Source organism: Sorex fumeus, unplaced genomic scaffold (assembly GCF_029834395.1).
Source record: "Sorex fumeus unplaced genomic scaffold, SorFum_2.1 ptg000063l, whole genome shotgun sequence".
Taxonomy (NCBI): domain Eukaryota; kingdom Metazoa; phylum Chordata; class Mammalia; order Eulipotyphla; family Soricidae; genus Sorex; species Sorex fumeus.
In genome coordinates this window covers 18211399-18355577 of record NW_026606120.1, presented here as the reverse complement: position 1 = coordinate 18355577, position 144179 = coordinate 18211399, and the positions used below count along the sequence as shown (strand labels likewise).

The 144179-nt window shown below is 43.7% G+C and overlaps 1 non-coding gene and 1 pseudogene across 1 annotated transcript; both read left to right on the top strand.

The window, feature by feature from the left end:
• The first annotated feature begins 25474 nt into the window (after positions 1-25474).
• LOC130034937 (eukaryotic translation initiation factor 5B-like) lies at positions 25475-122724 on the top strand (annotated as a pseudogene).
• Positions 122725-135207: 12483 nt separating this feature from the next.
• On the top strand, positions 135208-135314 carry LOC130036273 (U6 spliceosomal RNA). The gene has a single exon (XR_008794326.1). It is a non-coding gene; the product is annotated as a U6 spliceosomal RNA (small nuclear RNA).
• The last annotated feature ends 8865 nt before the right edge of the window (positions 135315-144179 follow it).

Below are 144179 nucleotides of genomic sequence, written 5' to 3'. Positions count from 1 at the left end.
CCTACCCGCTGCGCTATCACTCCAGCCCCCCCCACATTTTGTTTTTTAAAAAAGCGAAAACAGGACTGGCGTGATAGCGCACAGGGTAGGGCGTTTGCCTTGCACGTGGCCAACCCGGGTTCGATTCCCAGCATCCCATACGGTACCCCGAGCACCACCAGGGGTAATTCCTGACTGCAGAGCCAGGAGTAACCCCTGTGCATCGCCGGGTGTGACCCAAAAAGCAAAAAAAAAAAAATGTGGATACTACAAACCACCCACCGTTACCACACTACATTTGATAGGGTTCAAAGTAGGAGGCAACCAATCTTAGAGGGAAATACACATTTTTTTTACATACACATATATAAAAAGCACACAAGGTTCAACCTTTAACTACATGTTAGTGAATTCTGATAGAAGGGCTTAATGGCCCCTGGGTGAAATACAACAACTCTTTCCCCCCAGGATACTTTTTTGTAGCATTTTCAGTGGTTTTTCATAACAAACAATACAAAATACATTATTTCAGTTCTGTTTTGAGGCAGGGGTTGGGATTCTGGGCGGAAACATCCAAAATATGGTGGTGGGAAGGTGTAATGGTGGTCGGATTGGTGTTTGAATATTAAATGTAATGAAATATTGTTAACTACTTTATAAAAAGTTTTAAAAAAATAAATAAATCAACTCCAATGGATAATACCAGTGGATAAATGACAGAATAGATAACCAAAAGTTGGGCTTTAAGAGCAAACCCTACTCACTTTTTTTTTTCTTTAGTTCTTTTGGGTCACACACAGGGGTTACTTCTGGCTCTGAACTCGAATTATTCCTGGCAGTGCTTGGGGAACCATAGGACATGCTGGGGATTGAACCTAGGTCTGCCAAAAAAAAAAAAAGATAGTTCAAGGGGCTTTGTAAGCAGGAGGCCTGTATTTAATTTCCAGCACCACCAAGTTTGCCAAATACTACCAGGAGAGATGCCCAAGCAATGAAGCAGAAATAGACTCAAGAGCCTGAGTAAGGCAGGGTGTGGCCCAAAGGCTATAACTCATATTTATCCATCTTTAGATTTTTTGAGATATAATTCATATGCCTCATCCATGTCCAATGCCAAACACACTGCAGGGAAGGAAGCAAAATTTTCCCTCCACTCTTCTAAATTCCTGGCTGAGATATCTCTGTGCCATCCTAGAAAAAGTACCAGAACAACTAAATAGAAAAGAGGAATTTTACTGACAATGAAACACCTTCAGTTGGGAAGGATGTCTACCAGCACTGGCTGGAGAGCAGTTTCAAGGAGAGGGAGTAAGTGGTCTGGTTTTATGCCCAGCAGAGATAAAGTAATAGAACAGTTTATACATATTCTAGTAAATTTTTTCATTAAATCCATGCATATTCATGATGGAACATACTGAACATGCAAAATTGAGGGAGACACAAAGAACATACATCACATGTATGTAAAATGGTGAGACGTTATGGGGGTGTGCCTTTGGTATTGTAACAAAAACCAAGAAGATTCAAAGGGGAAATGGGTTCTATTGTGCAGTCCCCACTGGACAGGACTGGCCGGCCAGGAGCCTGGGGTTCTTATCAGCATCAAGTGTTTCTAAGGTTCCACTTTGGCATGATCAGAGGCCAGTTGGAGCCAATGGGATGTAATGGAGCAACTTGCTTATTTCCACTCTGGAGACGTCTCTGTTCTTTCTTTTTTTTTTTTTTTTTGCTTTTTGGGTCACACCTGGCGATGCTCAGGGGTTACTCCTGGCTCATGCACTCAGGAATTGCTCCTGGCGGTGCTCAGGATGCTGGGAATGGAACCTGTGTCGGCCATGTTGGCTGCGTGCAAGGCAAACGCCCTACCCACTGTGCTATCGCTCCAGCCCCTCTGTTCTTTCTTAAACACACACTTCTCACATCTTTCTAAATAAGTTCCAATAAAACTTTCCAAAAAAGAAAACCGAATGTGAGTAGATGAGAAGGAAAGACATATGTGTTCACCACCTTGAAAGATCAAGCAAGCAAGGGGCATAGAGAGGTGCTCAAGGGAGAGCTCAGACTCAAAAGCAAGTCTTTCTTTATTGTATCTAAATATTAGTCCAAGGAAATTTATTTTTTCCTTTTGTGGGTTGGAGGGAGTTTGGGGCTACATCTAGTGGTATTCAGGAGCTCTTCTTGATGTTGTGCTCAGGAGTCACTCGTGGTGATGTGTGGGACCATGCATTGCTGTGAGTGGAATCAGATGTGGCCGCATGCAAGGGAAGCACCTTAAGCCTGTCTATCTCTCCAGCCCCGCAGATATTTTCTCTAGAAACCAAAGAGAAGCTTCAGAGTAGGTCAGTGTGAGTGGAACTAGTGAGTTCTGAGTGTGTTTCTGGTTTGGGACTATCCCAGTATTCTTTTGTTCCTGAGGTATTTCACATTGCTTAGGAATTGCTTCCCCTGGCCAAACTTGCTTGAAGGGTACAACAGCTAAAAACTCACTTCTTTTATTTGAATGTTAGAAATAATCAGCATTGAACAAAAGAGATTAAATCTGGAAAAAAATAAATAAATCTGGAAAGTCACAGTGCATGCCAACACTGGCTTTGGGTGATTATTTTCACAATTCTCTCTTGACTGGGTCATTTGCCAACTTAATTTCATTTTTTTTTTGCCTTCTTTTCTCTTTTACCATGGTGGTGTGGTAACACTCTTTTGGTCACAACCCAAAGCAATGTTTCCTGGGTTGCACTGGATGTGGGGAACAGGGCAGGGATTGCTCTCATGCCTCGTGTTTGCCAAACAGGTCCTCTTCCACTCATTTTTCTGAGGTGGGTGTATGAGTGGGGTGAGGGTGGGGGGACCCCATGTGCTAAGTTCCAGTTGAGTATGCATTAAGTGCTTCAGGAAAAAGCATGGTAGGGGTCTCCCTGGCCCCTTCCAGCACTGAAGATGCTGCTGAACCAAGCTGAGGTGGTGTCTTAGCTGGTGGTAGATATCAGGACATACTCTCTAATGGGATCACTGTAAGGTTTGCACTACCTTACTTACCTGTTAGCACTTGGGTGACAAATTGTCATTTTTTGACATGCCAATGGAAGCTGCCATCTATATATCACCAAACAGCACTTAGAACAATCCTGGCTATATTACTTAACATTTTTACTCTATCATCTAAGATTAACTCCTAAAGGGGGTTGGCCCCAGAGCTACTGGAGACAGACTAAAACAAATGACAATTTAAAAGACCATGCAGGGTCAGAGCTGTGGGGTAGGGTGCTTGCCTTGCACATGACCAACCTGGTTCAATCCCTGGCATCCCATATGGTCCCCCAAGCCCTCCAGGAGTGATCACTGAGTGCAAAGCCAGGAGAAAGTCCTGGACACCCCCAGGTATGCTCTCCATCACCCTCTCCTGCAAAAAAAAAATACCTCCTTTATTATCTTTTCATCCCTCCTTTATTATCTCTTCAGCCCTGTAATGCACTTTAAGTTATGGCACAATTTTGGTAAGGCATCACATAGTGATTCTACTCCACTTTTTAAAAAAATTGAATCATCATGAATCACAAAGTTATAAGGTTATTCATGATTGAGTTCCAGGTACACAATTTCACAACACCAATCCCTTCACCAGTGTCCACCTTCCCTTCACCAATGTCCCCTATTTCCCTCTCTCCCCACAACTCCATTTTTTTTTGCAAAAAAAAAGCACAAAATCTGCAACAACGATCATGAAACTTCTTTCTTTGTGCTCTGTTAACTTGTAAATATTGTTTTTCTCTTCTCCTTAAGTCCTTTGCATAGTTAATTCAGAGCAATATCCTTTTTGTATGGACACAAGAAGACAGTAAATGCTATGCTTTTGTAATGTGGGAGCTAATGGACTCTAAATGATATTTTCCTCCTGGGCATCTGTTCTCTTAGCTGTCCTTACTTCCTAGCACTCCAAAAGCAGGGTCCCAAAGAGGGACTGGATGGACCCAGGGCAAGCGGTGAGCTATGTGCTACCCTGGCATCGAGATGGGCCTGGCCAAAGTGCCATAATGCTTAACTATATATTAAGAGCTTGGTCATGGACAAATGCTGTCATGATCCAAAAAGTAATAACTATATTCTAACTAGGGTTAGAAGTGATTAATCTGGCCTGAGCGCTGTAGTCTGAATCTGTGGCAAGATGTTCCCAGGAGAGCTGCCCCACAATCCTCAATGTATCTCTTATTGTGTCCATACAAAAATAACTAATATTAAGAAGTAGAACTAAGACATTAATTAAGATGTTAATTGAGGTATCGGACTGAGGAAAGGAGAAAAACACCTTAAGAGGTATTTTGCCCATTGGCAGTCAGGAAGGGCTTTGGAATACCCCTATGTGGTGTTTCTGCCCTTGAGCCTGATGGGCAATCAGAAGGGCTTTCTTATGTTGATTTTGCTACCAGACTGGATGTAGTGTGGGCCCAGAGGGCAAGGGGGAGAAACAAGTAGTGGTTGGAGAGAGGAGAGGATTGGAGGAGAGATGAAAGAAAGAGCAGGGCACCAAGGTGGAGTGCAGAGAGACTAGCAAGGGGGACTGAGGGAGAAGAATGTAGAAGAAAAATGCAGGAGCAGGAGCCTGGAGAGAGAGAGCCCAGGCTGCGAGATGGAGCACAGAGAGATGAGTGGGAAAGACAGAAGGAGACGGGAATGAGGGGCAGTGTGAGACTAGAGTCGGGGGGACTAGAGAGACTGGAACAGGTGCCTGGGGAGAATGGAATAAACGGCAACTGATCAATCAACTGACTTGGCCCCTCATTTCCTCCTCCATCTGGCCCATGTCCTGGGCCACCCCAGCTGGGCGAGCGGCCCAGGCACCCTGAACCTGAGCGACTAGGGGGAGAGCCATCGGGGCCTCTCTCCGGGCTACCCGAAGATTATACACAGCTCATTCCTTATTTTTGATTTTGGGTCATAACCAGCATTGCTTGGTGGTTATGCCCAGCTCTGCTCTTAGGGTCTTACCTGGCAGTGCTTGTGGACCAATGGCCAGGGACCAACTTAGCCCTTCTGTGCACAAAACATGAACTCAGGCCTTTGAGCTATTTCTCAGGCCTCAAACCAACTTCTGTCTCTTGAATATCACCCTTCACACTATGAGTATTCAAACTAACATTATCAGCACTACGTACTAAGATAGGTGGCAACTTTTACACAGCTAAGTCTTTGTTCTTGCCTTTGACATGTCTGCTTATACTGACAACGTGTTTTTCTCTTGTCCTCAGCCTCATGCATCAGTGGGGTCATTATAACGCCAGCCCCTATACTATCTCCACTCATAGAGGCTGTTATTATATCAGTACAGATAATATCCACTGTTCTCATTTCTGTTCTGACTGTATCCCTTGTTTTCCTGGGCTGGGAGTTTCAGTACTTTACCTCAGTACTTTAAAGAATTTTATTATCACAAGCCCTGAAATAATTTTTTTCATCCTCCTATTTAAAGTTGTTAAATTTTACTTTTGTTCTTTGTTAGAACTATCAGTTGCAATTTTTATCAAATTTAAAATAATTGGCTCTTGTTTCTTAAACAAATATTTTGTCTCTCCCAATCCTCATCCTCCCGTGTTTTCTGGGATTCGAATGTAAAAAAAAATTTTTTTTTTATTGAATCACTGTGAAATAGAACCTTACTAAGCTGTTCATGATTAGGTTTCAATCATATAGTCTTCCAACAACCATCCCTCCACCAGTGTACATTTCCCAGCACCAGTGTCTCCAGTTTCCCTCCCATCAACCATCAAAGCCCCACCCACCACACACACACACTGAAGCCTGTCTCTATGGCAGGCACTTATCCTATGACATATATGTGTGTGTGTATATATATGTGTGTATGTGTGTGTGTGTGTGTATCATAAATGAATGCTTTCTATATCTGTCTCTCTTCTTCTGTCACTCAGCATGATACTCTCCATGTCCATCCTTTTATAGGTAAATTTCATGACTTCACTTTCCCTAATAGCTGCGTAGTATTCCATTGTGTAGATGTACCATGTTTCTTTATCCATCTTTTGTTCTCGGGCACTCAGGTTGTTTCCAGATTCTGGCTATGGTGAATAGTGCTGCAATGAACATAGGAGTGCCAATGGTGTTCCTGCTGTGTGTTTTTGGGCCCCCGGGGTATATTCCCAGAATGTATTGCTGGGTCAAATGGGAGCTCAATTTCTTATTCTGTGAGGAATGTCCAGATTGTTTTCTAAAAAGGCTCGACCAGTCAGCATTCCCACCAATAATAAAGGAGAGTCCCTTTCTCCCCATGTCTATGCCAGCACTGGTTGCTCTTGTTCTTTTGGATATGTGCCAGTCTCTATGGTGTGAGATGATATCTCATTGTTGCTTTGATTTACATGTCTCTGATGATTAGTGTGGGCTGGAGTGATAGCACAGTGGGTAGGGCATTTGCCTTGAACTCAGCTGACCAGGCCAACCCAGGTTTGATTCCTCCATCCCTCTCGGAGAGCCTGGCAAGCTACTGAGTGTATCTCGCTGCACAGCAAAGCCTAGCAAGCTACCCATGACATATTTGATATGCCAAACACAGTAACAACAACTCTCACAACGGAGAAGTTACTGGGCCTGCTCGAGCAAATCAGTGAACAACGGGAGAACAGTGACAGTGACAGTGATGATTAGTTATAAAGAGCATTTTTCCATGTGCCTTTTGGCTATTAGAATTTTGGAATTTGAATTTCTTTTTCTTTTTTTTTTTAATGTAGGCATACTGCTTTTTATTCAGCCATTGATTATGCTGATTGAATTGGGCGTGAACTTGACATTAAAGGTAAAAGGTAAAGGCCCTCCTGTTGATCGTCGATTTGCTCGAGCGGGCCCAGTAACGTCTCCATTGGAGACTTTGTTGTTACTGTGTCTGGCATATCGAATACATCACGGGGAGCTTGCCAGGCTCTGCCGTGCGGGCGAGATACTCTCGGTAGCTTGCCGGGCTCTCCGAGAGGGGCAGAGGAATCAAACTCGGGTCGGCCATGTTGGCCGCTTGTAAGGCGAACGCCCTACTGCTGTGCTATCGCTCTTCTTAAAAATTTTTTTTTAATTTTTAATTGAATACCTGTGTGATAGACCCTTATAAAACTGTTCATAATTGAGTTTTAGTCATACAATAATCCAGCACCTATCCTTCCACTAGTGTACATTTCCTACCACCAATGTCCCCTGTTTCCCTACCAGCATCCCCCTCCCCCACCCAGCCTCCCTCTGTGGGAGGCACTTTCTGTCTCTCTCTCTTTCTCTCTCTCTCTCTCTCCCTCTCTCTCTCTCTCTCTCTCTCTCTCTCTCTCTCTCTCTCCTTTTCCTTTCGTGCATTATTTATGGTTTACAATACAGGTGCCAAGAGGTCATGGTGTTTGTTCAGGGTATTCAGTATTTTTATCAGGGCAGTAAGGTTGGAGTAGCTTTTCAGTTGGGTGGCCACTTTGAGGTGTGGACGTGACTGCCAAGACTTTCAGGAGTATTGAAAAGTGGGGGAGATAGCCTATCCCAACCACGATAAGTTCCTTTTTTTAACTCTTAGAATAAAACATGAGATCATCTCCTCCTTGCCGTGTGAAGTCTCCCCTACCTCTCTCCTTAACACCCAAGGTCTCTTGACACAAGATATAGATATATTCCTTACACTCCCTATTTTACTTTAGAATTTTCGGTCATGTAAGTTCTCCATATACAGTGATCACCTTCTAAGACTATATGGACTATTCATCTATCCCAAGAAGACCCCAGAATGATGGGGGATTTTCCCTTCTACCCCACACTAACCAGCGTACTCTTTTTGGTTGTTCATTTTTTGCCACACCTGATAGTGCTCAGAACTTACTCTGCACGCAGGAGTCAGTCCTGGTGGGCTCAGAGGATCATACGGGATGACAGAGATCAAACCTGGGTCAACCATGTGCAAGGCAAGCATCCTACCTGCTGTAAGATCACTTTTGTCCCCTATAGTCTTAATTTCTTAGCTTATTCCAACTTGTGTCTGATCAAGTTCTTGCCTATATTAAGAGCCCCATATCCTCCCTCAACACACACACACACACACACACACACACACACACACACACACACACACACGGTGGCTTTTCCAGGGGTTCAGCCCATATTACAGCCCTAGACCAAGTCAACCTGCATATCCTTCCACCTGAGAACACCAGCATGCAGTCATGGGCCTACAATCAATCATCACTCTTCACCCCAGAACAGGGTTGAAGAGGGACCAATCTCTAACAAATCAAACCCTGTCTCCAACTGTCTCATCTAGGTTGTATAAATTCTTATGAAGTTCTGTACTCCCATTCATGGATTTCCTCTTCTTGCATAAGAAACAAATAAACTCATGACTATTGTTGTCTCTTTTCTTTGATATATACCTTCCGGAACATGGCAGTACGTTTATAAGAGCTATTTTAATATCCTTGTTTACCAGAACTATATTTGCTGTGATTACTGGATCTTTCTCTATTGACTGACTTTCTACTAAAATTTAGATTTTCCTGATTCTTCATATGCATAATTCTCTCTTTTACATCGCATACAAGGTAAATAGGGTTTTCAGTGTAGGATAGATGCTTTTTTTTATTCCTCCTCCCCCCCCCCCCCCCTTGATATTCCTTTAAATAGTCTGTTCTGGAACTCACTGTTCTGGAACAATAATCTCTTTCTTCTGAGAACTTTTTAGGTACTACTAAGATAATACCTTTTTTTTCACCCTCCTTAGTATCTTTCTCAGTGCTCTGTTTCTGATGAATCTCTCCACCCTGACTTCTGTAACATTTATCTTTCTTCATCTGGGCTGTGGCCCTGGGAATGACACCTCTGGGTCCCTTTGGGTGATGCTTCTCTGGACTAACACTTCTAAAAACTCACTTCAAATCTCTGCAGATGGATGTTTGGACTTCTCTGGAGTTTTCCCCATAGTGCTCTCTTCACTCTGATGTCTAGTCACCTTTGCCTCCCCCACCTCCACTCCCTAACTTAAGGATCTCCCTGGTACCTCTGCTCCAAGACAGCTGACACTCCTGGTTGCAATAATCTGGGTAGAACAACCCTGTCTGCTTATTGTTCAGTGACTGAAAGGGATGCTTTGACTGCTTCTCAGGAACACCTTGGGCTATGACAGCAGTTGGTTGGGAGAGATCCCCAACCTCTGTCCCTAGTTTTCACTGTCAGTAGTAGGACATTCATTCCCTTTGTGATGTTCAAAAGATAGGACTTAAGACCTTGCTACTTAACGAATGTGGGGCTCATAAACCAGCAATGGACACCCCTGGGAGCACCCCCACAGACACTCACTGAGTAATCTTCCTTTCAGTTTCCTTTCTAGGCCTTCATGCCCAGATTGTACTCATTAAATTGTACACCAAAAATCATTGGAATCAACAAGTGGCATGAAAATGCTCTGTTGTCTAGCTTGTCCTTGGTCCAAAACACTTACTGTAGGGAAGGACCCTTGATCCTATATTCTTTAAAATTTAAATTTGGGGGGGTACACCTGACAGTGTTCAGGGATTACTCCTGGATCTGGGCTGAGGATCACCCTTAGAAGACCCCAGGAGACCATTGAGGTAACAGGAATCGAACCAGGGTTAGGACTGTGTAGAAGGCCAACAGCCTATACCCACTATACTATCTCTCTGGCCCTCTTAATACAACGTTTTGTATGGACATGCATTTTTATTTTCTTTGGGCAAATATCTAAGAATAAAATTATCAGGTCATGTAGTATTATTGTTTTATTATTCTGAGGAACTGCCAAAGTTTTTCAAAGGAACAGTTCCAGTTTTTGCTCTTACCAGAAATATATGGACATTGCAATTTCTCCACAACATTTTCAATAATTTAAAGTTGTTTAAAATCTATTTTTAAAAATTTGAGGATGACTTGGGCTAAACTTGGCAATGCTCAAGTACAGCCCAAACTATGTATGCAGGAGTGACAGTTGGCAGTGCCTGGGTGACCATATGTGGTACTTGAGAGTTGAACCAGAGTTTGCAGGATGTAAGGCAAGTGCTTTAATCCTTGTGCTATTTCTCCAGGACTGTCAATGCCTTATCATATTCCTTCTTAAAAGAAAAAAAGGGGGGGGGGGCTGGAGCGACAGCAGAGCAGGTAGGGCTTTTGCTTTGCATGCGGCTCACCCGGTTTCGATTCCCAGCATCCCATATGGTTCCCTCAGCACCGCCAGGAGTAATTCCTGAGTGCAGACTCAGGAGTAACCCCTGTGCAGTGGTGGGTGTGACCCAAAAAGCAAAAAAAAAAAAAAAAAAAAAAAAAAGGCCTACCACCCATGTCAGCCACCATGTCAACTCACTCATCATCCCTGCTCCACCAAATCTCAACTAAATCTCCCAGAAGACCCGTGTCAAGCAGCTAACCTACCTCGTGGAATTGCCAACCCGCAGCTGAAAACTCCGAAGTGTCCATGGGAGCCTGGGGGCGAATACCCGCCCACCAACGCTCCCGCAGTAGCATCTATCCCCACTACTACAGCTACGCCAAGGGTTCAACTCCACCACCACACGAGTATTCTCTGCAGAGACAGCACTCTCTAGTAATTTCAGTTACCTGGGCCTGGACTGAGAAATTGGTGTTTTTTTTTTTTTGAGGTCTTCGGGTGAACAGCCTCCCGCCCACCCTCTATACTTCCGAAAGTCCCCGCAGCCCTGCCCACCACCCATACCTGCTACCTCACTGACTCTGGCCCAGACCACAGATCTGAAAGTATCTGCAACCAAAAGCTTAATGAATTTTTAGACAAGGACTTACCAGCCCTGCAATCAGATATAACAATGTTCATATCAACTTATTTTCTAGATCTATTGATTTTATTTTATTTTTATTTATTTAAATAAATAAAAGAGAGCCCAGCAAGCTACCGAGAGTATCCCGCCTGCACAGCAAAGCCTGGCAAGTTACCTGTGGCGTATTCAATATGCCAAAAACAGTAACAAGTCTCACAATGGAGACATTACTGATGCCTGCACAAGCAAATCGATGAACAATGGGAGGACGGTGCTACTGTTCTTATTTATTTATTTATTTATTTACTTATTTATTTTTGTGTTTTGTGCCCCCATGCCTGGGTGTCCTCACCGGGGCCCCTTAGAGAGGGCCAGGTTGAGTTTCTCTCCCCACCTCCAGCAGAGCCCTGGCAGCTGAAGACCTCTGGAGCCAACCAAAGTCATGCTTAAGACCACTCTCCACATGCTTGGATGAGCCTCACGCATGAAGGAACCAGCAGAGGAACCCAGGTATGCAGGACCCGAAGCTGAGATCTCAAAGCCTGTTTGGATCAGGACTGGGTCTCCTCTACCCAGATCCCCAATCTTCCAGTAGTTAGGCATTCACCAACCAACTGCCCTAGGCGCAGTGTAATCCCATCAACGGCCAAGACCCAGAGACTATAATTCTGAGCTCCCAGAAGCACATGGCCACATTTGCAGCCACATGACCTCTTACTGTCTAGTTCTCACTCTTGGAGAACCCGGCAGGCTACCTAGAGTATCCTGCCCGCACAGCAGAGTTCGGCAAGCTCCCCATGGCATATTCAATACGCCAAAACCCAGTAACATTGTTGGGTCCATTCCCCTGACCCTGAAAGAGTCTCCAATTGCTAAAATCTTAGGGCTAGGACGAATGGAGATGTTACTAGTGCCACTTGAGGAAATTGATGAACAATGTGATAACAATGACAGTGATAGTGAATTTTGTGTTTTGGGTCACACCCAGTGATTCTCAGGGGTTGCTTCTGGCTCTGCACTGAGGAATTAATCCTGGCAGTGCTGGGGGGCGCCATAAGAGATCCTGGGCATAGAACCCAGGTGGGCTGTGTGCAAGGCAAATGCCAAACCCATTGTACTACCATTCCAGCCCTCATCAATGGATTTTAACATAGCAACTTTGTTACTTTATTATCTAATTTTAATCTTAAAATTGTATCAATACAATTCCTGATTTTTTCTATGTTAAAAAAAAATAGAGCCATGCTAGTGGGTATGAAGTGGAATTCTTTCTTTCTTTCTTTCTTCCTTCCTTCCTTTCTTTCTTTCTTTCTTTCTTTCTTTCTTTCTTTCTTTCTTTCTTTCTTTCTTTCTTTCTTGGACACTCCCAGTGATTCTCAATGGTTACTCCTAGCTCTCCCCTCAGGAATTACTCCTGGTGGGTCTAGGGGGTCCATATGGGATGCTGAGGATCAAACCTTGGTCTGCCACATGCAAGGCAAATGCCCTGCCCACTGTGCTATCACCCTGCCCCTGAAGTGGAATTCTTTAGTTTGACACGTTTATTTTGTGGTCAATTATAGCAAACATCTTTTCAGAGACTTCCTGGACGTTTGTATATTTTCTTTTTAAAACACACACACATATTTACTTATTTGTTTATTTATTATGTTTACCAAGCAGTGATTGGGACTTACTCCTGGCTCTGTGCTCAAGGATCACTACTAGCAGGGCTGAGTGAGCCATATGAGATGCTGGGGACTGAACCCGGTTGGCTGTGTACAAGGCAGGCACCCTACCATCTGTGCTGTCTCTGAGGCTCTGCATATCTTTCTGGAGACATGTCTTTTCAAATTGTCTGTTAAAAATTATGTTGGGGCTGGAGTGATAGCATAGTGGGCAGGGCGTTTGCCTTGCATGCAACTGACCTGGGTTCAGTTCCCAGCATCCCATATGATCCCCCAAGCACCATCAGGAGTAATTCCTGAGTGCATGAGCCAAGAGTAGCCCCTATGCATTGCCAGGTGTGACCCAAAAAGCAAAAAATTAATCAAACCCTTTTATTTTCATTTAAATTTGGGCTACTTCAGGAATATTAATAGATGATAATACAGAATATGAATTTCCCAGAGAGTTTATAGGATTTTCTCATGCACAGTACCATGTGATGGTGAGGATCTATCATAAATTGAACTGTGAACTTCTCAAAGAAGGAATTTTTCTCCCCAATTAAATTATACAGTGTAGGAAGAGCTAATTTTGACCAATGTAAACTTGGACTAGAATAAAACAAGCCTATTGACTTATGTTTTTCAGCAGCACAGACTTATTAGTGATTTGCTTTGTAAATTCCATTTCCTTTTTCACTCCTGCTAATCTGTGAGCCAACAGAGTCAGCTGCTCTGACATTCAACATAAGCATTTATTCTTTTAATAGAATACTATCTAGTATTTGAATAATGTAGAACTGATGTAACATTTTCAGTGATATAGGTTATAATACACCACTAATGATCAGAATTTGTTTTAATTATTGGCACACTCGTTTTCTATTGTGTGCTTTATCAAACTTTCACACATATAATATTTTCAGTTCTTTAGACTTATATCAAAAGTCCTCCCAAATAAAAGAATTTGAAAACAAAGGGATTAGGGATTGACCTTGAATTTTCATGCCCATCTGTTAGGTCTTGGGATCAGAGTTATATGTCTTTTTGAACGTTTTTGGACAAACTGGCAGGCTACGGAATGTAGCCTGCCCACACGGCAGTCTGGCAAACTCCCTGTGGCGAACCCAATATGCCAAATACCAGTAACAATGATGGGTCTCATTCTCCTAAAGAGCCTTGAATATAATCTCAGGGCTAGGATGAAGGAGACGTTACTGGGGCCTGCTCGAGGCAATCGATGAATAACAGGATGATTTGTGATTTTGTGAACATTTTTTAAAAAAGGTAAAGGTAAAGGCCCTCCCGTTGATCGTCGATTTGCTCGAGCAGGCCCAGTAACGTCTCCATTGGAGACTTTGTTGTTACTGTGTTTGGCATATTGAAAAAAATTATTTATTGATTCACTGTGAGAAAAGTTACAAAGCTTTCAGGTTTAAGTCTCGATGATCAAACAATGATCAAACACCCCTGCCCTCACCAGTAATTATTTTTCACCACGAAGAACCCCAATATACCCTCCTCCCGCCCCTCCCAATGCCTGTGATTTCTACTTAACTCTCTACTTTGAATACATTCATTATTTTGACATTATTGGCTGGAGCGATAGCACAGCGGGTAGGGCGTTCGCCTTACAAGCGGCCGACATGGTCGACCCGAGTTCGATTCCTCCGCCCCTCTCGGAGAGCCCGGCAAGCTACCGAGAGTATTCGACATGCCAGACACAGTAACAACAAAGTCTCCAATGGAGACGTTACTGGGCCCGCTCGAGCAAATCGATGATCAACGGGAGGGCCTTTACCTTTACCTCGAGCAAAATTGTTTGGAATTTCCCCCCCAACAATCAGAACTGCTGAAAAGGCATTGTGAAATAATTTGTTTTCTATTGCTGGTTATGAAAACCATATGATGTTGCGCAGCCGCAATAGCGACCACGTGATTTTGGATTTCTGATATTTTATTAAGTCTGGAGGGATGTCTGCCAAGAGCCGGATAATTACGAGATTGGTTTCTGTGTGTCTGATGCCATGGCTGTGCCAGAGAGTCGCTTGTGGGGGGAACTCATGGCCTAGGTTGGGTGGGAAGGACGAGCTGGTACCGCCCCCCTTCCCATGAGGCTGCAGTTGCCCTGTCACTGCTGGCTCATACCTAGCTTTCCAATAAGCTCTGAGGCGGCAGCCACTGTGCTGCCAGGGGAGAGGGGAAAAAAGCGGAAGAGACAGATACCCTTTCCCTCCCCAGGGCGGGGGGTGGGGGGGAGGAACATGGTGCCGGAGTTGAACGCATAGTTCATTCATGTTTCTGCTGCAAGTTGCTGGGCTCTGGATTAGGTCCATGGTCCTCTGGTGCTGTGACCGTGCCTGAACATATTATTTTATTTCCAGAAAATTTTATGTTTAAACGCACATATAAGAAATAATCCAGAGGGGTTAAATTTATCTCAAATGTAACATCCTATAAAATAAGGATATTGACATTGATAAATCAAGATCCAAAACATTGACACAAAACATGGAGGAAACCCATGAAGCAAATCAGAGGAAGATGCCCTGAAAATACAATCGTTAACCAATGGTAGTCTTGCTCTTGAAACCTGTATTTGCCCTTGACCATGTGTCACTCTTGCTTATCTCCATGGCTCTTTGCTTGCCTCTCCACTGTGGAGAAGATTATGTTCTCTTTTAAAACATGGACTTCTCCCTTTATCTCTCCTCAAATCTTTCTAAATAAGGTAAAATAAAATTTTTCTTGCTTCACCAAAAACAAAACAAAACAAAAAACAAAAACACTCCAAAAAACCAGAAACCAATTGTATATCTTACCATTATTCAACTAATATTGGTTTAATACCAGAGGATCCTGTTTTGTTTTGGGTCACACCCTTCAGTGCTCAGTGGCTGCTCTGAGTTCTGTGTTCTGGAGCTGCATCCAGTGTTCAGAATACTCTGGTGTGCTGGGGAACCCGTGCATCTGCCCCGACCCACGGGACTAGTCAACGTGGATAACCAGGAAAGGGTGCACGAGTGGAAAAAAAGAGAGACAGACGAATGGGAGCAAGACAAGACTCTGATCAAACTCCAAATTATCTCACTCAAGCTAGCTTTTTATAATTGATTACATGAGGAAGTGGGCAAAATGGGGAATTAAGAAAGCATGCAGATTTTCAGTGAATCAGGGTGTGAGCCCTAATGGCGGGCTCATGGCACTTAACTCCGGTGTAGCTCAGAAACTTACACAATGTACTTTAACATTTTTCCAAGAAGAGATTAGTTCCTAAATTGCAGGTCAGGCTGTACTGACCTTTTGGCTCCCGGCATGCATCTACATGCAAAACATGTGCACAGTCCACCATATCATCTCTCTAGCCCTCCTCCTGGGTCTGCACTCAGGAATCATTCCCTGTGGGGCTAGGAAGACCAGGTGGAATGTCAGGGGTCAAACCTGAGTTGGCCACATGCAAGGCAAGTCTCCTACTCAAATACAACATCCTGTAAGATAAAGTTGGGTACCCCCAAATCTAGTGGTGCTGACTGAAAGGGCTGACATTGATCAGCACTCCAGTTATTGTCTAGACAAATCAAAGAACTGCATCACCATAAATTACAGACCAAGCAAGGAGGCGCTCAGTTCTCTAGGACCCCAGTGTGTTTTTTTCATTAAGGAAAAGACCTACATGATGGCTAAAAACTAAGTGTGCTGATGAGATTCAGAACCCCATCAAATTTAGCTGACAACGTGGATAGTGGAGCCCTACTACAATGCACCATCAACTTGAAGCTTCTGTAGCCACTAGAGACTCAGACTAGAAAACAAGGCCCACCACTCAAGAGAGCAGCTGAAATGCAAGCAGGGGGCATGCCTGGATTTGAAATCAATGCCAGTCTCTGTGGCACCAACAATCTCCTTCACAGAGAAGAGAAAGCTCCAGGCATTTGCCCAGGGTAGGGAGCTGGGACTAGACCGAGGTCGTTGTGAATTTATTTATTTGGTTGTTTGTTTTTTTATTTCTTTTTGCGGTCATACCTGGTGCAAGGGCGGCTTACTCCTGGCTCTGCTCTCAGGGATCACTTCTGACAGGGTTTAGGAGACCATATGGGGTGCTGGGGATCGAATGTGGGTCAGCTGCACGCAAGGCAGGCATCCAACCCACTGTTCTCTCTCCAGAGCAGGTCCCAATTTAGCAGAGGCCCCACTCAGTTGTAGCACCAGAGTCTCAGAAGGGAAACCATTGCTTCCAGAGCCTTAGGATGGAAACCAGGCAGAGAGAAAACCGAGCAAAGGGAATCACATTCGGGCTGCCCCTCACCACCCAAAGCTGCAATGGAAGGAAAACCACTGATAGATCTCACCTCATCCCTCACACCCAAAGTATGAAAAACAAAACAGAATTCAAGAGCCAAAATGCCTCTCATTGAAAAGACAAGGTAAAGGTAAAGGTAAAGGCCCTCCCGTTGATCGTCGATTTGCTCCAGCGGGCCCAGTAACGTCTCCATTGGAGACTTTGTTGTTACTGTGTCTGGCATATCGAATACTCCCGGTAGCTTGCCGGGCTCTCCGAGAGGGGCGGAGGAATCGAACTCGGGTCGGCCATGTTGGCCGCTTATAAGGCGAACGCCCTACCCTCTGTGCTATCGCTCCAGCCCCATAAAGACAAAGCAAATGCCAAAAGTGAGTAAGTCTGGAGAAGCAATTGATGAGAAAGAAAAAAATGTTTGGAAATCAATGTCAATGTCAAGGTGTCAAAGCCAAGAAAATGGGGACTCTTAACAGTAAATTTCAAATAACTTATGGTCATTGGGACTGTGACAGGTATTGCATTAAATCTGTGTGTAACTTTGAAAAAAAATATATATATATATGCACGCCTACAAAAAAAATTTTTTAAAAATAAAATAAAATAACTTATGGAGGTCTAAGAGATAGTACAGGGAGGCAAGGAGCTTACCTGGTACGCAGCCAACCTGGGTTATACCCCCATATCACATATGGCCCCCTGAGCTACCATGGGAGTGATCCTGAGCACTGAACCAAGAGTATGATCTGATCATTGCCAGATGTGGTACAAAAAAAACAAAACAAAGCATAAAAAAGTATCACATGCATCTTTCAGAATGGGGAGAAATGTTTGTTGTTTTAAACCATTAGATTATTAAGTGTCCTTTTGGGAGCACACCCCGCTGTGCTAGGGCTTACTCTAGGCTCTATACTCAGGATCACTCCTGGAAGGACTCAGGTACCATGTACGGTACCAGGAATCAAATCCAGTTCAGCCTGTTGCTTCAGACCCTTATGATCATTTTAATTGAGATTAGAAATTTTGATATCCCATGTTCAACACTAGTATATTAAAATGCAACTGTCTTTTGTATTAAATCTAGGTTTGGAATATCTAGGTTTTGTATTAATTCTAGGTTTAGAATTCTAGGTTTTGTATTTAATTCTAAAGTTTCTTTCTTCTTCCTTTCTTTCTTTCTTCCTTTCTTTCTTTCTTTCTTTCTTTCTTTCATGAAAGCATTGTGTGATTTTTGACAGAGGAATAACCCCACATCATCTGCAATCAGGGACTATTTGACCTTTTTGTTTTTGATGTGTATGTTTTTTATTTTTATTTCTTGCCTATCTACTGCATTGAACCTCCAACATCATACTAAACAAGAGATGAGAGCAGACATCCTTTCCTTGTTTCTGGTTCTGAGAATTTCGCCTCATATATGGAGCGCATGGATTACTGTAGATAACATTGTTTTATCCTTTCTCCCTTGCCCCAGATAGTTTCAGTTATTGGGTTACACCCATCACAGTTCTCCCGAGGCACTCCTATTCCTCTGTTGCTTTCCTTATCTGTCAGTCACCAATATTCCCAAATCAGACCCTATGACTTGTAAGGTCAGATCCTTCCAAGGACTCTAGATTTTGTATTTGTAAATAAAATATTGCTTTTCTCTTTCCCTTATGTCCTTTGCATAGTTTACTTTAGAGCAATGTCCTTTTATATAGACACAGGAAAACAGTTAATCTTATGCTTTTGTAACTTGGGAGTTAACTGACTCCAAATAATATTTACTCCTGGGTGTTTGCCATATTTACTTGACTTAAACCTCAATTGCCCTTAGTTCTTAGCACCCCAAAAGCAGGGTCCCAACAAAGGAACTGGATGGACCCAGGGCAAGCTATAAGCTACCCTGGTATTGAGACTGGACAAGCCAAGTGCCATGAAACCTAAGTTAAGGGCATGGTAGTGGATGAATTCTGTCATGACCCAAAGAGAAGTGACTGGAGAAAGACCCTGCTGGGGTTAGGAAGGACTAATCTGGTCTGGGATCTGAAGCGAGATATCCCCTGGAGAGCTACCCTATACGCTTAATATATCTCTTACTGTGTCTATACAAAATGACTAGAAAGATTATTAAGAAGTAAATCTAAGATGATTGTTTATGAACTAAGGATAGGAGAAGATATCCATGAATGTATCTCCTAGCAGGAGGATCTCCTAGCAAGAGGAGATCTTTGTCTTAGAAGAGCTTCCCCAGAAGGAAGGGAAGGGCTTTACATATGTTGATTGTGCTATCTGACCTATGGTAGTTGCTACCTCCAACCTTTGGTGTTTGGGACTCTAGACTAAACCCGCGAGACTAGCATGAGGGACAGGAGGAAATGGGACTGAGGGCCAGTGTGAGACTGGAATGGGTGAGACTAGAACGGGGAAATAAACAGCAACTGGTCACTAACCAGCCTGGCGCCCTGTTCCGTCATGTGTCTGTTGGCAGCGTCTGCAGGCTGGGAGGGGAAGCAACTCTTGGCCACAGAACTGGAACGTGGTGGGAGAGAGCCTGTATGTTCATTTATTGAATACACAGATTCCTTCTAACAAGTTGAGGAAGTTTGCTTCTATTTTCCTGAAAGCTTTTATTATTAATTGATGCTGAATTTTTGCAAAAGCTTTTCTGCATTGATTAATAGGATCTTATGATGTTTTCTTCTTAAGCTTTTAATAAGGTGAGTTACAATGATTGCTTTTCAAATATTGCAATCCTGAATTAAATTTGGCTGGATCATCATTTTAAGTGTTTTTACATTTTATGAGAGCTATTGGTATGTAATGTTTCCTTGTCTGTTTGCTTTGTACTTTCTTTTTTTTTCCCCTTCTTTGTTCACTTTCAGGGGCCACTTTCAGAGGTGCTCAGAGATTAGTCCTGACTGTCCTCAGGGATCATTCCTGGTGGGCTCCGTACCATGTGGGGTGCTGGGTATTAAATCTGGGTCAGCCTCATGCAAGGCAAGTACCCTACCTGCTCTACTATCTCTCCAGCCCCTGTTTTGTACTGTCTGGTACGATTTTGGTATATTATATTAGGGTGATGTGCATAATGTGTTATTATTTTTTTTCTTTTATTCTAATATTTTCTGGCAGGATTGTATACAATTGATGTTCAATCTTTCTTTCTTTCTTTCTTTCTTTCTTTCTTTCTTTCTTCTTATTTTTTTATTAGTGAAACACCATGAGGTACAGTTGTAGACTTACAGATTTTTGTGCTTGAGTTTCAGTTATACAATGATTGAATACCCATCCCTCCACCAGTGTCCATTCTCCACCTCCAATGTTCCCAGAATCCCTCCCACCCCCCACCCCCCCCCCCCATCGCACCCCACCCCTGTGGCAGGGCTTTCCCTTTTGTTTTCTCTCTCCTTTTGGGTGCTGTGGTTTACAAAAAAAGGCATTGGGTGGCAACCATGTTTGGTCTATAGTCTACTTTCAGCATGCATCTCTCATCCTGGGAGGATCCTCCCAACACACTTTATTTGGTACTCCCTTCTCTATCTGAGCTGCCTTCTCCCCCAGCATGTGCGGCTGGCCTCCACGCCATGTAGTGAACCTCCTGTAAATCTTTCAATATTTAGAAGAAATTTATAATAAAACCGCTTGATCCTATTTCATTTTACTTTCATTTAAAAATATTTTATTTGGGGGAGGTTTTAAATTATGAACTTAATTTCTTTAATAGTTAAGAGGTTTACAATAATTTCTTTTTTTGTGGTCCTCCTTATCAAATACCCAGTCTCATGCATGCAAACCACAACTCCAGTCCCCATGAAATCCATTCCTTGGGGACCAGAGTAGGGCACCTGCTTTGCACGTAGCTGGCCCCAGTTCGATCTCTAGTACCTCATATTGTCCTCCAAAACTGCCAGGAGTGAACCCTGAGCCCAGAACTAAGAGTAAGCCCTGAGCACAGCTGGGTGTGCCCCCTCCCCCAACAAAACCAAACTAAAGAAAATCCATCTTTTTTCTTAAGAAAAATATTTTTAATAGAGGTTGGATAATCCCATGTCTTTAGAAAAGGGGGTGGGGGCTGGAGTGATAGCACAGCAGGTAGGGCATTTGCGGGGAGCTGCCTGCTTATGCAGGGTCCTTACACGGACCTAGCTCTGGGAGCTGCCTCATTCAAGTGTACTTGGCATAGCTCTCTGTTCTGCCACCTCTAATACGTGGAGTAGTCATTATGTTGACAATTCAAGCCTACAGAGAAGTTAATACTTCTTCATCCTCAGTTTGCAAGAGAAGTTAATAAGAAATGGATGCATTGTGATTTTGTGGCATATGCAGGAAATAACACCTTGGTAAATCATGGAAAGTACACAGGAAGGGTCAGAGTGTTCTTCCGTATACTTTGCTATTATTTCTACCTTGTTCTTATTTTCTGTTACTGATCTAAGTAGCATTGTTTTCATTATATTATGCTTCCTATGCTTGTTATGATCAAAGAAATGTATGATCTTGGAAATATGTTTTTTGCAATTACAATGGATGATTTTACCTGCCAAGTTCCTTATAGAGATGTATAAGAGGCTGTCTGAAATAAAGATCAATGCTGCTGTTCCATGAGAACTCAGCCGTCTCAACCACTTGTATATAGTTTCTTTGATCCTCACCTTCCCTCTCAACCTGTTCGACTGTCGGCTGGTCTGGCAGGTGTTTGCCTTGCACACGGCTGACCCAAGTCCGATTCCCAGCATCCCATATGGTCCCGTGAGCACCGCTAGGAGTAATTCCTGAATGCATGAGCCAGAAGTAACTCCTGTACATCGCAATAAATAAATAAATAAATATATTTTAAGAATGGGGTGATGAGAACAGGAAAAGCCAGGCAAAGCAATTTCAGGAAAAGAATGAAAAGGAAAGGAGAAACAAAGCCCTAGATAAGCAGAAGTTGTGACAATACCACAACAGAAATTAGATAGCCTATTCTTCACATAGGAATGATGCAGATTTGGTAAGTGGCAGTGCTGGGTGAACAGAAACCAATTTACTGGTAATTGGAGTAGTTGACATTCTCTGGGTTAACCATACACTTTAAGATAAATTTCTGTAAAATGATGATGAAAAGGGCTGGAGCGATAACACAGTGGGTAGGGCGTTTGCCTTGCACAAAGCCAACCTGGCCAACCTGAGTTCGATTCCTCTGCCCCTCTCAGAGAGCCCGGCAAGCTACCTAGAGAATCTTGCCTGCACGACAAAGCCTGGCAAGCTACCCGTGATGTATTCGATATGCCAAACACAGTAACAACAAGTCACAATGTTACTGGGCCCGCTCGAGCAAATCGATGAACAACGGGAGGACAGTGACAGTGACAGTGATGATGAAAAATAAAAACAGTCCCCCATGGACCAGGATGTACTCCTGAAGATGCACTCTTCCTTCCTTCCTTCCTTCCTTCCTTCCTTCCTTCCTTCCTTCCTTCCTTTCTTTCTTTTTCTTTCTCTATTTCCCTCACCTCCTTCCCCTCTCCCCTTCCCACTGCTGGTAGATCTATCTTACCATATTTAGTTTGTTTGAGCACCTTGTCTTGAGTTGACTTGAGTTGACTACCACATTGGATACTGTGCTGTGGAGTGTCATTCCAGGGCTCATACACATGCTTTCTAGAGGTTGTACTTCCTGGCCAGAGTATATATATATATCTCTAGTGGTTGTGCCCCTTCCCACCCCCCTTTTTGTGGTGATACTTGGTTGTATTTCAGAAAAAATTGAGTATTTTTCAGACAACATTAGACAACACAGTTGCCAGACTGTACTCAGCACATGTGGGCTACTGGAGAGTTGGACTTGTGACCAGATAGTTGCAAGAACAAGGTGATAAGCCTTGTTCTCACAACTATCTGTTCACTATTCTTCTGCCCCACAGCATAATTTATCTATTTATTTGTTTGGGAGCCACACCTGGTGGTCTCAGGGCTTTCTCCTGGCTCTGCACTCAGGAATCACTCCTGGCGAGACTTGGGGAACATATGGGGTGCTGGGGATCGATCATAGGTCAGCTGTATGCAAGGCAAAAGTCCTATCCAGTTGCAGTACTGATCTGATCCCATGTAACTTCTTAAAACTAATATTTATCTTACCTTGATTGGCATAATTTTATTTGCTAGCGTCAGCTCAGTGGACACCTGAAACTGACTTACACATATTACAGGTTCTGCTGGTTGTAACAATGAAGGGAGGGACCAGTGAAGGGTTTTACTGTTGTACCCCAAGTTCTCGTGAACTTAATGAGAGCTGCCAAATAGGAAAGAAGGACTAGAAGCTTTATTCATTCCCTCGTACACTGCGCAGCAGGCCAGGGGCTCTATTTCTCAACCCGGAACTCAAAACTATGATCATATTTATACCCTAATTGAACTGCATTCCAGCCTGCCAATAAAGAGCATCCAAAGTGAACTGCAAACTGTAATAAAACCAAAGCTTTGTCCCCCATCCTGATAAGATGCAAGGAAACAAGATCTGTTTTCACAGCTCAAGGTCAAAGCCCACTTTCCCACGACATATCAGGGAGCCTGTCAGGTGTTTGCTGGTAAATCCAGGGACAAGCAGGGAGTTGTCTCAGGGACAACTGTCAATCCTTACTTGACCCCATAGTATGTGGCTGACGTTTTCTTTACCAATTCAATGTTCTTGCTGGATCTGACATGTTGGAATATAACATTAGTGCCATAAATTAGGGCAGTGCCTTGTTTGTCATCTCGCTGTTGGACAGACTATTAGCATCGCTTGCCCCTGTCCATCCTATTTCGTGCACCTGCACAACTTCACCCATGCGATTAGCTATGTGCTAGTACTGGTCCCCCTGAAACTGGTCCTTTCAAAGGCAGACTACCATTACATGTAATTGCACATACCTTCCCTCACAATAAAAACAAACCAATACAAATGTCTAAGGAAGTAGAAGAAATCCTCCACTGACGTGGGATTCTTGGTGAAACCAGCAGCAGAAAATCAGTGTAAAGGAGCAAAAATCTGCCCCCAAAAAACATGTATTTGGGAAAAGGTTAATTTCACAGCAGGGGTCTACAAGTAAACATGGGAGGTTATCTTTGGGAACCTCTTTAGGAATTTTCCCCTCCATGTGCTGGAGAAGGTCTAATTCCCTTTCCCTTTGCATTTGGATGGCCTGGATTTTACTGTGTCTTTCTTAATAACCTCCCTAACTGAATTGCCTCTCTTTCCAGAGTTCTCTGCTTGAGTCAACAAAGTTCTCTGTTTGAGTCAACAAAGTTCTCTATTTGATTTAGTAAGTTTGATTCAACTTACTAAAAGATGAATACTGGAGCCACAAGAGCCAGTCACTTAGCTTCACGGTCTCTTCCATGTATACAGGTGGCTCCACATTATTACTCAATTTCTCCTTACTTTTTCTTTTTGGGGGGACTAGGGCACACTCAGTGATTCTGACTTTATTCCTGGTTCTGTCTCAGGGATCATTCTGATGTCGGTGGGCCCCGCAAGTGGCTCATGTGAAGCAGTGAGGAGAAAGACGATCACTTTCTCCCCATCTGCCTCTGCTGACCGGGACTCAGGGATACTGGGCTCTTGTCTTGCCTCACAGAAAGGAAATTCAGGAGCAGACAAGCAGTGAAATTACAGTTTATAATCCAAGGTTTTGAGACTGAAATGATAGGCACAGCGGTAGGGTGTTTGCTGCTGAAGCAATAGCACAGCAGTAGGGCCTTTGCTTTGCACATGGCCGACCTGGTCGGCCCAGGTTCGATTCCTCCTCTCCTCTCAGCAAGCTACCGAAAGTATGTCACCGGCATGGCAAAACCTGGCAAGCTCCCTGTGACGTATTAAATATGCCAAACACAGTAACAATAAGTTTCACAATGGAGACGTTACTGGGCCCGCTCGAGCAAATCTATGAACAAAGGGAGGACAGTGCTACAGTGCTATTTCAAGGTTTTGAAGGAAAGGAGGAAGAGAAAGAGGGAGAGAGAGTGGAGAGTAATATGCTCAAGAGAGAACCCAGGCTTCTCCAAGGGTGGAGAGCCCCTACACACATCCCAGCATTAGACACAAAAGGATGAAAGTACACATCTCAAGAGGGGAGATGCGGCGGACATATGTGTTCGGGCGACACATGGGCTTTGGTCATGTGGGCTCAAGCAGTACATAGGCTGTGGCAGCACATGTACACACTTCCTTTGTTCAAGGTGACCTTTATAGGGTTTTTCCAACCTGCCCCCATGTGGGTGCTTCTGTCTAGATAAGAGTTCATTACTAGGGTTGTAGAATTGGGTGCGGCCTTTGAAACTCCTTTTCTTGACCTTTGGTCCTACTGCATCTTCTCTGTGCTGAATCACTACAGTTAATCGGATTATGGGAGAGGTCCCAGAATTTTCAAGGTTCTTCATGGGGAGGGGTCCAATTTCCTGAGGGTCTTTGTTTTCCATATCCACAGGGTGCATCAGCCTTAGAATTTTCCTTCCCAGAAGTTTTGTTGATCTAAGTTTCATTGCCAAGCGCCTTTCCCTGTCTACCTGCCTTCATCAATTCCTGGCAGCGCTCTGGGAATCACACTGCAGTGCCAGGAATTGAATCAGGATCAGCCATGTGCAAGGCAAATTCCCTACCCACTGTACTCTCTCTCCAGACTCACTTTTTCTCTTATTAATGTCTGATTTATCCAACGTTTAAAGAACTGGAGGGTTGTTTTCTTTAGCACCCAGACAACAAATAAATGAAATGAATTTCACGTGTTACACGGCACAAGAGCCTTCCTAAGGAGGCAAAGACTTGAAACACTCAGGTCAGGATGTTTTATGCTAGATTTGATGATGAGTTTGGAAAGCCACAGAGGAACATGAAAGAAAAAAGAATGAAGTCCAAAGTTGAAAGAGAGGACCAGAGAAATGGGTGGCGCAAGGAGTTGGAAGGTGTAGCTGCTTTGTATGCAGGAGATCCATGTTTTATCCCAGCACCATTTGGTTCCCCAAACATGGAGCACAAAGCTGTGAGTATTCCCAAAACAAACAAATGAGAAAGTGGGAAGGGAAGAGATGGCCTTAAGAAGGCCTGCTGCTTCCTTCTCAGGCACAGTCTCCTTGGAGATAAGGACATGCCTTTCCTCTGGATTTTTTTTTTCTTTTTAAGTCACACCCAGCGATGCTCAAGGGTTACTCCTGGCTCATGCCCTCAGGAATTACTCCTGGTGGTGCTCGGGGGACCATATAGGATGCTGGGAATCAATCCCGGGACAGCTGCAAGCAAGGCAAACGTCCTACCCACTGTGCTATCTCTCCAGCCCCAAACTTTCATTTTTTTTTTTCTTTCTGGGTCACACTCAGCGATGCTCAGGGGTTACTCCCGGCTCTGGCTCTGCACCCAGGAATCACTCCTGGTGGTGCTTGGGGGACCATATGGGATGTTGGAAACCTGGATATTGATCCCGGGGTTGGCCATGTGAACCAGCCCCTACCTCTGGATGGTTTTGTGACCTGCCGAGGGCAAAGAAGGAAGTTGAAAGTCTTTTCAGGCATTATCTTTTCTCAAAGTTTCTTAGCTCTCAGTATTCACTGTGCCTGGGTACCCTGATTTTAGGTATAGTGCCCTGAATCTCATGAAGAGGAGGATTTGCTTTAAGTTCTATGCTTAACATTTAAAGTATAATCCAACCATAGGTTAGTTTTTCCCCTCTAATAGTTAACTATATGAAAGCACATGCAAACCCTTTGGACTATACTCCATTAAGGAAAAAAAATCATTCTGATATGTTTTTTCAAATGTTAAAGCAGAGGTTTTTAGTACTACTGTGATGAGTTAAAATACTTGGCTGTAGGATCTAGCTCCATGTGCAGCGAAAATGAGGTATCAAGGAAGGGTTGTTCATAGCCTATACCAACAAGCAGACAGGTGAAGGGGTGGATAGAAGATCAGTAAGAAGAGGTATCAAGAGAGGGGGATTCTGGCTAAGACAATTCAACAGGGTTTGTGCTGAATGCATGGAGGGGAATCAGACATGAAGGGTGTTCAATTGTTGGAGAAGTTCAGGACATACCACCACCCCAAATTGAGGTATGGTATACTTGGGTAAGCTTATTATTTCAGACTGACAACATTTGAAAAGAGCATATACAAGGTCTTTCTATCCCCTTCCCCTAATGGACTAAAGACGGATCTTCCATCAGGAACTCACTTGTCATCAGCCCTCCTCTCAGAAAGCCATAACAGGGAAGGTTGACTCCTATCCTGGGAGAGATGGGAAGTCAATACCACACCCAGATTTTGCCCCCACCACTGCCTCACCCCCCCCACCAAGTACACACACACACACACACACACACACACACACACTCACGTTCATTTTCTAAGAATCCATTCGTCTTTCCTAAAATGTATTTGCTTTGTAGTAAAAAGCCCACCTCCTTCTCAACCTTCTATTAAAGCGGTATATAAGCTCTCTTCTTTTGGGAGTATAATTATTCTTTTTCCTGTGTGCTCAGATTTTTATTTGTTTATGTGCCACACCCAGTAGTCCCATACTTTTGTGGGTCACTTTTGACAAAGTGTGGAACCATCTCCATGGTTCCTAGAACTTTAATGCACATGCTTTTTCTCTTGTGGATAAACTTGCTATTAGTGTATTTTCTATACCCAGTCACCAACCCAGGAGAACTGGAGGAAGTCTTTTCTACAATAGAGTGGGAGATTCACCAAAATAATTTAACAAGATTTTGGCAACAACTGTCCTTGACAAAGCAAGCATAGGGCCCAAGACAAAAGCCCAAGTGACAAGAGTGCTCAGAGGAACCCTTCCAACATTTATCTTGATCTGCTTCTACCACTTAACAGTTTTTAGCCTTGTGCTCCAGCAATGATGCTTGTGTCCACCTGAATTCTAAGTGTCACCCCCTTAATCAAAGAAGCAATCGCTGCTCTGTTTTTCATGATCTAGAAGAATATGGTTTGTGGACATATATAAACAGGGGTTTATCACTGAACCTGTGTCCTTTACCTGGGAGACTCATCCTTCACTCTCAATAAAAATTGAGTCCCTCTTTGTCATGAGAAGTTTCCCCCTCTCTCCTTTACTCCCCAGTTTTCTTGGGATAGAATGTCTACCTTTGTTTGGCACACTGTTTTACTTTAGAACTCAACTCACAGTAATATCAATTCTCCATGTATTTGTTAGTAAGTTAATTTTCTTTGCTAACCCAACAGATGTCTTTTCTTGCTTATGTACATGTATGTTGTAAGTATATGTTTTTTTTTTCAGTGTCAGGGATCAAACCCAAGGCCTCACACTTGCAAGGTATGCACTCTACCACTGAGGCAGAGCCCAGCCACTCCAAATGATGTCATTTTAATATTAACCCAGAGTTTAAAGAACCCAGAGAAATGGGGACATTAACAAAGTATCTTGCACATAGTCGGTATTCAAGAAATATTACTTTAGGATCTGGAGAAGTAGTATAGCAGTAGAGCACATGCCTTGATTGAATATGACTTGTGCTCAATCCCCGGCACTCCTGAGCACCACCAGGAGTAACTCCTGAGTGCAGAGCCAGGAGTAACTCCTGAGCATTGCTGGGTATGGTCCATAAAACAAAACAAAAGAGAGAGACAGAAAAGAAAAAACAAAATAGTAGTTATTAGTAACTAGCAATGTTTTCCTACATAATATACATAACAAACTTAACTTACCAAGACTCTCACCACTTATTAAAATGTCATGTCCACCAGTGTAATGACAGCTTATAGCTGCCCTGGTACCCTCTAAAATTACCAAATATGATAGTACAGCGGGTGGGCCATTTGTCTTGCATGTGGCTCAATCTCCAGAATCCCATATGGTCCCCAGAACATTGCCAGGAGTAATTCCTAAGTGCAGAGTCAGGAGTAAACCCTGAGCATCTATGGGGGTGACCTAAAAAGCCAAAAAGAAAAAAGCAAGCAAGAAGGAAGGAAGGAAGGAAGGAAGGAAGGAAGGAAGGAAGAAAGAAGGAAGGAAGAAAAGAAATTACCAAATACATTCAGTACCTTTGACCCCAAGGCATCCCTGCCCGTTGGGGAGAGTGGGAGGGACTGGGAAAGGTGGGAAATCTGAAAACATTTAGGAAAAGGCAAAACCAAGACAGCATCCCTGCTCCCCTTGCACACTCCTCGTGTTTGTGAGGGTGACCTTGTTGCTTTTACTCTCCTAAACAAACATTCCCTTCAACCCTTTACATGCTTAAACAACTACTTGCTTTAAATGTGCTGTTTCCACCATAAAACCTTGCTTGTTGAAGCACTAGAATCGGGGATTGGGGGTTGGAGATGGGTGGAGCTCTGCATGCCTGTGCCATTCCTCTAACTTTCAGGCTGGTCACTAGGAGATGGAGATGCTGGGAGACCTGAAGCAAAGAGGGCTGGAGCCTGCCATGAGGGCTCAGTCCACCTGGAGCCCTGGTGCAGAGGGACTTGTGGGGTCTGTGTTTGGTTCCCCAGCCTGAACAACTCAAGTTTACTTTGCATAGGAAATCTCCTGGGAGACTGAGAAGTGAGTGCCAAGTGGATTTCTCAATCCTACTCCTCATATTCCCATTGATGGTAATTGGCCTGGGTCCCAGTCAGTCCACCTGGAATGAAGGAATGCCTGAAAGATGAGCCCTTTGGGGCAGGGACAAAATCTTTGCCAGCCTCCTGGTGCCCTGGGCAGGTGTGCTGGGACTACATGAGAAATCTTATTGTACTAAAAATTGACTTCCAACAGGAAAACTGCTTCAGAAAGGCAGAAGAGGGATGGGAACTGCATCAGAGGTACTCAGAGAAAAGGTGACAACACTGGAAAGTTCACTCTTTGGTGATGCAAGTTAAGTGCAGTGATTCATTGGGTCTTTCCACTTGTGGTCATGTGGCAAGTAGAGTCTGCTACCTTTCAGAGGTCAGGGGAATAAGAAACCTTGCCCTTGTGGTTGCACTTTAAACAGATACTCTTGGGTCCTTATAAAGCAATGTAAGTTAGAGCTTGAGGGATGGTATCATTTTGCACATTGGCCCCAAGCTGGATTGGATCTCTGGCACTACATATGATCCCTTGAGCACTTGCAGGAGTAATCCCTGGCTGGAGTAAGCCTGAGCACAGGAAGAGGAGGAGGAGGAGGAAGAGGAGGAAAATGAGAAGGCGAAGAAGAAGAAGAAGAAGAAGAAGAAGAAGAAGAAGAAGAAGAAGAAGAAGAAGAAGGAGGAGGAGGAGGAGGAGGAGGAGGAGGAGGAGGAGGAGGAGGAGGAGGAGGAGGAGGAGGAGGAGGAGGAGGAGGAGGAGGAGGAGGAGGAGGAGGAGGAGGAGGAGGAGAGAAGAGGAGGAGGAGGAAGAAGAGGAAGAGGAAGACAGATAAGGGAAGGGGGTTAGGGAATGTAAAAAGAAAGAGGAAGAGGCAGCTGGCCTGTAATCCCTTCATCTGTAGAAGACTATGCAGCCCCAACACCTTCTACTGTGATGAAGGCAGCATTGGAATTCTCCAGCTGAATCACCTAGTTGACCTACAGCACTCACTGTTGCAGAAACAGCTCAGTGACCATGTTAAAGTTTGCATATAGGGATGTTTTTCAGTAGCTTGCAGTGTTCCAGAAGGCCCAGTCTCACTAGCATGGGAACATTCTCAACAAAAGACTGGCCACCAGCCACCATTCACAAGGGTAAGAGGTAAAATAAGCACCAAGGAAGATTTCAACACTTGCTTTGCTTCCTTCCTTCCTTCCTTCCTTCCTCCCTTCCTTCCTTCCTTCCTTCCTTCCTTCCTTCCTTCCTTCCTCCCTTCCTTCCTTCCTTCCCCCCTCCCTCCCTCCCTCCCTTCCTTCCTTCCTTCCTTCCTCCCTCCCTCCCTCCCTCCCTCCCTCCCTCCCTCCCTCTTTTTCTCCCTCTCCCAATTTCCTTCCTTCCTTCCTTCCTTCCTTCCTTCCTTCCTTCCTTCCTTCCTCCCTTTCTCCCTCCCTCCCTCCCTCCCTCCTGCCCTCCCTCCCTCCCTCAACTCACTTCATTCCTCCATCTCTTCCTTTCTTCTTCCCTTCCTCTCTTCCTCCTTCCCTTCCTTTCTTTCTTCCTTCTTTCTCTTCCCTCACTCTTCCTTCTATCCCTCCCTTTCTCTCTTCCTTCTTCCCTCCCTTTCTTCTTTTCCTTTTTTGGCCATACCCAGTGGTCCTCTGGAGTCACTTCTGGTGGGATTCAGGGGACCAGGCAGTGCCTGGATCAAGTTTAAGCCTCCTGCATGCAAAGCTTGCCCACATTCCTTTGAGCTTCTTCTTGGTCCAACACTCACCATGTTCTGAGGCAAACATTTACTCTGTACAGTGAAAGATACTGATAAGAAATTGAATGGGCCCAGTCCTGAAATGTCTCCACACAAACTTAGTGGCAGTGAATATTTTCATCTTGAAACTTTTCTTCAACTCTGGTTCACCCATTCATGAATGGTCTGCTCAGAAGCACAAAGGGATGGAAACAGGTCACAATAGAGGAGACTTACAGGAAGGTTTTCAAAATGCCCCTCTGGAAACCAAAGGCCAGAAGAGGCCTGGGCTGAAGGTAGACGCCTCTCTTCCCTTCCCATCCCTTATCTTGCCTTCCATTCCCACCCCTTGCCTTGCCTTGCCTTGCCTTCCCAATTAAGTTCAACCTCTCGCCCTATCAGGCACACAGTGCCTCTTTGGCATATCCAGGACCTGAGCTGCCGAGAAGACAATAAGCAGAAATCCTGCAGTTGCTTATGGAGGAAAAACTTGAGCAAAGTGTTCACTGAAAGACATTCACTGTCACTGTCACTGCCCTCCCCGTTGTTCATCAATTTGCTCAAGCGGGCGCCCGTAACATCTCCATTGTGAGACTTGTTGTTACTGTTTTTTGGCATAATGAATACACCACGGAGAGTTTGCCAGGCTTTGTCGTGTGGGCGGGATACTCTCAGTAGCTTGCTGGGCTCCCCGAGAGGGGCAGAGGAATTGAACCCATGTCAGCCTTGTGCAAGGCAAATGCCCTACCCGCTATGCTCTCTCTCCAGCCCACTGAGAGACATTACCTGCAGGAAATTCTGAATACCAGTTGCAACATCATTTTCTTTTTGTATTGTTTTCCTCAGAGATGACTTCTCCTCATATTCTTGCTATTTTATCTAGTGTATACTATCTAGTATACATTGTCTTTTATAAAGATAATTTTACTTTTTTCTTTTCGTCCTGATCTCCTTTGAGGGGAGAGGGAAAGAATCAAACCTAGGGTTCCCACGTACAGGTCATATTTCTTGGCCGTGCATATGAATCACACTGAAGGATTTACTATAGTTTAGGTTATGTGCTTGTAATAGTGCTGACTTTTATGATTTTGGTGAACACCTGCCCTCACCATCGCCCAACTGTCCAAGACTCTAAGGTCACCTTCAGTCCACTTACATTCCCTGCAACCTGGTGTTCTCCAATGTATTTCAGCAACAAGGCTGTGTTGCACTCTTAGAGAAACTTTTGTTTATTTATTTATTTAACTTTTGGCCTGTACTCAGCGCTTACTTCTAGCCCTGACTCAGGGATCATTCCTGGTGAGGTTTGGGGGAACACATGGAATCAAACCAGGGTTGTCTCTGTGTGAAGCAAACAACTTACCTGCTGTACTATTTCTTCAGTCCTTTACAGCAACTTGTAAATAAGTGCAAGAATTAGAGATTTTGCCTTATTCACCCAGGTGTGTTTCTTAGATGTTCTCCTTGTTGCTCTTCACCCATCTCCTTATTTTAAAGGACGTTCTCATGCATTGTATGTTTACTGCTAAACCAGGTCCAGTTACTGATGGAGGGGAAAGAACAAATACCAGCACCCCAGGAGATTCCTGAAGGATGTTATACAATCACTTGGAGGTAGAAGTTTCTGAGAAATGGTACCGTCAAGTTTCCCAAGAAACAGCCATACCTGGGATTCATTACACCATACAGCTGGGCAGGCTGTATCAGTGCTGGACCCTTTCTCCCCCTGACTTCCCTGACTTGTGTTTGGGCCTCACACAGCTGTGTTCAGAGGTCCTGCCGGCTCTGTACTCAGGGATCACCTCCAGCACTGCTCAGGAGATCATATGTAGTGCCTGGTCTCTGCATGCAAGGCAAGTTTAGTAACCCCTCTACTGTATACTATTTCTCTAGTCCTAAGGGCTACTCCTGGCTCTTTGCTCAAGAAGCACCCCTGGCAATGCTCAGGGGACCAAATATAGTTCCTGGGATCCAACTGGGGTTTTGCTGCATACAAGACAAACCCCTTAAGCCCTGTACTATCTCTTCAGCCCTCACTGCCCATTTTAATCCTTACGATCCCAATCAATAAACTCATAACCCCGACCTGGGAGTAGGATGGTTTGTGGAAACAAGTCTACAACCTTCTCAGGTTACTAGCATCTGAATAAACCAGTTGTGTTTTTGAAACCACTCTTGTCTCTTGAGTAATTGACGTTTGAGGTGCCAGTACCTGCACCTGGATTTGGTCCCAGGGCCACTATCTTCAGTGTGAATAATATTCCTTATCACTATTATTATGGGAGACAGACATGGAAGTGCTGGGGCAGAGGTAATGGTGTATTGGGGTTCAAACATAGGGGCATGTGCCGGGTATTCTAGGGGAAAGGGCAGTTCAGATAGAGAAGGGAGCACCAAATAAAGGGTGTTTGGAGGATCCTCCCAGGAGGGGAGATGCATGTTGAGAGCAGACTATGGACTGAACATGTTTGCCACTCAGTGCCTCTTTTACAGACCACAACACCCAAAAGGAGAGAGAGAACAAAGGGGAATGCCCTGCCACAGAGGCAGGGTGGGAGGGGGGATGGGGGGACATTATCCATGGTGGTGGAAAAAGGGTACTGGTGGAGGGATGGGTATTTGATCATTGTATAATCGAAACCCAAGCACAAAGATTTGTAAATCTACAACTGTACCCCATGGTGCTTCACTAATAAAAAAAAAACATAGGGACATGTAGATGTAGCTATTTTGTTTGTTTTTGTTTGGGGGCCACATCTTATGGTGCTCAGGGTTCACTATTAGCTCTGTGCTCAAGGATCAGTCCTGGCAGTGATAGATTAACGCTGAGTGGTGTAAGTCTCTCATCCCTGTACTGTCTTCCCACTCCCTAGCATGTTTTAAATACTAGTTTTAAGGGAATATTTTGTGATAAAGAAACAATTTTCTTAAAACTTTGAGCAGATTGGGGCTGGAGCAACACTACAATGGGTAAGGAGCTTCCCTTTCATGTATCCAACCTGGGTTCAATCCCTGGCATCCCATATGGTCTCTCAAGTTTGCCATGAGTGAGTGATTCATGAGTGAGAGCCAGGAGTAAGCCCTGAGCACTGACTGCTGAGTATGGCCCCCAAACCAAAAACAAAAACCAATAAGTCAGAACTCTGGAGCAGATTGCTTTGCCATGCAGTTCTACATCTTTAGTACATGTGTTTGTTTTTGCAGCAGGCTTTATTGATTTTGAGTTGCTTTAGGTTCATTACAAAATAGAGATTTCCCAGATATCTTCTTTTGTGAACCTTCCCTATGCAAACCTCTTCTACTATTAATATTACCTGTCGAGGAGGACATTTGTTACAACTGATGAGCTTAGAACATTTCCTTCTATGCACCAAAGTCCATGGTTTATATCAAAGGTCACTCTTGGTTGGACAAATGTCTGATGACATGGATCTAGCAGTGTACTATCATACAGTGCCGCTCCACTATCCTAACAATGCCCTCCCACTCCATGCATAATGTATTCATGACTACATCCGGCTTTCAATGCTTGGCAATCACTGATCTTTTACTATTGCCATAATTATGCCTTTTCCAGAACCTCAGAGAGTGAGAATCATATGCTGTGCAATCTTACAGATTAGCTTCTTTCATTTAGTGAAATGCATGCACATTTCCTTTACAACTTTTCCTGACTTCATAACTCATTTCTTTTCAGAGCTGAATAATATTTCCTTATCTGGAATACTGGCTATTTTTACACTGGAAATTTCTGTACAAATTATTTTCTCTGTCCTTATGAAACCATGGAAGTCCAGTTCAATTGCTGCTTTTTGAGGTTAATCAATTGAGAGGCAAGATAATGGGTAGAGGAAGAGCTTTATTAGCAACAAGTCAGCAGGTTGGAAGATAGCAGACTTTTATCTTAGAGAATAATCTTGCTCACATATTCACAAGAACAGCTTATATAGGTGGACAAAAAAATCTGTTATAGAAATGGCCAGTCTGAAGGCTGGTGAGTACCAGGCTGATTAATAAACTCTTATGGGCTGGTCCTCTGGGACATAAAGTTTTGACATACATACTATCATCCTTATATAGTTTTCTAAAAAAAAAAATTAGGGGGGAGGAGGCTTCACCTCATCATGCTAGGATTTACTCTTGGCTCTGCACTTGGGGATACTTCCAGCGGGGGTTGGGAACAATATAGTGTGCAGGAGAACAAGCCCAGGTCAGCTACGTGCAAAACAAGGGTCTATCTATTCAATTATCTCTCCAGTTTACATAATCTTTTTTGATTTGTTTACTTGTTATTTTTTTGTTTTGTTTTTGTATCACATTTGAAAATTTTCAGAGCTTACTCCTGACTCTGTGCTCAGGCATCATTCCTGTTGGTGCTGGGAGACCATACATAGTGCTAGGCATTAAGCAGGGATCAACCACAGGCAGAGTAAGTACCTTAATCCCTGTACTATCTCTTCAGCCTAATAGTCTTTTGGGGGGAAGAAAAAGATGAGGGAAATATTATTATTTAAAAGGAAATTTAAAATTCAGTCACTGTCACTTATAAAATTGTTGACCCTAGAGTTTCAGGCATACAATATTCCAACTCCAGTCCCACCACATGCCCATATCCCTCCACCAGTAACCTGCAGGTTCCCTCCCACTCCTCCATCCAACCTATCAACCTATCTTCTTGTAAGGCGTATTTTAAAGTTTATTTAGTGTAGTCTAGGCCCCATGCTTACAGTGGCATTGGCTCTAGTGGGTTAAGGGAAATTGTATTCTCAGTAGCTTGTATTAGAGAAATTTACTGTCCTAATTTTGGGTCCAGCTCTTAATTCCTTTTGGTGTTTGAGAACTCAAGTCCAAGTGCTCACAGCTTGAAGGCTAATATTCAAGAGACAAGAGTCGGTGGGCAAAACACAGGTTTTTTCAGTGGTGTGATCAAGACAGCAGACTTGTTCCCTCCATCTTGCTTCTAGGCTGGGGTCCACAGGTTATGTTGGGTTCGTGGGAAAGTCAGCAGAGAGTTGTGGAAATGGGTCAGTGAAAGAAAGGAGTCTGATAAGTCTCAGGAATCTTTTCAGAGGACCCAGTGTTGGCTCTGGGGGAGGATAAGGGACATTCTTGGGGACGATAAGCTCCCGGAGGGTTCTCAGAGGGTCTATTGTTGCCCTTCTCCCTCCTCCGTCCATACCTTGACCTGGTTCAACATGAAATACGCAATGTTCAAGAATATTCTTTAAGATTGAGAGCGGGACAAGAGCCAAAGGAAAGTGAGAGAAGATAAGAAATACAACTGTGAGAGACAGGATAAAGTTACCTCTACTAGCACACTTAGGCTGGACCTGTTTTCTCTTACACTAGAAGGGATTTGAGGATGGAGAAATGTAGACGTTTCTCCATATTGTTTCCACTGGGGGACATTAGGATTCTTTGCCATTTTGTTTTTCTTTGTTTTTGTTTTGGGGCTACACACTGCAGTACTCAGGGTTGACTCTTAGCTCTGAGCTTAGGGATCACTCCTGTCAGGGCTTAGAGGACCATAGAATGTGCTGGGGAATTAAACCAGGGTTGGTCATGTGCCAGGCAAACTCCCTACTGCTGTACTATCACTCTGGCCCCATGATTATTTGCTTTTTTGATTCTACTTCTCAGATGTTTGGTCTCAGATGAAAGAGGAAAATGTGATTTTCAGGCTGCTTATGCAGAATTTATCAGGAAACTTCCTGATATTATTAATTATTAATTTTCTCAATGACAGGCTTTCTGATCTTGGGATTTTCTATTTCAGATCAAATACATCTCACTGTGGCCTTTCCAACTTTCTTTTTCTTCATACCTCCTCTGGAGGTGATACTTGTGTGATATATTCTTTATCCGTGACTTTCTTTTGTTTTGGAGCCACTCAGCATTGGTCAGGGCTTACTCCTGGCTCTGCACACAGGGATCACTCCTAGAAGTGTTCAGAATGAAGTTGGCAGGTAGACAGGGAAGGCCCCCTCCCGAGGCAATGACAAAAGCCAGCCCTGCAGAAAATAGGAAAACAGGAACTAAGGCTTAATAAGACCCTCACCTGGCTCCAGCAACAGGCCCAAAGAAGCTCCTGCAGGAACAAAAGGCCAGGAAAGGAATTTCAAAGAAGACCATCACCACTCCCATCCTCCCTGGTAACCTCCTTAGCAACGGACTTTTACCTGGGAAGAAGCCCCACGTGGGAGCAGGTTGGAGAAACCCTATAAAGGCCACCTTGAACAAAGGAAGGGCAGCGCATATGCTGCCTGAGCCCATATGTGCTTACGCCCATGTGGTTGAGCACATGTGGTGCCCGAGCACATGTGTCGCCCGCATCTCCCCTCTTGAGATGTGTATTTTCATGCTTTCATCTCTCTCTCTCTGTCTCTCTGTCTCTCTGTCTCTCTGTCTCTCTCTCTCTCTCTCTCTCTCTCTCTCTCTCTGCCCCTCCCTCTCCAAAAATCTTCCAAATAAAATCTATTTGTTTCACTGCTTGTCTACTCCTGAAATTCCTTTCTGCGAGGCAAGACAAGAACCCAGTAACCCTGGGTCCCAGGTGGCAGAGGCAGGTGGGGAGAAAGTGACAGTGTTTCTCCTCCCAGCTTCACATAAGTCACCCGTGGGGCCCACCAACATCAAGAAGACATAGTGGTTGCTGAGAATCAAACTCAGTGGGTTGCATTCAAGGCAAGCGCCCTACTCACTATATTATCAGTCAGGCCCCTATGTGTGACTTTCTGTCTGACAAAACAAAGTTTGTTGTTTCTTCAGCAAGAGAGAAATGTTCTTATCCACATTTAGGTCATAATGGTGTCCTCTCAAGTTGAAGGTTGCAGCTTCTGTGACAACAGGTCTTCCTGTGGCTAAGTAATTATAGCTGACATTCATCGAGTGTGTGAAAAGTTAAAATCTGTGAAGTCCTTTTTGAAATGGAGTCAAGGAACCATACCAGATATATTGTAATATGTGTCTCCTTGAACTAGACCAAAGCAATTGTTAAAAAAAATCAAGCAAATAATTATTTGAGAATTTATGATTATGAAATTTTGCCTAGGAGATGGAATCAGTTATTTTCTTTAGGGAATCAGTAACCAATTATATATATAGTCTAGGAGAATTTAAACCAGTTAACACTAGTAAACTCCTTTTTCCTTATTTTGGTTCTGGGGATCAAACCTAGACTTCCACATTCAAGGCATGTGTTCCACCATAGAGCTATCCCTAGTTCTAATCAATTCTCTCCTTTCTTCTGATGCCAGGGGTCTCTTTAGGGAAGCAGAGAGAAGAAAGACAGTCACTTTCTCCTAATCCACCTTTGCCTGTGAGGGACAGGCCCAAAATGGACTACCACCAGAATTAATTTAGCTTAGCTTAATAGGAACCTGCATTGCAAAATAACTTGTTTTTCAAGGAACAGGTCTAGATAAACTTTTTCAGATCCGCTTTATAGGAGCCTGCACTGCAAAATAGCTGGTTTTTCTGCCCTTGACCAAGGAATTCAGATACAGGTACTCGAAGGGTGGGGGTCAGACCAGATAACCGGATGTCTCTCACAAGACCCATGTTGCAAGACCCAGGACTGCCTTAAAAACCTGTCAGTTCCTAAGCACCGACGCAAAATGCTGATCTTTAAACTATAGGCTAAGAAGTGATATACCCTTAATTGGATTGGTTAAGAAAGCATATGTTGTTACAAATCTATTGGCTATGTAATGCGCGGGCTTTGCTGTAACGGCTAGTGAAGGCCTATATAAGATCCCCTTTGAAGAAGTTCAGGGTCTTGCCTCACCTAACTGACCTGCATGTCTGTGTAGGTGGCTTGACCCTGGCTAGCCAGTCTTACAATAAACCTTGCTTGCTGTTTGCAGTCTCTGGAGTCTCTTTGTCGTTAAAGGGAGATCATGATCCGCGCCCTAACATGCCACCATCTAGGACTTACAAAGTCTGTGATGAGCCCCTGCATGGCACAGATCCTGAGTCTTGCCAGCCACACTCGATGTCCACTTGTGTGACATGGGAGTTGATCTCCACCATCTGATTTCTTGGGGAGCCCTGAACTCAGGTTGGAGCAAAGAATTGCTCTTTGCAGGAAAGTAAAGTCAGTCCTAGGACTTGCCCAGGCCTTTCTTTGCCTTTCTCAAAGAAAAGTACTTCAGGAAGAGATGAGCAGTGAAGTAAAAACAGATTTTACTTGGAGATTTTGAGGAAGGGGAAGAGGGAGAAGGAGAAAGAAAGAGAGAGAGAGAGAGAGAGAGAGAGAGAGAGAGAGAGAGAAAGGCACCCAAGAGAGAAAGTGGGCTTCTCCAAAGGAGGAGAGTGCCCTAGTACACATCCCAGAATTTGATAGGAGAGTAAGAAAGTACACATCTCAAGAGGGGAGATGTAGGTGATACATGTGCTTAGGTACCACATGTGCTTGGCCATGACACATGAACACAGATAACACATGTGCACGCTTCCTTTGTTCAAGTTGGCTTTTTAAAAGAAAAATTTTGTTATTTTTTTTAGAGTATTACAAAGCCATTCATGATTAAATTTCAGTCATATAGTATTCCAACACCCATCCCTCCAGCAATGTACATTTCCCAGCATCAGTATCCCCAGATTCCTTCCCATCACCCCCAACCCCACCCCCTTGCTTGCCTCTTTGGCAGGTGCTTTTCTCTCTCTCTCTCTCTCTCTCTATATATATATATATTGCATTGTGGTTTGCAATATTGATATTGAAAGGTTATCCAGACTATACCTTGCCTACATTTATTTATGTATGTATTTTCCTTTTTGGGTCACACCCAGAAATGCTCAGAGGTTATTCCTGGCTTTGCACTTAGAAATTACTCCTGGCAGTGCTCAGGGGACCATATGGAATGCCGGAGATCAAATCCGGGGGGTCGTCCGGGTGCAAGGCAAATGCCCTACCCACTGTGCTATTGCTCCGGCCCCACCCTTACCTACTTTTAACCCTTGGATCTTGTCCAGAGTGATAATTCGCAGCTGTAATTGTCATAATAGGTGGTGGTTTTTCTTCTTCTTCATATATATATTACCACAAATGAATGCAGTCATTCTATATCTGTCCCTTTCTTTCTGACTCATTTCACTCAGTATGATACTCTCCGTGTCCATCCATTTATAGACAAATTATCTCACACCATAGAGAATCGCACACATCCAAAAGAATAAAAGCAATGGATGTGGGGAGAAGGGGATTCTCCCTCACTGTTGGTGGGAACGCTGACTGGTCCAGCCTTTTTTGGAAAACAATCTTGATGTTTCTCAAAAAACTAGAAATTGAGCTCACATTTGACCCAGAAATACCACTTCTGGGAATATACCCTGGGGGCCCCAAAACACAGCAGAAACACCATCTGCATCCCTATGTTCATTGCAACACTGTTCACCACAGCCAGAATCTGGAAACAACCGAGTGCCCAAGAAGAGATGGAATGGATAAAGAAACTATGGCAAATCTACACAGTGGAATAATATGCAGCTGTCAGGAAAATCAAGTTGGTTTCTATAGGGTTTTCCCAACCTGCCTAAGTAGGGCTGTCTACTTACATAAGAATCATTGCCAGGGGGCTAGAGTTAGGATTAATTGATGGTTTCCTTTCCCTGGCTTTTGTTCCTTCTGGAGTCTCTCTTCTCTAGGAGGGTATTTCAGACTTCTCTGGGTTTGTGCTGTCATCAGGTGAAGATCTTATCAGGCCCAGTTATTGGTCTACAAGGTGGGTCCATTGCCATGGGGCCCATCCCTATCTTCCTTCCTATTTTCTTTCCTATCTTCCTTCCTTCCTGTAAGATAACACAGTTTTGTCCTTCCTGCATAGCCTCAGGTAGTTTAGGTATATTGGGTTGCTCCCATCACAGTGCTCCCATTCCTCTGTGTTTATTTGTAACTTCTTTCTTTGTGCTCTGTTGACTTGTAAATATTGTTTTTCTCTTCTCCCTAAGTCCTTTGCATAGTTTATTCAGAGCAATGTCCTTTTTGTATGGACAGAAGAAGACATGCTTTTGTAATGTGACTCTCAGCAATATTTCCCTCCTGGGCATCTGTTCTCTCACCTAAGCCTCAGTTGCCTTTACTTCCTAACGCCCCCAAAAGCAGGGTCCCAACAAGGGCCTGAATGGAACCAGGGCAAGCAGTAAGCTATGTGCTGCCCTGGCATCGAGATGGGCCTGGCCAAAGCACCATAATGCTTAACTATCAGTTAAGAGCTTGGTCATGGACAAATGCTGTCATGATCCAAAAAGTAATAAGTAGATTTGGACCCTGCTAGGGTTAGGAATGATTAATCTGGCCTGAGCACTGTAGTCTGAGTCTGTGGCAAGATGTTCCCAGGAGAGCTGCCCTACAGGCCTTAGTGGTATCTCTTACTGTGTCCATACAAAAATAACTAGTATTAAGATGTTGATAGTTCTTAGACTGAGGAAAGGAGAAAAAAGGAGGAAAAAAAGGTATTTTGCCTGGGGCAGTCAGGAAGGGCTTTAGAATACCTATTAGGTGGCCCTCAGGAAGGGCTTTCTTATGTTAATTTTGCTACCTGACTGGGTGCAGTGTCAGCCCAGAGTGCGGGGGAGTTGGAGATAAGAGAGCTGGAGGCAGGAGAGAGCAGGGAGGCAAGATAGATTGCAGAGAGGCAAGCACAGGGGACAGAGAGAAGAATGTAGAGGAATACAGGAGCAGGCACGTGGAGAGAGAGAGCCCAGGCTGCGAGATGGAGCACGGAGAGATCAGCGGGAGAGACAGGAGATGGGAATGAGGAGCAGTGGAAACTAGAATGGGAGGCTCAGAGAGACTGGGGCAGGCGCATGGGGAGAATGGACTGGCATCTGATCAATCAACTGGCTTGGCCCTCACTTCCTCCACTTTCTGCCCCAGGGCCCCGGCTGCCCTGGCTGGGGGAGTGGCCCAGGCCCACCTAGAACCTGGGTTAGCCAGGGGAAGAGCCATCGGGGCCACTCCCTGGCCGCCCCTCCAGAGGTTTTTTTACCCTTCCTTCCTTCCTTCCTTCCTTCCTTCCTTCCTTCCTTCCTTCCTTCCTTCCTTCCTTCCTTCCTCCCCTTTCTCCCTCCCTTCCTTCCTTTCTCCCTTTATCCTTTCCTTCCTCCCTCCTTTTCTCCCTCCTCCCATTCTCTCCCTCCTTCCTTGCTTCTTTCCTTCCATTTGTTGTTGTTGTTGTTTTGCTTTTTAGGTCAGACCTGGTGGTCAGGTAGTTTTCCTGGCTTCTTAGTTAGGTCCTATGTCTCAAAGGCTTTTTGATTCCTTTGGGTTAGTTTAGGATCCAGATAATGTTTTTCTTCCAATGTACATTACAGGGTCCCCTTGTCTCTGCAGTACTTACTTTCCTTACTTAATCGAACTTCTGTCACTATCATTCTTTGTTCTCCTGAGTGAGTTCTTTTCTCTGACATAGATGAAATTGGGTCAATTTGGGGAGATTGGGTCAATCTCCCCAAAACATATCTAGATAGACCCAGTTCCTTACCTCAGGTAAAGCTGGGGTAGAGCTGTGCCCTGTAAGTTAAGACTTACAATTAATCTATTTTTGATTTGTTTGTTTGTTTGTTTGTTTGTTTATGTTTTTGGGTCCTGGTGGTGCTTAGAGCTTACCCCTGGCTTTGCGCTCAAGAATCACTCCTAGCAGGCTGGAGGTGGGTGGGTGGGGGAACTTATGGGGTGTGGGAATCACACCTGGGTAAGATGTGTGCAAGGCAAATGTCCTAGCCACTTGTACTATTGCTCCAGCCCCTGTTCCTCTACTTTTTAAAACTTTTTTTTTTTTTGTAAAGAGACAGGAAAGTGATAGGTCCATAATCTCACCTGACACAGACAGAGACAGTAAAGTGAAGGAAATAGAAGAAGTTTACTGGGGAGGGCAGTGTTGCTCCCCGGCAGACTCTATGAACCTCAGGTAAGGCTGGGATAGAGCTGTGTCCTGGGAAAGACTAAGGGGGCTTTTAAGTCTTCTTTGGTGGGAAAAGGGAACCAAGACTAGTGGAACTGGTGCAGTTGGTCTGATTCCCATTATCTGTAGGGGATCGATGGTGAAGAAGCATGGAATGCAGCCTGGTGGTCTCCTGACACCAGGTGGGCCATAAGTCCTATCTTCTATGCTGGGGGCACTGTGATCTCTGGTTCCAGGAATGTGGCCGGTAATCATTTTGTTCCATGTTGGATAACATTGGGTTGTCCTTGCTCCTCCTGGAGGGAGCTAAGCCTTATTGAGTTACTCCCACAACAGTGCCCCTGAGGCATACCCAATTTCATCAAGAACTAATTGCCGCAGACTGGCTCGGTCGGGAACCACCAGGCTGAGGGAACGTGGGAGAAGGTTTACAGGAAAGCAGGAGATTCGGCGATGACAGACAGACACCAACACAAGTGAGGTTGAGTGCTGCTGCGATTTTACTGAGCACAGAGTTCCTTTTTTATACAGTCAAGGCAACATCATAGAACAAAGGGCCAGAATACAATCGGACATTACATCATATCGTGGTTACTTATTGGTGACATATTCCAAAAAATATCAAGGGACAAAAACACTTTCTTAATATACTTCCTGCTTCAAATTAGGACAAAACATTTACCTATGAATTCTTTACAGTGATTACACAGGATTTAATGTCTAACCATGGTTCCCCTTTCTACAGAGTTCTTTATCATAGTTTTTCTTCAGCAACTTATGTTTTCATCTGACAGGGTCTTAACCACACATCACAATCCAGGAAGGGTCTCGGACCTTCCCATATATTGGTTTGCAACACTTTGTTTTTCTGTTAATAAACTCCAGGATGTATGTGCTTAGACCAGTTTTTGTATGGGGGGATAGAGGTTTCACAATGTCCCTCATTCTCTCATACGGTAACTTATTGTTTTCTTTTAATGTTAGGCGCCCTTGCTTGAAATTAAGGGCTGTACTGTATGCTAAGGATCTAATTGTTTCAGCCACAATATTTGGCGGTTTTTCTGGCTCCTGTTATTGTTTGGTTTCACTATGACTCCTGACCTTTGTCGAACCTAACATCTCCTTAGTTTCCTACAGATTTCACAATGATTAAAAGCAAACTATAACCACAAAGCTTCTACCTATTAATTCTAAATACCTAACTTATAAGTAAAATTGGCAGGCAACCATTATAAACTCCATCCGGGATGCAGAAGAGCCACATACCAAAGTGCCACAGAAGCACACAAAGCAGGATAAGAAAAAGGGGGCGCCGGAGGCATAGACCCAAAGGTCGCGAACCTCCCTTTCCCGCGGGGCCTGGGCCAGGCCCAGGTCACCTTAGCAGGTTGCTACGCGGGCGACACCGTTGACGGCGTGGCAACTAATCATCCTATATTGCTTTTCTCTTTCCTTTATGTCATTTGAATGTTTTTTTTTTTTTTTTTTAGCAATGTCCTTTTAGAATCCCATCAACGGCCAAGACTCAGAGACTACAAAAACCAGCTCCCGGAAGAGAACAGTGCAGTCTCCTGCCCCCGCGCCTGGCTGTCCTCACCGGGACTCCTTGGAGGGGAGCGGGTTGAGCTTTCCTCCCCGCCCTGACCAGGACTCCGGCAGCCAAAGACCTCCAGGACCAGCCACCACCATGCTGAGACCACTCTCCGCACACCTGAAGGTACTGGCAGAGGGACAAAGTCACGCGGGTTCCGGGGCCGAGATCTCCAAGCCTACTCGGATTTGGGCTGAGCATCCTCCACCCAGATCCTCCAAATTCCAGTAGGCGGGGGTCACACCCACCAACTGGCCCCCTGGCGCCGTGTAATCCCATCAACGGCCAAGACTCGGAGACTATAAAAACCAGCCGTGTGACATCTTTTTATGACATCTTATTATCTCATTCCTACTTTGGACAAACTGGCAGGTTACTGAATGTAGCCTGTCCACACGGCAGAGTCTGGCAAACTCCCCGTGGCATACCCAATATGCCAAATACCAGTAACAATGATGGGTCTCATTCTCCTAAAGAGCCTTGAATACAATCTCAGGGCTAGTATGAAGGAGACATTACTGGGGCCTGCTTGAGGCAATCGACGAATAACAGGATGATTTGTGATTGTGATTGTTGTTATGACAATGTTCAACCCCACCTATGTGTACCCCACCCTTCATGATTTTTATATAACTATTCTTTAAGGGGTAAGAGAGGACAAGAAGGAGGACTAGATGACTGGAAGTAGAGGACTCTGAGACTAAAACGAGGAAGAAAGTGTAATGAGTTAGAGGACTTTGAGGTCTACGAGTAGACTAGGATGATGGAACTCTGATGACCAGGACTATGACCAAAACTACGACTATGCACCGTAAGGGAAGAGATTGGACTATGATGGGGAGGAGAGAGAAATAAACTATCTACCGACCAGCCTGGAGCCTGGAGCCTGGGCCCAGTTACTCCGTTCCCCCGTGTTAGGACCCACTTAGCCAGAGAACTGCCATGACAGACTCTGAGTAACTTAGGCCTCTTCCAGGAACAAGAAAGCAGAAAAAACAGATTTTTTTTTTCTTTTTGGGTCACACCCAGCGATGCACAGGGATTTCTCCTGGCTCTGCACTCAGGAATTACACCTAGCAGTGCTCAGGGGACCGTATGGGATGCTGGGAATTAAATCCGGGTCAGTCAGTGTGCAAGGCAAACCCCCTACCTGCTGTGCTATTGCTCCATCCCAAAACCAGATGCCTTCGTCAAAGATTACATCCCTGGAATAAGATTAGGTCTCTGGAATGTGACTGTCAGTAAGCTGGGCTGGATGTTGCAGCCGGATGTTACGGGCCACAACAACAACAAAAAAATATACGTGTACTTGGTAGGTGGGCTGGAGCCATAGCACAGTGGTAGGGCGTTTGCCTTGTGTGCGGCCAGCCCAGTGGACCTGAGTTCGATTCCTCTGCCCCTCTCGGGGAGTCCTGCAAGCTATGAGAGTATCTCGCCCGCAGGGCAAAGCCTGGTAAGCTACCTGTGATGAATTCGATATGCCAAACACAGTAACAACAAATCTCACAATGGAGACATTACTGGGCCTGCTTGAGAAAATCAATGAACAACAGGAGGACAGTGCTACAGTGCTACACTGTAGGTAATAGAGAGTATTTTTACTCTCTATTAGAGAGTAAATTTGTAAATTTCTCTAATAGAGAGAAATTTGCTAAGTAATGCTGACTTGCCAAAATGAAAGTATAAGAACTTATGGAACCTAGTGCTTGGGGTCCTTGTTGAAACCTGCTGTGTTGGGCGGGTACTTGGACCCCAGTTAGCTGGAACAATAAACCTCGCTATGTGATTTGCTCAAGCAGAGTCTCCTGCTCTCGCACCTGGCTATCCTCACCGGGGCCCCTTGGAGGGGGGCGGGTTGAGTTTCCCTCCTCATCTCGAGCAGAGCCCGGCAGCTGAAGACCTCCAGAACCAGCCCCAGTCATGCTTAAGACCACTCTCCACATGCTCGAACGAGCCTCACGCATGAAAGAACCGGCAGAGGAACCCAGTTGTGCAGGACCTGGGGCTGAGATCTCCAAGCCTGCTCTCATCGGGACTGGGCCTCTTCCACCCAGATCCCCCATCTTCCAGTAGTTGGGCATTATACCCACCAACTGCCCCAGGCGCAGTGTAATTCCGTCAACGGCCAAGACCCAGAGACTATAAAACCCGGCTCCCATAAGCTTATTGTCTAGTTCTCGCTCTCAGAGAACCTGGCAGGCTATTGAGAGTATCCTGCCCACACAGCAGAGTCTGGCAAGTTCCCCGTGGCATATTTGTATGCCAAAACCCAGTAACAATTGATGTCGGTGGGCCCCACGGGTGACTTATGTGAAGCGGGGAGGAGAAACACGGTCACTTTCTCCCCACCCGCCTCTGCCACCAGGGACCCAGGGTTACTGGGTTCTTGCCTCGCAGAAAGGAATTTCAGGAGTAGACAAGCAGTGAAACAAATAGATTTTATTTGGAGGATTTTTAGGTGCAGGGGGGAGGGGAGAGAGAGAGAAAGAAACATACTCAAGAGAGAACACAGGCTTCTCCAAGGGCAGAGAAAGAGCCCCTGCACACATCCTAGCATTAGACATGAAAGCATGAAAGTACACATCTCAAGAAGGGAGATACGGGCGACACATGTGCTCAGCCCTCATGTGCTCAGCCACTTGGGCGCAAGCAGTACATGGGCTCGGGCAGCATATGTGTGCGCTTCCTTTGTTCAAGGTGGCCTTTATAGGGTTTCTCCAACCTGCCCCCACGTGGGGCTTCTTCCCAAGTAAAAGTCCGTTGCTAAGGAGGTTACCAGGGAGGATGGGAGTGGTGATTGTCTTCTTTGGGCTGGATCACTGGAGTTAACAGGATTGAAAGGGAGGTTCGAAGATTTTCGGAAAAAAAAAAAAAGAATTTCATGAGGAGGAGACCCATATCTTCAGGTTCTGGGGATGGTCTTATCAGGGCTTTGTTTTCTGTATCTGCAAGGTGGATCATTCCCAGAATTCTTCTTTCATGAAACATTGTTTCATTGCAAAGGGCCTTTCCCTATCTACCTGCCTACATCACAATGACGGGTCTCATTCTCCTGACCCTGAAAGATCCTCCAATGTGGCACTTGCTAAAATTTTAGGATTAGGACGAATGGAGACATTACTGGTGCCTGCTCAAGGAAATCGATAAACAATGGGATGACAGTGACAGTGATGTGATTTGCATTATTGGCTCTCTTCTCTGTCCTTGAGGGGTGGTCGACTCCCCACTCTAACACCCAGTCCTTTGTCGTCTGTCTCTGTGGACTGGCCAGGGGAATGGTTCTTGGCCACCAATCGCTTGAGTTCCCTGTGTGCTCATACTTTTTCCATGGAAATTCACAGTTCCAGGTACCATTTTGTCTGAGTAAACCTTGCAGAAAGCAGTTGGTAGGAGCTGGTTGATTAATGAACATAAGTCAGGGAAGAGTATACTGAAATTCCTTGTAAAATCCACTGTCAGAAATGGCCAATAATGTAAATAAATGAATTAAACAATTAAGGCCATTATTCTCTCAGTGCTGTTGGTACAAATATTGACATGGTGTTTCCACCCCCACCCCAGTACAGAGGCAACAAATTTTCCTTAAGGAAAAAAAAATCCATTTACAATCACATGGATGTTCAAAAACAAGGATCATTCTTTACCAGATAATGTGGGATTTTGGAACCACTTCAACCTTCTGAGAGCTACTTGAGACACTTTTAAAAATAAAGGAACTATGGCAGATACTGTTATGGTTTCAAAGTAATGTAGGCAGGTAGGTAGGGAAAGGCCCTCAGTAATGAAACTTGGTCAACAAAACTTCTGGGAGGAAAATTCTAAGGCTGATCCACTTTGTGGATATGGATAAGACCTTGAGCAGCAATGGACCCTGAGGAGATTGGACCCCTCCCCGTGAAAGAAATTCCTCGAATACCCTCGGACCTCTCCCTGATTAACTTTAGTGATTCAGCCCAAAGAAGACCATCACCACTTGCAACCTGCCTGGTAACCTCCTTAGCAACAGACTTTTACCTAGGAAGAAGCCCCACATGGGGCCTGATTGGAGAAACCCCATAAAAGCCACCTTGAACAAAGGAAGGGCGCCCATATGCTGCCCGAGCCCATGTGCTGCTTGTGCCCATGTGAGTTGCCGACATCTTCCCTCTTGAGATGTGCACTTTTATACTTTCCTATCCAATGCTCGGATGTGTGTAGAGGCTCTCTCCGCCCTTGGAGAAGCCCACATTCTCTCTTGAGCGCATTACTCTCTCACTTTTTCTCCCTCCACACCTTGAAATCCTCCAAATAAAATCTATTTATTTTACTGCTTGTCTACTCCTGAAATTCCTTTCTGCTAGGCAAGACAAGAACCCAGTAACCCTGGGTCCCAGGTGGCAGAGGCAGATGGGGAGAAATGACCATCTTTCTCCTTCCTGCTTCACATAAGTCACCCATAGGGCCCACCGACATCAAAAGCACTGAGGTCAGCTTTGAAAGGCTGTAGGAAGAGAATATGAAATCTCTGCAGCTCACAAAGCTAGGGTATTGAAAAACCCTTGTAGACATTAGATAATACTTACGGGAAAAAAAGAAATTATAATAGTAATTCAACACAACATGGTTTGCATTTTGGCTTTCATAAGTTCTATTAAAGTAAAACCCAAAAAAGAATAGACCCTGGATAGTCATTCACCCCAGGTCCCCACTAAGATTTAACAACTAACCTAATTAGAGTTTCAGTTTCAGCCTTTCCCAAATGTGTAAACTAACCAATGTCTACGTTTCCTGGGCAGCAACTAGTGAGGAAAGCTGCATGATAGGGAAGTCTTTTGCTGAAAATAGTCTTCTCTTTGCTAATAATTATGTAGCTTCCCTTTCTCTAATAATGAAAACCTATTTTGGGCTTGCTCCTCAAGCCCATGTTTTCCCTTGAACACTTATCTTGCTTGTTTCTTTGTTTGCTTATTTTCACTCTGGAGAATCCTGTGTTCTTGTTCTCTCTCTCTCTCTCTCTCTCTCTCTCTCTCTCTCTCTCTCTCTCTCTCTTTTGTTGCTTTTTTGGGTCCCACCCAACGATGCTCAGGGGTTACGTCTGGCTCTGCACTCAGTAATTACTCCTGGAGGGACCATATGGGATGCTGGGAATCAAACCGGGTCTGCCATGTGCAAGGCAATAGCCCTATCCGCTGTACTATTGCTATCCGCCTGCCCCCACACACACTATGTTCTCTCTTGAACACACACACACACTTCTCACTTTCCCCTCCTCTCATATCTCCCTAAATAAATTTCAATGAAAACTATCTTGCTTCATAGAAACAAACAAATGAACAACAACAAAAACAAGCCATAAGACCCCTTTCATTTTATGCAACTTCCTGTAAGATCCCTCACCAGCTTGGATGTTACCTTATTCAGGAATGTAAAACCAGTTAAACCATTAAAGTTGATGCAGATGATATAGAAGCCATGTTGGCAGGTCTCTGTTTGTGATTCTCAGGTTCTTCAACACTTTTAAGAATGAAAATATTGAGTAATAAAGATGCTCAGACTCCGGAGTTTGATAGTAGAAGTGTTTATTGAAAAGTAGAAGAAAAAGGAAAAGGAAAAGGGGAGGAATTTAATATAGAACTAAATTAACTATGACTTTCTTTTTGTGTTTTTTTTTTTTTTAAATGGGAAAACTGGGTCTTTGTGTTTCCCTCCCGATATTCTTTGTGTTTCAGGAATGCAAGGAAGTTAAAGATAAGGGTTTTCCTGTAGACCCTTTTAAATGGAAATTAGCTCTTTGTAAGTGTTGCAGAGGATGCAAGGATTTAACAGCTCCTTGTCTGGCCATTTGCCTTAGGTGTTTCCCATTATCTTTGACACTCCACTCCCCCCACCCCACACCCCCAAAGTGAACCTAAACACTGGGGCAGAATTTTATGATAACAATAACAATAGTTAACTCCCTACTTATCAGAAAAAAACAAAACAAAATAAAACAGGAATCTGCTGGAAGTAAAAAAAAATGTAGGATGGGCCAGCTCCTAGGAAGGGTAAACTGAGGCTTCCTCTTTTAAAATGAACGTGGATGGGTTTCTGTTATACACCAATGCAAAATTCATTTAGCAAATAAATGTAACTTGAAATAAGCATTGTAGATCATCTTACTAGAGTGTGATTTCTTCCTGATGTGGAGATTACAGGTGTGTGTGTGTGTGTGTGTGTGTGCCTGTGTCTGTGTCTGTGTCTGTGTCTGTGTCTTCTGTGTGTATGTAAGGTCAGTGTCCCTTAAAACCAGTCTTTTTTTTTTCTTTTTTGGGTCACACTTGGCAATGCACAGAGTTTACTCCTGGCTTTTATACTCAGGAATTACTCCTGGCAGTGCTCGGGGGACCATATGGGATGCGGGAATTGAACCTGGGTCGGCTGCTATCGGCTGCGTGCAAGGCAAATGCCCTACCTGCTGTACTATCGCTCCAGCCCCTAAAACTACTGTCTTTACCAGGAAATACTGAACTATAAATAAATACCAGATCAGTTAAATACTCTACAATGCAATACAGTCAAATAAGAGGGGTTTTATTTTTGTTTATTTTTAGGTGATAATAAATGTATAGTTATTTGGAAACTTATATCAGGTTGCCCATCTTTACCTAGATATTAAAACTTGCTGAAGGAAAGCAGAATATACCTCCATTTACCATTCCTTGGCATAGAAACTATTTCCAGTGGATTTTTGGTTTCTGTTTTTGTGCCACACCCAGTAGTTCCCAGGCTCTGTACTCAGGGTTCATTCTTGGCGGTGCTCTGGGACCATATGGGATGCTGGGGAACCAATCCAAGTTGGCCATATACAAGGCAAATGCCTTCCCTACTGTGCCATCTTTCCCTAGTGGTTTATTTTGAGAATCCACAGAAGCCAAAGATGCTCTGAAAACAGAATAGAAGTTGCTTTTGGGGGGGGGGGTGCATGAATGAAATTTATGTCCAAAATCTTGTTTGTAGGTGTACTAGGAAAGTACTTTTCCCAGTACTTCCCCTGCACTGGGAAAAGAAAGATGATTTTAAACTACAAAACAGATTCATTAATGGCTAGAGGACTCCAATCTGCCTATAATCTAACCCTTATGTACCTTCTCTTCCAGATCAATTCCCATACTGGCCTTCCCTGTATCTTAATTTTGTCTTTAGCTGAAGATGGTATTTAAGGAGGTGACTGTTGGGATCGGGAGTTCCCTGGCCCTGGGAGGCGCGGAGAGACCAGATAGACACAATTCCTGCAGGAGTAAAAACGGGGTTTATTTAGACCAGCATGCTGGGGCTCCGCAGCATACCCCAAAAATGGGCAGTGGCTGAGAGCCCCGAACTTATTCAAAGGGGATCTTATATAGGCCTTCACTGGCCGTTACAGCAAAGCCCGCGCATTTCATAGCCAATAGATTTGTAACAACATATACTTTCTTAACCAATCCATTTAAAAGTACCTCATTCCTTAGCCTATAGATTCAAAGATCAGCATTTACGTACATCGATTGTCAGCACAAGCAAGGTTATAGCTGGAATCATTAAGCCTTAGGTAATCTCCCTTGACCATCCTCGTTTTGTGTTACCCAAGTCTGCAGGGTGCTTTAGTGAGACAATACATTCCAGGAAAGGGCAATTTCCCCCAACCACCAGCATCCTGAGTTAGCCTTTACCCAAATCTGCAGGGTGCTTTACTGAGACAATACATTTCAGGGACAGTAAATACACCTGAATCTTGTAGAAAGAAGTTATGCCCTGTTCACTTTGCAAGTCCCCTCTCCCCCAGGTGCAAAGCAGCCAAGCAGTTTTACAGAAAGCAATGTTGCAAGTTAGCTAAAGTACACAAAAATTTGATGCCCTAATATGGATTCTTTCAGTGACATGTTATCATGAAAAGTTATCCAATTTTCCTGCATCCCTCCCCATATTCCTGAGGTATTCATGCTATTAAGTGTCTGTTTCTTTCTTTTTGGGGGGAAGTGATAGGGGTGGGGCACTGGCCACACCAGGCAGTGCTCAGGGCTTACTCCCAGCTCTGTGTGCAGGGATGATTCCTGGCAGGATTTGGGGACCATTATGTAGTGCTGGGGATGGGACCAGGGTCAGCAGCATGCAAGGCAAGCACCCTGCTTGCTGTACTATCTTGCAGGTCCCAGGTCTTTTCTTTTGTTAATCTGACTTTAATTATGGAGAGAGGGTCCCTGTCAAGCACTCAGAAGTGAAGTAGACAGGCACATAGAGAGGGAAGGATGCCCCCATGGAAGTGAATTCTTGGGAAGTAATAAAACCAATAGCCCCAAGGCTGCTAAAAACTCACCTTGTAGACTTAGGAACTAAGGCCTGATAAGACCTTTACCTGGGGTCCAGAGCAGATCTGTACAGTGGGTAGGGAATTTGCCCTGCATGTCCAGCCAGGTTGATCCTCGGCATTCCATGTGATCCCCCAGCACTGCCAGGAGTGATTCCTAAATGTAGAGCCAGGAGTAAGCCCTGAGAATCACCAGGTGTGACCCAAAAAGTCCAAAAGCCAAAAAAAAAAAAAAAAAAGAGAGAGAGAGAACCTTTACCAGGTAAAAACATAGACCTAGAGAAGGCTGGATCCCACTGAGAGAAGCTCCAGCAGGAACAAAGGCCAGGAAAAAGACCATGTACTAATTCCAACTCTACCCGAGCAGTGGACTCTCACCTAGGTAGAAAACCCCACATGGGGCAGGTTGGGAAAACCCTATAAAAACCAACTTGAAAAAGGAAGTGTATGCATCTGCTGCTGAGCCCACGTGCTGCTTGTGTCCATGTGTGGTGCCTGAGCACATGTGTCTGCCCACATCTACCCTCTTGAGACGTAGACTGACATACTTTCATATCTAATACTGGGATTAGTGTGCTGGGGTTCCCTTTCCACTCTGGAGAAGCTCAGATTCTCTCTGAGTGCTTTCTCCCCCCACCTCCTCTGTCTCTCTGTCTCTGTCTTTCTGTCTCTCTATCTCTCTGTCTCTCCCCAATATCCCCTTGTTAGGGTGCGGATCGAAATCTCCCTTTAATGACAAAGAGACTCTAGAGGCTGCAAACAGCAAGCAGGGTTTATTGTAAGACTGGCTAGCCTGGGTTGAGCCACCTACACGAACACGCAAGTCCAGCAGGTTGGGCAAGACCCTGAGTTTCTTCAAAGGAGATCTTATATAGGCCTCCACCGTCCTTTACAGCAGAGTCCGTGCATTTCATAACGAATAGATTTGTAACAACATGTACTTTCCTAACCAATCCATTTAAAAGTACATCACTCCTTAGCCTATAGTTTAAAGGTCCACATTTGCGTCAGTGCTTAGGAACGTCCTGGTTTTTAGGGCAGTCAGTCATGGCTCGTGACATGGGTCTTGTGAGAGACATCTGGTTATCTGGTCTGACCCCCACCCTTCTGGTGACTTGCAACTCGGGGCACCTGTATCCAAGTTCCTTGCTCAGGGGCAGAAAAACAAGTTATTTTGCAATGTGGGTTCCTGTAAAGAGGATCTGGAAAGGCTATCTAGACCTGTTCCTCACATTCCTCCCTTTCTCTGCTTCATACTGAGGAATCTTCCTCATGGGGCTGTAAAATCTGATACTGTTATTTCAGTACAGTAGCTGGACGGTGTTAATTCAGTCCCTAACAAAGCTCACAAAGTGGTTGAGGACCCAGGGACCAACAGATACCAAGAGCAAAAGGGTGACAACTACTCTGCCAGGAAACAAGATGGTGGTGGACTGAGTGGGTTGGCTGGGCGTTGGGGTTACCGCAAAGCTGTCTCTCCGGAAGTGTCAGCAGTGTTGTCTGACAGCAGCTCCGGGCCACTTACCGTCTGCTGGGGTCTGCAGGTGCACAGCTCCTGTCGGGCCCAGCTGGCCATGGCGTACAGACTGGCCCCGCTCGGCAGCCCACTTCCTTGCTGCCTCTGACTCCTGGGGCTCGTGCTGCTGATGCGTGCCTTTGCACGGCCTGCCAACCACTCTTCTGCTCGGGACTGAGCGAGCAGAGATGAGCACAAGATCCTGCCCCCCGACCACCTGAACGGGGTGAAGCTTGAGCTGGATGGGCACCTCAACAGGGACTTCCATCAGGAGGTGTACCTGGGGAAGGACACAGAAGGATTTGAGGAGGATGCCCAGCTGCTCAAGAGCAGGTGGGAGCTGATGGTCATCTTCTCCAAGGTGAACGCCGACACTGACAGGAGGGTAGCTAGCCAAGGAGACTGCTTAAACCAGGACTCGTACCAGCTTTCCTGGGTCTCCCTTTCTTTTCGGTGCTGTTCAAGGCCCTCCGGGAGTTTGGCCATGGAATCGCGGACCACCCCGTGTGATCGGCATAGAAGCAGCATTCTTCTCCTAACGCCGCACATAAACCCCCATTCTTCATTGCCTTGGGAGGGGGCCTTCCCTGTCTACCTGCCTACATCATAACCCTGACCACTTTCCTCAAAACTTTCAAATAAAACCTATTTTAACTTCGCTGCTTGTCTCTTCCTGAAATTCTTTTATGTGAGGAAAAGGTGAAGGACCTGAAGGCCCCAGGGAAGGTCTAGCCCTGACCCTTTGCTGGAAGGAGCCAGGCTCCCAGTCCAAGATTTCTTCAGCCCTTCCCCAGGTGGCCAAGGTGAATAGAAAGAAAATGGCAGGGGCTGGAGCGATAGCACAGCAGGTAGGGAGTTTGCCTTGCATGTGGCCGACTTGGGTTCGATTCCCAGCATCCCATATGGTCTCCTGAACACTGCCAGGAGTAATTCCTGAGTGCAGAGCCAGGAGTAACACCTATGTATCACCAAGTGTGACCCAAAAAGGAAAAGAAATAAAGAGAGAGAGAGAGAGAAAGAGAGAGAGATACAGAGAGAGAGAGAGAGAAGGAGAGAGAGAGAAGGAGAGAAAGAAAATGGCAGATTTTCTTCTTAAGGTTGCTTCATCTCTCCTCCCTATGTCACATAAATCACCTGGGACCTTACTGGCATCAGAAGGGTAGAGAGAGGGCCTGAGTGATGGCACAGTGTGTAGCTCACTTGCCTTGCACATGGTCCCCCTGGGTTTTATCCCTAGAATTCCATATAGTAGTACCCCGAACTTACCAGAAGTGATCCCTGAGTGCATAGCCAGAAATAAGTCCTGACCACCGCTAGGTGTGACTCTTCCCCTCCCTGCCCCCGTATCCCCACCTACCCCTCCCACCAAAAAAAGGATAGAGGTTAAGTTACCATTCCCAAATTAGTTCCTAAATTAGTGACAAATATTTAGCTTCTCCAAGCCAAGTTTTTTTTTTTACCTCAATCATGAAAGAGAGGGTTAGCAACTTGAATAGCTGTTCTGTGCTGCCGTGACCTGTATGATTTACTGTTTCAGTCTTTTTAATGAGGTGACGAAGAATTCCTCAGTTGCCTAGGTTTGCAGAATGAGCGATCCCTGTGGATTGCCAGGAAAGGAAACATTTCTCTTCCAGAATGCAGGCAAGCCCTGGAGTAGGAGCAGGTGGGAGCCGACAGCTGAGGCATTCCAGCTGTAATGAGCTGAGGGTGATTTGTCACCTGCTCCCCGGTACTAATGTCCTTAGGTTGATAGGCTGCAAGTAGCTGACTTCCCCAGGGAACAAGCACAGAAATCCACAGTGGGGACTTTGCTTATTACATCACCTTGTGCAGTGTCATTGATATACCTTCCCCATTGGCAGGGCAGGTGGGCAGTGCCTCTGGGATATGGGCGTCTTACTTTTCACCTCCTCCCTGGGGAAAACTTCTGTTTTCCTTTGTTAAACTCTTAGGGTAATGCTATCATTGATGGTGCAGTTCTCGGTTTGATATGAGTTCTAGCATTCAGTTGTCTATTTCAATCAGCCAGTATTTGTAAGGCAGGAGGGAAGATCTCCAAGATGCTTTGAAGACCCAGCTTGACTATGAATGCAATTGTAGTGCATTTGGCTGTCTGGAATCCAATCTGAGACTGGCTCAGACCAGAAGGCTCTGGGGAAGGAGAGAAAGTTGTAGGTGGGGAGCTATGCAGTCATAGCTATGTGGGGGGTCTCTGCTCCTCCTAGCCTTCCCACTGGTCCTGGGGAACTGAGATCTTTGGGATGCATTCAAGGGTGTGTGAAAGGGAGCTTTCCCAGATGTCCAAACCTACGACTTCTACCTCCTTTGATATCACAGCTGCAAGGTGTCAGCTGAAATAAAGTAATTTCTGCATGAATGAAAAGAGAAACTTAATTTTTTTTTAGAGTTCAGGGCTGCCCCAGGGAAGATGTTAACAGAGCTCTCTACATAGCAGCTGGCACATTTTCCCCAGCTCAAACTTCGGTTTTGTTTTCTAATAGAGAAAAAAAAATTTACATTTGAAGTAGTATTTAAAGAGGCAAGGCATTTATCTCTTGTTTTGAGTTCATATTAATTTGCAACATCCAGAGTGAACTACACGATGCATTTGGACTTTGGAAATCTGAGACAGGAAATACTCTAGTCTCCAGGAAATGCAGTTCAGGAGGCAACCGTTGATCATTCATTGGATGTCTTACTTAGAAGGATGCCTCCAAGCACAATCTTAGTTACCACCATTGCTAATAGTCATTAGAATGTTTCTGGAATGGTCTTTCAAGGAGTAGGAATATTAAATAGGTGGGGTTGTGGCAGGATTTTCAAAGGAAGAAAAAAGGGTAGTGAGTGGGAAATGGTGTTGATTTTGCTTACAACTGACTAGAAAAACATGTGAAAGAATTCATCTCTGCCCAAATTTTCTTTCACAAGGGATAGCTATAGTCTTTTCTTTGTTTTTGGTTATTCAGTTTTCACAATATCCTAATTTTATGTATAGTGGCAAAATATACTGTCACTGTCACTGTCCTCCCGTTGTTCATCGATTTGCTTGAGCAGGCCCAGTAACGTCTCCATTGTGAGACTTGTTGTTACTGTGTTTGGCATATTGAATACATCATGGGTAGCTTGCTAGGCTGTGCCCTGCGGGCGAGATACTCTCGGTAGCTTGCCGAGCTCTCCAAGAGGGGTGGAGGAATAGAACCTGGGCTGACCAGGTTGGCCACGTGGCAAAATATACATGAAATAAAATTTACCCTCTTGACCATTAAATTATCTATCTATCTATCTATCTATCTATCTAGTTGGGGCTGAAGATAGTACAGCAGGTAGGACACTTACCTTGCTTGCACTTGACCTGAATTTGATCCCTGGCATCCAGTATGGTCTCTCGAGAAGTAATTCCTGAAGTAATAAGTTTCTAGACAGAACACTGATTCCTGAGTGCCAGGCATATTTCCTGAGTGAAGAGCTAGGAGTGACCCCTGAGCACTGCCAGATATGATCCCCCTCCCAAAAAAAACTGAAAAAAGTTTTTGGGGGACCAGAAAGTGAGTAAGTCACTTGCCTTTCATGCAGCTGACCTATGGTTTGATTCTTGGCATTTCATATGAGTACTGAGTACTGCCAGGAGGAAACAACTCAGAGCACAGATTTAGGAGCACTGCTGGGTGTGCCCCAACCCCAAAAGTTCTGAAAACTGCAGGCTCCAGGATTGCATTGTCCCTAGTGAGGTATTCAGGTTCACAAAGGAAGCCTCGGTTTCCCCTTGCCAGCTGCTATGAGCTGCTCCATTTTGGCTGTCCTTCCTGCATTTACATATTATTTATTTAATCTGTCCAATTTTACATTCTAAACATTCCTGAAAATTCTTGAGCTCTCTCCTAGATTGAGGGAGTTCACAGTTTGCCCAGGTCTTGGGTTCACTTATCAAGAGATTATAGGTAATACCTGGGCAGAAGGTCTCATATGTAACCCAAGTGACTTTAGATAAACTAACAGTCTCCACCAGTCTATACAGCAATGCAAGATACTAATCTTACTCTAGCAACACACAAATGAAAATGGGCCCTAAATTAACAAGACATCTTTAGGAGACAAATGGGAATCCTCTGGGACTTCATTTGCTAAAGACCCAATATTCCTATGAAAACACACCAAAAAAAAAAAAAAAAGAAACCAAGACAAAGAGATAAAATTTAGTGTTTCTGCTTTTTATGGAAAGATATTTTAATAGAATAGCATCCCAACTTGTCAAATGGTTTGTCTTCTGCATATATAAGATTCACTGTCTTCCATCTTGGTTTTTATAAAAATAAAAAGGCTATGGAAACTCTTAAAAAAAAGAAAAAAGAAAAAGAAAAAAGAGCCATACTTGACTAAGTCATATATTAAGATCTTCTCGGGCTTTCTCTCTTCTACTTTTTTGGGGTGCTGGGGTCACACCCAATGATGCTCCGGGTTTGCTTTTGTCTCTGTAGTCAGGAATTATTTCTGGTGGTATTTAGGGGACCATATGTGACGTTGGGGACTGAACCTGGGTTGGTGGCATGCAAGGTAAAACCCTACCCACTGTTCTATTGCTCTGGGCCTCCTTTTCTACTTTTAAACAAACTTTTCTTTCTGACTCTGAGAATCTTTATTACTCTATATTTTAATTCTTGAAAATATTGAAGGACTTGGGAACCATGGACCGACAGAGAGACCCGCCTTCACCCTTCCTGCGTCAGTATCAATTGCTCCATCTAAGCTGAGTTCTTAGTGCAAATCAATGACAAACAACTGGAAATATGGGTTCAGATAGCAGTAGCAGAATGTTAGAAAAATTTAGGATTCATTCCAGTCTACAATAAAAAAAAAATTTAAAAAAGATTAAGAGGCGTAGAATCTGCTCTCTCCGTATAGACATGCTACTAAAACACATTGCTCTTTCTGCCTTCTCAATACCAAATACTTACATTAACAAATTAAGTTTATTCCTTCTAAACTCAGCCACTTATTTGGCAAAATTGTGTTGCAAGCAGATAGATGGGGATGGGTGAAGGGGTTTGTAAGAAGATTTTATGGGAAATAATAAAATGGAGAGGTTTCTAACCCCAAAGTAGCCCCAAAGCATATGAAGAACAGATCTCTTTGAGATACAAATACGTTGGAGATATCAAAACTTTGGAGATAGAGAAAATGAGGCACTACCTAGAAAAGGGTAGGCAAGGAGAGGCTTCAAGAGAATCTAAAGGTTGGATAAGAATATGAAAAAACCACCAAGAATCCAAGGCTTTTCCCCCTTGGTAATGTCCCTGGCTACAAAGAGAGCCTCAGGGGGAATTGTTTGGGAAAGTCCTGCTAGAAAACAAAGTTTGTAGAGGTACGTGGGGCTCATTTTCCATGTTGGAAACTTGCCCACATCTCAACATGAAATGAGTACTCTTGGTTTCTTCTTCTCTAAGAGAAGGCCATGTGTTTTCTCTGTCTCTGTCTCTCTCCATTGTTCATCTTCTGAAATTCTTTTCTCTGTGGGCAGGTGATGATTCTGGCAAACTTGTGCAGAGATTCTACTGACTCCTTTTACTGCAAAGAGCAGTTCCTTGCTACAGTTTGAGGGCACACCTTTGGGCATTTTCTGGGAGGTGGTAGCACTCTTTCCTTGAGACTACCCCCTGACTCCCCACATCACCCAAATCACCTGCAACAATTTAACAGTGAAAGGTTTTGTTCCACTTCCTCTCAAGGACCAATCAAATAGAACATGTAATGATGGGTTGAGAAAGAGCTTAATTTGCAACAAGTTGGTGGCAGGAAGAAGGTGGATAGTGTCCTCAAAGCAACTGTTGTAGGTTACTTGGGTGAACTGAGAAGAAGAGAAGGAAATTTCTCATTGTTCTCTACCCACTTCAGTCATGTGGGGCTTTGGACCATGGGTCAGACTGATAGTCACGGTGAGCACCTGCGTGGCATGGACACTAGCATTTTATAAACTCCACTTGGCAATTGTCAGATTGTGTTTTGAGTTCCACTTGATCTACACAGCATAGGATTTTACACCTACCACCCCATTTCTCGGGGAGTTACAGAATTCAGGCTGGAGTGAGAAATTGTTCTGCAGAAAAGGAAAATCAGCCCTAACTTCTGCCCAGATTCTTTTTAGGTCTGTTGCTTTCCTTTGTAAATAAACAATTTCAGAAGGAGACAACTAAGTCAAATAGGTTTATTTAGAGATCACAAGGAAGGTTAAAAAAAAAAAAGAGTAACAGTTTTTTTTTTCTTTCTTTCTCCGTTTTGGTTCACACCTGATGGTGCTCGTGGGTTACTCCTGGTGCTGCACTCAAGAATTACTCCTGGTGGTGCTTGTGGGACCATATGAGATGCCAGGAATCTAACCAGGGTTGGCTATGTCAAGGTAAATGCCTTACCTGCTGTACTATTGCCACCTTTAAGAGACAGTGTGGTACCGGGAATATTTTCTGCCATGGAGCCAGAGGGAGACTGGGAAAGTGGGAAAGTGGGGGTATACTGGGGATATTGGTGGTGGGGAATGTGCACTGGTGGAGGGATGGGTGCTTGTTACTTGTGTGATTGTAACTCAAACATGAATGCTTGTAACCATATCTCAATAAAATTGTGAATCAATAAAATAAATAAATAGATAAATAAAAAAGAGACAGCGTGGGCTTCTATAGCGAGAAGAGAGCTGAGGGCACCCCATAAAGTAAAAGGAAGTTATTCTATATCTCAAATTGAAATGTGTGTGACTTGCAAAATGGGAAAGCATGCCACTTCCCTTTGCAAAGCTAGTTTTTATAGGTTTTCTTTCAAACTTTCCCCTTTTAGGGGTTTCTATGTATGTGAATCCATTACTATAGTTTTCTCAAAAGAGAAGAGCTCTGAACTTTTGAAGGTCTACCTTCACGTCCTTATCACCAGCTTTTGTTCCTGCTGGAACTTCTCTCTAGAGGGCCCAGGACGTTTTGGGCTGCTCTTGGTGTCAGACTCTAATCAGTCTCAGTTCCTGTGTCCATAAAATAGGTCTAGTCTTCATGTCTTTTGGGGGGGCTGCCTTAGGTCTAGCCACAGAGTAATTTTGAATTGCATCTTGATTTTATTACTTCCTGATATCTCATTGCCACTCCCCTGTCTCCCTGCTTCACAACCATCTTGTCTGAAGAGTCACAAAAGGAATTTTTATAGGACAAGAATAGGGAAGAAAGGATGGGATGTAGATCAGTGGGTGCCAGAATGAACAATAAAGTCCCTTACTTCTCCGAAGGTACTCAGACACACCACATCACAGAGGGTCTCATGTTAGGTGGGTTCTATATGGTCTGTATTGATTGGACCCTCGAGTCTAGTGAGCAGGGAACAAGAGGAGACATTTTTTTTTCTCCTTCTCAGCAAGTTTTTGTGGCCTGACATTCCATGCAAGCATTCATGATGGCCTAAACACAAGAAACTCAGTCTTGTTTTCAAACTTGCCCAAACCTTTGCAAGAGCACTTGATCACCTGACTTCCCGTTAATCATCAATTTGCTTGAGCGGGCACCAGTAACGTCTCCATTCGTCCTTGTCTTGTGCTAGTGTAGTCAAATGGCATCTGTTTGTTCTAGGAACATGAAGAGCCTTAAACTGATCGTTCAGGGTCTTGATGAAGAAGTCTGACCATCTTGTAGGTGGGTGGCCACGCAGTCTTTTGACATCCTGTGGAGTCCAGTTGGCAATGGCTCTAGTCCAGTGGTCGTATCCAAATCTCATTACGTGTCCAGCCCATCTGATTTTCGACACCTTGGCAAATGAGACAGCATCCCTGATTCTTGACCTCAATGGAGCTTGAAACTCCGAATTCTTTCTTCATTTGAGTGAAATGTGATACTCCAAGCATAGCTCTTTTGATTCCTCTTTGGGAGATCTGAATAGAGTTCTGATCCTGTTTTCGTAGGGCCCAGGTCTCTGAGACGTATATTAATGCAGGAAGAACAGTGGAATTGAAGAGATGTGCCCAGAGCCAGTGGTTCTTTGTTCTTTTAGCTATTTCTTCGACACTCTTGAAGGCATTCCAAGATGTTCTCTTCCTCCTGTGCAACTCAGGTGCCAGGTTATTCGTCATGTTGACTTCTCTACCTAGGTACACATAGTTGTTGCATTTGGAGATGGTCATTCCACTGAGACTAATGGAATGTCAGGAACGAGATTGTTTCTCATAAACATTGTCTTAGTGAGATTCAGATGGAGTCCAACCTTTCTACACTCACAGTCGAAGTTGGCCAGCATTTGTGCCACTTAGCAAATGTTTGGTGTTATTAGAACAATGTCATCAGCAAAGCGGAGGTGGTGCAGTTGCCGACCGTCTATCTTCACTCCCATTCCTTCCCATTCCAGTCGTCGCATGATGTTCTTGAGGGTGGCACTGAAGAGTTTTGGTGAAATGGTATCACCCTGCCGAACCCCGCTCTTGACATGGATGATCACTTCTTTGTAGAATGGTGAGATCCTGGTAGTGAATCTGTAATACAGCTCATGGAGGATCCTGATATATTGAGTATGAATGCCCTGATTGGCTAGGGCTTCGATGACTGGTTCCATCTCGATAGAATCAAAGGCCTTCTTTAAATCAATGAACCTTAGACAGAGCAGCATCTTGAACTCCACAGAAACCTCAATGAGCTTGGTTATCGTGTGGATATGGTTGATCGTGCTGAATCCTTTGTGGAACCCGGCTTGCTCACATGGTTGTCCTTCATCTAGATTTCTGCCAATCCTATTCAGGATGATTCGAGTGAACAGCTTGTAGATGACAGACAGTAGGCAGATCGGTGATAGTTGCCAATGTCGTGGATGTCTCCTTGTATAGTAGTACAGTTCTGCTGGTTTTCCATTGGGACGGAACCTTGCATTCAGACAGGTAGCACGTGAAGAACCGAGCCAGTGTATTGATGTGTACTGGTGGCAGGTTCTTCAGGTGTCCAGGTCTGACCTTGTCTGGGCCAGGTGCTGTTCGTTTATTTACCAACGAAATGGCATGTTGGATTTTGGAAGGGAGAACATTGGGAACGACATATCCATCCTACAGAATTTTGTATGTGGGCAGGTGGACGTGGCTATCAAAGAGATCTGAGTAGAAGTCATGGATAATCTCCATTGCCCTTCTGGAAGATGTGATAGATCCATCAGGACGTCGGAGGGCAGTCATCTTGGTCTTATAGTTGGCGAAGGACAGGCGAGTGTTACAAATGCTTTTCCCGGCTTCTGCCACATCTACCAGCATTGCTGCTTTTATTTCTTTGAGGTCTTCCTTGATCGCATCTCTCCACTAATTTGCGAGAGGCATGTGCCAAACCACGTTGGCAAATAAGCTCAAAAGTTTTCGAAGACAGGCATTTTTTTTGTGGCTATCTCTCTTGGTGTTCCTTGTATAATCACGGAGTTGCTGAACCAGTCAATCGTATTCCTCGTCAATGTTGTCAATGACGGCATCTTTTCATGTTGCAGCAATAGTGCCAAAGAGATGCCAGTTGGTGGTCATTCTGGGAGTTCTTTTCTTAAACTTTGCAGCCCTTTCGCCCCGCTGTGAAGTAGAATTTTGCATGAAGGAGACAGTGGTCCGATCCTGTTTGGAATTTTGGGACAACAGCGACATCAGTCAGGCAAAACCGCCGATTGAATCTGATGTGGTCAGTTTCATTGTGGAACCGTCCACCAGGAGACTCCCATGTCCAACGTTTAGATTCAGCCTTCTGGAACTGTGAGTTACCATGGATGATCTTGCAAGAGCAAGCCATTTTAATTTTCTTGGCTTAGTTAACACAACTTAATTCTGATTAATGAACACAGGTAGGCTAAAATTTCATTTTGAAGCAAAACTGAAGAGGGTGGGGGACTGGAGATATAGTACAATAGGTAAGGCACTTTCCTTGCATGAAATCAACCTGGGTTTCATCCCTATCACCCCTTTTCCCATGCACTGTTAGTATTTATTCATGAGCACAGAATCAGAGGTAAGCCCTAAGTACCACTGAGTGTGACCCCCAAATAAAAAAAACCCTAAAGGTAACGAAGATGGGGGACACAACTATAGGTTCTGACATAAAAATTTGTCTTTTAATTAAAAAAAGATTTTTTTAAAGATGCCAGTACTAGTTCATAAATTTTTTTGCACTGTCAATGTTTTAAAAATGCAAGAAATTTTAATGATTTCACAATAGTTCTCTATTTCAAGAGGTTTTTCTTAATGTTTCTGAGACCATATCTTCCTTTGTAAGACAAAGAGAGTCAAATTTCCAAGTACCTTGGGTTGTGGCCTCTGTGATACCTGTAAATCTTATAAACCTTCTGATTATTTATTCATTTGAAATCAAATAACCAAGCCTAGTTATTGAGTTGTCAACCAGAGCAAGTAGAAAGTACAGCACGTAATTTTTCCCCTCATGAGGATCACACAGCGGGTAGGGCATTTGCCTTGCACGCAGCCAACCTGGCTGACCCAGGTTTGATTCCTCCACTCCTCTCGGAGCGCCCGGCAAGCTACCGAGAGTATCTCACCTGCATGGCAAAGCGTGGCAAGCTACCCATGACATATTCAATATGCCAAACACAGTATTACAAGTGTCACAATGGGGACATTACTGGTGCCCGCTTGAGCAAATTGATGAACAATGGGAGGATAGTGACAGTGACAGTGAAGATCACACAAGATAACTTTAAGACACTGGTAGGTACAAGAAAGTACAGATTTGGATCCTCCATGTGACTTTCTATAGCTCCTAGACCCTTATCTGGCCCTTTAGCCTTTTTCTTCTTTAGATACATAATTTTGAATTTAGCACAATTTTTGAAACCCAATGGTCTAGTCGCTAAGAACTTGTGCAACAATACATTGAAATTTATAGCTTTTCTTAAGACTTTTCTTATAACTATAGAGAAGACAGCGTCTAGATTCCACAGCACATACAATTATGAGATAAAACACACACACACACACACACACACACACACACACACACACACACAACCTCTTCAAACACTCAGATTCATGATTACGCCCCTTCCCTGCCCCAAGTCACTGCACATAACATGAAACACAAAGAAATATAGCGCAGGAAAAGGTACTAAAAATAAGGTCTGTCAGAGGAGACGGGAGGAAAGCAAAAGGCTATAAAGTACGCAGCTGATCCCTCCCAAAGGCCTGAGAAGTCACAGGGTAGGTAGGAGAATCCATCACACTTTTCTAGCTAAGGGACCAGTGGGCCCCAGAGCAATTAGTGAATTCCCACAGTTGCTGGCCCTCTGAGGCACATTCCCTCCTATCTGTAAATCTAAATAAAGGTTTCTGAAGATGGATTTGTTTTGGATTGCAGGTCTAAAAACATTTTTTTTTTTAAAAAAAAAAAAACATCCTCGTCTCTTAATTTCTTTTGAATGATTTCACAGCTCTGGGATGTTTGACCAACCAGTTAGGACAGTTCAATGCTAGGTCAGGTGATGCAGACCTGCTTGGTCCCAACAATGCTGAGGGTTAACAGGGTCACTCTAGTGGTATTCAGGAGGCTCATATGTGCTAGAGATTGAACCTGGTGTCTAGTTGTTGTTATTGTTGTTATTTTTTTTCTTCTTCTTCTTAGACTTCTTTCTTCCCCTCTCCCTCCCCTCCCCTCTCCCTCCCCTCCCTCTCCTTTTCCTTCTCCCTCTCCCTCTCCCTCTCCCTCTCCCTCTTCCTCTCCCTCTCCCTCTCCTTCTCCTTCTCCTTCTCCTTCTCCTTCTCCTTCTCCTTCTCCTTCTCCTTCTCCTTCTTCTTCTTCCTCTTTTTCTTCTTCTTCCTCCTCCTCCTTCTTCTTCAGGATTACTCCTGACTCCACACAGAAATTACTCTTGGTGGTGCTTGAAGGAACCATATGGGATGCTGGGGATTGAACCCAGGTCTGCCACATGCAAGGCAAGTGTCCTTCCTGATGTACTATTGCTCCGACCTTACTTTCTAATTAATTTTTTTTGTTGTTTGAGATTCTGTGAATAGCAGTACTGTTAATAATGGTTTATCAAGCACATTATTCCATCACTAGTAATCCCTGGCATTACTCAGAGACCATACATGATACTGGGGATTTGAACTAGGGTCAGTTACAAGCAAGGCAAGTACCTTAACCTCTTTCCTATCTCCCCAGTCCTACTTCATAATCTAAATTCCTATCCTATGGTCATTCTTCTACTACTGATTTATTGTATTTTCTTTTTATAATTTAATAGCACAGTGGGTAGGGCGTCTGCCTTGCATGCAGCCAACATGGCCGACCCGAGTTCGATACCTCCGCCCCTCTCGGAGAGCCCGGCAAGCTACCGAGAGTATTCGATATGCCAGACACAGTAACAACAAAGTCTCCAATGGAGACGTTACTGGGCCCGCTCGAGCAAATCGATGATCAATGGGAGGGCCTATATATATATATATAATTTAAAATAATTTTTTTATTAGTCGCTTAGATTTTCAGTAGAATTTTGTTATTTTATTAATTTTTTAATTTAAATGCCACACTGTGCGATGCTCAGGGTTTCTCCTGGCTGTGTTCAGGGTTCATTCCTGGTGGTGTTTGGGGGAGCATTGGTATCAATGGGGTACCTTGATACCTTGGGGTGCCAGGTATCAAAGCCAGGTCAGCTGCATCCATTGCAAGCAGCCTACTCACTGTACTATCTCTCCAACTGGAGTTAAACAAAATTCTTTTTTGAACTTTTAAAAGTTTAAGGTAGTCAAATCCATCTTTATTTTCCTTATAGGGTTTGTATTTAGTGTCCTAATAGTAAGTTTTTATGTCAGGGCTGCTAAAGCAAATTTCGCAAACTTGGTATACACCGGGTATGTGCAGACGGGACATGCCATGTCTGAGTCACAATCACCACTTCTGGAGTCACAAACAACTCTTCCTGTTGTGTCCACTTGAGAAGAGGGTGAGGGGCCTTTGTGGGGTCTCTTTCCTGAGAACAATCCCTTTAGTGGAGACTCCACCTTGGAGACCCAATTGTCTGCTTACCATCCCACCTCCTGACACTACATTGGAGCTCAGATTCCAGTCTATGAGCTTATTTTTTGTGGGGCAGGAGAGGTGAACACAAAAACTCATTCATAACAGTAATTTCATATAAACAGATAGTATACAAGCATTATCAAATAATTATCTTGGTTTCTTTTAGACTGCTTAAAATTTTATTTTTAAACTTTCATGGCCTTAATCAATTCAATTTAGAATGAGCATTTTAAGAATATGTGATAAAGACCAGCCCTGACTGTGAGCAGTTCCTGGGGCAATTGGGAAAATACACTGGTGGCCTCAGTTGCAAGGACAGGAACGTGGGGATTTCTCTCCAGGAACATCCTCCGGCAGGTCAGGGGGAACAGAAATGCCTCTATATCTGAGAGTCTATACTTGACTTTCATATATTCGATTCTCAAATATATGATCACTTAATCTTTGATAAAGGAGCAAGAAATACGAAGTGGAACAAGGAAAGCCTCTTCAAGTGGTGCTGGGAAAACTAGACAGCTGAGAGAGAGAGAGAGAGAGAGAGAGAGAGAGAGAGAGAGAGAGAGAGAGAGAGAGAGAGAACTTAGACCTCTGTCTAATGCCAGGCACAAAAGTCAGAACAAAGTGTATTAAAGACCTCAAGATCAGACCTGAATCCATAAGGTACATGGAGGAAAATGTAGGGGTGGGGGTGAAAGTGTCTCTAATGCCATCTTACGCACCCTGAAGCAATAAAGAATTTAATATAAAACAGTGTGAAATTCAAGCAGTAGTTGGCACATATTTAACAAGGAACGGACCAATATTTCCATTCCCTGCTGCTGCCGAGATGGTGGAAATGAGTTGAATTCAACATGAAATGGAATGCAAGGTATTAGTCAGTGAACAAAGTTTCAGGGAATTAAGGGTAACCCCACCAAATGCTGACCTGGAACAAAAATAAGAATTGTTCCTGATAGAATCCTCACTCCACGAAGGAGCTCCAAATGCTAGCCCGATTGTGCAGGTTCCAGAGAGAATGGTTGGCAGCAGGAAATAATGAAGACATCCCATTTTCAAGATAAGCACACCTTGACCTTATTCAGTCAATTGTTTTTAGGTTTACAGGCACCACCTCTTCCTCTAGTCATAAGGGAAAGAACTGTAGATTTTCTGGGTTGAGAGGAGCTTTCTTCAGCTAAAAATGAAGAGCAGAGCTCTGCTGTCGGCAGGTTAAACACAGCACCCGCTGAATGAAAACGGCGCTCGTTAAAAAGGGGCAACTGGTCAAAAGTGACTCCAGAAATTGTGTTTCCTTTGGGGTCTTGCTAGCACCACCTCAGATCTTCATCACTTCAGTCTTCAGATAGAGATATAACAATTGCAGGGACTCCAGAAGATGTGACCTTCACTTGACCTAGTCACTTCACTAAGATGAGAAATAATCAAATTAAATAGACACATACAGCTTCTAGAAGAGGAGAACAAAGCACATGCAAAAAGAGAAAGGATTAGCATTTTGGCTGCTAAGAGCTAGCTTTGAGAGTTCAAGTTTCCACTGCCAGAGGGAACTTGAACTCTCAGAAGTATTGACTCAATAGCTAGAAATAAAAAGAATTTGCAAACTTCTTTGTTTCTCTGTTTGCCGTCCGCCTGTCTATAGTCCTTTCCCTAAAATTTTGTTTCCTTCAATGGGAGAAAAGGACTTACAGTTGCAGAAATAATGGTATGTTGTGTTACTCAGCTGTATTTACTTTAGTTCTGCAGCAACACCTACTTAAAATTCTTTCTTAGCATGTTTTTTAAGTAGGACCTAGATCTTTCTGGCTTTTGTTTGCTTTTTTATTTTTAATTATTATTTTTTTTTTGGTTTTGGGACCACACCTGGCAATGCACAGGGGTTATTCCTGGCTCTGGGCTCAGGAATTACTCCTGGCATTCTTAGTGGTCCATATGGGGTGCTGGGTATTGAACGTGGGTTGGCTTTGTGCAAGGCAAATGCTTTCCCTGCTCTACTGTCGCTCCAGCCCCATTGTTTGTTTTATTAAAGACATTAATTGGGCCGTTGGGGTGGCTTGGGGCCAACTAAAGGTGCTCGGGTGCTATTCCTGACTCTGTGTTAAGGAGCGACCCCTAGTGGTTACGAGAATCATATTTAGTGCCAGGAACCCACAAGCGTCAGTGGATGCAAGACAAGTGAACTACTAAATTATTTTTCCTTATTAATATGCATGGCTAATTCTCTGAGTGGGAAAGATGCATAGACATGAATTTGGAAAAATATCTGTGAAACAAAATACATTCCTTTGTTCTGTTTTTTTCAACCCTAGTAAGCAGTTTTGTTAATGGACCTTTTGGGGGGGCGTTGGGGAGGGTTGGCACACCCAATGGGTCTCAGGGCTTACTCCAGACTCTGCACTCAGGGATCACTCCTGGCAAGGCTGGGGTTGGAGGGATGGATACCACATGTCACGCTGGGGATTGAGCCTGTATTGGCAGCCAGCCAGGTGAGTGCTCTACCTGCTGTACTATCTCTCCAGCCTCCATGGTTCATTCTTGAGTTTCCTAAGAATTCTTGATTTGACAGTATCCTATTTTATTAACTTATATTTAATCAATCATCTCGTTTACTCTCTATGGGATGTATAATTTTTCTTCCCTGTACTGATTGTATTTAGACTTTGGCAATAAAGTCATTCCGTGAGGAAATGAAATAATGAAAGTTTGGATTTCTTGGTGAAATAGGTCACACCAAACCTCCCAACAATGTTCTCTGAAGTCTTATTGATTTATTCATTCATTTGTTTGTCACAGCTGGACGTATTCCTAGATCTGTACTTAGGAGTGACCCCTGGCAGTATTCGAGATCATATGTGGTTCTGAGCATTCAAATTGGGGATTGACAACATGCAAAGCAAGTGGTTTACTTTCTGAACTTTATCTCCAGTTCCTCAAGTATCACTGGAGCTAAAAATGAAAGAAGTAAAGTGCAATTCAGAAAGCTTAGTTTTATATAATACAACCCACTGAAAATTTTTACATCATGCATGGTATTATAGATGTTATATAAATGTCTTACTTTTTCATTTTGCCCTCAGATTTACCCTCAATTGTGTCATTCTAATGTATTTTGTGAAATATTCATTGTATAGTCAATGTATGATTTGTATCAATAACTATATGTAAGCTGTTAGTCCCTTTCTTTCTTTCTTTCTTTCTTTCTTTCTTTCTTTCTTTTTTTCTTTCTTTCTTCCTTTCTTCCTTCCTTCCTTTCTTTCTTTCTTTCTTTCTTTCTTTCTTTCTTTCTTTCTTTCTTTCTTTCTTTCTTTCTCCCTCCCTCCCTCCCTCCCTCCCTGCCTCCTTTCTTTCTTTCTTTCTTTCTTTCTTTCTTTCTTTCTTTCTTTCTCCCTCCCTCCCTCCCTCCCTCCCTGCCTCCTTTCTTTCTTTCTTTCTTTCTTTCTTTCTTTCTTTCTTTCTTTCTTTCTTTCTTTCTTTTTGGCTTTTTGAGTCACACCCAATGCTGCTCAGTGGTTACTCCTGCCTCTGCACTCAGGAATGACTTCTGGTGGTGCTTGGGTGACCATATTGGATACCAGAGATTGAACCAGGGTCAGCCATGTGGCCATGTGCAAGGCAAAAGCCCTCCCCACTGTACTATCATTCTGGCCTTGTTCTTTTATTTTGTGCACATACAAATGTAACAATAAGATGCAGCTTGTTAGTGCTGAAGTACGAGGGTCTCTAACTGAGTCCTTCTTGTCTCCTCATGTCCTATCACATACCAAATACAGCACTATAGGATGGCAGAGACAGGGCACAATGCATGGCAGTGCTGCACAGCCCACCCCAAGGTTAATTCTAAACTCAGCATTTTATATTCAACTTAGGGCACATCAAATGTCCCATTCTGGAAGCTCTGCCTTAGAGAATAGATATGAGAAATTACTGGACCTGTGGACAACCAGCTGCTGGAGTTTCTGATTGCTGTCACTGAATGGCTCTTCAGAATGATTTGCCAATTTATACGCTAGTGCTGGCTTTATCTAAAGAATGGCTTCACACAAAATACTAAGAAGCATCTTAGCAAAAATTGTAATGACAACCTTTCATTTCTTGTATTATACTAATACCATTTTATTCACTAACCACCAGTTAGCTGACATTTTTGTATTGTGGTGCAGGCCCAGGAGGCAGGGATGAAAGTTGAAATAATCTCATGAAATAGAGTGCAGTGGGTAACACTCTTGTTTTACATGTGCTCGACATGGGTTTGAGTCTTGGCACTACATATAGCTCTCTCTGTCTGCTAAAGTGTTTCCTTGGTATAGAGCCAGGAGTCATCCCTGAACACTGCCTGGTGTGGTCCTCCAAATAAAACCAAAATCACAATAAAACTACATGAATTGTTTCCAGTTCTTTCCACCCTGTCCCCAGCATTGTCATCTTTCTTTTATAACTGGCCTCTTTATTGGTTAGGTTTGTAGCAGTTTACTGAGATATAATCTACACATTATAGGCCCCATCTTAAATTTTTCAGCTACAAATTTCTAAATTAGATTGACAAAGACAGGTTAACAAAAGAAACAGAAGTAGAATTCTCAGAAATGAATAAATCCAAGGGATTATTTGGGTTTACAGAGAATATTTATGCCCCCACCCCCCAAAATAAAAACAACAACAACCCTGTGCTTGTTTAGAGAATTGACAAGATAAAGAAAAGAAAGAATGCTGTCCCAAGGCAGAACGTGGTCAGGTACATATATGGGGAAATAAATGGTAAATAAGGGCTACTTGTAACATAGATTCCTCTGCAGGGCAGATTCTGGTGTCCAGACATGTCTCAGATGGGGAACTTCTCTATCCTTTCTGCTAAAGCAGAGACTCCTTTACCAATTTCCTGATTTTAGGAAAACAGGTGAGGCAGAGTATCTCTAGTATCTGCTGGTTTTCAATTGCCTTCTGCTCAAAATAATCCTCATATCAAAGTGATATCTTTTGGCGTAAAGTCTGTTTTTCTTTACCATACAATACACCCACTTAAAGGGCACAATTCAATGTTCTTTAATATATTCAGTCATGAGCCATCATTACAATCTAATTTTAGACCTTCACTCCCTTCCTTCCTCCCAGGAAAGCGTTATACCTATTCTCCCACTCAGTTGCCAAATGTAGGCACCATTTGACATTTTTACAGCATTGTATGAGGATTACAATTTCTCTGCATTCCTACGGTCATATGAAATATCTGTCTTTATGGTTATGTACATAGTCAGTATGAATGAAGTGGTATCTCATTGTGACTTTTACTGCATTTCCATAGTGACTAATGATGCTGAACATCATGCTTATCGATCATTTGTAAATCTTCTTCAGAGAAACATCCATTCAGAGAAAGCTCAATGGACTAAAAACATGGTTTGCATGTAAGAGGCCAGAGGCTTCTCTCTAGTACTTCATGGTCCTCCTAGCATCTTCACAAGCCACACCCTATCACCACTCTGGGAGTAGGCCCTGAGCACCATTGGGTGTGCCTCCTCCCCCTGAACAATGCCTCAAATTTTATCCTCATTAATGAGCTCATAAATTTTCTTATTGAGTTGTAGGAATTCTAGTTGCAAGCTTTTCATTTCTCTTACTACATGTACAATTTGCTAAAATTTTTAGACATTTGGGATTGGAGCAATAGCACAGTGGGTAAGGTGTTTGCCTTGCACACAGCCGGCCCTGGTTCGATTCCCAGCATCCCATATGGTCCCCCAAGCACCGCCAGGAGTAATTCCTGAGTGGAGAGCCAGGAGTATCCTCCTGTGCATTGCTGGGTGTGACCCAAAAAGAAAAAAAATTTTTTAAGACATTTTCTGAGTTGTCTTATCACTGTCTAGTTGATACATTTGTAGCACAAACATTTTAAAATTTGGTGTGGTCTAATTTATTTGGTTTTTCTCCCTCTCTCTGTATTTGTGCTTTTGAGTGTCATTGTCTAAGCAAGTCATGTAGACCTTCTTTCAAATTTTCTTCTAGGAGTTTTATAGCTTCAGCTCTTACTTTTAGGTCTATGGATCTTTTTGTTATTGTTGCTGTTTTATTTGTTTATTTGAGTCACACCTGGTGGTGATGTGTAGGACTTACTCCTGAATCTGTGCTCAAGCACCAGCACATGGGGTGCTGGTGATTGAACCAGTAGACCATGTGCAAGGTAAGAGCCCTACCCACTGTTATATCTGGACCCTATGAATCATCTTGAGATAATTTTTGTTCAAACTATGGTAGTGTTACAATTTCATTTTATTGCATGCGGACAGTCAGTTTTTATAGCACCATTTTTAAAAAATACCTCTTTCCTCACTGAATGATTTCGGTACACTTATCTGGAAATTAACTGATCATAATGCAAGAGTATATTTCTTCCAAGGTATTCCAATGATCCATAGGAGCTGGACCTTTCAATCCCATCTCTGAATAGACCTGTGTCTCGGTGGCATGTTCTTCCCCTTATGCTGGATCTTCCCGTGCCTTTTCTTCAACTCAGTGGGATTGAATCTGGGCCTGCTGGGAGCTCCAAGTTTAAGCCTTAGCATTCCTGACCGCATCTCTGTTGATCCAGAAACTAGGATAAGCGGTCCTAGGACAAGAACTCCTGACTTCTTTCTTCAGAGTGGCTATTTGCAGGCTTTGGTGCAGTGTGGGCTTGTGGTAATAAATGACACACTTGAGTGGCATGTCCAATTATTCACACTTCACACCTCCCCCATTACCATCCCTGAATCCCAGATACCATCACTGCCAGGTGCTGGAACCTGTTTCACTGGATGGTTTCAAATAACAACACTCAATTGAGCAAAATTTCTAGAGAGCTGATAACCACCAGACCACCAGCGAAGATCAAATACCACTTTTCAAATAAAAAAAAAATTATGCTGGAATCCAACCCAGGGCCTCACATATGCAGGAGAAGTGCTCTCCTGATGAATGATATCCCTAGCCAATTGGAGTAAGGTTTAGTTGGGTTGAGTTGGCAAATTGGCTGGAAGCCCGCAGGCTAGAATGTTAAACAAGACTGATCCTGCCAAAATGGCTGAGACTTGGGGGCTCGCTGAAGCTTAGGGGCCCTTCATTCAGGGTTTCAAAAGAGAGAAACCATTCTCATGAGTCATCCTAGACTCATACTTGGGCATGCTTATGGTCAGGGCCAACCCAGCTATAAAGGGTAGGACTCCTCTCCATAATGTCACACCAAGGATGAGGAGACAGGGTCCCTAAGAGGACTCAATGATGCAGCTGTCATCCTTGCTCACTCCTGAACTGTTTGGTCCCAATAAGAAATACATCTGTGTGCATTGGGAGACAACTCAATGGGCTTGAACACATTTTTGCATGCCAGAGCCTTGTGTTCAATCCCAGCAACCCATGGTCCCCTGAGTACTGCTGGATGTAGCCTCAAAGACAAAGAAAAAAAGAAAGATATTTGTTCATCAAATCCTGAGAGAGATTCATTGCATATATATATTTGAACAATGCTTTTAAATCTAACATTTCCTCAAGGAAAGGAAAATGATTATTGTAGAGGTTTTGTCTTGGCAGGTATTTTTTCTTAGGACTGTGCTCCAAAATTTAGAGTGAATTTTTGCTTCTGTTTACTTTTCCGTTATAGAATAGCAGTGAAATCCCCATGGAATTAACGTTCCACAGTGGGTAGGGCGTTTGCCTTGCACGCAACTGATCGGGTTCAATTCCCAGCATCCCATATGGTCCCCCGAGCACTGCCAGTAGTAATTCCTGAGTACATGAACCAGGAGTAACACCTGTGCATCGCTGGGTGTGACCCAATAAGATAAAACAAAACAAAACAAAAAAAGAAACAAATGTTCAACTATCATGTAAAGTTAAGTCATACAATTAGGTATCTAGGCTCCCAAATAGGAAGTTTCAGGGGACTTGAGCACAGAAATGGACATACAAGAAATAAAGTTTCTAATTATAGCCATAAACATGTTCTGCCTCCCCAAAAGAGATGTAAATAAATCATTTCATTTCTGAATAAAGTGATGAGAGGCTTAAATTGTCTGTTGGTGAGCTAGTCGGTGAGGGAACAACCCCACCAGTGGAGGGAAAATATTGGGCTGGAGTCTGTTTCTGTAACTAGTTTTCTAGGCCAAAGACACACCCATGCCTCCCCTCCACTGCCTCAGCTATAGAGAGATTACAACTTTTTTTACCAAAGAGGGTACAGAACAGAGAAGAGGGTCTTCAGTAACTTATTTAAATGGCTTTTCTACAAAGAAAGATAATTCTCTTGCTATGTTGGTCTACATGAGTGGTCCAAGGGTTTATTGGAATCTGGAAACATATGAGCCTTACACAAAAAGGAGCAACACCAATCAGCGATTTACAAGCTTCTGTATTTCTTCTTGCATCAGCAAATTAAGCTTAAGTGACAAACTGAAAATTCTATAGATGTCTTCCTGTGGCAAGCTCATGGTCCCAGTGACTCAGAAGGAACTTTTCACTGGAGGTTCACATAAAACCACAGGAGCATCTGAACGATAAGTGCAGTTAACTGCAGGTGGTCCAGAGATGTGGGTACATACCCAGTTCACCACACTTCTGGGACGGGACAGACAAAGTCAGTCATGCTATGTGAGGCCTTTAGCTCAGTAGACATTCCCAAAGGCTGGGAGTGGGTCTGGATTAGAAGGTGTTGAATTGTTGTGGACAAGGTGTAAGTAGGGTTTCTGTAGGTTGGTGAGCTATCCTGAGCAAATACGTGGTCTTACATAGTATATTCTCCAAATAACTGGCATCATAGGGGTATTTAAAAAGACTTTACATGGCAATTGAACAAAAGCACAAAAATTAGGTTAACATCCATAGTGATAGGAGTTCTGCCTGTTTTTGAGGCCACACCTGAGTATGCTCAGGGCTTACTCCTGGTGGGCTTGGGGCACCATATTGAGTATGAGGGATTGACTCCAAGTCAGCTGCATGCAAGGCAAGTGCTTTGCCTACTGTAGTTTCTTTCTGGCCCCAGGAATTCTGTTTTCAATGACCAAGTAACTTTCATTCGGACAGTTAGAATTTGGATGTCAGCTTGGTCACTTGCTACCTTTCCATCCTTCCTTTTCTGTTCTCTTCATTCTGTGAAAATGCTCCTCAGAGGCATGGTGAGGGGAAAGAATGTGGTGGGAGGGAAGGGAAACAGACGGGAGGCTTGGGACTCAGAGCTATGGGTGGATAAGCTGTGAGGGAGCTGACTGATGGAGTCCACGTTCAAGCAGATAGCTTTGTCTTTGACCTCCCTGGACAATGCGACTTGGTCAGCAAGTGTCATGTGTGGCCCAGGGCCTGCATGTTCCATGCAGCAGGCCAGGGGAGCTAAGTACAATGCATTTACATCTGAGATAGAAAGGTGCTCTCAGACACAGGGGATGGCATCCTTCTAAGAGCATCATTTTGGGGGTTTTCTTTGTTTGGGTGCTCAGGGATTACTCCTGGCTCTTCACGGAGGAATCATTTTTGGTGGAGCTCAGGGATCATATGGGATGCCTGGGATTGAACCTGGCATCAAACCTGGGTTGGCCATGTACAGGACAAATGCCTTAATTGCTGTAGCCCCTTCTAAGAGCACTTTGAAAAAGGATGATAGCTATCATACTGGAAAATCTCACTCAGCTTCCCTCCACTCCCAAATTTACTTGGAGTAAAAATCTCTCCTCTCTAGTGAAGGAAGCAGATGGATGATCACAGCATCGTTGGTCTGGATGACATGAGTGGTGACCTTGATCTTTATTAACAAATGGTAAAAAATGAAGTAAAAAGTGGGCAGAAAAGAGGTGGGATAGCTTCATGGGCTAGAGTGTGGGTTTAATGAAGGATTAAATAGTTGAAAGCAAATAGTTTTGGGACTCTGCAAGGGGTGACCTTGAGCACAGACGGGGTAGCCCCTGGGTACCTGAGGGTGGTTCCCAAACAATAAAAGAGGATGGGGGATGCGAGAGGCGGGGGAGTGGGGGAGGATGGTTCAGAGGCAAAAGGTGCCTGTTTTGCAGGAGTGAGGCCATGAGTTTAACCCATGGTGTTGCCTACATGTGCCAAGTATGGCCATGGTGGCTCTCCTACCAGGTTCTTGCAAGTGTGTGTGTGTGTGTGTGTGTGTGTGTGTGTGTGTGTGTGTGTTTGTATATACATCACAATGAAAGTATGTGAGTTGCACTCCCGGTATGCACATGTGTGAGAACAACTCCTGACAAGTATGACAACCAACTGTGTGTGATTCTGGGTCATCGCAACAACTGATGCAAAAGGAAAAGGAAGGAGAGATGAGGAAAGCAAACAGAAAACAGGCCAGAGAGATAATACAAGGTTAAGGCATTTGCCTTGTCCATGGTCTACCTGGACTTGGTTACCACATATGAGCACTGCCAGGAGTGATCTCTGAGTACAGAGGCAGGAGTAAGCCCTGAGCACAGCAGGGTATATCCCATTCCTCAAAAAGAACTCCAAAACAAAACAAAAAGCAAAGAAAGAGAAGTGAAGAGGAATACTCAATAGGGAAGGGCATATTTCCCAGTGAGAAACGAGACTCCAGATTCTGCATCTCAAGGCAGGAAGACAGACTCAGGCCTACTTTAAGCAACCCTCTCTACCAATATTCAAGGCTTAAAGTTTTTCCATAATTTCTTTATTATTATTTCTTATTTGTTTGGGGGCCACACCTGGCTGTGCTCAAGGTTTATCCTTAGCTCCGCTCAGGAATTATTCCTGGCTGGAACTCAGGGGACCATACCTGGTACTGGAGTTAGAAGCTGCCTTGGCCTCATGCAAGGTATGCACTTTACCAAGTCTGTCATCACTCTGGCTCCCAGGTTTGTTGTTGTTGTTTGTTTGTTACATTTATTTTTCAACCTCTTCCTCTCCCTTTTTCCAAAGGAAATCTCTTAGCAGTCATTTTAGTGTCCTTTGTCTAACAAAGCTCCATGGAATAAGTAAAATAAAGCAGAAGTTTTTTTATCCCCTATTCTAGAGGACCAGAGGTCTGAAATTTTGTCTTGGGCCTCTGCTCCCTTCAAATACCCTCCTGACAACCCCCTTCCTGTCTCTTCCAGCTCCTAGTGGCCCCAGGTGCTGTTTGTGGCTGCTTCTTTTTCCCTCTGCTTCTGTCGTCATGGAGCCTTCCGCTCAGCATCTGTGGCTGTTCCTCTTCTGCCTTTCACAAAGCCACTTGACGTTTGAGTTGGTCCACTAGAGTCCAGGATGGTATTTCAAAGTCCTTGATCATTCCTGTAAAAGATCCTTTCTTCAAATAAGTCACATCTGGCGTGGGGGTGGATAGATATGGTTTAGCTCATCTTTGGGGGAACTATTATTCAGTCCAATAAATAGATACAGGAAAAATAATCTAAAAATTGTACTCTAAGAACTGATTAGATCAAGTGCTTGTGAATTAGCAAAGCCTTGAAATAAAAATAAGTATATTTCAAGAGTAATTTCTAAATAATGCAATTCGACTAAGACTATGAACTTAAAGTGTTGTTTCAGACCTATGGTTTAATCAGAGGTTTAAAATCAGACCTATACCTTCCCCCACTTCAGACTGAGGAGCTGTGAACATGGGGTTGGGGTCAGTGTGTAAGCAATCTCCTTCTCAGGACCTTCCTGGAAAATCTGGACAATTGCCCTAGGCACCTGTCCTGCACATTAATTCTCATTCTTCAACTTTTCTCCTCCAGTGATGTCAATTGAGAATTGGGGGGCTGGAGCGACAGCACAGTGAGTAGGGTGTTTGCCTTGCACGCAGCAAAGTGGCTGACACAGGTTCGATTCCCAGCATCCCATATGGTTCCCCGAGCACCGCCAGGAGCAATTCCTGAGTGCATGAGCCAGGAGTAACCCCTGAGCATCGCCGGGTGTGACCCAAAAAGCAAAAAAAAAAAAAAATAATAATAAAAAAAGAGAATTGGTCTCCTGTCATGGGCTGACTATTAGCCACCCTGCATTATAGATGTCCTAGATGGAACTTTCCATAGCCTTCTAGAGCCTACCCCCCTTATCCTCTTAGAGCTCTCACACTGTTGGACACTGGTTCAACCAGACAAGGTGCTCTGGAGTACAATCTGAATAAAGCAAGTTTTGGGAACAGAAATCCTCCAGGATCCAGAGCATTGATCCTTTGCCTTGGGGATAATGTTCATTTCCCTCAAGAACCACAAAATAAAAAATTCTGTTCTTTGTTTTTCCAAATAGTGATTCTCAGAGTACTTCTTGTTAGTGCCTTGTAAAGATGGTATTTCTTAAAAAGCCAACCCATTAACGAATTTTTCCCCCTCATATTGTGAGTGGTGACCTACATCTCTCCTGTAGTGTTTGGGATGTAGGGTGATAGGCATGAGCTGGAAGCACTCTCTTAACACCGACATGAACTTCACTAGTGTGGATGCATGGTGTGTTGATGGGAAAATTTAGTTTAGCTTTTCCTTTTAAACTCTGATGCTTTCAACAGAAATAAACGTCACTGACTCTGCATGCCTGCTGTTTAGAAGGGAAAAAATGTTGGTTTAATTCTGCCTTTTAAGTTCTATATTGAGAACTACCTCTGAATTCGCTTCTCTTTACTGAACACTCACTTAGTCCATGCAGGCAGTACTCTTGGGTCCCATGCTGCCTGCAGAAATGGACCATTTAATTAAGGAGAGGAGATAGGCAGTGGGAGATGTATGGAAGATAGTGTAATTGAGGTAAGGAAGGCAGCGTAAGGTGAGATTCCCAAATGAATGGTGAAAGGGTTCATGTATTCAATGTGCAATGATGTGATGGTTGTTGACTTCAAACAAAAGCACCATTTTTACTGATGAAAAGGTTTATTCATAAACAATAAAAGGCAGGGTTTTTTTTTTTTTTTTTTTTGTTTTTGATTGTTTTCCTTGTTGTTGAGAAAACGTGGGACTGGCCACAAACCAGCGTTGGAAGATGTCAGGCTCATGTTCTCCAAGCAACCCTTTTATTTTATTTATCTATTATTTATTTGCTTTTTGGGTCACATATAGCAATGCACAGGGGTTACTCCTGGTTCTGCACTCAGGAATTACCCCTGGCGGTGCTCAGGGGACCATATGGACTGCAGGAATCGAACCCGGGTCAGCCGCGTGCAAGGCAACACCCTACCCGCTGTGCTATCACTCCAGCCCCTCCAAGCAAGCCTTTTAGAGGAGACAGCTTGGAAAGTGCAGTTCATGGCTACAAGAGCCCCAGGCCCCTAAAGTCCAGAGATTCTTCGAGGGGCTCTTGAACTCCAAGAACTCACTGGAGCTTGGTGTGTGGTGCCTTCTCCGGTTGATGTGGCATCTCTCATTGACTGTGTGGTTGCTGGGTGAGGGGCTCTCTTCCTCTTGCTGGGAGCAGAATCATGAGTGGGAGACGCAGGGCACATTGGGTCCTGTAGTTTGCTGGTTGTGCACACATGAGAAATCACCTCAGTAGTATTTCTCTATATCATTTTCATGAAACAAAGATGCCAAAGCAGCAGACTCTTAATTGCATAATAATTTTGCCTCCAGAAGCTAGATAAGAGATCAAGTTCATTGTAATTAGGGAGAAATAAGATTGAACTCAGATTCAGTGGAAAACTTTGACACTGGAGAAATAGAGGAGAGTGGTTACATTAATGAACTAATTAATTTTTTTTGAGTCTCCAGCCCCCGCACCTGGCTGTCCTCGCCGGGGCCCCTTGGAGGGGAGCAGGTTGAGTTTCCCTCCCTGCCCCGACTAGGGCTCCGGCAGCCGAAGACCTCCAGAAACAGCCACCACCATGCTGAGACCACTCCTCACACACATGAAGGTACCGGCAGAGGAACAAAGGCATGCGGGTCCCTGGGCTGAGATCTCCAAGCCTGCTTGGATCGGGGCTGAGGATCCTCCACCCAGATCCTCCAAATTTCAGTAGGCAGGGGTCACACCCACCAACTGGCCTCCTGGTGCCGTGTAATCCCATCAATGGCCAAAGACCCAGAGACTATAAAACCCAGATCCTGGAAGCACACGGCCACATTCATGGCCACGCAACACCTTATTATCTCTTTCTTACTTTGGACAAAATGGCAGGCTACCGAATGTAACCTGCCCACACGGCAGAGTCTGGCAAACTCCCTGTGGTGTACCCAATATGCCAAATACCAGTAACAATGATGGGTCTCATTATCCTAATCCTGAAGAGCTTTTAATATGGCAGTTTTAAAAAAATCTCAGGGCTAGGACGAAGGCCTGGGGCCTGCTCGAGGCAATTGTTTATTTCTATCTTTTATTATTTTAATTTATTAATTTTATTATTTTAAATAAAATAAAATATATTTATTATTTTAAATAAAAATTTTATTTTATTTTTATAAAGTTGTTCACAATAATTCATTACATTTAATATTTGAACACCAATCGTACCACCATTGTGCTTTCCCACCACCATATTTTAAATGTTTCCACCCTGTAGGATGACATTGCTTTGTCCTTCCCTTCCTCCACAAGGAGCTTAGGTTTATCTGGTTACACCCATCACAGTGCTCCTGAGGCACTTCCATTCCATTGTGTTTATCTGTAAACATTCTTCCCTATGCTCTCCTCCACAACCAGTTAATCAGCTTTCCCCCTAATCAGACTCTGTTAACTTGTAAGATTAGATTCCTCAGAAATCTATGATTTTATATGTATGAGTGAAATATTTCCTTTCTCCTCTCCTTATGCCTTATGAACAGTTTACTTTAAAGCAATGTCCTTTTTGTATAGATACAGGAAGACTGTTAACATTATGCTTTGTAACTTAGGATTTGATTGGCTTTGAATATTATTCACTCCCGGGCATCTGCTTTCTCGACTTAAGCCTCAGTTGCCCTTAGTTCCTAACACCCCAAAAGCAGGGGCCCGACGAGGGACTGAATGGACCCAGGGCAAGCGGTGAGCTACCCTGGTATCGAAATGGGCCAGGCCAAAGTGCCACGATTCTTAACTATAAGTTAAGAGTTTGAGCATAGACAAATCCTGTCATGATCCAAAAGTAACGACGAGACTAGGATCCTGCTAGGGGTGGGAAAGACTATCTGGCCTGAGCACTGTAGTCTGAGATCGAGATGGCCCTAGGAGAGCAATTCTATAAGATATTTCTTACTGTATCCATACAAAATGATTTATATTATATATGCTTATATACTTGTTGGACAAGGAGAGGAGAAACACATAGGATTCTGCTCTAGGGTGGGTCATCCTGCTGAGAGAGGATCTGTCCTAGGAGCAGCTTTCCCTGAGGGAATGAATTCTACCCCTATTGATTGTGACCATACCTGTGTGTAATTATTACCCCAATCCCTCATGCTTTGTGATTTAACTGTACTGTAAGAGTGGGCTGGGGGATCAGAAGGAGGGGAAAGGAGATCAGGATCAGAAGCCAGACTCCAGAGAAGAAGGATGAAGGGGGATGGAGAAGGAGAATGAAGTAGCATGGGAGAGGAAGAAGCGGAGGCAGAGGCAGAGAAGGGAGACCGGTGTGATTGGAATAAACTGTGACTAAGACCAACCAGTCTGGCCCTCGTTCCTTCCTTTGCCTGCCCATTGCCATCGACCTCCCTGGGGTAGGGGAAGAAGGGTGAGACTACCGAACGCGGGTGGCGGAAGAGATAGAGCCACTGCCGCTGTGTGCAGTGCCCCCTTCTTGAGTCTACACACCACCCCAAATCCCAATCCGTGCACCCCAAAGCAGAACTGAGACAATTAGTATTGTATTGCTTGTTATGAATAATCTGCTAAAAATGGTCCAATAAAGTTTCCTTAGAGGAAAGTGTGTAAAGATTGTTGTATTTCATCCTGGAGTCCTTGTGTAAGCAGTTACTAACATGTTTGTTAAACATCAAATGTTGTGTCCTACTTTTGGTACATCAGTGGTGTAGAGTATGAGAGATGGTGTGGCTGCATTTTTGGCCTAGTGCTGCAGGAATTCTGAAATGTAGAATAGGATTATACAGCAGATTCACTCAAGGGTGAGGCTCGTCTGAGCCTGTGGAGAGCGGTCATAAGTGTGTTGGCGATTAAGTTCTGGGGGTTTTCAGCTGCCAGGGCTCTGTTGGGGTGGGGAGGGAAACTCACCTGTGCCCCCTTCGAGTTGTCCCAGTTAAGGCAGCCCAGCATTGAAAAAGTTCCATAATATCATAAAATGCAGGCGGAAAAATAGCCATAATGGAGGTATAAGAGATCCTAGATGGAGTCAGCGATTGTTTGTTTTTGTTTTGGGCCTCACCCAGCAATGCTCAGGAATCACTCCTGGGAGTGTTCTGGGGACCTTACGGGACTATACAGGATGCTGGGAATTGAATGTTGGTCAGCTTCATGAAAGGCAAGCACCTTCCCCACTCTACTGTTGCTCCAGCCCAGGAATACAACAATTTATGACCCAGAATTTCTTATAGCATTGCTCTCATGATTAAATTCCAGCCCACTCTTGGTTTAGTAATCAAGAGGCTGCGTTGGCTGAGGTTGTTTGGTTGCTTAAATGCTCACTGTGTTGGGAACATATAATATATATATATATATATATATATATATATACATATATATATATAGAGAGAGAGAGAGTGAGAGAGAGAGTGCACTCTTCAGAGGAATGTCAGGTGCAAGTAGGATAAGGACACTGTAACCATTTTTGTAAAATAGTCTGCCCAAGGCATCCCAGAAGGGAAAGGAGCAGTTTAGAAAGTTCTAGGGCATTATTCTCTCTTTCTTTTACTGAGAGATAAAAACAGACCAAAGATATATGCAAGTTTAGACATGTGTCTCTGCCTAGATTAGACAGTCATACCAAAAAGCATTCTAGTGACTAAGTGACCAGTCATCATATTAAAGGTAATCCACATCTGAATTTAAAAATGAATTTTACATCTAAATTTAGAGTTGAATTGAATGGATCGGTCATGTGTAAAGAAAGTTCCTTAACCCCCTTATGTTTTCTCCAGTTCAAACATCGATCACTTATGTTCACTCTTGGCTACCTCTGCCTCCTTCCCAGCCCCCAATTTTCAACCTTCAGCATGTGCCTCCTTCGTTATCAACTTGCAGAAGCAAAAGGACGTTATGCAAAAATTATACTCTAGAAGTTATTTGCATCAGTATATGTACCATCAGTGAATGTCTGTGTGCACACCAGTAAAAGTGAGTGGATTGTGTGGGGTTGGGGCAATAATTCCACAATGTTGTAGATTGGAGCTACAAAGGGGTGGTCTGGGAGAAGGGAAGTAGAGTCTGGCAACAAGAGATGAGTTTCTCAAAACGTGCTACCTCACAGCCACCTTGTTCTGAGCTGCTCATCAAAGCCTTCTGGGGTGGTGGGGAGCGGTAGAGGGTGCTGGGAATATCGACACCCCTACTGTCATGTCGGCCAACACCTCTGCAAGCATCTGTCTTTTTATTTGTTTTGATTTAGGGACTTACCCGCAATGCTCAGGGCTTACTCCTGGCTCTGTGTTCAGGGATCACTCCTGCTGGGTTGAACCCAGGCTGGCCACATGCAAGTTAGGTGCTGTATTCTATAGTACTGTCTCTCCAGCCCCGCAAGTATCAGTTTTTCCTGAGTCAGGGGATGACTTCGATTCTGAAACCAACCCAAAGTTGTTAAGAGCTGTTTTCAAAGCCAGCAAAGCTCCTCTGGGCATGGATTAGTGAACACTGGCCTAGCTAGAATGTGAGGAATGCTGTGTTATTCCTTATCTTATCCTTTCTGAAAAGCCTATATAAGGAAGACAGCATGCAGGCTGATCACATAATCAGAGATCTTCCTTGAGATTTAGAGAACAGAAACACCACTACAAACTGCTCTGTGAGAGCATATGTGAGAGGGCTAGACCATAAGGATATTATTGACCTTCTGGGTGTCCAGCAGACTACAGTTTCCTATATCGATTTCCTTGTTATTTTCCCATATAGACTGCTTCTTGTGACATGTATACTAGATGGTTCTCTCTCGGACATGGAGCTGCTATCCCGTTGCTAGTAAAATTCTTGATTTGATTTGCTTTCTTGTTTCTCAGTTGATTGCCCCCCCCCCCCCCCAGCAGCAGGGGAACCAGATCTCTGAGTTCTAGTTCCTGTGTAGCAGGCTCAGAAGGGCACAGAAGCAGAAGAAAAACTTGGTGCCATGGAGGATTTTCTTGAATGTTGAAAGCACTCATGTCACAAGGCCACGAACTGAGTTCATAGGGAGGTGGACTTTGGGCATGGCAAAAAGGACATGGTGAGAAGGTGGCTTTAGTAACAACAAGGGGCTTACTATGGAAGACCTCTAACTGGGGGCGACAGTGGACAGAAGAATGTAACTGCCTTTTTGGTTCACAAATGGCTGCAGGATGGTGGAGTTGGTGGTTTCTTCCTAACTGTCAAAGAAAGCTGAGCTATATGCAGTCCTGAGAGAACAATCACATGCCACCCAAACTGGTGAGGCAGGAGCATTAAGATAGTTTTTAGTCGGAGGCTAATTAGAATAGAAACTTGGTTATCCTACTAGCTCTGTAATTTTGGAGGTCAAAGAATTGCCTTGAATCCCCTTTCTGGACAAATTGAAAAGGGTTGGGCTTAGCAAAACAAAATTCCCTCGACAACAAAGTCACCTTAGACTTCAGGGGACCATATGGAGTGCTGGAGATTGAACTTAGGTCGGTTACATGCAAGGCATGCACTCTACTGACTATACTATTACTCTGGTCATGTCAAGAAGGTTTTTGTAGGGAAAGAAAGGGTGGGCTGCAAACCAGAGTACACCAGATGAACAATAGAATCCTTTCTGGGCTGGTTCACTGAGGTACATTATCTTTTCTGTAAATCTAAACAAAGTAAAGTTTAGACTTTTGGGGAAAGGGTAAACTGAGGATAAACTCTTCAGGCTTTCAGCAGGGACCTTGGTACAACAAATCTCTGGCCAAGTTTCACCCTCACACCTAGTTTCTCTTTAAATTTCCTTTGTTCTTGTTAATCTGTTTTTTTTTTTTTGGATCCGGGGATCTAATTTTTTGAAGCTGGGGTCTTGTACAAGTACAGTATGCATTTAACCACTGAGCTACATCTCTGGTCCTTTTGTTAATCTGTCTTTAGTTAGGCTCATTTGCAGGCACTAACCATTGAACTTAAGTTAGGTAGAAAAATGGGGAAATATTTTTTGTGATAGTGATGTATACAGGTAGATTAGGGACCCCCTGCCCCCCATCAAGACAATGAAATTTCTGGGAAGCAAAAAAGCCACCAGTCCTAAGTTTGACCCACCTTGTGGATACAGAAAGCAAGACCTGAGAAGACCTTCTCCAGCAGCAGACCCTGAGTAGATTGGATCCCAACCTACAGAAAGGGCCAGAAGGGAATTACTAGAGAAGCCTCAATCCCTTCCTTAATCTGATTAATCCACAGCGAGCTCAGACCAGAGAAGACTGGACCCACCGTCGGGAGAAGATATAGCAGGAAAGAAGGTTAAGAAAAGGAGTTTCAGAGAAGACAACTTCCAACTCTGCCCCGATGGAAACAACTCTAGCAATGGACTCTTACCTAGAACTTGAAAGTCCCATTAGGGGGTTGATCCAAGAAATCCTATAAAAGCCATCCTGAAAAAAGGAGGAGGCAAATGCTTCCCGAGCACGTGTGCTGCTTGTGCCCATGTGGCTGAGCACATCTGGCTCCTACATCTCTCCTCTTGAGATGTATGCTTTCATATTTAATGCTGGGATATGTGTCTGTCTCTGGAGAAACCCCTCTTCTCTCTTGAGCTCATGACTACCTCTCAATTCCTCTCCCTCCTTCCCTTTCCTTAAAACTTCCAAATAAAATCTGTTTTAACTTCCCTGCTTGTCTGCTCCTGAAATTCTTTCGTGTGGGGTGAGACAAGAACCCTGAAACCCTGGGTCCCAGGGTGGCAGACAGATAGGGAGAAATTAACTGTCTTTCTCCTCCCAACCTCACATAAACCACCCATAGGGGCCCACTGACATCAATAGCATAGTAATTATTTCATTATCTTTTTCCTAAATTTTATTTTAGTAAAGCACTACGATTTACAAAGTTATTCATACTTGGATTTTAGATGTAAAATATTCCAGCACCATCCCACTGCCAATATCAACTTCCCCCTTTTTTCTCTCCCTTTAGGAGGATGTGGGAGGACCCCCCACCAAGTCCCCCCAACCTGATTTAGACAGAGGAGGTGTATTGAAAAGAGAAAAAAGTAAAAAGGTTAGGAGGTTGTTGGAATGGGGTTCCAGGTAGGACTGAACGAAGCAGGGAAGATTGTGAATCCAGGAATCCAATGAATCAATGAACCCAGAATGACTAAAGAGGCTGAGGAAGGAAGTTTGGGTGTGAATGAAGGGCTCTGTGGAACAGACTATGCTCATATCCAGCTGAAGATGGTGGACACTTGGCAGTTCCGGGCAAGGTGCTACAGGATCTCTACTACAGGACTGGGAGCATTCAGGCTCACTTTTGAGAGTGCAAAAGATTATTACTTCTGAAAGTCTTCTTTGGTGAGGATACGAAGAGGTGGGTTGATGTCAGGGTTGGGGTGTGGGGATATTTGCCCTGAATGTGACATGCAGACAAAATAGTCATGTGTATTCATAAGCATATTTGAATTCTGAAAACTAAGATAAAATTGAACACAGAGCTCAGCCTCCAGTATGTGAATGCAAGAATCCTGTTTTCTTCATTTATTATTATTATTTTTTTATCACTATGCAAGCTTTGGGAAATGAAAGGATCACATTCTGCTATATATCAAAGCTTGATTCAAAGGGAAATTATTTGCAGCTGACAAAGGAAAACAAGGAAGGCTGGTATAAGGTTCTTGGAGAAGCAATTTAACTGGTGGTCGGCACTGATTTATGTGACATCTGGGATTTTTTGTGCAGGATAATGCAGAAATGCCTTCATGTGACATACCAGGGGGCTGAAGCATCAAAGGCAGATTGGGCAAGAGGTTGCCTCAGGCTGCTCTGTGCAGGGAGGCTGGGGAGGAAGCAGTATGTAACCAAGGCCCCAGGAAGGCCATGCAGAGAGAAAACGTGGGTGATGTGAGTTAGAAACTGTGGGGCTTTAGCCTGGACATCTCTTGTGACTCTTGTTGGAGGGCAGCTGACTCTAGTGGAGCAGAGATAGACCATCCCCAGCCTGTCCACAAGCTTCAGGGATCCCATCAAACCTCACTGCTGGGCAAAGCTCAGTAGCTGACAAGAATGAATTTTTTGCCCCTAAACTAAAGAAAGGATTGTCCTCAGGTTATCCATTCTCCCCCCAAATCCTAACCCTCACTTTCTTTAGGTTTTTAGACAGGTTAGTGCACCTTAGGGCCAGAGAGATACTAGAGGGATTAAGGCTCTTGCCTTGTATGCAGGGGACCTTGGTTTGATCCCCAGCACCACCCACTCAGCATGCCCTGGGATTTACATTGACTCTCCAGTCTGGTTGGTGGAGAATCTTCAAGAGTGGGCCTTATTCCTCCTGAGTACCTGCTTGTTGGGGAAGGGAGTGCCCCCACCTCAAAAACAAAACAAAAGAAAACACAGTGCATCTCAGGAATCAACCAACAAGGGGATTTTTATTGCTTAATCTGGCCTGAAATGGTCTGGTACCAATCTTTCCTTAAAAAACGGGGGCATTCTATTTTTTAAAAAAATTTTAGGGCCATACCCAGCGGTGGATCACTTCTGGCCCTCCACTCAGGGATCACTCCTGGCAGTGTGCAGGGGACCATATGGGATGCTGGGGATTGAACCCAGGTCAACTGCATGCAAGGCAAACACCTAACCCTCTGTACAGTCTCTCCTGGCTCTGTGTTCAGGAATTACTACTGGTGGTGTTCAGGGGGCCATATAGACACCAGAGATGGGGTCGGCTGTGTGCAAGGCAAATGCCCTACCTACTGTATTATTGCTCCAGCACCTCTCCTCTTTTTTCCTTATAAAAACTTGCCAAAATCTGTAAACAACACAAGTCTCCAAGAACAGAGGACTAGATAAAGAAATTATGGTACGTACATATAATGGAATACTCCTCCCCTTTTAGAAAACATGAAATCCCAGCAGCCTCCTCATCCAACCTGCACCACATTAAGCCCACTTGCTGCTCCACTACCCCAATATGTGCCATACTAAGAACACACACTATAGCTCTTGACAGATTGACTCAATAAATAACACACTGCTTACAGTTATCCTTCCTGTCATTCTGTGAGGTCAGGTAGAGAAGGCAGAGAGCAACCTCTAGCTTAATCCCTCAGCATTATCAAAGGGACTAACTATGAAGACTCACCCCCAGCACAAGAAGAACACTAGAAAACCAAATGAGAAAATACATAGAAACCCACCAAGTTCAATGAGCAAAAACAATATCACTGAAGACATAACCAACACACGTGTTTAGTGACACTGTGATGAGGATGTTCAATAAGTTCAAAGAAATTATAGCTCAGGTAGTTAGCAAAGTACAAGAAAGTATGATAATCAAAATAGAAAAATTACTACAGTTGGAAATGACAGAAATGAAGAACATGGTAAGTGATATAAAATAGTCAACAAGCTCTGAACAGCAGAATAAAAGAAGCTGAGCTAAAGATTGAGGAACTCCAAGATGAGGAGAAAACCACAAGGAAACAGCAGAAGGTGGAAAATAGCCTGTGAAGAAATGAACAGCATACCAGAGAACTATGAGGTATGTTGATGAGTAACAACATAAGAATCACTAGAGTCCAAGAAGAACTCATTACTTGATCACTTGACATCCCGTTACTCATCAATTTGCTCAAGCAGGTGCTAATAACGTCTCCATTCGTCCCAGTCGCATGCTAGTGTAGCCCAATGGCGTCTGCTCGCTAGAGGAATCTGAAGAGCCTCAAACAGATTGTTCAGGGTCTTGACGAAGAAGTCTGACCATCTCATAGATGGGCGGCCAAGTGATCCTTTGAAATCCCGTGGAATCCAGTCAGTAACGGTTCTAATTCAGCAGTCTTCTCCAAATCGCTTTACATGTTCAGCCCATCTGATTTTTGATGTCTTGGCAAACGAGACAGCATTCCTGATCTTTGATCAATGGAGGTCAGAACTCTGGATTCTTTCTCTCACTTGAGTGAAGTGTGATACTCCAAGCACAGCTCTTTCAATTCCTCTTTGGGAGATCCAAATAGTGTTCTCATCCTGTTTTTGTAGGGCCCAGGTCTCTGAGGCATATGTTAATAAATGAACGGTGGAGTCGAACAGATGTGCCCAGAGTCAGAGGTTCTTCATCCTCTTAGCTATTTTTTTGACGCTCTTGAAGGCATTCTAAGCTGCTCTCTTCCTTCTGTGCAACTCAGGTGCCAGGTCATTTGTCATGTTGACTTCTTGATCTAGATACACATAATGATTGCATTCAGAGATTTTCATTCCATTGAGAGCAAATGGAACATCAGGAATGAGTCCGTTTCTCATAAACATTGTCTCCATGAGATTCAGCTGTAGTCCTACCTTTCCACACTCACAGTCGAAGTGGCCAGCATTTGTGCCACTTGGCTAATGTTTGGTGTTATTAGAACGATGTCATCAGTGAAGTGGAGGTGGTGTAGTTGCCGACTGTCTATCTTCACTCCCATTCCTCCCCATTCCAGTCGTTGCATGACATTCTCAAGGGTGCCACTGAAGAGTTTTGGTGAAATGGTATCACCCTGACGAACACCCTGATTTGACGTTGATGATCACTTCCTTGTAGAATGGTGAGATCCTGGTAGTAATCCATAAGACAGCTCATGGAGGATCCTGATGTATTGAGTTTGAACACCCTGTTTGGCTAGGGCTTCGATGACTGCTTCAGTCTCAACAGAATCAAAGGCCTCCTTTAAATCAATGAACCTTAGACAGAGCGGCATCTTGAACTCCTGAGAAACCTCAATGAGCTTGGTTATTATGTGGATATGGTCGATGGTATTGAATCCTTTTCAGAACCCGGCTTGCTCCCATGGTTGTCCTTCATCTAGTGTTCTGCTAATCCTATTCAGGATTATTCGAGTGAACAGCTTGTAGACGATGGACAACAGGCAGATTGGGTGATAGTTGCCAATGTCGTGGATGTCTCCCTTGTACAGTAGAACAGTCCTGCTGGTTTTTCATTGGGACGGAACCTTGCATTTAGACAGGTATCATGTGAAGAGCTGATCCAGCGTATTGATGAGTACTGATGGCAGATTCTTCAGGTGTTTGGGTCTGACTTTGTCTGGGCCAGGTGCTGTTTGCTTCTTTACCGACGAGATGGCGTGTCGAATTTCAGAAGGGAGAATGTTGGAAATGACATATCCATCCTGCAGAATTTGGTATGTGGGCAGGTGGACATGGCTATCGAAGAGATTTGAGTAGAAGTCATTGATAATCTTCTCCATTGCCCTTCTGGAAGATGTGAGAGATCCATCAGGACATCGGAGGGCAGTTATCTTGGTCTTGTAGTTGGCGAAGGACAGGTGGGCATTGCGAATGCTTTTCCTGGTTTCTGCTGCATGGGCCAGCACTGCTGCTCTTCTCTCTTTGAGGTCTTCCTTTATTGCTTCTCTGTATTGCTTTGCGAGTGCGGACATTTACTTGTGGTTGCTTGAGGCTCACGCCAAGTCACATTGGTGAATGAGCTCGAGAGTTTTCAAAGACAGATGTCTTTTTGTGGCTTTCTCTCTCGCAGCATTTCTTGCACAATGATGGAGGTGCTGAACCAGTCAATCATATTCTTCATCAATGTTGTCAACGATGGTATCTTCCCATGTTGCCACAATAGTGCCAAAGAGCTCCCAGTTGGTGGTCGTTCTGGGAGTTCTCTTCTTAAACTTTGCAGCCCTTTCTCCCTGCTCCATGAAGTAGAATTTTGCACGAAGGAGATGGTGGTCCGATCCCATCTGGAATTTTGGGATGACAGCGACATCGGTCAGGCAAAATTATCTATAGAATATGATGTGGTCAGTTTTGTTGTGGAACTGTCCACCAGGAGACTCCCATGTCCAACGTTTTGATTTGGCCTGCTGGAACTGTGAGTTACCATGGATGGTTTTGGTTGACATGATGAACTCAGATATTCTTTCTCCCTGTTTGTTCCATTCTAGGCCATGGGTCCCTATGTGGAGTTCTTTGGCTGATCTTCTCAGTCTCATCTTGGCATTAAAACCACCAACAGTGATCTTGTAAAAGGTGTGAGCTTCTTTAAAAGACTTCTCCAGCTCCTTTTAGAACGTCTCAATTTCTTCTTCATTGTAACTGGATGTTGGTGCGTAGACAACAAAGATAGAAACTGCTGGCTGTGAGCCACATATATTCAAGTGTAATCATCCGATTCTGGTTGTTAGGTATTCGAGTGAATCAATGTTCATGGCCAAGTTCATGAGGACAAGGACACCAACACTACCAATTCCTGTTTTGTTGTATGTTCCAAGGAACAGTTCTTCTCCAGTGTCGAAAATGGCGTGATGTGGTTGATGACCTCTCATCTTGGTCAGACCAATGATGTTGTACTTGATCTTTTGAACTTGCACCATCAGGTCTTCGATGGATGCATTTGATGCCAGGATACGTGCATTGAAAGTACAGACAGTTATTTTAGTCCTTCTTCGTTTTGGCAGGCTATTTTGGCTATAAAATTTTATAAGCCTCTCCTTCCTCATCCTTTTTAACGCTACCTATTGGGAGCTCTTTCAAGGTCAGGGGAATGAGACCCATTGTATTTACTGTTTTTGGCATATCGAATGCACCACGGATAGCTTGCCAGGCTCTGGCAAAAAAAATAATAATCAGAATAGGAGCCTATTAAACCCAAGGTATCTCTTCATACTGAAGCAACCCTGGTCTCTGAAGCTGCTGAAGATGAAAATGAAGGGGACAAAAAAATAAGAAGAAAAAAAGGAGAGAAAGAAGAAAAAGAAAAGGAGAAGAAGAAGGACCAAGAAAAGCCACAGTTAAAGCTATGCAAGAAGCTCTGGCTAAGTGTAAAGAAGAAGAAGAAGACAGAAAAGAGAAGAGGAAGAAAGGATAAAAAAGGCTTGAAGAATTAGAAGCCAAGTGCAAAGAAGAGGAAATATTGGAACAAGAAAAAAGGGAAAGGAATAAACAAAAGGAAAAAGAAAGAAAAGAATGTTTGAAAAAAGAAGGGAAACTTTTAACTAAATCCCAGAGAGAAGCCAGAGCCAGAGCTGAAGCTACCCTAAGAAGTTCTGCAAGCTCAAGGTGTTGAAATGCCATCAAAAGACTAATTGCCAAAGAAAATACCAATTTATGAGGATAAAAAGAAGAAGAAAATACCACCACAGATAGAAAATAAAGAAGTATCTGAACCAGTAGAAATAAGTTCTACTATAGATGTTATGGAACAAGGAGAACTGAAAAAGAAGAAACTCCGCCACCTGTAGAACCAGAAGAGGAAGAAGAAACTGAGGATGCTGGTTTAGATGATTGGGAAGCTATGGCCAGTGATAAGGAGAGAGAACAAGGAAACACAGTACATATAGAGTAAAAGAAAATCCTGAAGAGGAAGAAGAGAAGGAGGAGATGGAAGAGGAGGAGAAAGAAGAGAGGGAAGAGGAAGAGGAAGAGGAAGGAGAAAGTGAAGGCAGTGAAGGTGAGGAAGAGGATGAAAAAGTTTCAGATGAAAAAGATTTGGGGGAAAACATTAGACAAAAAGTCAAGTAAATTAATTAGCTCAGAATTTGAGTATGACTCTGACAATGATCGAACCAAAGAAGAAAGGGCTTATGACAAAGCAAAGCGAAGGATCGAGAAACGGCGACTTGAACATAGTAAAACTGTAAATACAGAAAAGCTGAGAGCCCCTGTCATTTGTGTACTTGGACATGTGGACACAGGAAAGACAAAAATTCTAGATAAACTTCGTCACACATGTACAAGATGGTGAAGCAGGTGGTATCACACAACAGATTGGGGCTACCAATATTTCTCTTGAAGCTATTAATGAACAGACTAAGATGATTAAAAATTTTGATAGAGAAAATGTACAGATTCCAGGAATATTGATAATTGATACTCCGGGACATGAATCTTTCAGTAATCTGAGGAATAGAGGAAGCTCTCTTTGTGATATTGCTGTTTTAGTTGTTGATATTATGCATGGTTTGGAACCTCAGACAATTGAATCTATTAACCTTCTGAAATCTAAAAAGTGTCCTTTCATTGTTGCACTCAATAAGATTGATAGATTGTATGACTGGAAAAAGAGTCCTGACTCTGATGTGGCTGCTACTTTAAAAAAGCAGAAAAAGAATACAAAAAATAAATTTCAGGAAAGGGCAAAGGCTATTATTGTGGAATTTGCACATCAGGGCTTGAATGCAGCTGTGTTTTACGAGAATAAAGATCCCCGCACTTTTGGGTACTTGGTACCTACCTCTGCTCACACTGGGTGTGGCATAGGAGTCTCATCTACCTTCCTGTCGAGTTGACTCAAACGATGCTGAGCAAGAGGTTTGCACACTGGGAAGAGCTCAGGGCACAGATCATGGAGGTGAAGGCTCTCCCAGGAATGGGCACCACTATGAAGAACTTAAGGGAAGGAAAATTCGATGAAGAAGCATTAGTTAAGGAAATCATCTATAAGAACTTTCCAGAGGTGAGGATTGCAGGCACAGAGATTCAAGAGAGCCGAAGAGTCCCAGTGAAAATAGGCTCAACTAGGAAAACTCCAAGACACTTTATACTCAAAATGACAAAATAAAAAAATAGAGACAGAACACTGACAGCAGCAAGATCAACAAAAAGAGACTGACATATAAAGGAAAGTTCATAAAATGTACAGCTGATCTATCAAATGAGACTACAAGTCAGAAGAAATTCTACATGGAAGGACATAGTACAAAAATTCAATGTAATGAACATCTCACTGAGAATACTCTATTTAGCTAGATTATCATTCAGATTTGAATGAACTGTACAGAATTCACAGAGAGACAACAGCTTAGGGCATTTATAGCCTTGAAACTAGTTTTGCAAGAAGCATTAAAAGAGCTCCTTTAAATGACAGGAGAAACTTCCCATCATGTGGCATTGAGTATGGCACTCACTAATGGTGCATATGGTTGACCTATACTAGATTAAAAAAGGTTAAATATATAGCAATTAATCATCATAGATAGATTTTTATTAATTTATTTTTAATAATAATATTTTTTCTTCTTTTAGTTATTTTGGACCAAGTAATATGAAATAAATTTGTTATATGTCTGCCAAGGGGGTAAAAAAAGAGAGCTTTATTTACAACAGAGAAGATATGTTGATTAGTGCAATAAGATCCAAGTACAAAATAAAATTTAATGCAATATGTTTTAGATGTCAGAGTTGAAAAATTACTTATGTAAATAAGAACAGGAATTATACTATATTGTATTAAATTAGTTAAATTTATTTACTTACACAGGTTAAAATCATGTAGCAATCAATCAAATTGACTTCTGTTGACTTACTTTCTGATAATTCTATACACCATTTCTTTAAGTTTTGTTGGCACAAGCAATATGAAATAAATTTGTTATATGTCTGCCAAGGGGGCATAGTGGGTGATCAGGGAACCTGGGAACACTGGTGGAGAGAATGGGACATTGGTGATGGGATTGGTGAGAGCACTGAACCCTAACCACTAGACCACCAGGGAATGATAAGGTGGTGGGATTGGTGTTGGAACATTATATGCCTAAAAATGTTCTATGATGAACAACTTTGTAAATTACTGTTTTTTTATTCATTTAAAAATTTATAAAGTAGTTCACAATATTTGATTACATTTACTATTTGAACACCAATTTCACCACCTTTTCACCTTCCCACCACCATATTTCAGATGTTTCCATACTGAACCCCAACCCTGCCCCAAAGCAGAACATAAATAATTTAATTTTTATTGTTTGTTATGAAAATGCTCCAAAAAAGTTTCTTTCAAGGTAAAAGTGTGAAGATTGTTGTATTTTACCCAGGGGCTTTTGAACCCTTCTATAAAAGATCACTAACATGTTGTTAAAGGTTGAGCCTTGGGGCTGGAGTGATAGCACAGCGGATAGGGAGTTTGCCTTGCACGCGGCCGACCGGGGTTCAATTCCCAGCATCCCATATGGTCCCCTGAGCACCGCCAGGAGTAATTCCTGAGTGCAGAGCCAGGACTAACCCCTGTGCATTGCCAGGTGTGACCCAAAAAGCAAAAATAAATAAATAAATAAATAAAGGTTGAGCCTTGTGTGCTTTCATATATATATATGAATTTGTAAAAAAATATATTTCTCCCTAAGATTAGTTGCCTCCTACTTTAAACCCCATCAAACATGTTGCAGTACTCTTGGAGTATGCACAGTCCAGGAATAGGTTCACTTGTGGATGAGGCTTGGCCTGAGTGTGTGGAAGAGCAGCTGTGAGCATGGCAGTGGTTGAGTTCTGGAGGTTTTTGGCTGCCAGGGCTGGGTCCCTTGGGGCAGCGGTGGTGATGGGGGTCCACCCAACCCCCTCTGGGGTGCCCCAAGTGAAACAACCTGGCAAGGGGTCTGGCAGCATAGTTATGGAGAGCATCATGTAATGCTTCCTTCCGGGAGAGGACATGCATCTGGATGGTGGCCGATGACAAGATTATCTTGCTCCAGCCAGAGGTGGCTTATGGGCATAACTGCTGCGTTGCCAAAGACAGAGGGATACTGGGCAGAGCATCTCTGCTCCTGGCCCTGTTGAACCCAGAGTTCTCAGTCACAAAGTCCCACATACCTGGGTTTTCTGGGGATTCACTCATGGGTGAGGTTCGGTCCGACCCTGTGGAGAATGACATGAGCATGGTGGTGGTTGAGTTCTGGAGGCTTTCGGCTGCCAGGGCTGGGTGCCTTGTGGCAGGGAGAGGTCTCACTTGCCCCTTTCTGGGGCCCCCCAAGTGAAACAATCTGGTGCGGGGTCTGGTGGCATGGTTATGGAGAAAATCACTATGCATTAACAAAAAAATTTTTTTAAGTAAGAAAATATGAAATCTTGCAATTTGGTGCTTTGTAGATGGATCTGGATATTATCATGCTGAGTGAATTAGTCAAAAAGAGACAGACGGAGAGACTAGTCTCTTTCACACGTGGGATATAAAGAAACATAGTAGGGGAATAACAAACACCCAAAGACAACAGAAATTGAGAACTGGTCTTTGGATAGGAAGCTTACCCTGACAAGGAATGGTACTGGTGGACACTGAAACAATGGTGGAGGGAAGTAGACACTTTGGTGGCGGGTGTATGCGGGAATGTTTTAGACATGAAACCTGACATTAATAGTTTTATAAACCATGATGCCTAACGTATACTTAACAAATGAAACAAACTTAACAAAACAGGGGCTGAAGAGAGAGTACTGTGGGATGAGTATTTGCTTTGCACACAACCAATCTGGGTTCAATCCCTGGCATCTCATATGATTCCTTGAGCCCTGCCAGGAGTAATTCCTGAGTGCAGAATCAGGAGTAAGCCCTGAGCATTGCAGGGTGAGGCCCAAAACAAGCAAACAACTCCCCCTCCCAAACCAAAACAAAGAAAAGTTATCCTTTCAGCAAACAAGCAGACAAGAGGCTGACTATGAGGGCAAGTCCGCCATCTCCCATCTGCTGATCTGTTGCCATAAAGTTCTTTCTGTATGATGTTTCTCGTTTCACCAGCCCTGAAGGGGCTGTGGAACTGAGCCTTTGTGGGCTACAGCAGCTCTGACTTCCAAACGGAAGAGAGTGGATGCAGGTGGGGACATACTGAGTCCTGAACACTGGACATCTGAGATCTGAAACTTGCCTAAGTTACCTGACGAGAGAAAAAAAACAGAAGAGCAGAGCAGAACAGAATTAAACAGAATGGAACTAAATGAAACAGAACAGAACAGAACTATAAAACAGAACAGAGCAGAACAGAACAGAACAGAACTATATACCAGAACAGAGCAGAACAGAACTCTAGAACAGAATAGAACAGAACAGAACTACAGGACAGGACAGAACTATAGAGCATAACTGAACAGAACAGAACGGAACGGAATGGATTGGAATGGAACGAAATGGAACAGAATGAAACTAAATGAAACAGAACAGAACAGAACTAGAGAACAGAACAGAACAGAACTAGAGAACAGAACAGAACAGAACAGAACAGAGCAGAACAGAACAGAACAGAACAGAACAGAACAGAACTACAGGACAGAACAGAACTACAGAACAGAAAAGAACAGAACAGAACTGCAGAACAGACCAACAGAACAGAACAGAACAGAACTATAGAACAGAACTACAGAACAAAACTACAGAATAGAACAGAACAGAACAGAACTGAACTGAACCAAACTGAGAGGCTCTGAAATAGCTTTCAGGACTTGGGCACATGTTCTGCAGGCTAGAGCCCTAGGCTCAATGCCAGCACTACCTGAGAACCACCAAGAATGATGTCTGTGGAACAGCCCATGAGCACCGTCCAGTGTGGTTCTCAAACACAAATAAATGAAAACGTGTAGTAAGAATTTAAAAGATAAGGGTTGGGGAAGCAGTGCAAAGGGCTGGCACCCATGCCTGGTACACCCAGGTCCCTCAGCCTCAAGCACTGCATGGCCCCTCTCCCTCAAAAGTGGGCCCTGGAGTTAGAGAGGACCCTAGTGGCTTTTATTTCTGTGAGCACAGCTGGGCTGGAGCACTGAATCATCAGGCCTGTACAGCTGACTGAATATGCTGAGCAAAGCTTGGGAGAGTCCGGGCACCCATTGTCTTGCCCCCACTGTAAAAAAAAAAAAGATAAACTGATTCTTAGAGCCTTTTAATTTGGTACTCAAATAATTCTCCTTTGTGATACTTAGTTTCTTTTCTTTAACTGTTAACTTTTTTTTTTTGTAATCCCACAAATCCTTTCCTGATGCTTTCACCTAACAAAAACTGTTCCCATGATATTTGTATCAGCTTTCAGAAACGGTCTAATTTTCAAGATTTGGGGGTTTAACCCAACTGTCGTATTCATATCATCATTGATACCTAAAGCTGTCATCAGTGGGAGGTAGTTTAGCTGGGTAAATATATTGCAGGATTTTTACGTAACAGTGGTGATTGGATTTATGTTGACTGTGGCTAATCATAAATGTTTATGATATTAAATGGGCTTCATCTGCAGCCTGCAGTATTGCCAGGAACTATAAAGTCTTTGTGAATTTTGTTTTGTTTGGGGCCTACTCCTGGTGGTATCCAGTGCTTACTCCTGGCTCTAGGCTCAGGGATTAGTCCTGGTGGGCTTGGGGGAGCCTGTAGGGTACTAAGGACAGAATCTGGGCTGACTGTGTGCAAGGCAAGCACCTTATCTGCGGTAAGTCTCAAGCCCAGAATTATAAATCCTTCAGAGAAGGAACTCTATCAATGTTCTCTCTGGTGGCTTAAACACCTGTCCATTTCTTTTTAATATAGATACCACACTTATATACATGTACTAAGTCTCAAATCCTTCACTTTTTTCCTCTTTAAATTAATTTTTATTAAGACCCCATGATCTACAAAATTGTCCATAATAGGATTGTTCAGACACAAAGTATTCCAACCCCAATCCCATGGCCAGTGTTCTCTCTTTTCGATCAAGGTCCCCCAAGCCCGCATATAACAGGCATGCATCAGGCATATAAAAAATTATTTCCTATTGTGTCAACAAAATTTTGGTGCCAACAAAATTTAAAGAAACGGTAAGTGAAATTTCAGAAAATAAATCAAGAAAAGTCAATTAGTGATCATTTTCCCCATAGGTAAGAATCATATAGCAATCATTCCTTTTTCCCTACCTGGAAGGCTACCGAATGTAACCTGCCCACACGGCAGAGTCTGGTAAACTCCCCGTGGCGTACCCAATATACCAAATACCAGTAACAATGATGGGTCTCATTCTCCTAACCCCAAAAGAGCCTTAAATATGCACTTTTTAAAATCTCAGGACTAGGACGAAGGAGACGTTACTGGTGCCTGCTCGAGGCAATCGACGAACAACAGGATGATCGAGATGGTGATCGTGATCCTTTTTCCTTTACAGAAAACTTAAGATGTTCTTTTTCATGCTCTCACAGGTTTGGCATAGAAGACATGACAGCCTGTCAAATACCTGAGCTCTGTTTTATTTGTCTCTTATAGTAATAATAACTAAGAAAAGTTCTTTCTTCAGTTGCTCCTAAGAAAAATTCTGTGCACAGAGGGGGATCTTCCCAAGTGCTGCTCAGGGGGTTGGGGTCTCTCCAAAACATGGATTTGTGAGGTAATCAAGTCTTTCAAAATTTGATAGATCTCATAATGCCAAAAAAATTACATTAAAATTAATATCATCACCCGATTTATCAGACAGGTCTTTAAGTTTGGGGAAACTTCCAAGACACAAGAAACAAATCTCTCCCAATGACACTCTGCTCTGCACTGTGGCCTGACTGTGTAGTGCTCTGGCCTGAGAGTGAGAGCTAGCTGCTCAGCTCCTGTGGCAACAGGGGTCACCAGGGCCCAGCCTCTAGAAACAATTTTTTTTTCTTTTTGGGTCACACCCAGCGATGCACAGGGGCTACTCCTGGCTCATGCACTCAGGAATTACTCCTGGTGATGCTCGGGAGACCATAAGGGATGCTGGGAATCAAACCCAGGTTGGCCGTGTGCAAGGCAAATACTCTCCCTTATATGCTATCACTCCAGCCCCTATGAACAATTCTTTAGTTACATAAAAGTGAAATATTTCACATGAATATTTTCCGTTCTGGTTATTTCCATATAGATAAATTCAAAGGAATGAGATTACTGAGTTTATGGTCTTAAATAATCTTAAGACATTTTTTAAAGTCATAAATTATAACAAATTATTTTTTATTTACTCTTTTTCTGTTGAATAAAAATATTCATATATAGGAGACTTTTTATACATTTGATAAGAAAAGCAGATATCTAATACTTTTTTTACTTACTAGTATTCCCTCCATTTTTTCCTTATTGTTGTGTTGACTCTAGCCGCATGCTCTCTGTGGGTTTTTCATATTCAACTGTGATGCTATCAGGGGTCACACATAAGGTTGTGCTGTGCACACATTTGGCTATGAAGCTTGTGAAGTTTTCACTCCTTTAACTGTTATACTCACATATACGTAGCCAGTACCACATATGGCACCACATACAGTCCATGTATCATATCAAATATAGTACCATGAGCACTTCCAGAAGTGATCTCTGAGCACAGAGCTAGGAGTAAGCCCTGGGGAAAAGTTTGGTATGCCCCCTAAAAGAGTATCCCCCCCCAAAAAGCTGTCAAAAAATCAATGTCTGATTTTATAATGCTGTACATTGGTCACCTAGAAAATATGGATTTTTTAGGTAATCAAGTCTTTCAAAACTTGACAGATCTCATGATGCTACATGAAAAAAATTGCAATCAATTAATATCATCACCCAACGTATCAGTAAAGTTTTTACGTTTGGGGAAGCCTCCAAGATACGAGTTTTTTATTTATTTATTTATTTATTTATTTATTGAATCACCATGGGAAAGGTTACAGAGCTTTCAGGTTTAGGTCTCAGTCATGCAAATATCAAGCACATTTCCCTTTACCAAAACTTATTTTTTACCATGAAGAACCCCAATAAAACCCCACCCCCCACCCCTCCCAGTCCCTGTGGGGCAGATGAATTCTAGTTAACACTCTATCTGCTTTGATTAGATAAATTGTTTCAATAAAAGATTCACCACTATTATTTAGAGTTTACCCCCCCCCCCCCCCCAAATCAGACATGCTGACAAAGCATTGTGAAGTGATTTGCTTTCTACAGCTGGGTTCAAGAATTATATGTTGGTTTTGGATTTCTGCTATTTTACTTATTGACCCTGGAAGTATTTCTACTGAAAGTCAGATAGTTAAGAAATTGGTTTCTGTGCTCTGGAGTCGTGGCCGTGCTGGAGAGCCGCTAGTGGGGGGCAACTGGTGGCCTCGGTAGGGCGTGAAGGGCGGACCGAAACGCCCCCCTTCCCATGAGGTTTTAGTTGCCCCCAGTCCCCCAGCTCATACCTGCTGTCCACAAGGCTCCCATGCGGCCGCCATCTTTCTTTCCAGAGAGGAGAAGGCGACTGGGGCAACACCCTTTCCCCTCCGGACAGACCTGATGGCCTGGATTAATGCATAGTCCGTTCACTTTTCTGCTCCAAGCTGCCGGGTTCTGCATTAAGTCCTTGTGCTTCTGGGGCCGTGGCCGTGCTGGAGAGCCGCTCGTGGGGGGCAACTGGTGACCTCGGTAGGGCGTGAAGGACGGACCGGAACGCCCCCCTTCCCATGAGGTTTTAGTCGCCCCCACACCCCCGGCTCATACCTGCTGTCCACAAGGCTCCCATGTGGCCGCCATCTTTCTTTCCAGAGGGAGGAGGGCGGAGGGGACTAACACCCTTTCCCCTCCGGACAGTCATGATGGCCTGGATTAACGCATAGTCCGTTCATTTTTCTGCTCCAAGCTGCTGGGTTCTGCATTAAGTCCTTGTGTTTCTGGGCTGTGGCCATGCTCCAAACTTAACTATGATTTTCAGAGAGAAACGTTGGGTGGTTTACTTCCCATGGATCACTTTGTATATAGAGAGATGTCGCGCGGCCGCGTGAGCGGCCGCGCGGTTTTGAGGAAAAGTCCAAGTTCAAGTTCAAGATACGAGTTTTAAAAATTCCAATGTTGCCTTGAAAGATTTAATTTTATCACTGGGAAACATTCTGTCAGTTATCTTTATATTGGTGATAAGCTTGCTCTAATTTCTAAAAAATATCTGTGGGATACCTGTCGCACTGTAGCACTGTCCTCCCATTGTTCATTGATTTGCTCAAGCCGGCCCAGTAATGTCTCCATTGTGAGACTTGTTGTTAGTGTGTTTGGCATATCAAATACGTCACAGGTAGTTTGCCAGGCTTTGCCGTGCCGGCGAGATACTCTCAGTAGCTTGCCTGGCTCTCTGAGAGGGGCGGAGGAATCGATCCTGGCTCAGCCAGGACAGCTGCTTGCAAGGCAAATGCCCTATCGCTGTGCTATCACTCCAGCCAGGAAGTGAAAATCCAGAGTTTTTTATTCTGCTATTATTATTTTTTTTAAATAAATTTATTTATTGAATCACTGTGAGAGCTGTTACAAAGCTTTCAAGTTTAAGTCTCGGCCATACAATGGTGAAACACACGTCCCTTCACCACTGCATTTTCCACCACCAAAACTCCCAATATACCCCCATCCCACCCTCTCCCCTACCTTTGTGGCAGATGATTTCCACATTACTCTCTCTCTACTTTGATTGCATTCTATATTTTGACACCAGACTCACCATCACTATTTGGAATTTTACCCCAACACTCAGATCTGCCGAAAAGGCAACATTAGGCAATTTGTTTTCTATTGCTGATTATGAATAGCATATGATATTGTGGCCACGCGATTTTGGAATTCTGAAGTTTTAATAATTAAATCTGGAGGGATTTCTGCCAAAAGTCACTGGGTTCCGAACTTTGTTTCCGAGTCACTGGGATCATGGCAGCTAGATCAGTAGCCAGACGGCTCGTTCGTGCGTGGCACCTCAGGGTCTCTTTGGGGAGGGGGAGGAAAGGACTGGCTCCACCCCCAACCTCTGAGGCCCCACGTGTCTGTTCACTGTGGGCCCCTACCTGACTGTCCATTGGCCTCTGGAAGATGGTGGCGACTGAACCGCTAGGGGGAACAGGTGAAGGTATTCTGCTATTCTTTCAAGTTGAAGTGATTGCTCCATGAACAAGAGGCTAGTTTAGCTCAAAGAATCACAGAGATTATTTACTCTCAGGACAACCATCAACCTGCCCACGCTGAGCCTCATATTCGGGACAGCTCATATTCGTCCTACATAAGGGGGGGGGGTAGAAGGACTCACGCTCCCAAACAGAGCCCAGGGAGCTGAAAACTTCCAGAACTCAATTGCTGCCATGCTCACTGCTGATTTCCACAGGCCTGAACTAGCCTCATCCATGAGTGAATTTGCTGAAAAACTCAGGTCTGCGGGTTTTGTGATGGAGATTTCCAAGCTCGCACAACTTCGGGAATGGACCACTGTGAGTTCACAAAGTAACAGGTGGGGGATGCTGCTGCAAAGTGTGTGTGTTAGGTGGCCCAGAGTCACCTCCCCACATCCCCAGGTCTCACTAACAAAGAGACAGGGAGATGGGGGACCATAGCCTGATGGTGAAAATGGCCCGATTAATGTAGAGCTGCTAGCATGCTGAAGGGGGTTGAGGTAAGGACATAGGTGTGATTGATCATTTACATAGGTAACAATTGAATCCTGAGTCAAGTAATTATGACCAAGTAATTATGCCCACTGTATCACTGTATCACTGTCTTCCTGTTGTTCATCGATTGCCTCGAGCAGTCCCCAGTAACGTCTTCTTCATCCTAGCCCTGAGATTTTAAAAAGTGCCATATTCGAGGCTCTTTCAGGGTCAGGAGAATGAGACCCATCATTGTTACTGGGTTTTGGCATATTGAATATGCCACGGCGAGTTTACCAGACTCTGCTATGCGGCAGGATACTTTTGGTAGCCTGCCAGGTTCTCCAGAGTAAGAACTAGATGATAAGATTCCAGGAGCAGGGTTTTATAGTCTCTGGGTCTCGGCCATTGATGGGATTACACGGCGCAGGGGGCAGTTGGTGGGTGTAACGCCTACATACTGGAAGGTGGGAGATCTGGATGGAGGAGGCCCCAGTTCCAATGCAAGCAGGCTTGGAGATCTATGCCCCGGGTCCCGCACACCTGGGTTCCTCGACCAGTTCCTTCATGCGTGAGTCTCATCCAAACGTGTGGAGAGTGGTCTTAAGCATGGCTGTGGCTGGAACCGGAGGTCTTCATTGTGCCCAGGAGTAGATATATTTCAGAATCAATCAACTCCCAAACATTAGGAGCATAGCATTGATGGTCTTTCTGTGTTTAACCAAACGACATGGCTTTATAATAAAACATAAAAAGGCTACAGGGGAAATAGAAAAGCAGGTACAAATACACAGCATTTCAAAATATAAAGCAGTACAAATACAAAGTTCAGAATTACCAGAAAGTTTTGACTTATAAGTAATCAAGACTGACTAGGGGACCTGTGACACTTAGAGATAAAATACAAAGGAAAGGTTAAAGATAAACATTAACTAAATTAGGGATGATAGCAAGAGCATGTTAAGCTTCTCTGGGAGGAAGAGAGGAGGCAATTCACTGATGAAACCTAAAGCACTTAGGGTTAATATCCAACACAAAGGAAAGGTTGAAGATAGACTTTAACTAAATTAGGGATGTTAGCAAGGGCATGGTAAGCTTTTCTGAGAGTAGGAAAGGGGCAATTCACCAATGAAGCCTAAAGCACTTAGGGTTAATATCCAACAGGCCACCTCTTCCCATCTCTCTGAGCTTCCAGGAACCTGGCAATCACACCTATGAACTGCCTCTGGCACCATATAAGGTCATTAACAGCCATGATCCAGAGACTCACAAATAAATCTTGAAGGAGAGCAACAAGCTGAAGAGATGCCTCTGGACCCCAAAGTCACCAACCAGTTAAAAACTTTAACTCTAGCTGTATCAACCTACTTAGAATTTTAGAATTCCTGGAGCAACATCTCATACTCTACATCACTGATATACCAGGAGTAGCACACCACATTGGATGGGGTGTAAAGTGCAAGGCAACTTATCTCAATTAATACACACACACACACACACACACACACACACACACACACACACACAAGCACAAGGCTCAACCTATAAAAGCATGGTAGTAAAACCTCTTATACAAGGGCTTAGTGGCTCTAGGTAATATACAACAGTCTTCACACACTTTCTTCTAAGGAAAGTTTTTGGGATCATTTTTAGCAGATTTATTACAAGCAGTGCAAAATAAATTATTTAGGGCCTGCTACTAGAATAGGTTTGGATGGTGGTTGGGAAAATTCAAAATGTTGGTGGTATGGGAGCCTTGTGGACAGCAGGTATGAGCCGGGAGTGTGGGGGTGACTAAAACCTCATGGGAAGGGGGGCGTTTCGGTCCGCCCTTCACGCCCTACCGAGGCCACCAGTTGCCCCCCGCGAGCGGCTCTCCAGCACGGCCAGGACTCCAGAACACAGAAACCAATTTCTTAACTATCTGACTTTCAGTAGAAATACTTCCAGGGTCAATAGGTAAAAGAGCAGAAATCCAAAACCAACATTTAATTCTTGAACCCAGCCGTAGAAAGCAAATCACTTCACAATGCTTTTTCAGCATGTCTGATTTGGGGGGGGGGTAAACTCTAAATAATAGTGGTGAATCTTTTATTGAAACAATGAATCTAATCAAAGCAGATAGAGTGTTAACTAGAATTCATCTGCTTCACAGGGACGGGGAGGGGTGGGGGTGGGGTTTTATTGGGGTTCTTCATGGTAAAAAATAAGTATTGGTAAAGGGAAATGTGTTTGATATTTGCATGACTGAGACATAAACCTGAAAGCTTTGTAACCTTTCCCACAGTGATTCAATAAATAAATAAAAAAAAAAAAAAAACAAAAAAAAAATGTTGGTGGTGAGAAGGCGTAAACATGGTGGGATTGGTGTTGCAATATCGAATGTAATAAATTATTGTGAATAACTTTATAAAATTAAAAAATTTAAAAAAAAGACAAGCATCAAATTCAGGTTTAGGCCATAAGTGTGGCACCCTCACAGACTCCTTAGTCACTGGTTGGCATCCTGAGGAGACTCACGCTGAAATGTGAGAGCAAAGAAAAGGATGACTTTCATAGTTTGTTAAGGTTATTATTATTTGTTTGTGTGTTTCCATAGATTGAACCCTGGACTGTGTGCATCTGAGGTCTCTACTCTACCAGTGAGCCATGTACCAAAGCTTCAGAGTTGTTTCTTCTTTTTCAGTAACTTATTTTAAATTTTTGTGGTGGTGGTAGTGTTGTTGGGAGTTTTGCGTTGTTGCAGTGCTCACGCACTTGATCAATGGATGTCTTGGGTCACAAACTGCTGCAGTATAGGGCTTAGCCCCTGGCTGGGCCAGGACTGCAATCTGGAAAGTGCTTCCCACAGAGAGAGGGAGCATGGGACAGAGCAAAGAAGACACCCAAGGAGGAACAGGAGTTTTGTAATAGGATAGATACCATCGCTCCTGCCTGTTTCCTTGGAGCAAGACTCCAGGTGCAGGCCCTGGAGATGGAGAGAATCCCAGCCAGGCTGTGAGTACTGAGGTAAGGGCAGGAGACTGAGGAGTCTTCCTGTTATAGAATGTTTATCCTAAAACCTCTGCCATAGCCTGTCCCCTATGGACCTTCCCAAATCACAGAGGTTGTCTTAAAGCACGGCCTCGCTCCTTCTTTTCTTGCATGGCATCGGTGATACTTCTGATGTGTACCTGATGTTTGTGGGAGCTGGTTGGAGATGCCTGATGATAAAAGTGTAAATTCTGGCCTGGGTAGTGCTGAGTTCCAGGTATACCTGGAAAAAGACCAATAGAGCATGAGATCTGGTGGGGTGGGCCTTATATTAACTGTTAGAGACTAAGCAAGACGCTTGTTCTTTGTTTATCCTTATTATACTTCTGTTTTCGATAGTAAGTAGGATTCAATAACTAGTAGATAAGTACTAGTCATCTGGGGCTTCAATGAAACATCATCACACTGGGAGGTCTAAATAATAGAAAATTGTTCACAGTCCTGGCACTGGAGTACCAAGATCTAGGTGCCAGGTTTTCTGAGTCCTCCTGAGACTTCTGTCCCTGTCATGAGAAGGTTCTCTCTGGGCCTCACATAGTTACCCTCTGTGTGGGTCTGTGTCCTAATGTCCCCTTTCAATACAATATGGGCATGTTGGATTAGGACCCACTTTAACAATCTCATTTACTGTAATCTCCTCCTTAAGGTTTGTATCTCTAAATATAGTCACATTCTGAGTACTAGAATTCCAACACATACATTTAAGGGGATGGGATTTGAACTATAACAGTGTGAGACATGATCTGTTCCCAAGAAAAATGGGAATCGATGAAACCTCCCAAAGAGAATGTTTCCTTAACATGAGCATCTGTTTATTCATTGTGGAAAATAAAAGTTGTTTGTTCATTTTTTAGTTTATTTTTTGGCCACACCTGGAGGTTATTGGGAAACACTAATAGCTTTGTGCTCAGGGGTCACTCCTGGTGGTGCTTGGGTATCAAAACAAGGCCTCTTGCATGTGAAACATGCATAGCCTATTCAGTTATCTTTCTAGTCAAAGGAATAAGTGCTAAGTGCTTTTTTTTTTTTTTACTAGGAGGGGTAGAGCACAGTTTAGTTTACATATAGTGGCACTCAGGAGCTATTTCTGTCTCTGAGCTGAGGAGTAACTCCTGGTGGTATTCAGGGGACCTTATGCGTTGCCAGGAACCAAAATGTGTTGCCTACATTCAAGATATGGGCCTTAGCTCCTTTATTACTTCTTTGACCCAAGACAGAAAATAACTTTTTTGTTGTTGTTTTGGGGCCACATCTGATGGTTCAGAGCTTCTGTGCTTGGGATCACTCGTGGCGGAGTCTCAGGGTCTGTATGTGGTGCCAGCGATCAAACTAAGGTTGGTAGTGTGCAAGGCAAATGCCCTACCCACTGTACTATCATTCCAGTCTAAAGAAAGGAAGATTTTTGTGGTGGAAAAGTTTTGGGTACACCCTGGCTTGGGCTCTGCAGTCACCAGGGTGGCTAATGAGAAGGAGATATCCTGAGTAAACTAGGGGATTGTAGTGGACTTTTTCTAGTTAATGCTAAGTTGAAAGCAGGGACAAAAAAAAAAATCAGGAAACTTTCAGTTATTGATCAAATTCTGGCCAATTGGGACTAATTATAGGGGCTATTATTTGGCCTTATGGATTGATTGTAGTGAACAGTCTGGTTTCCTGTGCTGGAAATGGAAAGCCAACTCAGTGTGACCTCTATTTAACATTGTCCTGGAGGCACATGCAATTACCAGGGAATGAAATAGAAGATGTGGCACTTGGTCAGGAGAAAGCTTAATCACCACTTTTGGTGGAAAATGTGCTAGCACATCTGGAAGGCCCAGAAAGCAGACAGAAAGCAAGTCTATATAAGAAAACCAAAATATACTTCTACATAAAATAATATCTGAAGACAATACACTAGAAGAAAAATAACTCGTGTAATAGTATGTAACTTGTACTTAGAAGTACTATTAAGAAGAAATCTATAAAAATATACATGAGAACTATAAGAGAGATTTGAATTTGAATACAGGGGATGATAAATTCCATTCTGAGGTTGAAAAACAGAAAAATTTTAAAGTGTTAATTATCTTTAAACTACTCTGTACTTGTAGAATAATTCCAATAGTAATTTTACAAACAACGAAATTAATTCTAGTGCAAATGTAAGCTACAAGCCCCAGGCTTTGCTGAACTTGTGATTTTGACAACCCTAGAAGAACATATCTGTGTATATTACAGGATAGAGGACTTCTCAAAATATCCAAGCTCATCACAATTTTGGAAGGCAATTAGTGGCAATTTGACCCTCCACTATATCTTGTTTTTCGAATGTGTTAGTAAAGACCACATATATTATTATCTTGCAAATTACATTTCTAAGTTGTATTACAATATAATTGGTTTCTTTTGTAATTCTAAGTACTTATTTATTCATTAAAAGCATAGTTGAGGTGGGCACTGTGACTCCATCTTTTCCAAAGACAACTCAGCAATAACTTCTATCCTACCAGCTCTCTGCAGTGACCTTGTGAAGACCTTGTCAAGTGGTGTCTACATCTTGGACTCTGAGATAGCCCCAGGAACCCCCTCATAATCAACAAATTGTAGGGCAGTCATTGCTAGCCATTGCCTAACTCAGGAGACGGGGAAGAATCCTCTTGCAGTGTTGTCACAGTCCTTGTAGAGTGCTCACTCTTTCTCATCCAGGAGAATCCCAGGCCATGTAGACAAGCTATATGTTGGCACTCTAGGTAACAATTTGATAGCCAACTAAGTCTACCTCTTGCTAGGTGTGAGTGGAATAGCTTCCTACAATTACTCTGAGACTAATTTCCAGCCGAAGGTTCTATTTTTGTTACAGGTAGATAGGTAGAGGTGCCCTTGAGTGTACTTTGGGAAATAATAATAAAACTTATGAAGAGATCCCCTGGCCCTAAAATAGCTCAGAGGCTTGAAAGTCGCATCCTTTGACATACAAATCTCAAGCTCTTAGAAGAGGAGAAATTGAGGCACTGCCCAGATGCGGAAATCTAAGGCCCAACCCAGGGAAAGGTGGACCCCTCAGAAAGGTGGACACCTCAGAACAGGAGAAGCTACAAAAGAATCTATGAGACTATTTAGAGATCATCAACAGTGCAAGGATTTCTATGAAAAAAAAGAACACACACATTAAATTTTTTTGTGTGTATTTTTTAAAATTTTTATTAGTGAAACACCATAAGGTACAGTTGTAGATTTACAAATTTTTGTGCTTGAGTTTCAGTTAAACAATAATCGGGTACCCATCCCTCCACCAGTGCCCACTCTCCACCACCACTGAACCCAGTATCCCTCCCACCCCCCATCCCCCCAGAACCAACTATTAAAAAAAAAGTCAATTACTTGGTTCTGTTTAAAATAAACAAAACTATGAAGACACGAATAATACCATTGACAGATGATAATGAAGACACCGACATTCTGAACCTAGCTTCTTAAAACTGTGGGTCACAGCCCCATGTGGAGGGGTCACAAATGTTGTTTTCATATGAATCACACATTAAATTTTATGTGTGTAAAACTCCTATCAAGACTCTGGCCTTCTACTTCCTCCCACAGAGATCCAAGGTACCATGGAGCATCCTATTCATACTGTGGACCCATAGATTCACAAGCACAGTAAAGGATGACAACTACCCACCACAGCATCTGTAGTGTACCAGTGAATGCAGGTAACAAGGTGTGTGGGCATAATCAGAATGGGGCCAAGGTCAGAATGAATTTTTTTTTTTTGCTTTTTTGGATCACACCCGGCGATGCACAGGGGTTACTCCTGGCTCTGCATTCAGGAATTACTCCTGGTGGTGCTGGGGGATCATATGGGCTGCTGGGAATTGAACCCGAGTCGGCCGCGTGCAAGGCAAATACACTACTCGCTGTGTTATTGCTCCAACCCCCAGATTGCATCTTTAAAAAAAATTCTTTTTTAAATCAAATCACTATGAGATACACAGTTACAAAGCTGTTCATGATTGGATTTTGGTTACACAATGTTCCAAGACTCCTCCCTTCACCACTGTATATTTCCCATCAGCAATGCACTGATTTCCCTCCTTCCACCCCTTACCTCCAGTCTGCCTCTATGGTAGGCACTTTTCTTTTCTTCTCTCTCTCTCTCTCTCTCTCTCTCTCTCACAAGAAATTGCATCTTAATCGCAATTTCTCAGGGCTCAGTCTGGAGATGCCACTGCTGCATTTTTGACCTAGCAGACTGATAGTCCTGAGAGCCACAGGTAGCTGCCTCTAATGTGGAGGGCTCATGCCATGAAAGTGTTACTGGTGGCTCAGTATATTGGGGAGCAAGGAGGTAGACTCGAGGAAAGAGTGCTTCCACTTCTCTGCTCAATCCACCTCTGCCAACAGTGATAGGGAAAATGCCGGGTATAGGTTAGGACTGAGCCTACCGACTCCCTGTTCTTCATGGGGTACGAGTTGATCCTTGCCACCTGATTTCTTGGGGAGCCGTGGATTCATACAGGAGTGAAGAATTGCTCTTTGTAGGACAGCAATTTCAGTAAAGGCATCTGAGTCTGTTACCTTTCCAGCACAGAAATGAATTCCAGGAGGAGGTGAAACGGTAAAAGCCAGTCAGTTTTTTATTAAAACTTACTTAGAAAGATGTGAGGGGAGGGAAAGCGAAGTAGTAGTTCAAGAGAGAACAAAGGCTTCTCCAGAAAGAAAAAAGCAGAGACATGAACAGGAAAGTGAGATGCATGTTCAAGGGAGAACACGGGATTGAAGAGCAAGCCCCAAACGGCTTTTTGGAGGAGCTTTTGTACAATTCTTCCAAATGTTTCTTTTCCTGCAATTTTGTGTGCATAAAAGTTAATCTGGGCGTTTGTCACAGGAAAGTCTTGCACTCTTGATGATATTTTAATAATCTCATAGATTCTTATGTAGCTTCTACTTTTCTGAGGGACCCACATTTCCCTGGTTGGGGACTTGGATTTCTGCATCTGGGTGGTCCCACAATTTGTCTTCTCAGAGTTTAGGATTTGTATGTCAAAGGATATGGTCTTCAGGCCTTTGAGTTACTTAAGGGCTGGAGCGATAGCACAGCGGTAGGGCGTTTGCCTTGCACGCAGCCAACATGGCTGACCCGAGTTCGATTCCTCCGCCCCTCTTGGAGAGCCCGTCAAGCTACCGAGAGTATCTCGCCCGCACGGCAGAGCCTGGCAAGCTCCCCGTGACGTATTCGATATGCCAAATACAGTAACAACAAAGTCTCCAATGGAGACGTTACTGGGCCCGCTCGAGCAAATCGACAAACAACGGGAGGGCCTTTACCTTTTACCTTCCTCTCCTCTCCTCTCCTCTCCTCTCCTCTCCTCTCCTCTCCTCTCCTCTCCTCTCCTCTCCTCTCCTCTCCTCTCCTCTCCTCTCCTCTCCTCTCCTCTCCCCTCCCCTCCCCTCCCTTCCCCTCCCCTCCCCTCCCCTCCCCTCCCCTCCCCTCCCCTCCCCTCCCCTCCCCTCCTCTCCTCTCCTCTCCTCTCCTCTCCTCTCCTCTCCTCTCCTCTCCTCTCCTCTCCTCTCCTCTCTCCTCCTCTCCTCTCCTCTCTCCTCCTCTCCTCTCCTCTCCTCTCCTCTCCTCTCCTCTCCTCTCCTCTCCTCTCCTCTCCTCTCCTCTCCTCTCCTCTCCTCTCCTCTCCTCTCCCCCACTCTCTTGTCATTTAATTTATTGATATTTTCCAATTTTCCCCTTAAACTTTATATTAACACTGTGGTTTACAAATTTGCTTATGATGATTTGTTACAGACCCAACACCACAACGATAGCCCAACACCAATCCCACCTCGATTAAGCCTTCTCTCCACCATTGTCTTTTTGATTTTCCCAACCACTCCTTAAACCTGCCTCCATAACAGGCCTCAATAATTTAATTCTTCTTGTTAATATCAACAAATTAATATCAATAATTTGCTAAGAGACTGATCAAAAATGTTTTCTTAGAAGGAAGTTAGTGAAGATTTTTGTAGCTCACCTTGAAACCGTAAGTCCTCATATGAGAGATTACTAAGATGTTGTTACAGGTTAAGCCTTCTGTGTTTATGTTTTATTAAGATCGGTTGCCTTCTATATGACATCCCATTCAAACTAGTTTGTTACTACTAGTTTACCAGTGTTGTAGAGTTTGAGATGTCATATGGCTGCAAATGCGGCCATGTGCTCCAAGAAGTCCAAAATTTTTAATGGGGTGATACCGCTGGAATTAAATTTTCAACTGGGGGGGGGGGGGCTTTGGCAAGTTTTCATGTTTGCCAGAACTTTGAGAAGTAGAGGGAAATGGGGGAAGATAGCCCACCCTGACTCTGTGAAAGCCTGGAGATTTAAGTTTCAAAACCCACACACTTGAGTTTTTCAGCAAATTAATTTCTAGGCGAGGCTCATCTCAAGCAGTGGAGTCCAGTTGTGAGCATGGCAGAGATTGTGGAGTGTGGAGGTTTCTGGCTGCCAAGATTGTGGGTGGGTGGGCTCTGGGCTGACCCACCCAACTAGGGCATCTCTTCTTAGGTTTTATTTCCCAAAGTACATTCTAGGGTACTTCTACCTGTATACCTGCAACAAAAGGAAAGGCTCATGGACTCTTCAGCTGGAGTCTAGTATTAGAGTAATTGTAGGCAATCTTGATCAACACCTGGGGTCATCACCTTGGGTGGGGTTATCACATTACAGAGGAAAAACAAGTTTAAAACCTTGCCTGAGGTGACAAAGCCTTGGCCTCGTAGACACATGCATTAATTCTACCACCTCAGTAACCCTTCAGTCTGGAGATCATGTGTTAGAAATTGACCAAATGGTTCCACTTTGGGCTTAAACAAACAATTTAGAACCCATCAAAATTTCATCTGATAAGAGCCGTGTTTCAAGTGAGCATGTAATCAGAACAGATGGAGAATGAAATTGTGGCTGAAAGCCCCTTTTAGCGGATCTAATTACCAAGACCCAGTTATGCAGTGCAGAGACTGGGAATCACAGGCAAACAGTCCACTAATTGGTTTTGATTTTCTTACCAATTCATGTAGTTACACTTTTATAATTGGAGGCTGCTCATCACATAATTTTTCTTTGGTCAGAAAAATTTTTACCAAAAGAGGTGGAATGATAACAGCCAGTAGGAAAAACTTCATCCCTGCCCTGCCCTTGCAGCTTGGGGAGGAAACCCCATGCTTGGATAGGGGGTGTCTCTCCTGAGGATGTGGTTATGGGTGGACTCCCTGTACTGTTCCACCACTTCCTAAGTTCTGATATTATCAGTTCTAAAGGGTTAGCTTCAGATCTGCTGTGCCCTAGATAGAACAGTTTCAGACAGATAGGTAGGGGGTTCCCTGGTTATGTACTCTTGGGAAATAATAAAATTTGGGAGATCTCTTAGTCCTGAAGTAGCCCAAAGGCATGAAGACTCATACCAATTGACATACACATTCTAAACTTGTTGGAGAAGTAGAGGCACCACCTTGATGCAGAAACCCAAGGCCCCATCCAGAGAAAAGTGGACCTTCAAAAGGGAAGCTACAGAAAAATCTATGATATTATGAAGGTACCACTAAAAGTACAAGGGATGAGTTATGAGACCATCAACAGTGCAAAGCTTTCCTGAAAAAATAGCCAGATGAACTTCTATGTATGCAAAACTCTAGAAAAAACATTGGGGGAAATTGTATGAAAGCTCCTCCCCAAAGCCATTCTGAGCTCACTTTTCAAGTCCCTGTTCTCCCTTGAGCACATCTCACTTTCTTCTCTTTATGTCTCTTCATTTGCTTGCTCTTTCATGCTTGTGTTCTTTCTTGAACATGTATTTCCTTTTCTTTGTTTCCCTCCATCTTTCTATCCAAGTTTTGTTCAACTAAAACTATCTTGCTTCACTATTTCATTTTCTCCTGAAATTCTTTTCTTAAGGGACAGGCGACAGACTCAGAATGTTTGTGACAAGCTTAGGACTGACTTTTCTTTTCTGCAGAGCAAAGAGCTATTCCTCACTCCAGCCTGAATTCACAGCTCCCTGAGAAATTGGGTGACAGGGACCATGCCATGCAGAACAAGTAAACTCCCTCCCCTTAGAGTAGCCCTCCCGTGATAGTCACAGAGCAATGTCAGACCTCTCAGTGCTGCATCTCCAGGCCCAAGCACAGCACCATTGGGCCCATACCACCAGGTGGAATATTATGGTACAGACCTCAGGCAACTTCATCCCCAGCTACTCTAGGTGAGGCTCCTATCAAAAAATAATAAATAAATAAATAAATATTGCTGTTGGATAACCATTTCACAAACAATTCATAATATGCATCTTTTGTAAAATAATCTGGGTAAAAGTGTCTGCCATAGAGGCAGGCTGGGGATGGAGTGATGCAAGAGGGAAACTAGGGACATTGATGGTGGGAAATATACACTGGTGAGGGGACAGGTATTGTAATATTGTATGACTGAAACCCAATCATGAACGACATTGCAACCGTGTATCCCACAGTAATTCAATTAAAAACTTTTTAAATAAAAATAAATTAAAAATGTGGTACTAATTTTAGTACTATTATTAGTCACTGAGAACTTTTACAGGCATCACCTAATTTTTACAAAGATGCTGTGAGATAAAGCATTCTTATTTTGCAGATGAAGCTCAGAGAGGTTAAGATCAACATGGAGAACCTAAGATCACAAAGCTAGAAAGGGTGCACATAGATTTGGCCTCAGGCTGGAAGAATTTCTCCTACCCATTGACTGTACTAACTACATTTTGATCTATATTCAAACTAATAAGTGCTGTATGAAAATTAATATTTAAAGTCATATTTAAGTGAGGTTGGGAGGCTAGAAATAGAGTTCACTCATACACAAATCAGCAAACCAAGGACCCAGCAGGCTTCATCTGTTGTAAGAAGTGATGCTCTCTCCCCCAGAGAGACTGCACGGGAGGTCCTCCGGAGGTCATTTGGGGGATTGTTTAGTCTTGGATTCTGGAGTTCATGCAAGCTTGTCAGGAAGACTTTCTCCAATCTGTTCTCTTTTCTGGTGTTTGTTTCTAATAATCCCTGTTTGTGATTGGAATAACTGATTGCTTTTGTTTGAGGTCAAGAAGTAAAAACAGAAAATGGAACTTGCAATGTTTGAACATTTGGACAATTTAAAGAAATAGCAAATGCTCGTGGTACACAAGAGAAACAAAACAAAATGATGGGAAACAGAGAGGGATATCCAAACAGTAGTTTGAAAGCACTGATTTCATTGATGGCGAGAGATATAGTACCCTATATAGTACCCTCAGGAGGGGCTTCCTGAGCACTGGGTAGCTCCTGAACCTGTTGGTCATGCCCCTTTCAAAATTAAAGAACATAGTTCCACTTGGAAGTATAAATAGGAGGAGAGAAGGGCAGCAATATAGAATAGATAAAGGGCAACTTTACAAAACCCAATTATCAAACTAACAATAATTGGTATTTGGTAAGTTTTTACTGGGCACTATCGCCCTCATTCTGAGACATTTATTTTCTTAGTTTCCATTTTAAATTTTTTATTGAGTCCAAAATGAATTCAAAGTTATTAATGATTGAATTTAAAGTTCTTTTCCATGAAAGAGTCATGATTTACAAAGATACTGATAGTTGAATTTTAGGCAAACAATAATTCACCACTAATCCCTCTGCCGGAATCAGCTTCCCTCCATCAATGTTCCCTGTTTCCCTCCCATCCTTGCCTCCCTCTGGGGCACACACCCTGTTTTTTCCTTTTCCTTTAGGCTCTGTGGTTTAGGAGAGTGTTACTGATGCAGTATTATCTATCTATCTATCTATCTATCTATCTATCTATCTATCTATCTATCACTATAGTGTTCTCTTCCATTTCCTATCCCTCCCTCCTCAAGTTTCCTTTAGAATAAAAGTCCTCATGTTCTTTCTAGTGACTTTGGGCATTTGTCATTCTCACACTATGTTTCCTTATAGCTCACATATGAGAGAGATCAGGACTGTGTCTGCCTCTCATCTTCTGACTAATTTTACTCAGCGTTAAGACTTCCAGATCTATTCACATAAAAGACAGTTTCATGACTTTATCTTTTCTGAAGGCAGAGTAATATTCCACTGTGTGTATGAATCACAGTTTCTTTCTTCAACCAGTCATTTGTTTGAGGGCACTTTAGTTGTTTCCAGACTTTAGCTATTGTGAATAGTGCTGCAATAAATACAGGAGTGGAAATGATTTTTGAGCTATGGGTTATGTTTTTTGAGCCTTTGGGGTAAATTCCTTAGAGTGGAATTGCTGAGTCAGATATAAGCTCAATATCTAGTTTTTTGAGAGGTGTCCATATTGTTTTCTGAAAAGGCTGGACCAGCCAACATTCCCACCAGCAGAGAATGAGGGTAACCCCCCCCTCCCCATATCCACGCCAACATTGAGTGTTTCTGTTCTTTGTGATGTGTGTCAGTCTCACTGGTGTGAGATATCTCTTTGTTGGTTTGATTTGTGTTTCCCGATGATTAGTGATGCAGAGCATTTTTTTCATATGCCTTTTGGCCATTTCTTCTTTGAGGAAGTTTATGTTCATTTCCTCAACATTTTTGATGGGGTTGGAAATATATTTTATAACTTTTATAAAGTTCTACCAGTGCTTCATATATTTGAATTTTAACCCTTTATTAGATGGGTGGAAAATATTTTCTCCCAATCAATGGTATATCTTTGTAGTCTGGTCATTGTTTCCATTGAAGTGCAAAAGCTTCTTAATTTAATGTAGTCCCATTTGTTTATCTTTGCTTCCACCTGCTTAGATAATGGCATTCAATCTTAAAAATGCTTCTAACTCCAGTGTGATGGAGAGTTATGCTTATATTTTCCTCAGTGTAACTTATGGATTCTGGTGTGATATCAAGGTTTCTAATCCATTTTGATTTGACTTTTGTGTGCACGGTGTCAGGAAGGTGTCTTTGTTCAATTTTTTAAGCACTCGGACCATTAGTTTTTCTCTGGGGACAATTTAAATTACCTTGTTATAGAATGAATTGTGTTTTTCCTCTAACCCAATGCCATTTGTACACATCTAATGAAGCTGTAACTTCCCGGGTTCCCCAAATGTAAGTGTTTGGGGAGATAAGGTTTTTCAAAGAGGTGATTAAGGTAATAAGGTACTAGGGTGGACCCTATTCCAACAGAATGCCGATCAGGAGAGATGACCATGTGAGGGTATGCAGAGAAGAGGACCATCCGGATACCTAGGAGAGACATTTTAAGAATTCACCTCATATCTTGATCATTTGTTGGAGGAGGGGTCTCTCCCTAGTGGTGCTGAGGAGGGTTCCTGGCCAACTGAGGATGTAATTCTGTTCAGGCCCTGCAGGGTCGAGGATGACCCAGAAAACCCTGGTAATGATTTGAGCCTTTAACGCAACATACTTTAGTGCCTGGGGACAATATGGTGCTGGGATTAGACTGGGGTTGGCCGCATACAAGGCAAGTTTTATATCTCTTATTGCTCTCTGCAGTGCTTCTACCACACTACTTGATCTCGGACCACAAGCACGTAGAACTTGGAGCAAATGGATTTGGTATGTCTTAGCCCCCTCCTCCCCCCCTCCACACACACAGCTGTGATCCTTGTGACAGTCTGGAATGAATGTGATATCTTACCTCCATGGATCCTGTTGACTGGCAAAGGCGTCAGTGGTGGTTTGCCTTGCTGCCTGGCTTCCGCATCCTTTCTTCTGCCTTTTCCTGCTGCCCCCCGCCCTCCAACCTCCCCTGCTATTGGCCACTTCCCTGGTCACGATGTTGAGATGGAACCCTCTGTCTCTGCTTCCTGCATGCTAAACAAATTCTAAAAATAGCTGGAATTACATGGACAAGTTAAGGATGATAATGTGGGAATCAGAACAAACATGTGCTCCTAGATGGAGAGATTTATCCCAGGTTGTGGTGTGCCTGTTTTCTGCCCATGTTTTCCTCCTCTCCGGCAAACTTCACTTTATTTTTTAATTAAAAAAATTTTACATAGGACTTAATTTTCACTTTTAAAATGGCACAAACCAAAAATATACCTAATACTATGTTATGTTTTGCACAGTTATTCATAATATTCTCAGCAAAAGTTGTTCAATTGCTTTTGATAAGATTAAAATTTATTATTATCATACTGTTTGGGGCCTCATCTGGCTGTGTTCAGAGCTGATTCTTGACTCCATGCTCAAGGAATTACTCCCAGAGGGACTTGGGGGGCAATCTGGGGTGCCAAGGATTGAACCTGCATCAGCTGTGTGCAAGGCAAGCACCCTACCTGCTGTACTATTGTCCCAAACCCAAAGATTCTGCTTTTTAAATAAATTCTTATTGATTAATATTCTGTGATTTACAAACAGCTAATAGTAGTTCCTCATTCACATAATTCCAGTCCCACCCCTATCTCCAGGGTACTCACTTCTCTGTCCCAAGGACCCTCCCCATGCCAACTGAGTTGTGTGGATCAGTTCTCTGTTGTGTTGGCAAACTTCATTGGTGTCAGTAGGAGGAAGGTTAACAGCACACACGATCTATCAGTGTCTTTTAATGAATACAGACTGTCTGGAAACATACACCTGCCTCTCTCAGATGATCCAAGATGTGGTTAGCAAGTGTGGTGCCTGTTGCTTTATGATCCAGGGCCTAATGCAGGGCACTGAAGGGACACCAGGTGGACTCAGTCCTGCAAGCCTGATGCTACTGCTGGAGTCATCAGTTGAGGTTGAGGAAAGAAACACAAGCTTGGTCTTTCTCACTTCTGTCCTCTGGGCTGTGCAGTTAGAGAATTGGAGTGCTGGCAACTATAGGAGTATTTTTAAAATTTAATTTAATTAATTTATTTTAAAATTAATTTTTTATTTTATTGAATCACCCGTTTGATGGAGTTCAGACAGTAGGCAACAAATCATAGAGAGAAGTATATATATATGCCTCTCGGAGAGCATGGCAATTTACTGAGAGTATCCCACCCACATGGGCAGAGCCTGGCAAGCTCCCTGTGGTGTATTCGATATGCCAAAACCAGTAACTATAACAGGTCTCATTCCCCTCACCCTGAAAGAGCCTCCAATCAATGGGAAAGACGAGTAAGGAGAGGCTGCTAAAATCTCAGGGCTGGGATGAATAGAGACGTTACTGGTGCCAGCTCGAGTAAATCGACAAACAATGGGATGACAGTGACAGTGATTGAATCACTATGAGATAGAGCATCACAAAACTGCTCATGATTGGGTTTCAGTCACACAATGTTCCAACACCTGTTCCTGATGTTGGAAATTCCTGGTATAATTTCCCAGCACCAATGTCCCCAGTTTCCCTCCCACCCCTCTAAACCACCCCCACCCCAGCCTGCCTCTATGACAGGCACCTTATAGAAATATTTTGAAAGAAATAAATAGTCTTTGTTTATGGGATCCAGGTCTTTTTTGGGTATGGGAGACCTTTTACGGGCCACACCTGGAGATACTCAGGTGTGAACGTCTTACTTCTTATTCCCTAGGGGAATGCCACATTGGCTGCCGTCAAGGCAAGCACCCTACCTGCTTCACTGTTGCTCCAGGCCCTAGGCTCCAGGCTTTGCATCTAAGTGAGACCAAGCAGCCACTTCTGTGGTGAGGATTCCTCTGAGATCTTGCCCTTAGCTGGGGCTGGCATCATAGTCCAATGTAGGACTGGACCCTATGCCAGGCCTACAGTTTTGCTGCTGACACCTTGAAATTATTAATCACATTTAAAGAATGAGCCCTTCATTTTTATCTCATGGTGGGCCATACAAATGACATACTAGGAATTTTGGTGAAAACACTAGGCTTTTCTCTCACACAAAGCAAAGTTATGTCTTTGTCTGAAGGGGTCTGTGATTGCATATTTGGGGAGCTAAGAGTGGGAATAAGTCTTTGAATATATGTGATACCCCACACGTATTTTGGTGGGGGAAATGGTGGAACCTTGGGAATGGGATGTTGGGTACAAAACCCAGAAAAAATATAGTGAAACCTTGGACATGTGTATACATGCCTGCCCCACAGATTTATTGAAAGGCGATTGATACAGGACCCTCTTTGTCCTGTTTTCATGTAAGAGAGAGTTCCCTAAGACTGTTATTTATTATTATTATCATTATTATTATTATTTTGCTCTTTGGGTCACACCCAGCTTTGCACCCAGGAATCACTCCTGGTGGTGCTCAAGGGACCATATGGGATGTGGAAATCGAACCCGGGTGGGCAGAATGCTAGGCAAACTCCCTACCTGCTGTACTATCACTCCAGCCCCGGGAGTTCCCTAAGACTGTAAGCGGGCCCAAAGAATGAGGGAGATAGTTGGGTGCGGTTGGCTAAGCAGTTATGCTGCCACTACCCCCAGCTGCAATGACGAGAAGAGATCCCTGAAACTAAGACAGAGAAACTTGGAGAGAGCAAGTGTAATGCAGTAGCAGTAGAAGTAGTAGTAGAAGAAGATAGAGTGCACAGTACAACAGAGCTACAATTAAGAGAGCAGTGAGTGAGCTGCTGAAGCCACTGCTACCAAAAAGAGGCTGCTGTTCCTGGCCATAGAGATGAACGAGCACAGAGAGCCTGGGGAGGACAGAGGGGACTGCCACCTCCTCCACCCCCAACAGAGCCCAATGAGCCCTAAGGGAGAGTTACAATAAGACAGCTGGCATGTGTGCGGCACCAATAAAGATTCTCCTCTTGGCTGGTCCCTACTTTGCCTACGTGACCCCTTGGGAAGAACCAGTAATTTCATAAGTGGTAAAGAGGGCAGAGCTCACGAACCCACAGCCCAGGGCCCCCACTACTGAGGGCTGGAGCCTGGAATCCAGGTCTGCTCCTTAATCAGGAGGCAAAATCACAGTCTTAAAAAAGCAGTGCCTCTCTTGCTGAGGGAAAGTCATACTCTATGCGATTCCAATCCTATGACATTCGGAAAAAGCAAAATTGCAGTGACAGTAACAAAATCAGTGGTTGTCAGAGGTTGGGGTGGGAAGGAATAAGTAGGTGGAAGATTTTGAGGGCAGTGCAACTACTCTGTATGCTACTTTAATTGCTGATTGTAGATCTAGAAACTATCTATAGTAGTAGTAGCAGCAGCAACAGCAGCAGCAGCAGCAGCAGCTGTAGTAGAAGAGATAGAGTGCACAGTGCAACAGAGCACTCTAAAATCATCATTCATGTAATCAATGACTTTAACACCAAAGTCATCATTCATTTAATCAATGGCTTTGGGTGATTATGACATGTCCATACACAGGTTCATTGATTATAACAAATGTACTCAGACAATGGGGATGTTCATTGTGGAGGAGGTTGTGCAGAAGTGGGGGCAGAGACCACATAAGAAAATTTAGTACTTGCCTTAAATTCTGTGGGAAAATATAGAACTTAATTTAAAAACAAGCAAAATTCCGTATACTAGAGTGTCTAGAGATGGCAATGTGTGTATTATAGGAATGATGGCAGAGGCGTATACTCAGTGGATACTCAGTCCAGGAAAGCCAGCTTATCCTTGGATGAGGTGCCTTCTCCTCAGCATGCCAATTACAGAGTGATGGGCTTGTCTTCTTTGTCGGGACAAACATTCTGCTCTTAGCCACTCAGGAGCTCTCTGCCACTAGCATTGAGTCTCATCTTGAGGTTTGGTCTCCCAGGACTGGACAGAGTCATAGCACCGAGACTTCTGAGAAGCTGAGGGCACACCTTTCCCTGGGCCAAATGTCGAGCAGTTGTAGGCTTGTGCCTTGTTCAGGTTTTTTGGTTTGTTTCTTTGGGGGGGTTATACCTGGTGATGCTCAGGAATCTCTCCTGGTGGTGCTCGGGGGACCATATTGGATGCTGGAGATCTAATCCAGGTCAGCTGCTTGCAAGACAAGTGCCCTACTCACCATACTAAATCTCTGGCTCCTGTTTAGAGTTTAAAAAACAACTTTTGTCAAAGATGAACATGGAGTGTTTGATTTTCTTCCCCAAGATTTTTGACTCTTGCAGCTTCTGTCACTGGTATGGGTTTTGCTTTGTTTTCAAACTAGTGAGTTAGGGTTTTATCATTTCACAGGCAAATCTGATATTTTAAGTTTTAAAGCACATTCGGACAGGTTTGCTTGAAACTCACCAGCCTTGAAGAATTGGTGATCTAGTTCATGTTGCTGATAAAAATCTGGTTTCCAAAATTTTCTTTGTGAGACAAATGTTTGCTCTCAGCCTTTGAGAGGCCGAGTTTCTGTGTCATTAAACCATGACTTCAGCCTTTCATCTTCTGGGAAAAGAAGTGGACCCAGAGTCCCTGGCCTCCAGTCCTGGCAGACTCTGGCTTCCTTCGTCACAGGAATCCAGTCAGCCAACTCAGGTTCCATGGAACTGCTCCAGAAAAGGAGCTCCATTTGAACAGGAAATGCAGAATCAGCATGAAAAAAAGCAAATGTTCCCCAAGTTCCAACCAAAATGTGTTTCAAATGCACAGGAGTAACGCAGTAGCCTTTGGAGAAAAGTAGGCTGGCAGTTCAGCAGCAGAAAAGCTGTTTTCCTGTCTGGATGATTTGCATTGCCAAAAGCAAAGAGGATACAGGAATATTCTGATAACAGGAATAAGTGACTCAAGATGTGCATTCGTGTGTGCTGAGTGTAGAGGTACAGAGCCCCTTGGCGAGCCTGACTGTCACAACAGATCCTACTGGGACTGTGTTATCGGAACCCTTTGGGTGGAAACCCCTGACCTTGACTTCACGCTGTCTTTTATCATGATCCTTCACTCACTGAGGGCAATTACAAACACACAGAAATATCAGGGGCAGCGAAACTTGTACAACAGTGAACTTCATGGTCTAATGCTAAGCACCCCTCACTGCCATATCCCTCTCCTTTATTGACTGACACCCCCCTCGGGAAGTGGGATGCCCTCCTTCATGGTTCCACCCACCACTCTATGGGTCCCACAGACCTATTCCCAGGCAATACAGAGGAAAGGACTAGAAGGTTCTTCCACTCTGATTTTCAGTCAGAAGGATATACCTGCTCTTTCGGTTCACTTTCTGCCAGCACAGGTAGAAGGTAGCACCTAAAAAACCTTCCTAATTCTCTAAGACAGTCAGGTGTTTCTAGAACCTTCAGGCTGGAGCCAAGGAGACTCCTGGAAAACCTAAGGGCTCTGCAATGAGGAATGAGGAGAGTTTTCTAAGGGGTCGGGGTTTAGGGCAAGACATCCAGAAAAGCCCTAGAATGCTTTATCCTTACCACAGATAGGTAAAGGTCCTCTGGGCTGTGTGTGTTCTCAACTTTAAAACCTCTTTTGAGTAAATTAAAATCAGTGTTAATCCAGCACTTTAGATTATAAATAGCATTTCTAGTTCATCATTTTACTCAAAAGCTGGTCATTTGATTTTAGCCATCTGGTGTCTCTTGTTTAACTAGAAGGGACAAAGGAAATTAGGAATCAAGTGAAATTCAGTGTCACAATAAATAGTCTAAAGACCACACATAAGTTATTCCTTAGTGTTTCACTGTCCTTTTTGCAGAAGAAGAACCCTCCTCCAGGGGTGTCTGATGAGATTTGCTATCCTGTTCCTCAATGCCACAATGGGCAAGGAGGTGCCCTAGAAACGGTCAGTATGTGCGCCATCATGGCATGGACAGATGGAAAGGAACCGCTAGTCAACTCACCTTCACTCATTCTTTAAAAGTGCATAACCTGGGCTGGGGCGAGTTCAGTGGGGTGGAGTGTATTCTTTGCAATACAGGAGCCTGGGTTTGACCAGTATTCCACAATCCTCTGAGCGTCACTGGGAACAAGCTGTGAGCACTGAGCACCAGTGGGTGTGGTATCCCAAACAAAACTCGACCCCCCTCCCCCCCCACACTGTATAACCTCCATACAGTAAAGGTAAAGGTAAAGGCCCTCCTGTTGATCGTCGATTTGCTCGAGTGGGCCCAGTAACATCTCCATTGGAGACTTTGTTGTTACTGTGTTTGGCATATCGAATACTCTCGGTAGCTTGCCGGGCTCTCCGAGAGGGGAGGAGGAATCGAACTCGGGTCGGCCATGTTGGCCGCTTGTAAGGCGAACGCCCTACCCGCTGTGCTATCGCTCCAGCCCTCCATACAGTAAAGTGCATATATATGAAATATTGAGCTTGATGACATTTACACAAGTATGTTCATGTTCATCTTAACAACAGAAATACATTCTGGGGAAACACATTTTTAGGTGATTCTGTCTTATAGGAACCACTGTCATATATGTGGTTTATAATTGACCAAAACATCATTAAGCAAGGCATGGCACACATCTGCATACCTCCACTTCTTACAAAATGCAATCACTGTGAGATACACAGTTACAAAGTTATTTACCATTGGGTTTCAGTCATACAATGTTTGAACATTTGTCCCTTTGTCAGTGTACATTTTCCACCACTGGTTTTCCCAGTTTCCCTCTCATCACATCCTGCCTTTGTGGCAGACACTTCTCTCTCTCTGTCTCTCTCTGTGTCTCTCTTTCTTCTTTTCTCTCTTTTTCTCTCTTTCTTTCTGGACATTATGGTTTGCAATACAGGTACCGAAAACATGCATATTCCTTTATCTCCTTTCAGCATTCAAGTCTTGTCCAGAGTGGTCATTTCCGACTACTATTTGCAAATCTCCACTTAACTACCACTCTGAGGTAGTGCTACCTTTGCTCCTTCCCATTGCTGCCATGGTTTCCCTCCAAGTGATGCTTCCTCTTCCCTCCAGTCCTCCCATCTATTCTGACAGGTGCCTTACCTGCTTCCAGCTGTCTTCTAACTTCCAGAACTTTCCTGACATTTATACTCATTAAGATCCTGCCTCATTTTCCTCACTAAATGACTCATTTCTTTATGCCACTCTCCTGGGGGTTAGAAGTAGGAAAGAGACAGTGGGAGCCTGTTTGTTTCCCTCTAGTGGGAACTATACAGGGTCTGGATAAGAGTTTGTTTTTGCTTTTATCCACATTTTTATGGAAGAGCATCCTTGCATTCCTGCCACCTGTGCTCAGAACAACTTTCACTCACTGCCTCTGGAGCCATGATCCCTGCTGACCACCGTGACTCTGTGTAGATGTATGGATCTTAGAGGCACAGGAAAACTGCAAGTTCCCTGAGGGAGTCAAGGTCACAGCACAAAGGGCAGAGAGTCAACAGACTTGTAAACTTGGAAACCAGGGGCTCCTCCTGAAGTTCCCTCACTGGTGAATCCGGAGCCACTCAGCCTCCTTGTGTGGCTCTACAGTTCACTGGTCTGAAGCAATAGCATACTGGCCTTGGTCAGACTTACAGGAGCTGCTTTGTCAAGTGCTTCCTGCATTATCTATGCCATGTGCCCACCACCAGAAATTGCTTCTGTTGGAGCAGCAAGCATTCCAGGGCCTTCTCTGAGACAAGCAAAACGGAAGGAGAAAATGACATAGCACAAAGAGAAAACCAAGAAGAGTCAGTCTGCAGGTTTCCAAAGCTTTTGTTACTACAAACTTGAGAGTCATTCATTTATATCTGCACTGCTGCATCTCAGATTCTCTGCTTGCTCACCTAACTTTCCAGATGGGGTTAATCTCCTACCTGAACTTCTGGGGGGTCTTTTTGAAATGCAAAACGGTTTCTCTAGCCACTTTCTGGCTGGAAAAAAAATAATGAAGAGTTACTAGGAAAAACACAGCATGGCAGCTGGAGAAATAGTACAGTACACAGGACATTTGCTTTGTACATGGTTGACATAGGTTCAATCCCCAGCTCCTCATGTGGTTCCCTGATCACATCCAGGAGTAATTCCTGAACAGGAGACAAGAGAACACCTGAGAATCACTGGATGTGCCTCTCCACAACTACAAGAACAACAACAACAAAAGTATAAACATAACATCAATTGGAAACTACCCACCAAAAGAATGCCTGCCAACAGAGTGGGTAAATAAATGATGATTTGTTTCTATAAAGGATACTAGTTAGAAATAAAATGGAATCAGTTATATCAATGTGAATTTCATAGATGAGTGTCTGCTTCTCTCCCTTCCTGCCATTTTTTCTTCTCTCCCTCCTTCCTTTCCTCCATCCATCCTTCTTTCCTGTCTTTATTTTTCCCTTTCTTTCATGTTTTACTGATAAACTTAAATTTGTAAGTGATAAAAAATATTAACTCTTAAAATGAACATAAAGATGCATTGACTTCAAACAAAGAAGCAACCAACTGCTTCACCAACAAACTGGGTTGATTCAGAAACAATAACAAAGAAGTAACTTGGAAAGCACAGTCTTGGGGAGAGACTCATGTCTTCCCTATAACCAAAGCCAACCCCTAGCATAGCTTTTAGAGAGGCAGTTTCTGGAAGGAAGGAAACATCTTTACTTGTTCTAGGGCATAAAGTAGCACCACCAGGCATACAGGACATGTTACTCCTGAGTTTGCTGATTGACAATGCCTGAGAGCTCTCATCTAGCTCCCCAACCTCATTTAAATCGGGCTTTTGTATAGTAATTTTTATCCTATATATGTCCTAATGGTCATTTCTTTTTGTTTTTGTTTTGTTTTGTTTTGGGGATGCGCTGGTAGTGCTTGGACACTACTCCAAATGATTCTGTGCTCAGGGGTTTCTTCTGATGGTGCTCAGGGGAGCAGCTGGTGCCAGGAATGAAACCAGGTCTTCTGCATAAAAAGAATGTGCTCAACCCTTTGAACCATCTCTTAGGCCCTAAAAACTATTTCTTTATCCACATTTACTTTTTATCCACTCAGTTCTGGTGATCAGTTGTGCAAGTTTAGGATCTCACACATTCAAGGTTAGAGCTCTACCACTGACCTACAACCCTGACTTCTAAAATTAAAATAATAAATTAATTTTAATTTTACTTTAGACAAATATGTCACTGAAATATAGTTTTTTGATGATGCCACAGCTTTCTATTATGTCTTGTTAAACCTAATAGACCTGAATGTTTTCAACTCTGATACACTTCTAGAAAGATATAATACCTTCCTTCCACTACGAGATCTGAATGAGCCATTGCATGTCTAGAAGGTGGAAAAGTATTAGGCCCCACTCAAGAACAGATACGGCTAGAGTGGATTGTCTAAATAAATGTGACAAGGGCATCCCAGACATGGACCAAGGCACAGGAAAGAAAGAAATGTTGTTCCTATGGGCATGTTTGTGCATACAGGATATGCATTTACACATACTTGCACACATATAAAATCCTGCAAAGAAAGTTGGATGAAAGATTGTTTACCTTACTGATACAAGACACACTTGTCTCATCTACCTTCTTTTCTAATTGAGGCCTTTTTGTAGACTCCACCCAAACCAGGTCACAGTTAACTTACTAAATTAACTTCAGAATGCATGAATGATTGGTTGCATTAAAAACTCTGATTATCTCTGACCATCTTTATATTTCAGCCATGAGTAAATCAGTATAGCCTGTAAGATTTCCCTTCAAGGAGAAAATGGGCAGGCAGCTAGCCTACTCATGCCTATTTACAATCTACTTCCTGCCACAGAAGGGTGTGAGTTCACAGTCTCTATGTGCTTAGTTGCACAACGACCCTTCTGGAGATGTGTGTTAGAAAAACTGAGTTCTGTGGAGCTACGGGACAGATCTGGACTGCCCTCTGAGGGTGTCCAGGAACCATCTCAGCAAACATCTGTTCCCTCTTCCCAGGAGTTGAGCCCACAGATACTGGAGTGGCCCCTTCTATGCCTCCTCTTCTTCAGAGCCCTCACCCAATTCATCAGAAATCTCTGATGTTTTTACCTTCAAATATACCCAAAATTCTGCACCTGATTCCCCTCCCTTCCCAAACAGCCCAACTAGCTCTCAGTCCCTCAGTGGGCTTTGCTCCTGGTCTGTGCTGTGAGTGGAAGTGGCTGTTCTTGTCCAGATGGTTGCTTCCAGTCTTAATGGTGAAGTCTCAGTCCCATCTTCAAACGAGGGTACCCAGACTGCTTTCTCCTGTCCAGACCCCTGCTGGGTAATTCAGTGCCTTTTCTTCCCATAGTCAAAGAATTGAATGAATGATGTTTGAATCTTATCCTTTCTTCTAGGTCTACTATTTCAGAACCCTTCCAGTGGGGAATGACCTTAAAAGTTTAAAATTGTTATGATCTGCTTCTCTATAAGGAAAAAAAAGCCATTGCTGACATCTACCTGAGGTGGTAGTGTGAGAACTTGGATCTGAGTAAGATCTTTGGTTCCTAAGGTTGATAGGTTGTAGACATTCCCTTCATTTTCTTGTTGATGCTTGTTGATTTTTTTCTTTTGCTGAGGGGATTGGGGGAGGGACACACCCAGCCATGCTCAGGGATTACTCATGGCTCAACTCAAGGATCACTCCTGGAGGTGCTCAGGTGACCGTATAGGATGCTAGGGATCTAATTTGGAGCGGCCATGTGCAAGGCAAGTGCCCTATTAGTGGTACTATTGCTCTGTCCTGAGTGGTTTCTTTTTTTTTCCTGATTGACTATATTTTCTCTCATGTATGTGGCTTCTATTTCTGGTTGTTTTGAAGTTCTGATTCAGGTGAGGCTTGTGTGGAACCAGCCTGCTGAGCTTCCTAAATTCCCCACTCATAGAATAAGGAACAAAGAAAATGATTGATGTATGCCACCCCATGTCAGGAGATTTGCGGCACAGCAATAGCCTCAAATATGTACCAGATTTGGGGATGGAGTGATAGTACAGTGGAGAGGGCATTTGCTTTGCACATGGCTCACCCAGATTTGATCCCCAGCATCCCATATGGTTCCCTAAAGCACTGTCAGGAGTAATCCCTGAGTGCAGTACCAGTAGTAACCCCGAGTATCTCCAAGTGTGATCCAAATATCAAATTCATTCATTCATTCATTCATCATCCTGTTATTCATCAATTGCCTCGAGCAGGTCCCAGTAACGTCTCTTTCATCCTAGCCCTGAGATTATATTCAAGGTTCTTTAGGAGAATGAGACCCATCATTGTTACTGGTATTTGGAATATTTGGTACGCCACGGGGAGTTTGCCAGACTCTGCCCTGTGGGCAGGCTACATTCGATAGCCTGCAAGTTTGTCCAAAGTAGGAATGAGATAATAAGATGTCAAAAAAAGATGTCCTGATAACATGTCGCGCGGCCGCAAATGCAGCCGCGTGGTTCCAGGAGCTGGATTTTATAGTCTCTGAGTCTTGGCCGCTGATGGGATTACACGGCGCCAGGGGGCCAGGTGGTGGGTGTGACCCCCTGCCTACTGGAATTTGGAGGATCTGGGTGGAGGATGCTCAGCTCCAATCCGAGTAGGCATGGAGATCTCGGCCCTGGAACCCGCGTGGCTTTGTTCCTCTGCCAGTACCTTCATGTGTGCGGAGAGTGGTCTCGGCATGGTGGTGGCTGGTCCTGGAGGTCTTCCACTGCTGGAGCCCTGGTCGGGGCGGGGAGGAAAGCTCAACCCGCTCCCCTCTAAGGGACCCCGGCAAGGAACAGCCAGGCACAGGGGCAGGAGACTGTATATCTGTATCTATAACTCTAGGTAGACAGGGATATAGATATTTGACTGAGTGCCTTGTTCTTAGAACTCTAAGTTTTTGGCAGGGGGCATACCTGATGGTGCTCAGGGCATTCTCCTGGTTCTGTTTCTTCTAAAGGTGTTCTTGTGGGGGTGGGGAGGACATGAGTGCATGTATCAAACCTGGACTTCCTGCTTGCAAACCATATGATCAGGCCATTGAGTTACTTTCCCCTCATAGTTCTTGTAGAATTTCAAAAAGTGTGTAAATTGAATAGCAAATTAAAATAATAAACTTTGACTTAATAAGAATCACTTTATTTGTAGGTTGAGACACAGTCGTTCCAGCTCAACACAGTGTTGGAGTGGTGGGAAAGGCCACCCTGGCATAATCCCTCTGTGATGTGTATCTGAGCCTGTGTGCCTGAGCTGTGCTAGTCTCGTGATGATACAATGATTTGCTCATTATTTTGCCTAGCCTTGATGTCATTTCTCATGGTTGTTTCTTGGCTAGAATGTATAATTGTATATTAGTTCCTGTTCTTAGGATAGTTCAGGGAACATGGCTTGGATGTGTTTTATCAAAGTGGCCACATACAAAGTGGCCCTCTGCTCCCTAACGGTCCCAAGTAACAAGTGGTTCATAAGGAACTCCAAACCTGATGAAGAGTTGCATTGTCTTCACTGAAGTGCAGAACATAATTTTTTTCTCAGGGGTGGGGGTGAGACAGGGTTACTCTCAGCTGTTCTCAGGAGATAATCCTAGCTCTGCACTCAGGAATCACTCCCCTCAGGTTCAGGGGATCATATAGGATGCCGGGGATGGAATCAGGGTCAGTCTTATGCAAAAAAGCGCCCTACCTACCCAAATCTTTTGTTCTTATGAAGAGCCAATAAAACTCTGAGTTCCTGTCCCACTCTCCAGTTTAAAAAGCATTGACTTGGGATCTCTTGGAGAAGATCAGATTTTAGAATACCAGGGATGGGAGTCTCGACATTTCCAGATCCCCAAATGCCTATGTGAAGTCCACACACTCAATCTCCTTTCTTGGACAACAAGTTCTTTTTTTTTAAATTTTTTAAAATTTTATTTTACTATTTTTTAAATTTATTGAATCACCATGATATGTTACAAGCTTTCATGTTTGGGTTACAATCACACAATGATCAAACACCAATCCCTCCACCAGTGCACATTCCTCACAATCAATATCCCCAGTACACCCCTCCTTTCTCACCCTCCCCCTGCCTCCATATTCCCCATAATCTCTATCTACTTTTCAGCATTATGGTTTGCAATACAGATCCTGAGAAGTTAGCATGCTTGGTTCTTTATCTACTTTCTGCACACATCTCCCATCCCGATCGATTCCTCCAGCCATTTTTTTCTTAGTGATCCCTTCTCTATTCCAGCTGCCTTCTCCCCTTTGCTCATGAGGCAGACTTCCAGCTATGGAGAAAGCTATCTGTCCCGTGTATCTACTCTCCTTAGGTGTCAGCCTCATGTTATGTTGTTTTATACTCCACAAATGAGTGCAGTCCTTCTATGTCTATTCCTCTCTTTCTGACTCATTTCACTTAGCATGATACTCTCCATGTCTATCCATTTATAAGCAGAGTTCATGACTTCATCTCTCCTGACAGCTGCATAGTATTCCATTGTGTAGATGTACCAAAGTGTCTTTAACCAGTCATCTGTTCTAGGGCACTTGGGTTGTTTCCAGATGTTGGCTATTATGAACAGTGCTGCAATGAACATATAGGTATGGGCAACCAGTTCTTTCTGACAGCCCATACCCTTGAGTGGGTTCCTGAAGTTGGTGGTGCTCCTATCTCACCCCTTTCACACTTCCATTCCCATAGGCAAGTGGGATCCCTAACTCTGAAGGATGCTCTCATCCAACTGGAAGAGACATGGGATGCTGAGACCCTGGAATGCAGGTACACTTGATAACAGTGGACAGGACCTCTCTCAAATATCACTTCAAGTACCATAATCTGCACTGTAGCACTGCACTGTCCTCCCATTGTTCATCGATTTGTTCGAGCAGGCACCAGTAACGTCTCACAACAAATTGTGAGACTTGTTACTGTTTTTGGCATATTGAATACGCCACGACTATCTTGCCAGGCTCTGCTGTGTGGGCGAGATACTCTCAGTAGCTTGCCAGACTCTCCGAGAGGGGCGGAGGAATCAAAGCCGGGTCGGCTGTGTGCAAGGCAAACACCCTACCCGCTGTGCTATCGCTCCAGCCCGAACATAAGCTACTTCATGGAATACCATGTTGGATGAGCAATACCAGTGTTGGTGTGTTAACACGTTTAAAATAAATCCTGGCAGCATGTGTGATGTCACTGAAATCTTGATGAGCAAAAATAGTAATTCCAGGTGAAATGATTCACCTGCTGACAAAGTGAATGTTACTCAACTTTGTTACCTTACTCAACGTTGTTAGCCTACTCTCAGTTGAAGGAAGTCTAAGCTGCAGTTAAACATTGAAAATAGTCATTTTTTAAAAAAAATCATGTTCCTGGTTCCTTCATCCTGCCCTAGATCTTGGGGCAGGACCTCCAGCTGACCTAGAAGTGGCACTTGGCAGTGTCCCTGTCTGGCTAGGCTTCCCTGGGGAGGGCCACCTAGTGCAGAAGCACCCCAGAGGGCTTCCCCCCACAAAGTCTCTTGGCCCTTTCACAATGGATCTAGGACCAGGTCACCTGTGTTCCCTTGTGTCTCCCGCATTGATTAGACATGGTGATGCGATAGGTTTGTGTATCACAGGGGCTGCCGCTCACCGGCTGAACCCCAGTGGATTGGAAACAGCTGGTGGCGACAGCATGGGCAGCCCTGGGGGCCCCACAGGCACAGATGCGTGCATAATCAAGAATTCCAGAATGGTGGGAAAAGTTGCCTTTTCAGGAAGCAGCAAGGCCCATGTGGCAGGGCAGGGGCTGGCTGCATACACACTGCATAGATTTGGCCTGGGGGGGTGCCCTTTGTGTGGGCATAGCAGTCCCTCAATAGAGCCAGGGCAGTACTTATAAGTCAATTCCCCCCCCCCCCCCCCCCACCAAATGAGGTGCAGAGCCATCCATTCACCACTCGTTGACGGGGCTGAAGACAGCACTCAGATTTCTAATAAGATCCGAAAAGGCATTGGAAGGGAGATAATAGAGAACAGATTGAGAATCAGGCTGAGGCATGCCAGGGATCAGAGTTCACGCAGCATTCTGGAAAGGAAATAAAGAACTCGTTTCTCGGCCCTGATTTTCACATGCCTGAGCTATGCAAGCAGATAAATATTTGTGGATCTCCTCCAGCTGCAGAAATTGTCATGGGAACAGGGGGAAGAATGTTCTGCATACCGGCTTCCCCAGGGCCCCTGCTTACCCCTCTGCTCACCCAGGCTCTCAGGAATTTATGTTTCCCAAAGGAGCATGCAGTGTACTCTGTCAGCTGCCCCCCCACCCCCCAGGCTTGGGACTCACCTCCCACCTTTGTGCTGCAGCCTGAGGAAGGAAACAACAGGTCCAGACACTTGGCTAAGGATACAGTGGCCAGCAGGACTAGAGGACAGCACCGTGTCTCAGGGTGCTGGTGGGGTGCTGTCAGCCCATGGTCCTCCTCTCAGGTAGGCTGAGTCAGGAGCTGCGTTTTGACCCTGAGTGAAGCCCAGTGTGGCATCTGCATCCGGGCATTTCATTTGCCCGTTGCTGATACTCTATCAGGTTAACCTGCTGATTGCCTCATGTTCCATGTTGTTTCAGTATTTGACATTATTTGACATGTGTAGATTGGCACTGGTCTATAGATGCATGGTTGAAAACACAAGTTTTCATAGCCTAGCTTCCCTTCCCTCATCTTCCTCCCCTCCACTCCCCTCCCCTTCCCTTCCTCTTTTGTTTTTTTTTGGGGGGGAGCGGGTTATTTGTTTGTTTGTTTGTTTGGGGGCCATACCCAGAGGTTCAGGGTTTACTCTTGGCTCTGTGCTCAGGAATTCCTCCGGGAGAGGCTAGGAGGACCACATGGGATGCTGAGGACCGAACTCAGGTCAGCAGCTGCAAAGTAAGTGTCCTAACTGGTGTACTGTCTCAAGCTCCACATTCTGACATTTCTCAAATCCAGACATTGCCAGCAGCGAGGAGGGGAATTGTGGAGTCTTGGCAAGAACAACAGTTCTACAGTTTATGCTGCTGGTGACACCAATAGAAGAAGTTGAATTAAAAGTTGGGTATCTCTGTGCTTGCTTCGGCAGCACATATACTAAAACTGGAACGATGCAGAGAAGATTAGCGTGGCCCCTGTGCAAAGATGACATGCAAATTTGTGACGCGTTCCTTATTTAAATAAAAAACAAGTTGAGTATCTCTAATACTGAAAGTTGCATCATGATGTGGCACTGAAAGAAAAAAATTATTTCCTGCACGTAGGATTTCCTGGTGTGTCCACTGCCCACTGAAGCAAAAAATTCAGGCATGCCTCTATGCCTGACCATGCTGCACCAGAACATGGAAATTCCTTCTTCAGCAGGTTGTTTTTGTTCTTTGTGATGTGTGCCTATCTCATCGGTGTGACCTGAGATCTCCTTGTTTTGATTTACATTTCCCAGATGATTAGTGATGCAGAGCATTTTTTAATATATCTGATGGCCGTCTGTATGTCTTCTCTGAGGAAATTTCTGTTTATCTCTTCCCTCATTTAAAACTTTATTTTATTATACTTATTTGTTTTGCTTTTAGACAACACCTGGTGAAGCTCAGGGGCCACTCCTGGCACTCCTCAGGGAGCTATATGGAATCCCAGGGATTAAACCCAAGTTAGCTGTGTGCAGGGCAAGTGTCCTACCTGCTGTATTATCACTCCACCCCTCCCCCACACACCCATTTTTTTATAGCACTGGGGTTTTTCTTTTTGAGGGGAGCCCATGTCCAGTGATGCTCAAGACTTACTTTTAGCTCTCTGCTTGGGATACTTCTGGTGGGGGTCAGGGGACCATATATGGTTCTGGCCCCTGGTAAGGCATCCCTGCCCCGCCACCCACCCATCCAGCATGCTGTCTCTCTGCTCCCTCAACTACAACTCTTTGGTGACCTCACTGGTCAGTTCCCTATCTTCTAGGATTGTTGTTTCAGCCTGTTGATTCATCTCTGAGATGCCCAGCACTCCCAAGATGGGGGGACTATGTGGTACCAGGGGCTATTACATGCAAAGCATGTGTTCCACCCCTTGAATAATCTTCCCAGCCCCTAATGTTTAAGTTTAGAAATTAATCAGATTTGGTCTCTATTATTTCCACTAAAATATATGCTCAATGAAAATAATAGATTATAAAGTAACATGCGTTTGAGTCAGATAGGTTCTCAATAGGCTGGAGTATATACTTTGCATGCAGGAACCCTAGAATCAATCCCTGACATCATCAGGTCCTCTGAACACCACTGGGAGCACCAAACTGGGAGATGTCCCTGAGTACTACCAAGGGTGGCCTCCAAGCCAAACTCTCTCTCTCTCTCTCTCTCTCTCTCTCTCTCTCTAACACACACACACACACACACACTTAAGGTGAGCTCCCCCTACTTAATAGCTGTTACTAAATGATAAGGCCCTCAACATTTTATAAGCAAGTGGTGTCAGGGTCAGAAAGATAGAGCAGTGTAGAGGGTGCTTGCCTTGTACATTGTCACCTTGGGTTCAATTCCTGGCATTCCATAGGATCTCCCCCACACCCCCATAAAGCACCTCCAGGAGTAACTCCTGTGTGCAAAGCCAAGACTAACCCTGAGCATTGCTGGGTGTTATCCCCGCACCCCTTCCCCAAAAAGAAGCAAAGGGGCCGGTTTTCCCTGTCCCCTGCTCTCTCTTCCAATACTCGCTTTCATCTGCATGTGGAATGTGGTTCTGAACTGAGAATCTGGCACTCCACCAAAGGCCTTTAAGGGGTTCTCCAATTCTTATTTCAGGGCTCCGAGGGCCCCTTAACACAGTTGGTACCACTGCATCACTGTCCTGATGTACATCGCTTCAAGGAATATGACCATATCTTGGTTTGGATTCTTGAGGAAGTTTGTTCTCTGTCCTCAGCTGAGACCCCCTTACCCACATTTCTTAAGATGTTTGTGAGTCTATTCACTATGTGGACCTTCTGTTGCCTGACTTTCTCCCTGTATTTCTTAAATCAAACAACCATGAAGCCCTTGTAATTCTTGTAATACGCCAGATGTTTGTTATGTAGTTTCATGTGACTCTACATGCAGCACCTTCTGGAATGTTCTCCCCATGCAGCCTCCTTACCTTTGCCAGTTAGCTCGCTCTCCGCTACCCTTATCATCCACTCCAGACATGCCTCTGCAGAGCTTTGGTCAGCATCTTGGAGAGACTCATTTCTCCTGATAGCACCTAGTCACTCCTCACACAGATCGTTACCATGTCGATACCCCTGACTCCGTCCTGGCACTCACACAGGGTTTATCTTCATTACAATATTTGCTTTAACATGAACTTCAGCCAATTCAAAATCAAGGATATTTTGCATATCTAACAGTTGGATTTTAGTGTCCCTTCTGACCTAGGAAATCTTCATTTTAAAGAAGATCAAGAAATAGAAGTTGGGAAAAGACATGTGTTAGCTTCAAAGACGGTTTTCTGTGTTATAAACCATGTGGCTTTATTAACTGTCCTCCTCCCACATGTGGCCAGGGGACATTATGTTCTTTTGAAATGGAATTAGGAGTCTTAAGGCATAAGACTGATTTTACATTTCCCACATTATTTGGCCTAAGAAATTTCTTTTACACCCTTAGAGGCTGCATAGGAAATGGAAAACACAGATTTGTTTTAGCCAAAAGTTATGGACCCCTGTGGTAGCACCAGGCCCAGGAACTTGCAGGTTCCTCCCAGAGATCAGAACCCAGTTTTCAGGCTAAAAGGCTCTAATTCTCTCCTGGACACGCCCACTCGTGGACACTCACTAGTGGTAAAGGGGAGGATTTATCAGAAGACTCTTGGCAACCTTCCGCACTCCTCAAGGTATCCTTAGGGTCAGAATGGCTCTGGTAAGTATTGAAAAATTTCTTGTTTTTGTTTTGGGGTCATACTGGTGATGCCTAGGGGTTACTCCTGGCTATGCATTCAGGAACCACTCCTGGCAGTGCTTGGGGGACCATATGGGATGCGGGGATGGAACCTAGGCCAGCTGTATGAAAGACCTACTTACTTACTGTACTGTCTATTGGTCAGGCTCCAGAACTGGAACATGCTTGTGGCTGAGCGAGCAGCAGATGACAGCTGAACCTTTGGGCTGTCCATAACAGAGTTCCCAGGATGATACAGATTAATTTATTATATGTGAAGGGAAGAACTAATTCTGATTATTTAGCACTGTCCAGTAAACTCACCCTTACTTAGATGAATGTTTCCATGGTTCTTGTACCTCGTTTTCATGAAGGTTCCCAACAAGACCTATCTTTTGGTTTTCACACTCCTGTGGGGTTTCCTCCACCAGGATCCTAGTTGGTCTCTTTGGCCTTTGGGGTAAAGTATAATCAAGGGCATCACTTACTTAACTACATCTGCAATTAGGTCAGAAAAGAAGTATTCTGTCACTGTTGGCTCCGCTATGCCCCCATCCTTTCTACACTCTCCCAGATCTTTGCATTGAGGAAAGTCGGTGTCATTTCATGAACAGCTTCACAGATTGGCCCACCCGGGGAGAATGGAGGTCTCAGGACAATAGTCAATATGGTACTGATGCCTGAACACAAAGTTCCAATTCAAGTCCTCCAACCAGTCAAGCCTTCGGATTAGGCCAACTGACTGAAAACTTGTGAGTGAGCCAGAAATATTGTATACACTCCTGAGTGCTGATCTCAGGGAAAGTGCCAAGTCTTGGACCAATGCTATCCAGCCTTTATATAACTAACACAGTCATGTGAAAAATGCTGGTGTTTGTGTATTAAGGCGTATCAAAACAGTTGGCCATGAGATTATTGTGATGAGTCTTTCCAAAGAGTGAAAATTCGATTGAAGAAGACTGGCTTCTTTCTCAAAGATCACAAGAGATCTGTGTACCTGAAGCCATTCCAAAGTTCACCTTCAAGATTAGGACCATGGAATGTGTGTGTGTGTGTGTGTGTGTGTGTGTGTGAGAGAGAGAGAGAGAGAGAGAGGAGAAAGAGAAATTTCTCTTAGTTTTTATTAAAATCTCATGGCAGGCTGGGTGTGTGGCCTGCTATTGTTCATTAAACTATGGGTTGACAAGCTCTCAAAGTCAGGAATAAGTTTGGGGTGGGAACAGGCACAGAGCAGAAAATGTCTGTGGTGTGAATGTGGAGACCAAGGCAGACACAGCTCCCTGCAGTGATGAAGGACTTACTGGTGACGTATGCGTACCATAAAACCGATTATGCATGGTCATTAACTTGAAACATAACTCAGCAAGTGCTATGACTGATGTTAGTTAATCATGAAATATTCAGATTAAAGCTTCTATTCTCTTACAATGAAAAGACCTGAAGCCATGACCAATTGCAAAGGTTCTGGTTTCTGTTATGAAGTTCATCCTGGGATTCAAATTAAGAAGGAATCATTCCTACCAAAGTTCATAAAACTGCCTTAGTTTAAGATTGAAATTGAAAACAAAACTAAAGACCTGGAGGCCTGGCTTATTTCTCTTATACCTCCCCCACTTTCCTTGACTCTCCCACACTCTCACCCCAAATATATATTCTGAGAGAGTCTCATTTTTTCTTAAGAATAAGGAAGTACATAAAGGGGGATTTTTCGTGTACATGAAGTAGGAACCATAGTTTCAAACTAAAAGCTTCAGTATTTTGTTCTTACAATAATGAAATTGGAATCACCCTGAAAGGGGGCTGTTGGGGTAAAAATAAGTCCCTGCCAGTTAATGTTTAAGAGCTAGTCTAAGTACGGAACCCGGACTACAAGAATTAAACTTAAAATGTGTCTGTTAAGAAGACAGGCTAACACGCCACTGGCCGAGCAAGTGAAAACAGAGATAGATAAATGGGACTATCTTAAACTAAGAAGCTTCTGCAACTCAAAAGAAACAGTGACCAAAATACAAAGACAGTCTACAGAATGGGAAAGAATATTCGCCGAATACACAACTGACAAGGGGTTGATATCAAGGATATACAAAATACTGGTTGAACTCCACAAGAAGAAAACATCCAACCCCATCAAAAAATGGGGCAAGGAAATGAACAGAGACTTTCTCAAAGAAGAAATCCGAATGGCAAAAAAGCACATGAGAAAATGCTCTACATCATTAATCATCAGGGAGATGCAGATCAAAACCACAATGAGATACCATCTCACACCTCAGAGACTGGCCCACATTCAAAAGAACAAAAGCAACCGATGCTGGCGAGGATGTGGCGAGAAAGGGACACTCCTTCACTGTTGGTGGGAATGCCGACTGGTTCAGCCCTTTTGGAAAACAGTATGGACGTTTCTCAAAAAATTAGAAATTGAGCTCCCATTTGACCCAGCGATACCACTCCTGGGAATATATCCCAGAGAGGCAAAAATGTGTAGTCGAAGTGACATCTGCACTTGTTTGTTCATTGCAGCACTCTTTACAGTAGCCAGAAACTGGAAGAAACCTGAGTGCCCAAGAACAGATGACTGGTTAAAGAAACTTTGGTATATCTACACAATGAAGTACTATGTAGCTCTTAGAAAAGATGAAGTCATGAACTTTACATACAAGTGGTACAATATGGAAAGTATCATGCTAAGCGAAATGAGTCAGAAAGAGAGGGATAGACATAGAAAGATTGCATTCATCTGGGGGATATAAAATAACAAAATATGAGATTAATACCCAAGAATAGCTGAGATCAACACCAGGAGGATTACTCCATAGCTAAGAGGCCAGCCGGGTATTCTAGGGGAAAGGACAGTTCAGATAGAGAAGGGAGCACCAAATGGAGGGTGTTTGGAGGATCCTCCCAGGAGGGGAGATGCAGGTTGAAAGTAGACTGCACTGAACATGTTTGCCACTCAATGCCTCTTTTGCTGATCACAACACCCAAAAGGAGAGAGAAAACAAAAGGAAATGCCCTGCCACAGTGGCGGGGGGGGATGGGGGGAATGGGGGGGGTAGGGATATTATCTTTGGTGGTGGAAAATGGGCACTGGTGGAGGGATGGGTATTTGGTCATGGTATGACCGAAATCCAAGCACAAAAATTTGTAAGTCGACGACTGTACCTCATGGTGTTTCACTAATAAGAATTTAAAAAAAAAGAAAACAAAAGCAAAATAAATGGGACTCCCTTGTATTGGACTTTAATTGTTACATTAAAAGTCATGGTAACTGTAGAGGCTTAACAGTACATATTTATCAGCTCGGTTTCTAAGAATTAAAAATTTGGGCACAGGTGAAAAAAAAAAAAAAGAAGACAGGCTAAGAGTGAGAGGGAGCCAGAGTTCTTTGGTCAAAGGATGCCGGACACTGGTAGTGAGCTTGGAATTGGAACATTCTATGCCTGAAACTAGCATCAACAACACTCTAAATCATGTTGTCTAAATTTAAAAAAAAACCTGTAATTGAATGTGTGCCACAGGAAATACTTTGTTTGGTATGTTGTGTTTGTTTAAAGAATGTTTAATTCTTCCAATGTTCCTGTTTGGAACCAACACTAAGCACACGACAAAATATTGGAAAGGAAAATGAAAGTAACAAATAAGAATATTTATTATTAATGTGCCCAGAATTATTTTAACCACCAATTAACATTTGTTCCTTTAATTTTCACAGCCATGATTTGATTTCCTGTTTAGCACTCACACTTTGTAACTTTGTAAAAGTGGAGGCACGGAATAGCTTACTATTACAACCACAATTTAAAAAAAATGCCCCACAGGCCTTTCACATGAGGATGCTGGCAGGGACCACCAGAGGACAAACCGTTCATCTAGGTGAGAAGGTTAAGGGTCCAGGGGCTGGAGAGATAGTTGAGTGGGTAAAGCACTTGAGTTGCCTGTGGCAAACCTGTGCTCAATCACCAGCATCCCATTGAAACAGGAAGCCTCAGTTTACCTTTGCCAGTTCCTGTGAGCAGTCCTGTTTTTTTCTGGTTTATTCTACATTTTTTTTTTACCTCTTGCAAATTCCTGGGCTTTTCTGATAAACAGGGAGTTAATAATTGCTCATCATAAAATTCTGCCCCAGAGCTTAGGCTCACAGAGAGACTAAGGTTATGGACAATACCTGAGGCAGATGACTAGAAAGACTAACCAGCCTGACCACCCTGTAGATTCCCTGTGTTCTCTGTAATACTTGATGATTGATAAGAAATGCAAAGAACCTTTAAAAAGGCCTACACAAATCTTTTACTTTGAACTTAGTCCTGTACGAAGTTCCTCCCCACATGGTGAGTTCCTTTTCCTTTCTCTTCTACTTTCCAGTAAACTTTTTGACTTTCCAGCTCTGAGCCTGAGCATCTTTATTACCCAATATTTTCATTCTTGAAAATATTGAAGAACCTGGAAATGAATGAACAAAGACCTGCCGTCACCGCTCCAGCATAATCTGCATCACCATATGGTCTCCTGAGCACTGCCAGAATTAATTTCTGAATGCAGAGCCAGAAGTGGCCCCTGAGTATCATTGGGTGTGGCCCCCAAACACACACACACACACACACACACACACACACAAGAACATGGAGGGTTCAGGGTCCTTGTGGGTAGTTGCTGTGGCCTTCAGAGGCCCAAGAAACCATCCACTAAGAGCTGCCTATGTTGTATGCACAGAATGGCTCAGGGTAGAGACTGACCATGCTTGAATTGCCTCTGAACTCCTGTGGGGTCATCTACTAGCCTACCCTGCTAACTATGGATGAGGATGTGGCAAAGAGGAAGGGACTTTACGAATATTATGAAAGTCTAATAATTAATATTATAATTAATATTATTGTTCCTCTTTGCTCTGGAGCTTCCACTGGAGCAAAGGGGACTGATATAATCAGGAGAACAGTTGAAATGGAAGATTGGGGTCTCCTGAGAGGGCCTCTGGGGGCTGTATTGTGAAGACAGTTATGCAGCGACCCTAGTCAGAACCTGAGGTTGCTCCCAAAACTGAAGATAGTCGTGGGGAATCTTTGTCGCGCCAGGAGCTGAATTCTACAAACAACCATCAGCTTGGACAAGGGTTCAAACTCAGAGAAGAAATGTAGCTTCCTTGCTGCTGGAAGTCCTCACAAGTGTCTAGAGGGGCTAATGAAGATCTCGCAGCTAGTGTTTTAGGGTGGGTTTATATAGAAGTAAAGCAGGCCTGGGGCAGGGGAGGGATGTGCGGTTAATTCTGAATAGATCCCGTTTCTGCCTGGTGGGGGTTGGTTAGCTGGGTCCACGGTCTGGCAGGTATAGTCTTTTGTGTGGGTGCCGGAGATTCTGGCCAGGGCCATGGCAGAACTGCTTATGCAGGCTTCAAAGCACCATCTCTGTGCTGACCCAACACTGCCAGGAACAACTCCCAAACACTGAAATGGGAATAGCCACACAGCATAGCTGTCTGTTGCCCCAAATCAAAACAAACCAAACCAACAACAGCAAGAACAAAATTCATAAAATCTCTGCTCTGAAGAACACAAAAGAGACATTTGTTGGTCCCCTGGCACTAGGTGGCCAAGTACTGCTGATGGGACAGGCAGCTCAAACAGCAAAACTTCGTGCTCTCTCTCTCCATCCTTAAGGCTGAAGCCTGAGACAGCAGGAGGTCAGCAAGCATGTGGCTCCATCTGGGGCTTCTTTCCTCACTTTGGGTACCACCCATCACTGGGTTTGCTAACTGTAAGGTTTGCTCGGGACCAAATGGCCGGCTGAGGAAATAATCACACATTCCCAGAATCAAAGGTCACCCTGCACCTTCCTGCATCGAAGGCATCTCCATCCCAAGCCTGCTAGTCCCCAGGCTGCATTCCGTGTTTCCTCACCAAGAGTACCACTCTTTTGGCTTTGTTCCCTTTCCTGAACAAGACAACTTAAAACCCCACTTAGTCTCTCCCAAGGGCAGTTTGGTAGGGTCCACCCAGGAGCGTACCCCAGTAAACGCCTGTTTAACTTTCCTTGTCTCTGTCCCTCTGTTTCCACTTGGTGAGGTCTGTGATCTGCCAGTAACTGCTGCCCTAGACTCTGTGTGGCTAACTTAGGCCTAGTGAGGGAGGGCTCAGGGCAGTAGTAATG